The following is a 141899-nucleotide window of genomic DNA, read 5'->3' as shown; positions in this document are numbered from 1 at the left end:
ACCATCACAAACCTCCCCAAGAATTTGCTTTCCAAATATAACCACTTTAATTGGGCGGAGAAACATTCCAAATGATTTATATATTCTGTGAGACATCTGCTCCAAATTTAACACCTCAATTTTAATTTTAATTAAATCCCCCTCTTTTGGTCAGCCAATCTACCGAATTAAAAAAAAATTCCAACAGAGTGTCAATCCCAAGCATTTTAGTTTTGAGGGGTGGTCGGTTTAAATCAATGACAGCCGCTTCTTTAGCCCCAAGGAAGGTTGCTGATTGGTTATTCGGTGATATGAACAGATGTTTTAATAGCTTAAAGGGGAACTCTAGTCTGTGAAAAATCTCAAAACTGAAGGGAATTTAAGTAGAAATGAAATGATCTGACAAACTCTTGAAATCAGGGTATACTTTTGGTATTGTCAAAGACCAGTATTCTCACTTCGTGTACTCTCACAATCCTCAGTTCTAATTTGTCTTTCTCTTCTCTAGCACCATGAGGGCCTTCTTTAGGCGGATACCAGCTCTATACTAAGTGTTCTTTATTATATTACTATATTATCCCAACAATTACCTACAAAATAACAAATAAACTGTGAAAATTTTGGCTCAATTGGTCATTGAAGTTATTTGGGAAAAAATAAAGCATATATTTGTGTGTTCAGATGCACGAACCCTTTCTCAAGTTTTCCTCCCTATAACTTTGTTGAACCTGGATTGGGAAAACCTGACCAATATATTCAAGAAGCAACTTCAATATGAGTGTTTTACCCCTTCTCTTACTCAAGAACAATACAAACAAAAACACAAGATAAAAAGAAGCACAAATTGAGGCCAAGGATCAAGAAAGGAAAACAAAAAAAATACAAGAAAAAATCCCTTGAAATCTGCCGGATTTTAGGATACCATTCTTTGAACATTATCTTGTATCCTTGTCATAATGGGATAACGGTTTCAATACAAACGCAAACTCCGGCGTCTTTCTACTCCTAAACCCGTGTCCGTCCGCACGTGCCCAGATGGTGCCTGCCCCGTGCCGCAGCCACTGGAGAGAGAGAGAGAAGGGGGGGGGGACGGAACTAGACCCTGTCGGGTGCGTTTGTCCCCGAGAGCCGGTCCAGGGCCTATTACACTGTCTTGAAAGATGCGGATTACGTCTGTGTTTGTACACATGGAAATTCCATATGGTGAGACCACCAGAGGGTGATTGGATACCAGTAGGGTATAGGAAAAGAGCTGTCGGGATCGAGGAATGAGCTCCTGGGGCCCCAAACCCGTTCTGGATCACAATCGTTAGTATTGTCAAGCGATGGGTGAGTGGACCCGGCGGGAAAATCACGTGAAGAAGAGGGAAAAGTTCCGTTGACCTTTATATAGGGGGAGAAGACAGTGGATGAGGGCAGAGGATCGTGTACTTTTTTGGAAGAGGATTTAAACTGAGGAGTTTATAATAACAGAGATTGTTGTCAAGAGGTTACATCTCGGGAGGTGACTTGTGGTGAGATGGCTTTCCTGGGAACCCTGCGCTGTTGACCATTAGTGACATTTACTAAGACCTCTATTACTTGACCACACCATTATGGTAGGCCTATAATAATAATAATAATATTTATATAGTACTTTTACAGAGTTAAAGATGTCCAAACAAGAAGCCATTTAAAAAGGCCCCTAGAACAAACAAAAACAGACAGAGCCTAAAAAACAACATTCCCTAATCCCTTTGAATCTTATAAAACTACTAATTATTACTAAAAATTATTTAAAATTATATAAATTATTTTAAAACACATCTACGGAGAAAACACCCCCAACAATAACAAAAATTGCATTTCACCTTTCTAGATAGTGGAATCTGGGTCACAAGTTGTGGAGACAATATAGCCTTTTAAGAAGGAACTCTGCGGTTGATAAAAATTCCTTCCCCTAAAAAATAGTCTGATGTTTGCATTAAAATACCAGAGTGTGAATTTAAGATGGATTCAATAATGGGAAGGGCAGCTTTAATGTGATGGGGTACCCTAGTGGGTCTCATGGGGTACCCTAGTGGGTCTCATGGGGTACCCTAGTGGGTCTCATGGGGTACCCTAGTGGGTCTCATGGGGTACCCTAGTGGGTCTCATGGGATGACCTAGGATGGGTGGACAACAAGTTTGCAGGGGTGGGTTTTGACTGAATGAATGTGAAAGCTTCTGAAAATAACTTCCTTGCAAAACAAGACCTGGAACCTCCCAGATGTTACAATTCAAGAAGGTTTGCAGACTAGTCTGAGCTTCACCAGAAATACAAAACTATAGACTGCTCTTTTCTTCCTGCGGTGATTCTTTCTACTTTCTTTCAAGAAATTTTGAAGGCTCAAGGAGATCTTGAGAAAATCCACAGCAAGAATTTGTAAGTTTGCACTGTATTTTTTGGTTCTCAATTTTGTTGTGGCAAAGCTAGAAAACCCCAAAACAAGGAAATGAGCTTGGCCCAAATTCATGGCTTTGCTTACCATCAGCACTAACGGAAGCAGGGAATTCTGTGCTCCATATTTCAAAGGTTAGCAGAGAATTTTTGCTTGTGCCTGTGCATACTTTACGCTAACTAGCCATTCGCAACACACCTAGTGCATAAATTCAGTGCTCGCTCGCCTGTAAGCAAGCACATAATATTTTGCAGTAAGCAGAGCCATGAAATTGGGATCTGATCAGCTGAAAAGTTGCATACCTAATATACAGGCATGCAACTGCCCGTTGAAAAAAAAAGAGGAACATTTTCAAAGGCACAACGCAAGTGCGGAGCGAGGCAGCCGAAACGCCACGGGACATGATACCCACAATGGTACCCTAGAAAATGTTGAGGTTTATTATGCTCTTCGGTGCTTTTTTGGCATGTACTAGGCTTATTTTACATGATTGTAGTTGTACACTGTTAATGCCAGGCATATATTAGGCTAAACAAAAAAAACTTTTTTTTTTTCTTTTTCTTTTTTTCACGTTTTAAAAACAAACAAAAACGCAGAATTCCGCAGAAACGCGGAAGAGTTGCATGCCTGAATATAGTAACCTATTGGTACGAATCCTTAAATACATTTCAGAGTGTATTTTCATCAAGTTATTTAGAGTCCAGTAACATTGGAATTCTTGTGGTAAAAAAAAACCTTTAAAAACCAAGAAGTCCGTGAAATTAACAAATTGTCCTCTGACTGAACAAATTGCTGCAATTTCCCTTTGGAGTAATAAAGTGGCGCTGACTGGAATGAATGAAGGAACTGTTCTTGCCCCAGAAAAATGCTAATAAAAAGCACTTTAGACTCTATTTTTCAATAGCCATGTAATTATGGCTGGGCACAACACAGCTTTCCCTGTCCTTGTTAGCGCTACCAGACTACACACTCCATCGGCAGATTTACGACGATTTTCAAATGTATTGGTTTCTATTTTAATCTTCCCCCCCTTTTTGTTTTTACGGGCTCCTGTATGTAATTGGGAAGCAAACCTATTTAACGGGTCACTGGTTTAAAATAAGCTGTCGGCTTCTGTTATTTGATCATATGAAAAAGTCTAGACCGTAAAAGCGTGTGAATTTGGTCGTGGTTTTATGGGATTTATGAAGAGAAAATAACACGGTCTTGACCTTTTACCGCCTTGAAAATGGACCTAATGTTAAGCTGATGACAGTTTGAGTCAAGCTGAGATATGAGCGACTACTTGAAGGTTTTCTTTTTTCCAATGTCTGGATTTGAGAAAGACTCTGCTAAGTGTTGAAACTTGGATTTTCTATCGCGATAAACTACAAAGTTGCATGTTGGAAGCCAGGAAAGGCAGCTGAAAACTCATTTCATTTCAGTTCATTTCATTTCATTTATTCTGGTCGTGAAGCCAAGGACTCTCAGAAAAGAGAACAGAACTTTTCACCCCAAAACATGGACTCAATTGGTCATCAAAGTTGCAAAAAAAAACAAAAAAAAAACTTGCTGGTTTCAGAAGACTGAAAAAAACTTCAGGCCTGAAGTCTTTTTCAAATTCAAATATTTTAGTGTGAAGTTACCTCTTTCTAACAAAAATGTGTTATTTCAAAGGGAGGGGTTTCTCACAATGTTTTATAATATCATCAACTCTCCATTGCTCGTTACAAAGTAAGTTTACATGCTAACAATTATTGTAGGTAATTACCAAATAGTGTTCAGTGCCTTTAATTTCAAGAGGGATTACCAAACTTAAACCTTCCCTTTAAACCTAGGAGACGTTGATGGCTCTTTAAGTTACACATGTTGCCCGTTATTGACAGGCGCAAAAATCTTTAGTCACAGATCATTCTCAACAAACACATTAAGTTGATTGTTAATCCCAACAGAATTGCTATTATTTTCAGGAAACCATTTCTCAAAGGACTCCCCAGTGGAATGCCAGAGCTCAAGAAAAATGTTATCGCTATTTTTTCCAAAGTGATGGATACAAAACACACTGTGATTTTAGAACCGATGACAGATGAATGGAAGATTTCAATCGTTTTTATCACACCATACAAGCTAAAAAGAGCCAACCTTGCAACCTTCCCTTAAAGGATTTGGGTACTTTTTGTAGGACACAGAACACAATGTCCACAGATATACATTAAACTGACACTGTTTGAAGATAATGATAATAGAAAGCTTCCATTAAAATATTACTTGCTGAGCTGCTGTAGTTTTTTAAGAAATGAGTAAAACAAGTCAGAAAAATATTGTTTGTCTTAGTAAGACAAAAGTCATTTTAGCGTGTAAAAACGATAGTAAACTAAAATACTAAATTTGTACTGGAGAATTTCAAGTGCACCAAGGCAATGACCAGGGGGCATGGATGCAATTGCCTTTGCTGCCTCCATGAAGTCAGGCGTGCCCTCTTGTACATTCAACAACCATGGCCCAATTTCAAAGAGCTGCTAAGCACAAAAATTTGCTTAGCATGGAATTTCTTCCTTGACAAAAACATGATACCCAACAAAGTTTCCATTTGATGCGTAAAAAATTATTGCCTGTACTGATATTCAGCTTATCCTGAAAATCACAACGAAATTTTGTTAGAAATCCTGTTTTTATGAAGGCCAAAACTTCACGCTAAGCAAATTTTTGTGCTTAGCAGCTCTTTGAAATTAGGCCCAGGAGCCTTTCTTTCCCCATGGACATAAAATCCAGGGTCATCCTCCTGTAACAAGTGACCAACCCACAAGATCCATGTGAATGGCTCTCCCATTGTAATAAACAAATAGTAGATGACAAAAGTCCAATAAAATGGTGACACCAGGTGTCAATTCTCTGATTTTAAAAGGGGGGGGGGGGGATTTTATGACCAGTAAATGACCCCTAATTACTAACACCCTGACAGGTTTTTTCGAGTCATAAATCTTGAGATGGGATTTTGGAGGTGACATAATACTGGTACAATTTCATTAATATATAGATTAGGATGTTTTATCACAATATTGGTATCAGTCAATGAGTTATGACTATTTGGGTTGAAGTAGGGTGGGGGGGGGGGGGGGGGGGAGTTGGGTCTGTACCTTATTGACGGTGTGCCTGCCACGTTTTGTGTAATATGGGGCCTATAGTGTTTTGTTGGTTACAATTCCGACTTCAGACACCCTTATTTTTGACTACGGGTTGGCAGAACAAGTCTGATACTTCACGGAGGCAACGAAGGCGATTGTCTATGCCCCCTGGTCATTTACAGTTTCTTCAGTACCAAGGAGAAAAATGCCTTGGTGTCCTTGCCCTTTCAAAATCAAATCATACAGGCCTGCAGAACATACGGGTGTTATTTGGGGGGGGGGGGGAGATACAAACTTCTAAGCATTTTCAGGCAAATGTGCAAGCTTCAGGACAGACTAAAAACTATCTTTTCCTCATATAACGTTGGAAGATTTATGGCCAAATGCTAACGAAAATTTGAGCATTGTTTTTCGGGGTCAGAAGGTCAGCACGGGGGATCTACCCACTTATAACTGTACAAACTTCATTCTCTCGATTGGGTTATAGGTGAGATGCAAATTCAGAGAAATTTCAAAGTGTCTGAGCTTTACATGCAAAAACTCCCGATGCTATAAATAATAACTAACGGTACATCAGGATATAAGATCCTAAACTAAGCTGAGTTGGACAGAGAGGGCGCACTTAACAATTCTGGGTACAGGCCTATCAAATTCAAATGAAAAGCACATAATAGCATGTCAAACAAGCCACAACAAAATTACACCACATGGTATGTGGTACCCGTGACCCACTTTCACAGCGCTGCTTAAAGGCAGTGGACACTATTGGTAATTACTCAAAATAATTACTGGCATAAAACCTTACTTGAAAACAAGTAATTGGGAGAGACTGATGGTATAAAACATTGTGAGAGTCAGCTCCCTCTGAAGTGACCTAGTTTAGGAGAAAGAAGTAATTTTCCACGAATTTGATTTCGAGACCTCAAGTTTAGAACTTGAGGTCTTGAAATCAAGTATGCTTGATTTTGAGACCTCAAAATCTAATTCTGAGGTCTCAAAATCAAGTTCGCGAAAAATTACTTCTTTCTCAAAAACTACGTCACTTCAGAGGGAGCCGTTTCTCACAATGTTTTATACTATCAACCTCTCCCCATTACTCGTTACCAAGTGAGGTTTTATGCTAATAATTATTTAGAGTAATTACCAAGTGTCCACTCCTTTTAAAGAGATTGTATGTGGAATCGTTTTTCAGTTGAAAATCCTACTTAACTTTAGTAAGCATAATTTTTCTGTGCTTAGCATATACCTTGAACTTGGCTCTGGATGGGACACAACATTTTTTCTCTGGTAAGGGGCCTTTTTATGGGGAAAATGTAAAATTCTGTGAAAACCTTGCAAAGGGCACCACAGCAAAACCACAGGGCACCAAGGCAATTGCTGTGGGTGCCATGATTTGAGGCCTGTGGGTGCCTTAGTGGCTCAATGAAATTGATTAAAGTTTTAACGCCGAGCAGCTCATACAAAATGTTTCCCACATCTTATTTGATACATCCTTTAAAGACAGTGGACACTATGGGCAATTGTCAAAGACCAGTCTTCTCACTTGTTGTATCTCAACATATGCATAAAATAACAAACCTGTGGAAATTTGAGCTCGATTGGTCATCGGAGATGCGAGATAACCATGAAAGAAAAAACACCCTTGTCACACCAAGTTGTGTGTGTTCAGATGCTTGATTTTGGGACCTCAAATTCTAAACTTGAGGTCTCCAAATCAAATTCATGGAAAATTACTTCTTTCTCGAAAACTACGTCACTTCAGAGGGAGCCGTTTCTCACAATGTTTTATACCATCGACCTCTCCCCATTACTCGTTACCAAATGAGGTTTTATGCTGATAACTATTTTGAGTAATTACCAATAGTGTCCACTGCCTTTAAAATGGTGAATGCAAAACAAATAAAACTCAAACAGTATTTGATTAAAACGGTTGCTTTGATTTCGGTTCAAATTTGGTTTCGAGGGGTTGCATACCGCAAGTTTCTGCCATGGAGCCCAAAAGACGGAGAACAGCATGTTGAGAGGATCATATGAGACTTAATGCAACGTCAGGCAGAATTACTGAGTCAAATACAAGTGTCCTCCCGCTAGGAGCCAGATGGCTTCCACGGACTTCGATCTTGAATCCCTCCTTAATTCCCGAGACAATTTGTCTGACCCTTGTTTCTCTACCACCAGACCCTCCGTACAAAGTTCCATCACATTATGTTTCTTAATTTGAAACTCAAGTCCCTAATCCTTTTGCAATTCCCAGCACGCTACAGCCACAAACTAGTTGAATATCTACATTGCAAAAAAACAATAAGCGTTTCGGCTAAATCCAGCATAAAATTGGAAATTCAAGGAGGGTCGGTGAGTAAAGTAAAAAGAATAAGAGAGTAGGACTAAGCTGACACCCTGGAAAATTAAACTTTTGGGAACAATCTCTACATCAATTACTCCCCCGTGTTCTTCGGTTAGGTGAGAGATCAGGTCATCCAATTTGTTCGGGGAAATTCTTGAAGGGGGGGGGGGGAGGAGGGCCTGCGAGAACGTTCTTGTTCTGATTCTATCCGAAGGAAGAATTTGAGGGTCATAGAGGGCCGGGTGTAGTGGGGGACGAAGTGGGACTTTTGGGGAAAGAAAATGACAGGCCGTGTCGGTAACAGCTCATCGGAGCGCAGGAATTTTTAGTGTGTGTGCATGTGTCAGTTCTCCTGGACCCCAATATGTTTTGTTGCTCGTTAGGCACAGGTGAGTTCGTTCTGAGTGATCTCCAATACTCTAGAGATGATCGGCTGGGGACGGAGGAGAACGAGACTTAAATTGGTTTCGTAAACTGACTCGATTAACTTGTTTAGTTCCCCGAGTCTCGACAACGCCCCTGGCCTACTTTTTCTTTCACAGGGTAACTATTGATGAAGTACATACAACTTGGTTCGTTGATCTTTGTCACTGAATCTTCCAAAATGTTGAGGCAGTCCTTCAAGATAACTATGTCTAAAGGTACGACTTTAATTTAGTTTCATTTCAATTATTAAATCTGGCTGTGAAGCCAAGGACCCTCCGAAAAATCCGAACTTAATCACTAGTCAAGAACCGCCCATGGAGAAAAAGTCAGTTTCAGTTTTACATCTGGGAGCAAAACTCAAGAGGATTATTCGAAGGAAACCCTAGCAATCAGGTAGGGACTGAAAACCGAATCCACATATAGTGCCCCTGGCGCGATTCAAACCAGGGTCCTAGAAGCAAAAGGCGAGGAAATAACCCCAACCCGACCACAAGCTTTGAGTAACAAAGGCGATTGCCTCCATGCTCCCTGCCTTTGTGCCTTTGAAACGCTACACTAGAAATTTACAATTTTCTCATAGGGTGTCCTTTACCGAGGAGAAAATGCCTTGGTGCCCTTGCCCTTTTCAAAAATAAAGCATACAGGCCTGAAATTCACACTGTCACATCTTCCCCACGAAATAATTCCCAATCTTAAGAATGGTAACATTACCCCCAGGATGAAAACAACTTCATCTTAAACAAGCCAGCATGCTCCCCTCTCAAGATAGACGCGTGCCCCACGCTTGACATGTCAAAATCTTCCCCATTATCTTCAAACACAATGGAAATCACAGGTGCATACAAAAACGGATGGGAAAGCTACCTGTCACAACATCATGTCCAACCTAACTAATTAAAACACCTAATTACTGGTGGGAATCTGTAGAAGCCTAAACTCAATTTTTATACCAATGGAATGTTCCATTTTTACTGCACAGAATAGGATCCAAGCACTTCTTAGAAGAAAGAAAAAAGAGAAACAGTTTCAAAACCTGGATTATGATTTAGTGTGACACTCTGCGTGAGAGACATGTACTTTTAGTTCTCAGGTAAGACTGCACATGTAGGATAAGTTCTTAATAACCCTAAAACTGAATTGCCCAACTTCCGCATTATACCGACGGAACAAGTGTCTAAATGATTAAACTTTCTCCTCATTAGGGATGACATTTCCAGCTTAGATGAGAATCCCCTTAATCCCTCCAAATCATCAGATTAAGGGAGATAAATCCAGCTTTTTATTTTGTAATTGCTGATTACGGCTTTAAATACTCCCACATGAATATAACAGCTCAGCAAAACAACAAAAAATAGCTCAAAACTAAAACGTTTGCAAGCAGCTAATCAGGATAAATGAATCCGCAAACAAACAAAAACAGCCTAAACATGAAATCGTTTAGGGAGATTTCCACAAGTGATGTGACAGATTGCCCAACAATCAAAGAGATTTCCTTTCCTCTGAATGGTTGATAAAGCTTAATTCTGAACGACCAACCTCTTGGAATTATTCAGGATTGGGCTTTTTTAATGGAGGAATGTCAATGACCAGCTGCTGAGAAACACTGATGAAGGAACTACTGACAGATTCAGCGTGAGCTTGAAGGAAATAACTATTCAAAAAGATGACAAATCAAAAGTTTTAAAACACCCACAGGTTTTTGTGTTACGTAAGACAGTAATCGCGACAAAACAGTCTAGGCAAGACTAGATGACCATTAGAGAAAAAGGCTTAATTATTACAAAAAGATGTTTCTGTCCCGTGGTTTTATCCAAACCAACCATCTCAAACTTCACAGTCAAAATTACTCATTTTTAGGAGGAAAATACCACAACAACGAGAACAAAACAGTCATTCCATTACGCAACCTTTTCCAGTTTTAACAGACATATATATATATTTTTTTGCATCAGGATAATAAAGAATAGAATTTGTTTTTAAACCCTAACACCAATGCCTTTAAAACACTGTATACTCGTTTCTTTCCTGTGTTCTGTAAAAAAAAAGTTAAAAATCCACATGCGAATCACTCGGGTGAGATTCGAACCTGAGACCTTTGCATTGCTAGTTTGGCATCAATGTTATGGAACACTCATCCTATAGAGACTTTAGAACTTCACCAAATGTGAACAATTTCAAAACTGTTCTCAAAAGAATATCTATGAAATTTATGTAATTTTGTTTATCTGTTGTAAAAGCGTGGCACTACGAAGTTCTGTTAATAGAATTCCTCTGAAAGGGAAAATGCTTTGATCTGCCGAACGACATCATTTGATCAATCTTCAAACCACTTGAGGGATATGTCAGCTGCTTTCATCGCTTAACATCAACAAAAAACTCCATGAAAATAATCAATTTTGAAGAAATAATTCCTCACAAGTGGACGCCAACTCAGCTTGTATCCGAAATCCTTTTTTGATGAAATGCTTTAATAAAACAAAATAAAAAAAGGATTATCTAAGCTAAACACTTGTTGAATTTTGTTCAATAAAATACACTTGTTAAGAGAAAGCTGAAGGTCTCTTGAAGGCTTAGTAAACTTAACTGTTCATGCGGAGAAACAAGCTTTCTTTTGAAAACTTTGGGGACGAGTTGGAATGTTATTAGGTCTTTCGACATTTCATTCAGTATCCAAGGTGATGCTTTGTATGTGCGATTACTAAAAACATGTCGGGAAAAGTCGCAAAGTCTCTGAAATATTTGAAGTGGCTTGGGATTTACTTCTTAAAAATGCTTTATGAAATGAAAAGTTTAAGGGAGTTTGAGGGAAGGTCTTTTTCTGATAAAGTCACAGTTATCTAAAGGGGGGAAAATAAAATTTGGATTGCGCTTCTAAAAATGTTGATTAGAATTCAATAAAAAAAATTCCAAAAATTTGAAAACTTCAAAATGCGATCAGTGGAGAGGCAAATTTCACAGGTGTCCAATTGTGAATGCTGCGTCCTGAGATATGGTTGGTACCCACTGTCATTCTTGATGAAAATATCAGGACAGTGTATGGTCTTTTCTCAACAAGTTAGACACTGTATTCAACCAAAACTTTCACATGTGACTTTTACTGTATCTTCCTTGATAATTTTAACGGTAAATCAGCATTATGATGACAAAAACTCAAAAAGATCCAACCAACAAAATGTTGAGAGAGTTTTAAAAAAACCTTGAAGGACCAGAGAGATCTGATGAATTTGTAATCTATCCTTCCTTCTGAAAAATGAGGATACATCGATACCTTATTGAAATAATCTCTGTGCCAAAAGACCTTTCAACACCAAACCTTAAGGCTATATACGAGTGTTTAAAAATCCGAAATAAAATACATTTTTTAAGAAAAGTATTTCGCCCGAGGCCTAAAACTTATCATTATTTTAAGGTGGCCTGAAGTGCTTTTGCACCCCCCCCCCCAAAAAAAAAACATAAACCATAATCGGCGTCTTTCCATTGAATCCTTTACACCAATCTTAAAGCGACCAAATTAGCTTTTGTGACTGACGCAAAAGCAGCTGAAACTATTTTGAAGTGTTTTAATCGCTGATTAGCGTCCTGAATCATGAATGCACCCAAGCTGCTTCAAGAGGTTGAATCTTCCCTCCGCTCCGAAACCCAACCCAAAGGGGGGTCTTCTTTTATACTGTTTCAGAAATAGAAATCATGGCTTTCTGGGGGGAGGGGGGCAAGCATTGGTATCTTCGAACAACAAAAAAGTGATTCAGGAGGAAAATGTTAAGAGGGATTGAGAGTCGCCAAAAGTGAGGCCAGCTGCCGGTAAATTCCTCAGAATTATGATCCTCTTTTATTTGTTATCAAACATCATCATCTCGGACACACAAAAAATAAGGATTTTTTGTGTCTGAGAGGAGTTTTGTGTCAACAGATACCATAGAGAGAGGAGATAATGGGCGGATCTATTGAGTACTTAACGAAAAGAAGGAGGGTTAACAAAAAAAAAGGGTGATTTTTAAAAAGGTAGGGGTCATAGTTTGGTTCACACTCAAAACATTACTTGATAAAAACTTGTTTTACGAGAAAGCACTGCTGGTATTGGACGCATAAACTATTTTGAGAATGGATTCCCTACAATTAAAATAATTTTGATAATTTTTCTCAAGAAAAACATTTGAATGGTACCCGATATCAGTTAGCTAAACATGGATTGTTTCGACGATCCCACTTTTTATAACAGCAGTCACATAAAAAAGAACAAGCAAAACCCCCGCCATTCCTAGCAAAACTGGAAAGGACCACAATTTAATAACGGTGTCTGATCCACCTTTGCGGTTACACTTAACTCTGGAATAAACTTTGCTAGATCCGATCCACCAATTGCAGGGTTCAACAACCTTCCTCAAAAAGTAGATTAAAATTTGAATGCAGGATCAGATCCGGGTTTGATCCAGCTTTCTAGATCTAGTGTCAACTGGGTCCGTCTTGATAGGGTTTGTACATAAACAGGTTCCTGGAACAAGGTTCCCAATAGATCCTCTTACAGCCAAGATGACTGCAACTGATTTATGCATGTTACCACACCCAGCATACTACAAGACATTACTACCATCTCAATTTCCTAATGATTCCCTGCTGGCGTAAATCTTGCGTTTTTCCAAAAACGCATTTTTTTTCTGAAACCCCAGATCAAACCTCACATGTGTGGGCAGTATGTTCCTTGCTAATAAATCACCGATCTGAACCAGTAACTAGTAACTACTCCCAGTTGGGCTGTAAACCAACCGGTTACCGACCCCTTCCTTAAATCTTCCTTCAAAAATAGCTTCAAGAAGTGGAAACAAAAAATAAGTCTTCCAAGGAATTTCAGGTGACTCCACCCACGGTAAATCAAAGACTTTCCACTTCAAGACAAACTGCATCGCTGTTTTATGGATATAATAACAACAAAATTACATCTAGAAGTTGGTTCCGATGAGCAGTAAAACAGAATAGCCAAAATAGTCAATACCTGTAAATAACTACGAAAAATCAAGTAATTACCCAAACAAGGTCTATAATTTGACTGACTTGATGTAAAAAGACATTGTTCATATCATGATTAAAAACATACTTTCCGAAGAAGAACAGAAAGAAAGAAAACCAATGTATTCTAACACAAAGAGTCATTCAGAGTCATCAACATCGAAAATGTTCACTTTTTAAAATGATTCGTTTTTTACCCTTTCCCAAAATGCTGCATTTAACTTTAAAAAAAGAGGTTTTCAGATTCGTTGCCATATCACAAGTGACAATCTATTAACCTCGGTTTAAACTCCGATACTACACAATTACTGGCAAGAAAGAACAAACGTGTCCCCATGCCCACAAACAAGGCGAGATCGGTCCGTTGGGTGGGCACCACGAAATAGGTATAAAATAATGCACTGAGGGAGAAATGCTCCAAGTGACCTCGATTGACCTCTACGGGTTTCGTGGTGACGGACAGTCTAACTTGCGACTGAGATCTATAATTTGACTGACTTGATGTAAAAAGACACTGTATTTCTTTGTCTTTTTATTAAGAGTCAGGACACATTTAAAAACCAGCATCTGAATATCTTGGCTCAACTTTACAAAGCAGCCATGTTGCTTTTCTTTCAATGAAACCTAAGTAAATCAAAATGAGGCTTGGAGTGAGACTTAGTCTGGCTCCTTTCTGAAGAGAAGTGTGCAATGTACATGATTGCTGTGGCAAACAGAGTACAAGAAGTACGAGACAAAGACGGTTGAGTGTGAGCTTTTTTGACACTAGGTGGCAGCAGACATACCAGTCAAAAACCATTGTGCAATGTGCGCATCCTCAGATTTATGCAAACAATGGAAATTGACCTGTAATGTCTGCCGCCACCTAGCGTAACAAAGACAGCCATTATGCGCTTTCATCAAACATCCTCAGCAGTTAAAACAAAGTTTGGTTCATGACGCAATCCTGACAACCCAAACGAATTCCTGAACAGTCGCGGCAAGACAAAAAACTAAACCTTTCAAACCCAAACTTGTCAGTCATTGACCAATATTGGTTTCCGTGGGGGCTAAACATCTGCCAACCTCACCCACTCAAACATTCCCCCAAAACCTACCACTGAAAAAAAAACACCAAAAGAAAAAAAAACAGTTCTGCATCATTACCCCCTCACTTCCGAAACCTCCCAATATTTCCCACCTGTTTTCGGTGGCAACAATAACCAAACAAAAACCTAAGGAAAATATGCCCCCAAAAATCCAATTTATTACACTAGTTTTCTCAGGTACCATGTGGAAGTTTAATAATATGGAATCGGTCCCTCAGGCAAATGGAAACTCTTTTACCCCTCATGACCATTCTGGTTTTGCTCACTTAAAGGGAAGGTATCCCGTTTGGCACATGCAAAACTAACAACACTTGTGGTTTAAAGGCAGTGGACACAACTGGTAATTACTCAAAAAACTAAACCTTTCAAACCCTACCAACTAAATTTCCACATGATTTCAGGATGAGCAAACATCAGCTGAATACCAGTAACAAGCAATATGCAACTAATTAAAATTTGGTTGGTAATCCTGTTTTTCCAAGGAAGAAATTCCATGCTAAGCAATTTTTGTGCTTACAGGCTTTATGAAAATGGGCCCAGGGCTCAATTTCATAGATCTGCTTAAGCACAAAAACTAGCTAAGTACAATAAAATTATGCTTACCAGAGAAAGATAACTAGCCAAAATACTATGCTGCATGAACAACTTGTGACTGGTATCCTGCTCATTTCTGCTAAGCAGGAATGTGTTGAGCAGCTCTAAGAAATTGGGCCCAGATCTTGAAGGTCTTTCTCATGACCTCTCTACCTCGTTAACATTGCAAGTAGTTTACCTCTCCAGTAAACGCTTATTACAAACTTCGGATCTCGCTCTCAGCTTAAGGGCATACAGGTTTTTAGTTTCCCTGTTACAACAGAGTCAGCTGTGAATTCTGATCCATATCGAATTTGTCGTCATTTCCCATTTTTATTTTAGCCAATTTGGCGGTAATTGTGGCCGTCTTGTGTGAAGTGGAAAATAAAAAGTATGAGAGAAAACTATGATGGATGGGAATTATGATAGACGGTGTTTAGGGGAAGCCGATCTATCCCTCAGAGAATGCCCCCCCCCCCCCAAAGAATGAGTAAAAATATTTAGAGACAAAAAACATTAACTCAAGTACCAAATGAGAGACAGTAGGTTTTTAACGAGACTGACTTTATAACAAAGTGGGCGTCTAACTTTCGTCCAATCAACTCAAACTAATTCAAAAAAACAATCTGGCCCCACATGGGAATCATTACTCAGTGTAGCTCATTGAACATAGATACAAGACAACGACATTAAGCAGCCTGAAACAAAGTGATTGGGCCGGGATCAAGGCAGTTATTTTATCTCGTCCACCCCCAATATTCTTCAAAAACAATCCCCTGCTACAACAACAACAACCAGAAACAGTGCTGGACCCAGTCGACTTGGACAGTTTTCGTCCCAACTTGGACAGTTATTTTATCTCGTCCACCCCCAGTATCCTCAAAAACAATCCCCCACTACAACAACAACAACCAGAAACAGTGCTGGTCTCAGTCGACTGGTCTCCAAGATGCCCAACCCGGACAGTTCTCGTCCCATAAGTGTTCCAAACCCACGGAGCGAAACTACCTGCCCCGCAGCTTGGAATTCCAAAGTTAATAAGGATTTGGAGGGATTAAGGGGGATTAGCCTGATCCCCTCAAGGATCTAGCCAGAGAAGTTAATTCACGAGGTATTTGCGAAACCCCAAAAAGGTGTCAGGTTACATTTTTGGTGAGGTTTAAAGTTGTTCTTATACTGGTTGGATATTGTCTAGTTAAGAGTAAGCAAATAGAGGGAAATGTTACTGTTAACGTCGATGATAACCGTAAAGGATTACAACAAAAAGACTGATTATCCGTTGTTCTGAAGTCTCACTTGAGGGCCTTATGGTAGACGCATTTTGAATTTGTTTTTAGTCCTAAGCCTAATTTCATAGAGTTGCTTTTAAAGCCATTGGACACTTTCGGTAAACAGTCTTGTCCAAGTCCCACACTTTGTGTATCACAACTTCTATATAAAATAAAAAACCTGTGAAAATTTAGGCTCAACCGGCCATCGGAGTCGGGAGAAAATCACGGGGAAACCCACCCTTGTTCCTGCACGTTTCGCCGTGTCATGACATGTGTTTTAAATAAATCCGTAATTCTTGATACCGAGAGTTGATATTGTTTTAATGTTTTCTCAAAAAGAAACCCTGTAAGTTTTGTAAATCTGTGAACTTTTTTCTTTTTTTTTCTGTAGCGAAAGTGTACAATGGCTTTAAAGCACAAAACATTTTTGCTGACCAGAAAAGGTTACCAGCCAAAGAGCAAGGTCAGACCAGTAAGCTATATAAAAAAAGCTCCATGGTCAGACATACTATCAGTGACTGGTTTCCCGCATAGTTTTGCCTAACAATTTTCTGCAAAGTAAAAATAACCGGAAAACCAGTCTCTTTTCTTTTGCAATGACTTTGGTGCCCCATGTGACTCGTGACAATGTTTACTCTACTAAAAATGGTCCTACGTGGAAATCACTAATTTAATGGTCCTACGTGGAAATCATTCCAAAGTTGTAAAGTTTGTCCGCAAAACCTATCACTGCTTCGTAATGGTAAAAAGGTTAATGGCAGTAGAATAAATCTTAAGAGCAATCTACACAGCAAATGGTGTTACTGGAAACCAACTTAGTGTTACCTCACCATGTAAAGCCTCAAAACCCATCCATTCCACAACATCCATTCTAAAATTCATTCTGTAATTTTGTTAATTTCAAAACATCTTCTATATAGTTGGGCTTATTATTTGAAAATACAAAACAACATCACAATCAAACTATATAATTTGCGTCTAAATCAATTCAGATTTCATTAGAAAATTACAATAACAAACCTAAACAATACAAAGCAATTAAGGAAATAAACTACGAGTATTTCGCTCATTCCTGGTCTGGGGGTAACCCTATGCAATGAACGACCGGTCACCAGTTCAACCCCCCTCCCTCACCCCATAAAAAAAGTGAGGCACTTCCCACGCTCGGTGGCACACACAAAATAGAGTGTTTATCACCACTTACAATCTCTTGTTTCCCACCGCTGTATTCCTCACATCCCCTTTGTAGCCTTTTCCAACCCGAGAGGCACCCAGTCACGCCCTATGGGGGCATGCCAGGGTACCCCTAAACAATGGGCGTCAAAATTGGGAGACGGCAAAGCCTTGTTTGTGTCCCCTTGGTAATAACCCCCCAACCACAGGTCCTCGGAAGGCGCCCCTAAGACAGTGAACTCTACCGACTGTGAACTTGATGCTAAGGTCTAAATTTCCACGACTGTCTCCAGGCGATTTCTCACGGTCGGGTTGACTGTCATACCAGAGCATTTCTCGTTTTTTTTTTTCTTCTCTTGGACGGCACAATGACCAAGAGAATGAACAAAATGTCTGTTCCGAGGCATTATTGTTTATGGTTGATAATGCTACAATGCACAAATCTTTTTTTTTATAGTAGTGGATCAATAATTGATTGTTGGGAGGCACGGAGGCGGAAGGACAGATGGACACAGCGGGAGGGTGACTGCCCCACCGTAAACCCCCATCAACTCTTACTCTGCCCTACACCCAAATCCAGGGCGCAAATTTATATCTAACTTTTTGGCGGACAGTATTTTTCTAATACTTTTGTGTTATTTTTTCTAACCATCTCACTATTATGTAATGGTTGGGGCTCGTTACGCGACATGGCGTCCCCCTTCCCATTGTATTCTCGAAATCTCAGAATTCTTTGCAGGATTTTCGGAAGGGGGGGGTATTTTAGTACAAGAGGGGAAGAGTAAGTTAAACTTTGGGAATATTTTTACCATTTGTGTTATTTGTCTAATCACCTCACTATTATGCAATGGTTTATTATAATACTTGGTGCTCGTTATGTCACATGGCGTCCCACCCTCCCATTGTGACCTGGGAATCTCAAGAATTCTTTAGAGGATTTTCAGAGGGGGAGGGGTGGGGTGTACTTTTGTACAAGAGGGGGGGGGGTGTAAACATTTTGGAATGTTGGAGGAGGTACATATTGGGCATGTAGTGGGGCAGGTCAGCAAATTATTTGGGAGAATCAGAGAATAGAGCTGGTCAGAGTAAGCCATGAGAGAGATAATTGGCTGTAGGGCAACGACAGAATTGTCCTTTGAAAAACTGTGTAATAGTATAGCAAGCAATTTTCAAACTTTGCGAAAAAGCTACCTTTCCTTGTTATTCTACTCATATTTTTTCAAAGGAGTAATCTGAGATTGCCCTTTAGCCAAATATCATTTTTATTGCATACTCTGAGTCTGTGCCAAGTTCCATGTTTATCAAAACGCACAATCCCATGACCTTTCTTTCATTTTATTAGTACATCGTTCACAAACTGCAGGAATTAATTCTTTGCCTTTAAAGTACCGTTCGAAAGCCAGAGTCAAAGCCGCAATCCAAACAAGAACCCTAACAGAAATAAAAGCCAGAGTCTTAGCCGTAATCTAAGCCAGAGCCCTAACATAAATCCAAGCCATAGTCAAAGCCGCATTCTGAGCCAGAACCAAAGACAGAATCTAAGCCAGAACTCAAGCAAGATTCTTTAAAATAATCCAGTTCTAACTTTCCTAAATCAGGTTTATTTAGCAAGAATCCTTAAGCCAGAAACAGTAAGCCTATAAAATGAAATTTACTCCATGCATGGCCCAAGGTGTCTATTACTTTACTTGGTTTTAAAAAATAATGCCCCCCAAAAACATCAAAAGAAATTCTTGTCAAAACTGTTTCAATCTTTAAGATTAGTTATAAATGCTACTTTGTGGACAATATTGCAATCCAGTAAATGAAGGTTTTTTATTTGGTTGTTCAGGTGTTTTTCGATCGTTGCCCTTTTGAAAAGAGTTTTCCACAGGGAATCCTTTTTTACCCATAGCCCTTCTTGCAACATACCCACCCTCAATAAAAGTTACACTAGCAAACCACTGGTCTAAAGCTACTTAACTCTCCTAATCCTAAAAGTGCCCCATTGTGGCCCATTGTAACCCTTTCCTAATTTCCCATGACCCGTGCGACACCCGCCACGGGCCAGGGCTTTTCATTTTGGTGAGATCCACCCGTACGATAACATCACTGGGGATTAGGGGCTAAGGGACATTGAACTTGGCCGATCAGCAACGACAGAGAATTCTTGTTAGGTGAGGTTTGTGGTAGCACCATGTGAAAATCTCCTCCGAGTTGTGTTGGTTCCGAAAAGAACTGTAGTCGATAACCTCAATGTTTCTACCAAAATGTTCTGATTGTCTTCAGGAGAATTCTGGCTTGTGCCAGGGTTGTATGAACAGCGCCCAATTTAATAGAGCTGCTTCATAAGCATAAAAAGTAGCTAAGCACAACAAAATTATGCTTACCACTATAAGATAACCAGCAAAAATGCCATTTCACAAATGCCACCTGTGACTGGTACTGGTAGCCTGCTCAATATTGCTAAGCAGAAAGTAAGGAAGCACTATACTAATAATACTAATATAAGCAGCTAAGCAGCTATGGGAGACTTTTTGGACGCTTGGTGGCAGCAGACTTACCAGGTAAAAATCCATTTTTCTCGGTAATGTGTGCATGCTCAGAACTACGTAAACAATGGAAAGTTATCTAGTAAGTCTGCTGCCACCTAGTGTTCAAAAGTCCCCCATTGGGCACAGGTGCTCAAAAAATGTACATTTTTCACTTTTGCTCAACAGAAGAAAAACAACAGCAAATTCATGTCAAAGATTGGACAAGAGAGGGCGGTATACATTTCTACTATGGGCAACATTCATGAGTGGGAGTTTTCCATTGAGTTAAGTCCCATTCTTCACAATAGAAAGCATCTGGCTGATTAACTTTCTCAAGATGTTTTTTTCTCAACTCCAGACCATGAATGCTTTTTGGAATCCCGAGCTCAAAGAAATTCAATATTTTCATTGGGTTAAAAAGTCACATGCAAACGTCAACTCCAATCTACCCGAAGTCCTGTCCAACAAAAATGTGTATGAACCCCCCCCCCCCCCCCCGAGCAACAATGGCCAACAATATATAAATGTTAATTTAAGATAACAAACCCAAGATTTTGTCAAATTGAATAAATCCTACAACAATAAAGCGCCTGTCGGAGTTATAGTCCTCTCAAGTATGATGTCTGACATTAAAAAAACCTTCAGGTGAATTTCAAGAGATTTGGTTAAAATGTTCAAGTGCCAAATCCATCATTTTGTCCTTGGAATTACCAGTGTGTCATAAGTTGTTAACATCGTTGCACAAAGACCCCCACCCTCAAGGAAAAAAATGCATACTGCGAATTACTTTTTTGTTTTTTTTATTTTACGGAAATAAAAATAATATTAATTGGGAAACAAATTTCAGGGAGTCATAATGGTTATTATCTGGAATAAAAAAATAAATTAATAAAAAGTCTGCAGTTGGGTTCTTAGACCACAAGGCTATAATCCAAAGTCTCATCCATTCAAAACAATGCCACCAAAACCGAGGCTGGCACGAAAAATAGTCTGGTTCCATTTTGTATAACATTAAATCAGTGTTAATGAATGATATCTTACAAAGGGAACATGACCAAAGATGGTGGCTCAGTTGATTTAAAAACTAAACAAGAGCTCAGTTCAATTTGTCTCCAAATGAGTCAAATGATGTTTTTTACTTTTCCTCTATCAACATATTTAACAAAAGTTGTTTAAAATTGCTTTCTATTCCCCCCCCCCAAAAAAAAAAACATATTGAAACAAATCAACACCCAATCTAAACCAAACATCAAGAACTTGAATACTTAAAGAAAGGCATGCTTCCCTTTAAAAATTTATTTTATTATTCTGAAAAAAAAAAATAAAAAAAATAAAAAAAAAAATATCCGGAAAAAAAATATATCTGAAAAACAACCTCTTTAGCCAATCAACACCCAATCGCCTCACATCCTCAAAATAAATGGTTTCCTTAACTTTTGCTGACACTTTGAACAATAAGAGGTAAGTGGAGTCGCAGTCCGAGATAGCGCTAGAGACTGTGGCGTTTCCGGTCCCACTCGGAGACTCTAGCGTTCTGAGCCCCGGGCTGCTCCAGAACTGTCGGAATCAACACCACAACAATCACTACAATGAACCATCAATTTATTGAATTCTTCTCTATTTTTTCTTTTTCCCTTTTCTTTACAGCACAGAGGGATGTGAAAACAAACTCTGAGGACTTTATCGCCGAGGAGGCCATGGAAATCAAAGTTAAGATGTTAGCAAATTTAGGTTAACGGCCTGACGTTTCGACCCTAGCAGTCTTACTCGTAGGCTACTTGACTACAAAAATACTACAAGACTAAATGACCATGATAAGGACTCTGCTAGGGTTGAAACGCTGACCCATTGAACATTTTTTCGCATTAATACCTTAGGTCCTTTTTTTTATATTTTTTTATTCTTATTAAAATTCCTTTCCATGCCCTTTATGAGATTTTTTCAGAACTTTTAATTTCTTTTAAAATCGTGACTCATCAAGAATGTCTGAAAGCACTTTGGACAATAAAAAAAAACTCAGCTGGTCTGACTTTCTGAAAAGAGGGGAACCAAGTAGGGACAACAGTGTCCCCAATTCAATCCCCTAAAACACAACCTGCGGAGCCCCAGACACGTTTAGCTTCCTCTAATCACCACATGTTGATCTGGCTCAATCTAATTTTCATCAGAATTAGCCTCGCATTTTCAGAAATTCAATTGAGGCATTCTTCCCAAAATTCCTCACAAATGTCAACATTCTACAGTTTAATTCTACAGTTGTATTTCTCCACAATTGCGATCACTTTGATCTCAGCATGCAAAATTAAGGCGAGATTTCTTTTTGAGTTTTCTAAGTGAGTGGTTGAATTTTTATGATTGTGTAAAACTTTCAAGCAAGCTCGGCGGTTGATTTTGAGCAGGAGGGAATCATTGTTTTTAATAGGCTTGGGGTATGGCAATGAAAACTTAAATTATGTTATTGATGGAGAGTCATGATCAAAGATTTGATTAACAGTTCAACTTCACTTCTTTAAAGGTAAGGTCAAAGATTGTTTTTCGACATCGGAATCCTAGTTTTTAGACACAATTATGAAGAAAGATACAATAAAAATCACATAAGGAAGCTTCAGCTGAATATCTACTGTATTTTCAGACGAAAATCAAATCTATCCACGTTTAGAGAGGTAGCAGTGGGTACCAACCGCATCTCTGGCCAAAGCATTTTTGAATGCACACCAACCCTCAGAAGCCTGAGAAATGATTCATGCATGAATCGTTTCGAAAGATTCAAATCTTCTTGGGGAATACAATTATCCAAACCATATTACTTCAAAAGGGAATTCTTTCTCAAAACACAATCAACAGCTGTAGTGCTTCTTACCAAATAATTTTCTTTATGGCCATTAATGTTTGGAGTTTTTACCAATCTATTGACCCTACCTTTAAAGGGTCTGGGTACTTTTTGCAGGACACAAAATAAGTCACGAAACTAATTTTCGTCTCAGGAGACCAAATTTATTTAAGCATGTAAAAATATTTTTGTGATTTTTTTTAACTTGTTTTTCAAACACTACAGCACATCAGCAAGTAATATTTTAAGGTAAGCTTTCTACAATCATAATCTTCAAACCGTGTAAGTTTAATGTAAATCTGTCGACATTGTTTTTTGTGTTACAAAAAGTACCCAGACCCTTTAAAGTAAAAACCCTGAAACTTCAGAGCAATATTTTTTCTCTAGAGATAGAATGACCTCCTTCAACAGAAAGGTTCACGGACGAACAGACATGCATGATCCTAATTCTCATTTCTATGTGTCTGGACCAGAAGTAAGAGAGAGAAAAAATACTACGCCGTCGATGGTGGGGGGGGGGGGGGGTTAAATTATTATTTGTGTATTTCAAACTTTGGCTGTAAAGGAAAACCTATCCATCACGAGAACAAAGACTGAACAAACAAGAAAAATAATTCAACTGACATTTCAACCTCATTTTTTGTTATCAAATATTTCATCTAACAAATTGCTTTTGTCGGAACGTGTTTCACAGGCAACAACTCATGCCAAACCGTGAAAAAGGAAAATCGTGGACAAACATCTTGTCAACAAATGCATTATGAGCACCACAAAGAAGATAAAAACATGTATTTTGGAGCCAGACATCAAAGGACTTGTCTAAGATTTGTGGGCCGCTACAATAAGCTCATGACATTCCATTTGACAATTAAAAAGCCAAGCGTGACAAAAAAAATGAAGAAAAAAACCCAGACTGGCAACAAAATTATAGTTTTCTCACGGCCGGATTTCAAAAGGAAAATCTGACCTTTAAAAGTGCCCCAAATTTATATAAATGTTGAATTTAGGCCTCAAATGAGGGGGAAAAATTAACACGACTGCAGGTCTCAGCTTTTTACTGTACCAATTTTTTCGTCTAAATTAGATTATTTATTTCTCATCAAACAAATATGACATTCCAGACAGAAATATTTCAAGGGATTTTATCAACTATCATCATCAATAGACCGTGTAAACTGTATGTAAATCTGTGACCTTCCCGATTTTTGTTTCTTACAAATTCTGTAACGTTCCTTAAACAAACACTAATAGTTAATCTCATTAGTATACTTTGATACTCAACAGAATCAAAAGATATCTATCAGACTTATAAAGCTAATATTCTAACTTTTTTTTTTTTTTAATTAAAGGTATTTTACACAGTATAATTGCTTCATGTCTGCAAAGGTCAAAGTAGTGAAAGGTCAAATTTGGTCACTGCCCTACTTTTTACTTTGCTAAATTATGACCAACGTCTATTTTATTTTTAGAGGTCTCAGCCTACAAATTACAAGCACCAGCCCTGGATACATATTAAAATATTTCCTTCTTAAAATATTCATGAAAACTGTATCAGAAAACCTAAAATAATTAGCTGATTTCGGTTGTAACAACCCAAATTCAAGACAATATATTTACAAACTGAAAATTGTGCATGGTTTTTCACAATTTCCTCATATCAAACAACTGTTTCAGCCCAAATTTGCAAAATGGTTTGTTATTTCATGTACGTGTATATCGTTGATCACACAAAACATGAAAACTGTGACTATATTTTGGCCACCTCTACCAATCCTGTATATAATACCTTTAACTCATAGTACAAAGACCCCCTTAGCAAACTCCCACACGTACCAACACTTTCATATCCGTCGTTAAAAAAAAGTGAAAATGCCCCGAAAACACTATCCGGTATCGGTCCCCATCTGGGATCCAAAAACCCAAGCAGAGTTGGATTTGGTTACGGGGTATCAACCCGCCGATGGCTCTTCATTGAGATTAACACCTCTTAAGCCCAGTCGGCCATTTTTCTTTTGACAACGTTATTAAGCCGGGTTGGCTACTGTTACAGTCAAATGGCATTAGAGCTTACAATGGTTTTAATAGTCTGGTGATTTGATCAGATAAGATTAACATCAAGATTGATTTTAAGATTGTAGACAAAATTCCTGATTGATTTTGTTCTCACCCTCTCAGGTTGTTTTTGCATAAGTTGTGAATTGTGCACACTTTAAAGTGGGGTGATGCAGGCCTGTTTGCTTCGTTTTTAAAGCCATTGGACCCTTTCGGTAAACAGTATTGTCCAAAGGCCCACACTTCGTGTATCACAACTTTTATATAAAATAACAAACCTGTGAAAATTTAGGCTCAATCGGTCATCGGAGTCGGGAGAAAATAACGGGAAAACCCACCCTTGTTTCCCCACGTTTCGCCATGTCATCACATGTGTTTAAAATAAATCCGTAATTCTCGACAACGAGAATTGATAATTGTTTTAATGTTTTCTCAAAAGTAAAGCATTTCATGGAATAATATTTCAAGAGAAGTCTTTCACCATGACCTTATGTAAACCCTGTAAGTTATTTGTAAATCTTGGAGTTTTTTCTGTTCCGAAAGTGTATAATGGCTTTAAAGGGCAAGGGCACCAAGGCATTTTTTCCTAAAAAATTGACATTGGATTTGATATGCTTTATGAATATAGGCCTACTTTATGATTTAATCTATAGATGTTAACTGCCTCTAGCCATCGGGCTAGCTCGGGGGTCTAGTGGTTATACTCCTGCCATTTTGCGTGTTAAATTGTACATCAAAACTGTTAAAATAATCCTATTTCAAAAAAATCAATACAGAGCAGAGTCTACTGTTCGAAACAGAGCCAACACTCCCTCAAAAGAGATTTATTACGTGCCTGTACCCGCAATTTTACTTTTATTTATAGTTTATTCTCATACAAAAGTGTCATTGTATCTATCTACATCAATAGGCAAAAAACAAAGATTTTACACAAAAGCCCAGTTCATGTACCATGGTTAGTAAAGGTGACCATGGTCCGGTGCAGGGTGGGCAAAACAAAAATTACAACTTCAGAACGATAACTAGAGTCAGTCACATGTGAGGTTGGTCAGTAGACCCCAAGATGGTTCGTGACGAGCATTCCATAAGGTGTAGCTACAGAGGATGGCAATTTTATTAAGTTCCTTTATGAGAGAGACTTAGGAGCTTTGGTTTTGGTGAATGGATAGATATCGATGAATGTTTGAAGTGTAGCGGTTTCAACTGTGCATCTCAATTTGACTTCCGACTTAAAGAAAATACACAGAGGGGAAAAAAAAGAAAGTGACTTACTCAATTCCTCGGCGAGATCAACTCTCCGTCCCGTCAGTAGTCTCGTCTTAAGATCGTGATCGTCACCGAAATCTTCCAAGACTTGTTTCACTTCCTTCTCCAGTCGGCTCGCTGTAATTATATCAAGAAATGTTTGTAAGAAAAGGGGCACACCTGGGTAGTCTGTTGCGGACGTACACTTTTTTCAAATGATTACGATGTATGTGTGAGTTAAATAAAACAAATAGGCCTATTGAATGCATTTTGTTAGAATACATTGTCAAAGAGTATAATCACATGGGGAAAATATATTTGTATATTTATGTCCAGAGAAAGTTTTTTAATTTTGTAACGTTAAATGTGGTGAATATGTGAACCTCAATATCAGAATGTGTCAATATTAGTTTTTTCAAATTTTGAGAATAACGTGAAACTGGGCGTGAGGTTTTTATTCAAACCTTTTTTTTTGTGGAGGGGTGAACATGTGAAACTTTGAAGTAAAAAAGAGGGGATTACAATTTTTGTCGGATAGATTTTTTTGTTTTGTAATAATTTTAAAAACGAACCTTCTGTGTTCATGATTTGTTGTCTAAGGACATTGCTGGTGAGTTGGAGCATTTTCTGTATCCTCCAAAACAGCACTATATCATTGCACTCAAGCTGTACAACAAAGAAAGAAGAAAAAGAGTTAATTAGAAGGGACAATTATAACCATTGTTATATACATCTTTCTGGGCCCAAATTCATAGGAAGCAGACAGAAAAAAAAACCTAGAGTGCTTACAAAGAGAAACGAAGGGTCTTGAGGGCCTTTTTAAAAACACTGGACACTTTTGGTAATTGTCAAAGACCAGTCTTCTCACTTGGCGTATCTCAACTTATGCATACAATAACAAACCTGTGAAAATTTGGGCTCAATTGGTCGTCGAACTTGCGAGATAATAATGAAAGAAAAAAACACCCCTGTCACACGAAGTTGTGTGCTTTCAGATGCTTGATTTCGAGACCTCAAATTCTAAATCTGAGGTCTCAAAATAAAATTTGTGGAAAATTACTTCAATCTCGAACACTACGTTACTTTAATAGAGGGAGCCATTTCTCACAATGTTTTATATTATCAACAGCTCTCCAGTACTCATTACCAAGTAAGTTTTTATGCTAAAACTTATTTTGAGTAACTACCAATAGTGTCCACTGCCTTTAAGAGGAATGGGACCAGTTGAATTTCTAACATGAGTAGGAAGTTTGTTCCATGGCCAAGGGGCAGAGATGACAAAAGCCTGGTCATCAGCCTGAATGTGAGACTTGGGAACATCAAGACATCCTCCTACAGAAGATTGAAGACAGTTGTGGGTTCAAATCCTACCAAGCTAACCGCTGACTTCACAATGACTAGAATAAGTATTGTCGTCTAGTTACTGAATCACAATTTCTTGATCATGGACATTGAACCAATATTTGTATGAGAGAGATTGGCTGTTGCCAGCTTGGCGTTTATATCCCCTTGTGGGAGTTCGCCGAGTTCCCTTGACATGAAGATCATCTAAACAAACAAACAAACAAACAAGCAAACAAACAAACAAACAGTACGAGATGTAACTTACCCCGGAGTCACTGAACCCTCTCTGGTAATGAAAAAACCCCCTCCGGCATTCCTGTGCCTTGCCGATGGCCCGCTGCAGAAAATACTTCCTGTACAAAGGATGCCATGTTTCTCGGATCTAAGAGGGCACAAAGGTAAAATGAAAACGTAAAGAAAAGACGATGGCCCTCCCGTGTTGCTGTAGAAATGTGACTTTTGGAGACGGTCCTTTTTCACAGTTCTCGCCAGTAGTGCGCATGCTCAGACCTACAGGGGCAATACTGAGCATGTGCGTGCACACTCAGAGCCGCAAAAAAGGACCGTTATGTATGCTGGTGCCAGCGTCTCGAAAGTCTCCGTTTTATGATATTTATTGAAGCTCTGAAAGTATACTCACAAATTCACTATCCACGTTGACCGTTCTAGTTTCTAGGTTCTTCTTGACCGCCGTTACTTCATCACTGGACAGGACTGGCGTATGCTTCTAGAGAATATAGACAATTTGAAATTGTATTTATAATAAATTCCTAAAATATAGAATTCAAACTGCCTCTAGCTACCGGGCAATCTCGGTGGTCTAGTTGGTTAGACATCTGCTCTAGAATTGCAAATGCCGTGGGTTCAAGTCGCACCTGAGTAAGGTACTTGTGATTAGATTATTTTTTTACAGAACTCAGGAAAAGTACTGAGTATACAGTGCTGCTGAACACACATCAGTGTAGGGTTAAACCCAAACTTCCATTCTTTATACCCGATACAGATTTAACATCTATTAAATAAATTGCAATACTGTTTTTGAGAGGGTACACCAGGAAATATGAGGGCAAGTCTTATGAAAATCCTGGACTGTTTTACGATGACATTTGTTTAGATTACACTCACATCGGAGGCTTGTAACAGTTTCTCAAGTTCTTCTCTTGCATGCCTCCTATTGTTCTATAAAAACAAAGAAAAAGGTTACAGAATCTGTAAAATGACGCTATAGTGGCTTGAGGACAAAAGGGTTAACGAAAATACCAGTCAGTTTGTTGATCGATGTCTATTAATAGCTGAATGGTTTACTAGTCAGCCATTTGTTAATCTCTGTCTATTAACTAGTTGAATGGTTTACTAGTCATCCATCCTTTGATCTATGTATATTAACTAGCTGAATGGATTACAAGTCAGCCATTTGTTAATCTCTGTCTATTAACTAGTTGAATGGTTTACTAGTCAGCCATTCGTTGATCTATGTATATTAACTAGTTAAATGGATTACTAGTCAGCCAACTCACCTGTTCAGGTGTTAAAGATTTCCAATATACCCAACGCTCGGCAGATCCTGGGCCAATCAACTCTTGGATACGACCCTCAGCTGGAAATAAATCAGAAAAAAGTGACATTAGATAAGATTTAAAGATTTGTAAGGAGGATGTTAGTCACTACCTAATAGGTTTGCAGTGACACCATGAGATTGGTCTCTTTTTGAAAGACTGCAGCCGTCGATTTCACAAAACTCTTCTTAACTTAAGACTTATCTTAGGACTTAGGACGAGTCCAAACACTGCACTGTAGCATGCAGACCTTAAGATTAATCCTAAGTTCCTCTCAAGATAAGACAAGTCCTAACTTTTTGTGAAATCGACCCCCTTAAACCTTAAACCTTTACTGGACCAGAGACTTTTTTGACGAGACCAGAATCAACATGAGAAGAACACTCTACACAGTTTCACATTCGAGCTGTTTTTAGAAACAGGCACTAAGATTTATCTCAATTTTCTTATGGGAAATACTTCAATAATCAACAGAATCGAAAGATATTTGTCATTCTCAATGTAAATCTTAAATGCAGTAAAGTGTTATAATTACAAAACACTGGACTTGTATTGTCGTAAGTTAGCTTGCCCGAGCTAAGGCCAAATTAAAAAAAATACCAGTTGATTGTCCCCGCTTGCATCCTTTTTGGGGGCCGCATCTTTTTTTTTTACTATTAAAAAAAAAAAAAAAAAAGTGTTTAAAATTTTTTATTTTTTTTTAATCCATCTTTTTAAAAGGACTGGCCTAGGAGCTTTTCCTGAATCTAACGTGATGCTGTCGAACACGTGAAACCGTCTGTTTCATACAACAATATTAGTGAATGCACAAGCTAATGCACTAATCACTAATGCACAAATCTTTTTAGTGTAATCCGACCCTGTTAATAGTGTTATTACAGGTCCTCATGCAACAAATAGGTATAAAATAAGTTTGCGGTGGGTTCAAACTGAAGAATTAATGGCCTGTTTGATTTGAAATACTAAGCGGTCATCTTGAAAAAAAAAAAAATAATAAATAAATAAAACGACCCTCATCCTCCCTTTTTGAAACATCCAGACGATCAACTGGTATTTGTATTTATTTGGCCTAAACCAATTGCCTGGGGTCTGCGGTCTTTAAGCCTGAGGTCCTTGGGAGTGTGATCCAGTGTTAATTTCGAGCCCTAGGTAGAACTTACTCTCTTGAAGTCTGTTCTTGAGGACGCTTTCCATGAAGTGGATGGCAGAGTCCCATTGTTGCTTGTCATGTACAGACCGATCCTCTAACGCATTTAATTGCATCACCCTCTGGAAATTAAAAAAACATTAAATTTAATTGATCATAGGATTCAAACTGCCACTAGCTACCAAGCAATCTCGGTGGTCTAGCAGTAAGACATCCGCTCTAGAAAGAAAAGGTTGTGGGTAAGAATGCCCAAAATCTTAATTTACCAACCAAAATCTTGATTTACTAAGCAAAAACTTGATTTACTAAGCAAAACCTTGAATTACAAAGCAAAATCTTATGTAGATTTTCAGAATTCTGAAAAGAACGGTCCTGCTTTTTAACTACTACCTGGGCAGAAGGTAGAAAATTTGCCGGGACTACTACTTTCGCTTTAATGGATTGAGGGAACTAAAATTAGACCAACCGATATTTAAGACCTACCAAGCTATCAGCAGCCTGCTCTTGCCATTTGTGTCGGTTGATCCCTTCTTGTTTGACGGCCGACTTGACGTCGTCAAAGAGAGTGTCGTGGTTGCTCTTTGACCTGTCCTTGTCCACCAGCTTTGAAAACTCATCAACGAGAGTCTCCAGGGCAACCTAACAAAACAATCGGAATTGAATCGTTTAAGTTATTTAGCCCTTCCTTCTGTAAATTGCTAAAATATTTCACTGAGAATGTCGTAAGTAAACAGGGATGGATTTCACAAAATACAAAGCTGTCATATCACCATTTGTGTTGTGACATCACCATTTGCTTTGCAATTCAAACTGACAGCATTTTGAGATCAATCTAAGCATTTCGGTTTAAGCCATATTCATTTCCGACCGCTATGGTCTATCAATGGTTAAAGATGCTATGTCAGATTTTTGGCCCCAAACATTAAAAAATAGATTTTTTTGAGTGAATGGTGTTTCGAAGAGTATCATCCGCTCTAACGAAAAAAAAGTTTAACTTTTACTTTTAATGGTCAGGAACCATGACAAAAAAATTAAAACGTTTCTTATAAAACACAAAAAGAATTGGTCACGTGATATATTGGGTCAAATCGGCCAAAAATCTGACATAGCATCTTTAAACTGCCTCATGTCACACGAATACTTACCTCAACACTTTTCTTTGGGAGTTGTTGGTCGGCCCAATGCCTCAGCTTGATGTCGACTGTTGTGTTGAAAGTCCTGTTCGTCACAACAACAACAAAAAGTCTTCAAAACTCAAAGCTGATGACAAACTATAATATGCATTGTTTTCTTGCACTCAGCAGACACACCTCCACAAGATGTGCAACTACCATTTCAACCATTTTGGGGTTCAATTCCTTTGTAGACAATTTGACTCCCGAAATGACGGACAGGATAGGTAGGTGTATTAGTGCAATGCGCGTCCATGAAATTGTGTCAATATAGGTATATTTTATCAACATTATCACACAGTAACCGGGCGGACAAATCGCATGACAACATCACAATAATGGCAAATACAAAACAAATACCGAACCAAAAAAAACGTTAAAATTCTTCAAGAAACAATTAATATAAAACGATAAATGGCAATAACAGTGTGATGACCCGGTCTTCACTGTGTGGTTATGGCTTTTAGTTGGTGCCTTCAGCTCGGTCCTTCAACAGCGGCTAGCCACCAGCCTAGTCATTACTACATAGTGAAGACCACTTCCCCACGCTATTATTGCCCAATACATTACTGGCTATTGACTATCGATTATTGATTATTTTCCACTTACCCAGCATCCGGGGACTGGGCTGCTGGAAGGAATATATTTTCAAAGACGTAGCCAGACATCCGCTCCCAAAGCACCCTGGATAAAGCCTCTTCCCTAGAAATAAAAAAGACCCAAAACAAAAATAGATGAGTTTGTTATAATTTATGTTCTCTATTTGAGTTGAAGAAAGAAATTGACTAGAGTGGGATTTTTAACCTGCGACGCCCAGCTTTATGAGCCGATGACAATTTGTCTTTGTTGATTAGAGCAGGATTGAGTCTGTAATCTCCAATATGGTTTCGGTTGAGAATGACCAGAACTGTGTATTGAGATTGTTGCGAGATGGAGGGACCAGTTTTCTTTGGTCACATGTTTGCTGTTTGCCATTTTTTTTTTTCAAATGCAGCACAATCCTTTATGAAGTAAAGGCTGGCACCCTTTGCACACTCATGTGTTTTTTTGGGGGGACAGAAAATGGCTTCAAATCGCAAGTTCTCACAACTACCTCAATACACAGCTCTGAAAGTGACTTACCATCTCTTGGGGGGAATCTCACTAAGACATAAAACCTCGTCAAGAATTTCCCCTTTGGCTTTCTCAAATAACTCATCCTAAAAAGTAGAAAAATTTCAAAAGTAAATTAGGAATCTATACAAGTCTATGCGATAATTTGTAAGGAGAGTTTTGATTTTGTCAAATAAAATTAAAAATTTGTTATAAACTTGAGTTCAGACATACCCGGTCCAATTCTCGTAGCCTGGAGAAGTTGTTCTTCCATTCCGTTTCCAAATTAAACCTAGAAGCTGAGAAATATAAAAGAAACATTACTGAGCCTCCATGTTCTTTCAATCAAGATACGGCAATTTAAAGCTAGACTCTTCATGAATAGATTCTGAAGATTTAGAATTTCTGTTGATGCTTATATACTCTGCGGACGAATTGCATCCTACTGAAAACAGTAACTGGAAAATATAGACAGTGTAGGCCACGGAAGAGATTGGAAAAGGTTGCACTAATAAAGATATATTCTGTGAGATATTCTGGTCTATTTTTAATGTCCTGTTATACCTTTGTAAATATCAGCTTGCTGCGTGACGGAATCTTGAACCATTTTCCAGAAACAGTCAGAGACCGCAAAGCTTAGATTCTGTGTTGTCATCTGGCTTGGTTTCAAGGTACCAGACCTACAAGGAAAGAAAAAAAAACGGTTTGCGACAATAAATTAAAGTTTTAATTCTTCTTGGTCTGAACTTTGAAGATTATTTTGTTTCAAATTTTCTTTTATTTTGGGATGAAAAAAGACAAATTTTTGAGAACAGATGTTAAACTTGCAACATCCAGATAACTGTGCCGGCACTCTACAAACTGAGCTGTCTAGCCCTAATGTGGGCAGGCTCCCTATTTTGTAAATATCTTTGTTTAGGGGTGCCAGTCAGAAGCCATTTAACCTGTCACACCCGAGTTTATGCTTCAACCTGGGAAGCGGCAGCAAAGGGATCACGTTAAGGGGATGCACCTTTTGATTTAACTAAAAAAGTGAGGTTATAAACCACAATGAAAACTGACTGGATAACGTTTAAATAGTGTTCATAGATTGAGCAAAGAAAAGCTGAATCCTTGAGTCTATCGTTACTTACTTGAAGAGTGCAGAGCCCCTGAAGAAATGTTCCTCATATTGCTTTATAGTTGATATACTGTCGGTTGTATTGCCTAAGCGGGAGAAAACAAACAAGAAACTCAAGAAAAATACTCAATAAATTTCAGAACTAGTTGTGAACAATTTCATTTTCAAATTTTTTACTGTTTGGGAGTGAAATTTTATTAAGACTTCATTCATACCTTTTCCAGTCACAACAGCGAAGTACCCAAGGGCTTTCATCGGAAACAGCTTTCCTGCGAGAATCTGCTGGATCTGCATGGAGGAAAAGGATTTTTATAAAAATATACAACAAGAAATTGAATAATATTGATTTTGGGTCTGAATATACGTTTCAATTCTATTGAGTAATAAAGCTATACTTAATACCCATAGAGACAATAGGAGACTTTCCAACGCTAGGCGGCAGCAGACATACCGGGTAAATTTCCATTGTTTACGTAGTTCTGAACATGCGCATAATTCTGAGAACAATGGATTTACCCGGTAAGTCTGCTGCCCTCTATCGTCCCAGAAAGTCTCCCATTGAGATCAACTGTCTCTTCTACATACATTTCATTTATTCTGGATGCCAAAAACTCTCAGAAAACTTAATGACCATACTAGCCAAGAAACCAACGGAGTGAAGACAAGGAAGGAAGTTCCAGTTTCAGACGTGGGAGGAAAAACCCCGAGAATTATCCAAGGAAAATTCTTCAAACTTACCCTACTTGGATTGGTTGAGTTCCTCTCTGCAAGATCCACCTTAGTCAGGACGAAGATGGTCCTCTTACCCAGGGGGTCGATCTCACTCACTATATCTGTCACTATGCTCCTCTCTGCGTCTATCGCACCGTCTGTCAACATTACCCAAACAACAAATTGTTAAGGAAACATACATGATTGGTAGAGATGAGAAAATAGTTGCAGACTGTGTTCATGTTTTGTGATCAACCATAATACATGAACTAACAAACCTGTGTAAATTTGGGCTGAATCCGTTAGGCAAGTCAGGAGAAAATAGTGAAAAACCATGCACAGTTTTCAGCATGTAAACACAATGTCCTAGAGCATTCTGCTCTACCAGCCAGGCTCCTAGTGGATGATACACATACCCACATCCTTACAGACTGTGAAGAGGGTAACCTTGTTTCAGTCCCAGGAGTAGGTGTCAACACACCCCATGGTGGAAGTTGATTTGGGCCGATAGCTCAATTTAGTTGAGTGTAAACCCCCCCCCCCCCTCAAGCGGTGATGTAACGTTTTCTCTCATAATTTTGTTTACAAAATTTGATTGATGGGCTGTGCCTACCTTGTATACACAAGATGATAGCATTGGGGTTGTTCATGTACATTTTACTCAGTTTCTGGATGCTATCTTTAGTATCGGGTGCCATCCCTGTAGTAACAGTCTGCAAGACAAAAATCACAGCAATTCAAATTGTCAGAACTGAACTAGCCGTGCTAGCACCCTCTGTTGGCACAAACAGTGCCATGTAGTTGTTATAAGGAAGCAAAATGCATTTGATTTGAAAACAGTGATTAAGGACGACCTTACCGAATGACTTGAATAGTGTTGGTTGGTAAATTACTCGTTGTGATCCGAGTATATGCCTGTGATTTTTTGCACAGAATTTGGGAAAGTACTGAGTACCCAGTGCTAACACACATCGGTGTAAGGGTAACAAGTATAACCAAATAATAATGAGAGTTACTTATATACGTTTGACAGTTATAAAGACACCCCACAGAGTTTTCTTATTTTTCCTTTAAATGTACTATTTTCTTTCATTTGTAAACTTACCTTACTTTTTATCCTTCCGCCAATCCAGTTCATCTTAGAATCGTTTATTTATGCACATTAACCTGTTTTCACGTGCGCCCTCACATGCCTCATAGTCACATTTTCACTCACTTTCAAATTATGTTCACGAGAGACAGCGCCATTATAACAGACTCTCTCCTCTCCTATTTTCCAGAATAAATAATTGTGAACGGCAAAGCTATTCTCCTCAGTATCCCTTCTTATCGACTCTAATAACATCCTGGTCACATACGAAAACAAAAAACAGTAACAGAGAATCATATCAAAGGAGTCTGGTGACTGTCTCATTTATTTACTTACACTGATGATGCCAGGTAGATCGACTAGAACCATCCGTTGTATACCAGGTCCGCGGACACTCAGAGAGATCACCTACAGGAAAGTTTACAAACAGAGTTTCAGGAAGTAAAGTATACACTGTCTTCTCTACTCAAAATCATAACTCAAAACAAAAAATGTGCAAACAAAAGTGAATGGCCCGACACTCTAACCATAGCAGAGTCGTTTTCAAGGGCTGAAGCCTAGACTACACTACAGCCCTCGAGAAAGAATCTGCTAGGGTCAAAACATCAAGGCGCAATTTCATAGAGCTGCTTAAGCAAAAAATGTTGCCTAAGCAAAAAACCTAGCTAAGTAAAATCAGATTACCGGCCAAGACTCCACTCAATTGTTATGCTAAGTAAACAGCAGCTAGATACCAGTCACAAACAATGTATATGGCATACAATTTTGGGCAGTAACATGTGTAAAATAAGCAAGCTGTTTTCGTGCTTAAGCAATTTCTTTGCTTAAGCAGCTCTTTGAAATTAGCCCCTGGCCATTAACTACTTTTTGAAGCTAAACCATTGGTCCCTTTGATTGGTAAGCACTTTGCAACAGCTAATTCTATTTACTCAAATTTTACTATTTCTTACATCTGTGCTGATGGTCTGCCCTTGTTGTACACTGTTCTTCATCCTCAATTCAATCTCCTGCCTCAACGCCTTAAGCTGGTAATCACAAGATTGGAAACAAAACAAGAATGCCATCAAAATCCATCCCCTGAATTGTTGACTTCATTTTTTGAGAAACATAAAATAAACAAATACAAATTTTCATCCTCAAGTTAACTATTTATCTGAAAAATTTGTTTCCTTAAAGGCACTGGACACGGTAGGCAATTGTCAAGACCACTAAGCCTACTTGGTGTATCCCAACATATGAACAAACAAAAAACCTGTGAAAACTTGAGCTCAATTGGTCATTGAATTTGAAAGAAAATATTGTAAGAAAATAACCCTTGTTGCACAAAATTGTGTGCTTTCAGATCTCAAGTCTTTCAAGTATTCAAATTTGATACTTCAGAGGGAGCCGTTTCTCACAATGTTTTATACTATCAACATCTCTCCATTTCTCTGTAACAAAATAAGTTTAGATGCCAATATATATTTTGAGTCATTACAAAGCATTCCCAGTGCCTTTAAAGACTTTTTGTGAAATTTTTGATTTGGTAAACTTTGGTTTCCAACGAAAGATATTTTCAAGATGTAGTTACCTCGGTCTCCTTGGAGAGGTCAAACTCCCTGTTGCTGTCTTTGAACTGAGCGACGTGTTGAGGTCCCTCGCTCAATGTGACCTTGACTGGTGACCTCGTCATCATCTCACCTGACCCCCTGAAAAGGAACATGTCAAAGTTAATTGTAAAAGGAGTGTAAACTTTGGTAAGAAAAAATGTGTTGGAATTGTTGATTCACAGAATTGGGTTTGAATCCTTGCCTGGTCAGCCCAGTGCCCTTGAGCAAGGCACTTTTTTCATAATTGCTTCTCTCCACCCAACATCTTTATTCCACGTACTGCATCTCTTTGGAACTCCTTGCCTGGTGCACATTTCATTCCATCCTACAATCTCGACTGTTTTAAAAGGAATATCATTTCCTACCTTCAGCTCCCCCCCCCCCCAAAAAAAAGAAGTTCTTTTCACATTAAATAATCACTTCTTGTAGCCCCATACCAATAGTGGCTTTTTATTTAGCCTTGTTTGGGGTGAACATGCATACAAAAAAAGGGGATGAAAAAGGGGGAAAATGGGTACAAATGGTAGCGGCGAGAGCAGGGGAGTTTCCTGCAATTGACTGCCATCCTGTTCAGGGGGAATATACATATTCTCAGCCATTTTAAGCCAATGACCATGATGACACCAGATATAAACACCAGCCTGATGGGGCCATATTGTCTCGGGAAAAACTTTGTGTTCTGATTTGTCGGGAGATCATGAATACCTCGGGAAAATCCTTGCTTGAGCGATCATCTCCAGCACGCTCGTCTTTCCAGCACTCTGGTCTCCGACAACAACGACCTAAAAAAGAAAGAAGTCACAATCAAATATAAAGTGTGAAGCTTGCATCACACAGACGTGAGAGAGATTGGCTGTTTGCAGCTTGGTCAGCCTCGACACAGTTTATTTCTGTTTCAGAAGTAGATCAAAGAGCGGATTTCTTTATGTGAAGAAAATATCAGCTACTTTTGTCATCATGCAGACATAAAAAAGATAACAATCTGAGATCCCTGTGTATCTCCTAAGGCGCTTACTCTTGGAAGATGATCTTGCATCTGGTATGAGTCGTCGAAGCCAACTAGCTCATCCAGAACCTCAGAGTACATGTCAATCAGCGACATCTGCAAAACAAAAATATTTAACAAATAAGTTCTGCATGAAATTTGAAAGGTTAAAAATGAAATGTTCACATTAGTATTTTTGTTGTAAATTGCCTTCATTTTTCAAAAATGGGTAAACGTTCAAATTGGATCTCACAAGTCTAACATGGGATGTTTGAAAACAATGATTGTGTAAACCTGATGAACTTTGACCTTAAACTGCCTTGTTATTTCATGCATATGTTGTCTTTAAAAATTGACTAATGTTGGCTGTTTTCTTTAATGAAGGAGCGCCCTCAAACACGCTTGTCCTTGAGAGAGTGCAATATAAATACAATCAAGTACTATTACTAATATTTAATATTGTTGTTGATGTTTACCTTCTCTTTGCGAACCCTGGATTGTTTGTCTCCCCTAAGTAGAAGAGACTTCTTCAGTCGTCTGTTGTCCCTCTCCAATCGCTCAATCTCTCGTTGATACCTCAGCTACGAAAAAATAATAGCAGAGGCAGCTCATATACATTGCTTAATCACACTCAAGGGTGTCTCAATTTAGTAACGGAGAATAAACGTTTCTCCAGCCGACCAGTTGCTTACGACTGGTTCAGATCCTGCAATGAATTAGTTGTAAAACAAGAAAATAAAGCTCACATGGCGACAAAGTTTTCAGAATTGGAAAGAATACTCTTGGGGTGCTGTTATGACCTGGGGGGGGGGGGGGTTCGCAATTTACAAAGAAATTGTAAAAAATTAATGTGCCCATATGATCAATTTATCACATCTTCAGGACTTTACCTGTGTTTCTAGGAACTCCTCTGTTGCTTTTTCAAGCTTGTCTTTATCGGACGCCTGAAACATTCAACAACAAAATAAATCAACGGTTAGTTCTTCCACTTTAAGAGCTCATTTTTGTTATCACATTTGTCAATTGTTTGTAACGTAACTGTTGTGCGGAGCCATGACTGGGTAATCGTGACTAACGAATTAACAAAACAGACTTACTCCTAGTGGAACTTTAGGTAATCCAGTAGACTTGTCCTCAGTCCCTACATCAGCTTGTAAAGAGGATAGCGTTACTTGTCCCTTTTTTCCTAAAACAAAGAAAACAACTGGGATTTAAGTCACCTGTAGGTAAGTGGACCTTGGTAGGCAAGTGAGTAAGTTAAGGGCCATGTCCTATGAAGCAATTTACAGGCGACCAGGCAATCTCCAAGAAGAAATGCTCACATCTTATATTTGAAGACAATTTTCTAAGTAAATAATTCTCTATTAAATACACAAACATTATGCTACTGAATTTGTCTACTCAGTGTAATAATAATACTAATACTGGAATTTCATACAGCTAAAGTATCTACCAATAAGGTACTCAAGGCTTTAGAACAAATATAAACTGGAGAGAAAAAAGTTTAGTTAAGAGTCAAATTTATGCAGCACCATGTTTACAAGGTGCTGTGGCCTGCAACACTCAGCAGCTACTGGCTTGCAAGCCTTGCATTTCCCTCTTGGAGGGGCACAGCAATTTTCCTCTGGGGAACATGTAAATTTTTAAAGAAAACTTGCAAGTGCCACCACAGCAAAGGCACAGTACAGCAATTGCTGTGGGTGTTGTAGGTTAATTCGAGGCCTGTGTTAGGGTTTCACCAAATACTTGCTCTGAACTCAATCACTGCACTGCTATCAAGCATCACACGTTTTTTTGCCGTGCAATTAAAATTGCTGTGGGTGCCTTAGGTTATGTCAAGGCCTGGGTTGGGGTACAAATATTTGCTACAAACTGCACCCATGTCATGCATCCATTTGTGTTTTCGTCAAAAGAATTCCACAAAATTACCTTTAAAACTTGTGATATTTTCTCTGCCTTCTGGCAACCCTTGGTACATGAACTCAAACATGGGATCTGCGATAACATAGAAGGGATAAAATAAAGACGCAACAAAAACCAAAAATTTAAGGGGTGTGGTTTTGTCATAATTTGGATGAAAATAAATTGAAGGTAGAAAAAAGGGGGACATATATGTGTAGATTATCATTTGAGTTTCCTTGTTATCTGATTTCATGGTTTAAACAAATCATGATTGAAATATCTGTTTAATTAATTTTTTTTTAAATGTTAGTAAAAAATTAAGGATGGATTACGCTGAATGTTAAAGGGTCTATGTAACTTGTGTAGGACAAAAAACACAATGTCCACAAATTTACACTAAACTTGCACAGTTTGAAGATAATGATGGTAGAAAGCTTCCCTGAAAATATTACGTGCTGAGGTGCTGTAGTTTTTGGGAAACGAGTAAAACAATGTCATGAAAATAATTTTCGTCTCATGAGACAAAAATTATTTTACTCATTCACAAACATATTTTCATGACATTGTTTTACTAATTTCTCAAAAAGTACAGCACCACAGTAAGTAATATTTGAAGGGAAGCTTTCCACTATCATTATCTTCAAACCCTGAAAGTTTAATGTTAATCTATGGACATTTTTAAAAAGTACCCAAATCCTTTAAACTGAACTCCACCAGGGTTATCTATATTATCCATTTTATTTTTTTTTATGAATTTTTATTTGGCAAATGGCCTCCATGTAATTCCTTGCCTGAGAAAAGTGAACTGTTGTGGTTAAATATACCAAAATTTCAATGCATCTTGGAAGGCAGAGAAAATACCAAACCAAATGTGAAAGCGAAGAAAGCGTTCACTTGTCTCCAGTTTTGTCTAAACTGTGAACCAGCTCATACGCAACTGTTAAACTTTGCGTCACACACACCTTGAGGCATTTCAGGCATCCATGAGCGGACCGTGTCCTTGGTGGGCATGGTGCCCTTCAGCCAACCCTTATCGGGTAGATGAATGTGACCGGCGAGTTTCTTCATCTCTGCAACAGCGTGACGGAAGGTGGCGTTGTCTGGGGTGTACTTCTCCATCCATGAGAGATCAGGGAGCTTGTCTATCCAGGAGTTATACGTCTGTTGAATACAAAAGAAAAAAAAGAAAAATCCAGCAGGTAACTTTTTCTAAAAGCTTGCAGAAGACTCTCTGCCCTTCCTTCCTTCATTTATGAAAAGTGCAGCCTCACATGTGTGAGGATAAGATGCACTGCATGCTGCGCATTGCTCCAAGTAAAAATAGCCGGAAATGCTGTCAAGTGCAGCAACATCCCAGATAGTGCAAGTAAAAAGTGTTGGATTTGAAGAGCTACTTTGGCACGGTGGATGAACCCTTAGCGCAAGCTTACACAAACCTGTTACTAAACTTCAGAGAGATAATTTGATGTTTAAAATCTCACCGACTTGAGGGTGACTCCTCCGGCAACAGCGCCACCTATCACCAAGTATCTAATCTTAAAGACCTTCAGCAGCGATCGCACACGCATCATGGATGACATCGCCCTCATGTTTGAGTCATTGAGATTCACTCGTGGACGAACGCAGAGATACATCTTGGAGAACCCGGAATAATTTGCAGCTTGAATATTGATGAGGTTTCTTGAACTCGGTAGAAGTCGGAGAGATACTGTTGTTGGACTGCTCGACAGGGTTGCCTTGGTAACATGATGATCTGGCGCCCTCTTGTGAACAGCCAGTCTCAGTTGCTGCCCACATTGTTGGCTGGGAATTTAACACAAAAATAAAATTCCAAATGAGAAATCTGAATGTATTTTAAAAAGTTTCAAATCCACCCAGATTGCTGACGGATTTCGCTGAACAAAAAAAATGTTCCATCACCTAGCTCTCACGCCACATTGGTGCGTCAGACTGCAATGGTAGTACCATGGAGTACAGTCAATTACAATTTACAGTGAGTAAACAAATAGTTTGGTTTATGAGTAGGCCTACCCGCGTAAGTAAAGTATTTTTTATGAAATGGGCAGAAAAAAACAAAAAACTGCTTTCACAGGTTTTTTTATCAACACTAACAGTCACTGATAACACAATATTCAATAAAGCAACAAACAAAAAGGTGTGTCCAAAAGTATTTGAATATATAATTATATTTAATAAGACTAGAAAGTTTTAGACCACCCCCCCCCCCCCCCCCCCCCCCCCCCCACTCCCCACTCCCCAACACAAAACTGTCACTCATTCAGATGTGCACAAATTCACCATCAAAACTTACCCGAACTTGCCCGACAAAACTCTTATCATCTTGCTCACTCTTGAAGCACAAGTACACTCTTAAAATAAGGCCAATATTAAACAGAACTACTCTGGCAAACAAAAAGCCCTAAACATATCAATCTTTGTCACCGAATTGCCGAAATAAGGAGACGGTTCAAGGTGAGGTGATGAAATTTTCGACGGGAAATTACCAAAACCCCCGGATGGTCAAGTTCCTGGTATCATTTATCAAGAATTCGGATACCTTTTAACTCGGCCTACTGGCAGGGGAACAGACTAAGCATATTGCCAATATTTTTGTGATTTAATTTTAAACCATTTATTTAACCATAAATACAAAATATTTTTCTTATTTTCTATTACTTGTATGTCCAAAAGTATTTTTTTAATTACGAAAGTAATTTTTTTCATAATGATTAACATTTTAACTTTCTACCTCGTTCATAATAAAAGATGGCTGCGCCCTCTATGCTGCGCCCCCCTGAGATCATTGCAAGTGGAGTAGTTTTGTATCAACCAATGAATGATTCTTGATTGATGATCTTTGTCGTTTATTTCAGCCTGTAAATTCATGTTAAAGAGTAAGTGGCCTGTTTTCCCATAATTATTTGTTTAAATCACTGTCTTGGAATGGTGAATTTGAGCCATCGACAGTCACAGTGTCCAGAAAATGATAAGCAAACAAAATAAACACAACACAACCTGCGCGCTGTGGCTTTGTAATTGGGAGTGTGCATGGATGGATTGGAATGGCCAACCAAGCCTTCTTCTTCTTCTTCTTCCTTTAAAGTGCTGCTTCAGAAAATTTGAAGATTACCGCACTGTGGCTGGGCGCACGCGTGAAACCATGGGGCCGTAAGCCAATCAGGTGCAAAAATATACATGGGGATGGTGCAAGTAAAAACTGGCCAGCCTGCCCGCGTCGCTCATAATTTTTTTTTTTTAAAGCCGTCAATTTCCTCAAATAAAGTTGCCCTTTTACCATTCTAATCCAAGGAGAAAATTCTTGGTGCTCTTGCCCTTTCAAAAACGAAGCATACAGAAGTACAGGCCTGATGGGTGATAAATGGTTTTTGATAACAACATTTCCTTACCATATTTATTTAAAAAAAAATTTAACCCATATATTTACCAACATATTTTCTTACCATTTCATTTTTATTATTATTTAACTCCACAGGCTGAGAATACCCACAGTGTCTAGATCTTGACAAACAATGTTTCAACCAGCCAGTCAACCCGAGATAATTCGTAGCAACCAAAAAGACCAATTCTATGTGGATTTCCTTCGCAACTCTTTGGCAGATATATGTCAGTCACTTGCAGGTAATCAAAATTATCAAGGTCCAAGGACAGTCACGTCAAGTGGCTGTAATGATTAATATTGATATTTCAATCGAACAAAGATTTATGACTCTGAATATGACTGATTTTCTTTGTCATTCATTACAACCCACTAAAACCCAAATTATCTTATTTTTAAAGTTTTGTTCTGATTCCCTGATTACTAATAAATGAGTAGGCCTAAACAAGATTATTCTTTATCAACAAAAATAATTAATTAATAGTGGAAATCAAATTAGCTCTTTTCCCAAATTGATATACATTTTAGTTCTTTTCAGCTACTTTTTCTCAATTTCGCACTCTAGATGATATCTATTCTCTAAATAATCTAGTCTTAAACGTAAAAGAGTGGGGCTAGCTTTCCAATGACACTGCTGTGTAAGAAATAAACTATCTTGCTTCTTTTTTTCAGGACCTAGAGTATGGGCCAGATGGAGAAAGGAACTTGATGTTCTCGGAGAAGTCTTATACTTTGGTCTGACAACAGTCGCAGGTCAATATTCCAAAATTAATGCATCATCACGCAACTCATTTAGGTCCTAATGAAAAATAATTATTCAAAAATGCAAATCACTCTGATTTTCTTATTTGAAATTGAATAATATGTTAGGGATAAATAATATTATTTCTGTTTTATCCAGACAGAAAAACCACAGACGTTATTTCTCTGGCGGGATATAAACCCGTGGCTATTGCCATTCTAAAGCATTTCCCCCTATTTTCTCAATAAGTAGACACTGTATTCAACTGAAAATTTCACAGGTGACTTTTGTTGTATGTTTTTTGATAATCTTGCCAACAAATCAGCATTAATATTGACCAAAAAAACAAACAATGACCCTATCTTTAAAATTAAAGTAACTTTAAGAGATTTGGTAAATTTGTTGCAGGGTATCAGACGCTAGGAGAAGAGTATGTGAGCATTCTTCAGGTAGATCACGCACAGAGGGCGGTACCAAACATCAAGGTAATTATTATAATCACCAAGAAAGACATTGATGAGAAAAATGAAATCAGGATTTCTCCTTTTAACAATTGTTGCCAATTGTCAGATTCATTTATTTGAGGACAAATTTCTGATGAGATTGAGATTGCAGACAGACTTAGAAAAAAAAAACTGTTGACCAAAATTAACAGCACGCCAGATAAAACAATGGGAGACTTTGGAACGCTACATGGCAGCAGACTTATGTAGTTCTGAACATGCGCACAATTCTAAGAACGGTGGCTTTACCTGGTAAGTCTGCTGCCACTTAGATGCTCTGAATAAAAACCATCTTTCCTTCAAGTGAACTTTTGTGTTCTTAAAAGAAAATGGAATTACAGGAAACTAATAAATCACAGGTATTGTTGTTTTTCAAATCGCATGTCCGATTATCCCCCAACTTCTATATTTCAGAGACGATTGGCTCTTGTACTAATGTACTCCTGCTCGCCCTACCTCCTGGACCGGTTGCTTGCTTACATTCCAAAGCTCTTGGAAACCGACAGAGCAGCGGAAAGAATAAGTCCAGAGCGACGACAGAGAATTTCCAAGATGATTCCTGTATTGAGACACGCAGTAGCCATCATCCAGAGGACCCACATGGCCCTATTTTATCTCAGAGGGGTGTTCTACCACTTAGCCAAACGATGGACTGGAATACAGTATGTGAGTGTGACACTGGTAGTTAAAATAAGATTACAGAGGGGCTAGATATTATTTTTACCCCCTTAAAGAAAATGGAGTAGCCCTACTCCATTGTCCCCTCATGAAACACCAGAGCTTGAGTTCAGTGGTCTTAAGTGCTCAGCCAGTTGTATTTGCATTGGTAATCTATTTCTGCTTAGCAGGAGCTTTATGAAATCAGTCCCAGATGAGTGAAATATAACTGGACTTTTTTATCACACTATTACACTATTGTAATTGTGATTAGGTATACACATTCAAACCGGGGACCTATAACAAGAGGACAATAGGGTCCACGGTTCGGGAAAGGTCCACAGTTGAAAAACATGTACAAAATCAATGGGAGATGTTGCAAAAAAGTTAAAGAGTATGAACTAAAGAGGGACAATAGGAGGTCCCCGGTTGCAGGCATATATCAGCTTGTGTGTGTGTGTGTGTGTGTTGTCTTTTCATTTGGCCTTTGATACAGACTCTGCTAGGGTAGAAATGTCAGCACATTACCAATCTTTTTAAACATTGTTATTTACAGTTATTGGTGCGCAGAGGTCCAGGCTATGGTAGTATGAAACCAAGCTTCAAGGTCTTAGCCTGGTTGTCATTAATTCAGCTCACAGCAAGTCTTCTACACTCACTGTACAAGATAAAAGCAGGACAAGGAACAGTAACGACTGGAACTGAGACTACATCTGAATCTGACCTCAAAAGGTACTAGCAAATCAGAACAGGCAAACTCTTAAATGCACGTATTCTATCTTTTGCATCTCTGTGGGGACATTCTTTGTTTTCTTTTCCCCTGTAGTTAAAGAACCTCCCATAGACTTTGTACACAAATTTGTGGAGCACTCCCGTCTTTAGAATTCCGTTTGTGTTCCCTTTTTTCTGTTTTGTTCTCGATCTCCATACGGTAGTGAATATAAAATCAGAATTATGACCGTATTAAGTTGATACACATTTTCAGTTAGTTCAACAGTAAACTCAGTTATTTAAAACCTACTGGCTATCCAGGCAGTCGCGGTGGTCTAGTTAAAGACATCTGCTCTGTAATAGCAAAGGTCGTGAGTTTGAATCCTGGCCGAGTCATATGCCTGTGATTTTTTTTTTCACAGAACTCAGTAAAAGTACTGAATACATAGTGCTTACGTAGGGGTAAGACCAAATAATATTTAAAGTTCCTTTATTCGGTTGTTATTTTAAGAGTGGTGGAAGACGGCAGAGGAACAAACCCCGCCCTGCGCTGTCCCCTGTGTCTGGAAACAAGGCGTAACTCAACTGCCACACCCTGTGGGCATCTCTTCTGTTGGGAGTGCATCACCGAGTGGTGTGCCACAAAGGTAAGTTTTTTTTTGAGTCGGCACACCTAAATCTCTGCATTTGAAATCAGGTCACAATGAAATCGGGCCACATAAAACCAGAGATGTAGCAGAGATAGCGTGTCGTGGCCTAGCGGTTAAAGAGAACCGACCCAAGCTCTGGTGTTTCTGAGTGTGTGTTCGTCGATTCCTGGTTGTGGCACTTGTGCCCCCTTGTTTACAAGTTTCCTTGGGCATGCGAGCTACATCCTCAGTTTCATCCTTGATTTTTTTAACCAGAAATATATAAATACTCCAAATAATAATGCAATTCTTTGGTTAAAAATGTATATTATGGTTTGGTTACAGGCTGAATGTCCTTTGTGTCGGGAAAAGTTCCAACTGTCGAGACTCATTTACCTGCAGAATTTTGATTCCAGGTAAAAGCAAGTCACTTGTTTTAATCTCTAGTATTTTTGGCTAAAGACCCTCCCATATCTCCCAAAACACTCCACTCTTTTGCCAAATCAACACCCAAGTGTTTGGATCAAACAAGTAGTCTGTTTCAAAGCAATTGTTAATAGTGCCTGTAGTACTATGTCCAACAAAGTCGGACTTCACGAATTGCATTTGAGAGAATTCTGGACTGCAGGAGTTGTTGAACAATATTTATTAGTAATGTTAGCCAGTTAAACTACTGATACATTATACTTTATATTGGTGAAAACTCTTCAAAGTATTGACAGACAAAAAAGTTCAAGTTGTGCGTATATATATTTATTGATATAAACTTATATAAAGATTATTTGTATAAATTTTATATTATACTTTACGGAATGTCTCGTATTTGATTTAAGGCAATATAATTTGGTAAATTTTTCAACAAAAGCAGTAAAGGAATACAAGTTATTTTCAAGTAAATAAAAGCAAAAGTAAATAAAGTAAAAAGAAATGCACATGAAATTAATTTTTGTTATATTCAGATATCAAAATACAAAAGAAGAAAAAACTCACTTAGAATAAAATTGAGGTTGCTTCCAAAGAATATTTTGCTCAGTTCTTGAATATATACTTCTATTAACGTACTTTTAAGTTTGTTATAAAGAATATTTCATTTCAAAGTGATACATAGATACCCGTACAAGAGTGCTGTTTTACAGTATTTATAGATTCTTCACATAAATCGGAAGAATACTTCTGTTGATTACAGGAATTCAAAATAAACAAATCATGATAAATAAAAATAATAAATTTGATTTTAAGATATGAATATGATTAGACCTATTATTTGTTCTTCTTCTGATGCATTTGTGGCATGGTTCAGGGTACAATGGTCATATTACTATTGGTATAGTTTTAAGTGTAGGACCAAATTACAAAGTCTAACCGAGTACAAATTCAAAAATTTGTTAATTCCCTGATGTTTTATCCCTGGCAGTCTTTGAAATGCCATGCCATTCATTTTTGCATTTATACCATAGGTCCTTTTGGTTGGTAAGCAGGTTTGCAACTGCCAATTTCCATTTTCCCATGAGTCCATGTGTTTGCAAAGCTTACACATACCTTTGCTTACAGCAACAAAATTATGGACTGGATGAATATATTCACAGAATACAAAGGCGAGGTTATTTTCAACAGGTGCACTAAATAAATACTGCATAGAACGTAAAAGGGTTTTGTACATACCACAACATTTCTCAACAGGAAAAAGAATAGCAAGTTATCAAACTTACAATCGGGGAAAAGATATGACTGTAGTTTGTACACAATTTGGGAAAATTTCTGGCATTGGTTGTACAGTAACAGATTGTGCCACAGCGACCGAAAGACCTTAATAATGGGCTGTATAAAGAGAAGGTACACATTTGGTAATTGTCAAAGATCAGTCTTCTCACTTGGTGTATCCCAACATAAGCATAAAATAACAAGCCTGTGAAAATTTGAGCTAAATTGGTGTACCTTCCCTTTAAATAGTTCAAGTAATTCAAAATGGGGTCTATACAAACTTGTACCTTTAGTAACAAAAAAATGAGGGCTATAACAAAACTGCAGACAAAATTCTATACAAATATGGTGTATAGTAATAAATTCTGTTAACTAAAGTTAGTACAGCCATTTAGAAGAAAATGTTAGTAATTGTGGGAAATAAACGAACCAGGGGTGGATTTCAAAAAGAGTTAAGACTAGTCTTATCCCAAGTTAGGACGAGTTGCACATCCTAACTTAGACTTTGCCTTAAGTTTTTAATAACTCCTAGGACTAGTCCTACGTTGGGACTATCTTTGGACTATCTTTGTTAGATCAACCCCAGAGATCCTAACTGTGCATGTGGAATATGGTGTCACAGTTCATCGCTAAACACCTGTTAAAGGTTGTGCACTACATTACAAGTGGTTGTCGCTCCTCATCAAGGTCTTGAAATTCAGGTGGGTCCCCCACGCTGTAGACGACAAAAAGCGCAGACGTAATCGCAGCCAAGAAACTGAATCCACTCGCAAAGAGGACTATCGTTATCTTAGTACCTGTGAGAGAGATGAGAGCGCCTAAGATGGCCGACACGAACATCTGTGCTAAGAAAGTGATGCTAGCGAGACAGGCAACGTCGGTGCCCAGACCTCGTTTGGACCGCGCCAGGTCATTCATGTTCTGCCATGGACAAACAAAAAGAAGGATTATACTAAAAAATAATTATTATTATGTAGTTCTTACTTCTGAGACAGAATTTTTTGTTTTAACATCAACCAAAGGTTTTCAAAAAATGAAATTGTACTAATACATATCAACTTATCAATATGGTAAATGTAGTTCGGTGATTCACACAAGTTAATTTTCAAATTACATACCTTGTAGCTGTCGTGATAATCAGCCAAAAGGCCATAGGGCAGAGTGGTGACAGTTGCAAACATGACCCCTGAGGTCACATTCAGGGCAAGGGTCGCAGGGATACTGTCACTAAAGATGGCCATACATCCCACACCAACAGCGTATATGGTTTGTCCCAAGACATAATTTGTGCGAGGTGCTATGTAAGAAGATAGCTTGTTCAATAAAGCTAGAACAAAACAAAACAAATATCATATAGTAAGGTTTGTGGTCACACCATGTAATGATAATCTCTAATCGAGTATATAATAATAATAATAACCTTATTTCTATAGCGCCCAACACCTCCAAAAGAAAGTCTCTAAGTTGGGGTGGTTCAGATAAGAGTTGTTGGTTTCAACTCGACGTTTTGATCAGTATGCTCTGATCTTCTTCTGGAGAAAGCAGAAGAAATCCTACTTATAACAAGCATCGTTATTTCACCCAGAGTTTCGCTTTTGTCGAAGTGAAGTTGTTTGGATAATGGTTGAACAATGACTCACTTGCATAGACGATCACCGATCCAGAAAATATTACCATTCCCCAACATCCCATCTGGACACCGTCGTCGTACAAGTTTCGTTTCTCAGAACCTTCTGGAGCTGTAGGACTTCCTGAAAGGAAAAGAAAACAACGCTTTCAATAAAAAAAAATCTACAAGAAATGTTTTTATTGTTCCAAATCCATCAGTATATCTTCTTGGTATCAGTGGTCGCAGGTTGGCATAGTGGTATCTTTCCTTGCCTTCCACCTCTAAAACCCGCTTCAAATCCACAAGGGGGCACTTTGTGGATTGGGTTTTCAGTCCCGACCTAACTGAAAGGGTTTCCCTAGAATAACTCTCTGAGGTTTTTCTCCCGCCTAAAACTTAAACTTCCTTCCTTGTCTTTTCTCCATACACGGTTCTTGGCTAGTACAGTGATTAAGTTCGCTTTTCTGTCTGTGAGTCTATCCTTGGCTTCACAACCAAAATAAATTTAAAACAAAATGAAGCAATTAATAACATAAAGTGCCTTGCTCAAGGACACACTGACCAGGCCAGGCCAGGATTCGAACCCTCATTCTGTAAATTAGAGAACTTTGGTGTACCTCCCAAGACCTTTGGGTGACAACTCAGTATCAAGCCATTCTTATAAGGCGACTGAACAATGTTTCTAAAAACAAAGATTTAATTAACACTTAGAAACATTTTGTCTTGGTATCTAGGAAAAAAATTGAGGGAGTAAAAAAGGAAGTAACCAGAATAAATGTAGTGAAAATCATGCCTGATTTACCTTTATACACCACCTCTGCCATATAGTCCGTGTAGAACAGAAAGATGGACACCAGAGCTGACCACCCGATGAAATGATTCAGGCACAGCCATCGTAACTCACTAGGCATCTTAACAATAGACATCAGAAGCTTTCCAGCCGAGACCGTCTCCTCCTTCGATTCGAATTCCGAATCTTCCCAATCGTCCATTCCTGACCCTGACGATGTCGACGTCGACGGATACTCATCAACCCTTGACGTCGAGGCACTATTGATGTTGGATTCCGTTAAACTCTTTCCATAACTCTGCTCTTTGCTGTTGATGCTTCTGGCTGGACTCGAAACAGCTGGATCTAGACTACCCTGCGAAGTGAACAAGGAGTCGTAGCTCAATTGCTTTCTCTTGCTGGCTGCTTTCGGTACGCCGCTGTCAAATCGTTGGTATCCGTTCCTTTCTTGATTCACTCTGTCTTTTTTAGGGGCTGGAGGCAGTGGTTTTTCTTTGATGCTGAAGAGGGTAAGCGTGAAGCATGTGAAACAGACGATGCAATTGAAGAGGAACACTACTCGTAACTGACTACCAAGGGCTTTGCCCATGGCGTTCGATTCCCAATCAATACCATTAAATATATAACCTGCCCCAGCACCAAGACCTATCAAAGAAAAAAGAGCATTTACAGTCAATAAGTTCTGTAATAACTTGGTGTGAACAGTGAACAGTAGCTACAAAACTGAATTTTAAAGTGTTCCTTCAATTGTCGAATTGTTCAAGAGTTGTTTATTATGGCTTTTGTGTGAGTGTGTGTGTGTTTAATACAAACTTACAAAACATAACTGGTATAATTCAGTCACTAGTGCACATCTTTCTCCTTCAGGCCTGTGAGTGAATAGAAGAGGGTCCTAATTTCCTCGGCCTTTGACCTTGAAAAATTCCACCTCTACTAGTCACTCACAAGGGTGCATAGACATGCACATACGGATGCCATTCCAGGCCTTGCTTTAGTTTTAGAGACTTCTTCCAAAGAATTCATAATCAGAGACGTTAAACCTTAGACGTTTTTCCAAAGAATTCATTATCAGAGACATTAAACCAATATATGCTTGGGAGTTTGTCGAGTTCCTTGACGGGAAGATCATCTAAACGAACAAACCCTAAATACATACCTCCGAGGACAGCTCTGATGTTCAGACCCTTGTCGACATCTGCCAGGTTACAGACGTCGATGATGTAGGACTTGGAGGGACTGTCACAGGAATCTGCACAAAAGTCCAGAATGACGACACCAATCACCGTCAGTATCAGTCCAACTTGATGATCTGTCCACAGAAATTTAAAAAATTTATTAGAACATTTTATTCTAATCAACAAAATTGTGACAGAATGTTGAACCACTTCAGATTGGTATTGTGAAAATTTGTCAGAAAAGATTAGTTTTCAGAACTTTTTAGACCTTTGAACTTGAGTAATCTTTTCCCTTATCATTGCCAGAATAAAACCCTGACTTGACAAAGAAAATACAACAAAGGTTGTCATAATTGGCACTGCGATTTACTGAACTTCGGCCCTTACAAAATAACCCCCCAAAAGAATATTACACTCGGGTTTTCCAACACCTGTTGTCCCTCTATGTTTTGTCCCACCTTAGTAGATCTACTAAGGTGCGACAAAACAGAGCACGGTAGGTGCGTGCCTGTGCTCGCTTCACAATTTGAGATGTACAATGTATCAATTTTATTTCTGTCAGCCATCCAGCTGGCATCAAAAACTTGATTTTCTTCCGTCCGCTGTCCAGAAAAAGTGAAGTGGTAAATAGCCAGCATTTCCAATCATTCAGATGCTCACCAGGAGTAACATCACCAGCCAATAACCCCAGATCCCTCCCATTCAGAAACAGTGTGAAGCCAATGATGACACCAACACACAACACAAGAATGAAAGGTCGTCTTCTCCCCCAGAAGCATCGGCAACGATCGCTCAGCGTTCCAATCACCGGTGATAAAAAGAAACCCAACGTCGGACTCAGCAGCCACGTCAAACTATAGAGGGAGTTAGGTAGACCCATCTGTAACAACAGTGGTATGACTAAGGCCGTCTCCATCGCATAACAGAACTCGATCCCAAGGACCACCAAGTTCAGGCTGATGAGTTGCCATAGCGATCGTTTTGGGCGATCAGTTTCTGTGTCCTCCGGAACTGGAATAATATCTCCTGTTGGGAGGATGGCGTCTGAGGTGGATGTCCAGCTTAGTGTGGAATCCTTTCGGCTTCGGTGGGTTTCACCCCTCGACTCTCCTGATAAACCAGGAGAAGAGGTGGTACTGATTGTTCTTGTCCGTGAGAAAGTCCGGGTTCTAAAGTCAAATAGATATATATTTTTAGGTTCTTTCTGGTTTCCAAATATATTAATGGATAATTTTCCGTATGGCGCCACCACTTTTCCACTCTGACAATAAATAAAAAAAGGGATATCTCAGTCATTGAGGTAAATTAGATACTATATTATTTCATATCGAATGAAAAAGTGGTGGCGCCATACGGAAACTTTTCCAAATAATCAAGCACAAATAAAAATGCATTCAAGACTTTTGTCCCAACATGTCCAACTGTCCCAACCAAACTCCTAAAGAGCTTGATGACTATTGGAAGGAACCAATGATAGGATATGGGGTCACAAAGGCATAAACCTAAACAATTTCCCCCATCAATCGTAAGTAAGTAAGTAAGACTAGAGACTAAAGCAAGTAGGACTGAGTCACCTCAAAAGGCAAAGATTATTGGGGATAAAAAAAGGTCAACTTACCTCATTTTAACCAGTCGTTTCCAACACCAGCCACACACAAAAATATGGGACTACTACTGTCTACTACAGGGCAGTGTACTGGCTAATGCTGGTGCTGGCCTCCCTTCGACCCCAAGTTGGGACGGAACAACGACACGAGGGCACCAAAAAGAAGTCAATTGCGAAGCTTCTATAATGCATGACGGTAGCTGTAGATAGCATAAGCTGATCAACTAAATCGAGTGTCTTGCAAAATGAGTGATCTTGTACGTCGAAATCTTGAACAGGCACATCTTTTTTGGGTCGCAGGTGAAACCAAGTCGACGCATGCATGGATCTGTAGAAGTCAAAAGCAGACTACGACATAAACGTGAAGTATCAGTGTTCCCAGTTTGATAAAAGACATAACTAACGTCCAGCCTTCGTCAGTCGATTGTGGTTATTGTTTGCATATACAGATAACACAAATATTAACGGTGAACAGCTAATCTGATCATGGAGGTACCATGATCTGATTAATGTAGCCCTTTTTGGGTCCACGATGTGTGCACTTGATGCCGGTGTGGAGTGTTCACGTGTATGCGAGGGAACTGAAATGGGTACAAAGGGTGCCAACCAAGAGGTCACCGTGCCAAGAGGTATAGCTTTTTGTACTGGTACTTGGTGGGTACGGGACTACGGGCACATGCTGCTGCGGGATTCGCATATAAATCCGGACCCATTCCACTTCATCTGATGGGGTAGTTTTCTTTACTTTTTCAAGATATGCTGAATCAGTGTTTATGATAAACCCAGTTCACTGATTATATACAAAAGATTTGATCAGGGACTCAAAAACGTTTTGGGGTTTATGAGACGTCAATATTTACTCAATTCGGTTTAGTTGGTTCCCTTTGAACAACTTGACGTTGTAGTGTAATTTGTGTTTTTTTTGTTGCTTTCTACACGAACAGGCTAAAGTAGCGTCATGGGCGTTTAGACTTTCACTCGTTCAGCACGCCCCTCTCGCAGTAACGCACCACGTGCACTCGAATCTCTTTTGAAAACAACGACCGTTAATAATCCACAAGCTTCACGTTGTCCAAGTTCCAAGACTCAAATTGCTTATAAGTAATAGGTACAACTACAGGAATACAATGTTATTAGTAGTATTTATTTTATTTTCCCAAAATTAATAAAAATATCGCATAGCATAATAGTTCCACAAACGGGTAGCAGTATTTGGTATTATAATGTACTGTAAAATATGAATCTAGTCTCAAAGTATAGAAGTAATTATATGCATCTAATAACTCGAAAAAGAAAAAACAGAACACAATTCCAAACTAAGTTGTTTCAAATATTCATTTGGAATTCAAATTAAAAGGAAATCTCCACATAACTTGCAAAATAAAAGTCAACACAAAAATTTCAAAATGCTTGTTAGAAAATTGCAGACTTTCCTAAGATAGGTCTACCAAGATCATAACAGTTTGATCATTTTTAGTTATCATGATTTAAAATGTAAATTAATAGTGTTTGCATATTATTTGTTATGATTTAATTAGTTTGGTGGGTCAGAACATAATGATAATGAAAGGGAAAGATTGTGATCTTTTTTTAATCGAATTATTTACAATTGTGTTGAGAGACCAAAAACTAAACCTGTGAGCAAATTTCAACCACTCCCTGATACGTTTTGGGTTTTTTCTCCATTGGATTTTTTTAACCTTTTTAAACTTGTCAAAGGATGTTATTATTTCACATGAAAACTTTACAATAAATATTCCCTATTTTTATTATTAATAATAATAATATTTTGAAAAAAATTAAACGATTACAAATTTAGGGCAAATAGGATACATTTTGCATTAGTTTTAAACATGCTAAAAATAAGAATTTGAATTAAGTTTAGAGAATTTGTTTGATGTGTTTATGACACAATCTTACAAAGGATTACATTTTGAAACGATTCATTTTCTCATTCAAAAAGATTTTTTTTAAATCTAGAATTATCTAACAAAGGTTACATTTTTGTTGTTATTAACTAATTTTGAACTAATTTTTTACAGAAGTTCTTACAAAATGTTTGTTTCACTAATAACTTGACTTCAGATACAATTCGCCGAAGTTGAACATTATTCTTTTACATTTCTCCCGAAAAGTAACAAATACGTTTGCCAATGGGTTGCCTTCAAACAAAACTCTGACAATTACTTTCAAAGGAACTGTAAGGCAGGAACAAAATACAACTTTAGAAGCGAAAAAACCAAAGCTTTTATAACTTACGATGGAAGGAAAACAGTTAGTCCTAAAATAAAATAACTTTTGTTAGCTAAAACAGTTTTGGCTATAGAACCGAGCACAACAAACAAGCGAAAGTATAAACCATTATACATGAAAACACTGGGATGAAGTACGACAGTTTATCTCCGTCTTTGTCCAATCTGTGCACAGAAAACAATTGATATTTAACCAATTATTACACAGTGTGCCACCTGCTCCATATGATCCCACTTCTGCCACCATTTTCTGAAAACAAACTGTAGTACTGTAGTAACATCCTTTTCTAATGGCGGTTCATAAAACTGAATGATAATCTTTTGTTTGAAGACATAATAACAGTTCCTCTACAATTTTAAAATAATTATTGCTTTCATTCTGACTCCTTTACAATCCAATATCCTTCTTTAAATTTTCGAAGCTGCATTCTGGTGAAGCCTTCAACTGATCATGGTCAAACTAAAAATCTAAGCTGCCAATTTACATTCCAGTCACAGTCTCTGCTTTCAGTACCTACACATGTAGACTGCCTAGATTAAAAACAATTCCAACCCATTATATAAACTGCAACTACATGTAATCTGCCATCAGAATCCATCTGCTACATTTTTAACCAATCAGAGCAAGCATTACACATAAAACTTTTTGCCAATTTCAAGCAACCTGATTGAAGTTATTTTCACGCCACACGGTTCTACTTGTTGACACCCCAACAAAATTAAAAGACTTTTTCCAATTACTGCAGCTGAGCTTCATTTTATACAAGTACAGAATCTCTAAAACAAGGCACTTTTTCTACAGACTTGTACCCTCAATAACAAAATTGATTTCACCCCTCCACAACCAGTAGACATACAGGGTACCAGACTAAGGCCGTGTGTGAAACAGCGACTTCAGCTATAGTTACGGCTAGATCGCTTGTGTCTGCCTGCTTCCTATTCTTCAACACTGGCAGATATGCTGATCTAGCCATAGCTGTAGCCGGAGTCGCTGTTTCAGACACGGCCTTAGTTTCCTACAGCACAGGGAAGAAACAGGTCCTAAAAACTATTTGGCCGGAAATCTGTGTCTGTTATGCATAGTGCACAATCCTTTCATTCAAATGAAGATACACGCTAAGAAGTTCACATCATTTTTACCGATAATGCAGTACACACTACAGGCACATGGAGTTGTGCACGTTGCTTGATTGCAGGTGTTTTCGGCACACTATGCATTTCCCACAATGCATGTCGTACACACAGATTTTCAGCCATACTTAAGAAAATGTATAGAACCCTTTCCACAGATTATTTTTTGTCTAATTGTGGCCATAAACATGTTGAAAACACTTTTAACTAGTACTTTGAAGGGAAGCACAGAAATTTGTTTGTTTCCATTTATCATGGTTTAAAGTGAAAAGGCAACAAATTAAAAACACTGTTTAAAAAAACAGTCATTTTCCAATAATTGACCAAAATGGTTGCTGAAGTCCTTTGGTTTATTTTGCAATTCAGTCTCTCTCTCTCTCTCTGTTTGTTTGTTTGTATGTTTGTCTGTTTATGGTGCTGTGAGGGCCTGGACACGCTTGGTGTTGCAGTCACGGCACAGAATATGATCGTCCAATGGGAAGCAGCCACGCCCATCCGCTTCGGAAGACAATAGAGCGTAACAATCCTACAAGGGATAAGATCAAGATGTGAGGCATACAAAGTAATTGGGAATTTAGAGTGACATATATGTTGTCTGCCTTAAACTGTTAAAGAAGGAAGCCATATCGAACTTGAAATTGGGCAACTGTGCTCCAAAGACCCTAGCCTTGAGCGACCTCTCGATCTCTCCAATGGAGTTTTGTTCGAAAATTACATGTCCAGAAAATTTGTCAATGGTTGTGACCCAAAGTTTACAGTTAAACTCCATCAAACTATGGATGCTAAGTTGACTCGGTGGAGGGAGACTTACCTCACACTTGTAGCAGCCGACATGGAAGCTACGATCCAAGGCCACAATGCGGACTGTCTCCTCCTGGCCTGACTCGGGCATTATGGGCTGAAGGCAGACACTGCAGCGAGGGGCAAACTTCCTGCAATGCAAAAAAAACATGAAGACATAAAGTGAAGTTATAATACCCACACCATATACCAGACAAGTTCTCTTGGCACTATACTCCATGTAACTAGTCGTTCTTCGCCGACACAGCTAGCACAGATGTGGTTTTTGTCCTGTAAGCGAAGAACGGTGATTGCAAACTCAGAACGGGTGGTGCAGAAAATATTGTTTAAACATAGCAAAACATTCTGCTTAGCAAAAACAAGCAGGATACCACTTACAGATTGACATGGCATTTTGGCCGGTAACCTAATCCTGGTAAGCATATCAGTTCTTTGTTGTGCTTTGTTCCTTTATTTGCTTAAGAAGCTCCATGAAATTGGGCCCAAGTGAATTAGATTGATGATTATTCTTCAGAACATTATTACAAAGTGCCACTTAGTAATTTAGTGGTCATCACGCACTGAACTGAAGACTTACTTGTGGAAGTCCTCAATGCAGTGAATCTGGTTAGTTGCATCCACAGTGAACGGTATCCCGTCAAGGCTCTTTCCACACACTACACAGGTGAAGCAGTGTGGATGGTACGGCTTGCCAGTGGCTCTCAAGATCTAGGTGTAGTAGAAAGGGAGACGAAATATAAGAAAGGTTTCAAAATTTACAGATTCACACAGTACACGGATATGGATACGTTAACAATACGGTAAAATGATTATGCCATTTTATTTATTGCAGTTGTGTTTTTGCCGTAGATTACAAAACTCGGTTTTGGGTAAATTATTACAACACAACAAAAGTAATGCAACACTGCATAGGATGGAGAGACAGTCTGAGCACACTGATCAAAATGTCAAGCAGAAACCGGCTTTTCGCAAAGCCACCAATACTCACAAAAGAGATTTCTTACATGGCGTCAGCGCAAACCATACTTAGCAAAACCACATATTGTGTGCAAACTTACCCTTTCAGTGATAGGCTTGGAACAGGTGGAGCATTTTTCCAGCGAATCCTAAATAAGAAAATTTGGGAGAGATAAATGTTATCAAGCTTCGTTATGAAGTGTCACGGGCAAGTGGTTTAGAGCATAGAAGTTCTGGTGATTAAGTCATTGGAGTGTGGGTTCGAATCCCAGTCATGACACTTGTGTCCTTGAGCAAGATACTTTACTATAATTGCTTCTCTTCACCCAGAGGTATAAGCGGGTACCTGTGGGGGTACAGGTGTATGAAAAGTGTTTATAAAAAAGCCTTTGGAGCACCATGGCAGCTCAGGGGTGTATGCTAAGAAAGATTACAGGAATGTTATAGACCCTCTGACCATGTGGCACTAATAAATGCACTATATAAGAACTATTATTTGTATTTGCTTTCTCACCATGTAGCAGGTCTCACAGAAGGCTTTACCCTCCAGGGCAAAGAAGGGGTGTCCACGCAGTTTGGCGTGGCAGGTATCACAGGTGAAGCAGTCAATGTGGTACACCTGGTCCATAGCAGTGCAACCGCTGTTATCTCCAACAACCTTCTGACCACATCGGGCGCAGATTCCTGTAAAGTTTTACAAAATAACCTTGATCATTAAGCGCAACGTTACAATGGGGCAGCTTGCCGCACTGCAACTGAAACCATAACAGGCCTCGGACTTCGCTCTTGAAGGGGCCTGGCAATTGTCCTCTGGTAGAGGGCACTATATGAGGAAAATGTAAATTTCTATTGGAACTTTGCAAAGGGCACCAAAGCAAAAGCACAGAGCACCACTGCAATTGCTGTGGGTGCCGTGGGTTTGTTAGAGGCCTGGGTAGTACTCTAAAAATTTGAGTAGTAACCCTGGTAACAGGGACTAACACAACAGGAACTCTCCCTCAATCCTGGACTTACCAAAGAATTCTCCTTCATCCGGGGTCACCTCCATGTTCTGCATGAGTAAATTGGTCAGTGCGTCAATCTCAGCCTCCGTACCCGTCTTGGCAGGCGCCGAGATCGGCTGGTCTGTTGGCTTGGGTACGGTGGTCCCTGCATAGCTCCTCGGTAGGTCTGGTGGAATCGGCTTGTAGGCAGCCGTCGCAGCGCCCCCGTTCTGCTGGGGTGGCCGCTGCTGTTGATACGCAGGCTGCTTGTTGTAGCTTGGCTGGACATGGGGCTGCGGTGGAGGGCGCGGCTCGTTGTACTGTTGCATCGTCACGTGGCTTGGGGGTGGTGGCGGGGGCAGGGGTAGGTCAGAGTGGACCCCTCCACCGTGTAGAAGCTCAGGGGGTGGTGGGGGAAGAGGTGCATCTCCGGGGGAGACGGCTTGGGCAGGTGGGGGTGGGGGGAGGAAGTCTTCCGACTTGGGAAATGATACCTGAGTGTGCGACTGCACAGCTGAAGAAAAAGATAACATAAAAAATGTGAACATCTTCGAACGAACATTTTAATATACTTTTATTGGATGGAGTTATTTGGAGGCCATTCTGCGATGATTTGCAGCCATACTGTTATCATTTATGGGCCACACCACTATTTACCAGCCAAACTGTTAACATCAAAGCCGCCAAACGGATACTACTTCATGGTTTGAGTATTGGAGTTACTTGTTATTAAAAACCAAGAAAAACAGCCTCTGCAGAAAACATTCATTATACGAGTTGTACGTTACTAAAACAGGTGGAACCACTGTACAAACTGCTTGTGTGTTCTATTGAGAACAACTTCTGCAATAGTACAAACCTGACAGGGTATTTGTTTGTCCGTTTTGTTCACAAATAGAAAACAACTGTGGTACATAATTTTAAAGATGAAACCTGTGAAACATGATGTTAATGCTTAAGTAGACGCTGTTATTTAAATGCCCTGGGTTAAATGATTAATGTGCGAGACAGGTTCCGTGCAGGCAAAAAATGTTGAAGCGGGCTTACATGTTAAGAGTTACAAATGGATTAAATAAAGTCAATACAGATAGTTCCCACTTTGCGTCACACAGTGTTAAGACAGCCATCTCTTTGGGCAAATCAGTCATTTTTTTTTACACACAGCTATGTTTGTTTGCGTTAATATTGCGAGCGGCAAGCGAGAGTATGATCAATTTCCTTGCATGATTGGTCACAGAACCAGTAATTGATGACTGCGTAGAAACACTAGAGTGTGTGACGCAGCTCAAAGCCAAAAGCCAAGATGGCATCTAATGGGAACTATCAGTTGGTAAATGAGACAAAACTGTACAGTCACGTGTGAGACCAATGGTGTGGGTCAATCAGACAGAACTTTTGTGTAAACCACAAAAGTACGTATTGTAGATCCTTTTTCATGGTGTGGCCATCTAAGTCTAGCTCCCTGTATACACAGTGCCAGCCATAGTTCTAAACTGCATTTTCTACACAAGGACCAGACTATTTTCCTCTGAGTCTCAGTTTGGTTACACTGAGTTACACTGTATAAAACCAACATGGCTACACCATGGTTGAGGTCATGAACGAAAGGGCTACGCATAATCTGCTCCGAGCATGGCTATCCCCTGCCTCTAGTGGTGTGAATTATGCGCACAACTTAATTATGCTAACAACCTTTTGATTGCGGGTTCTGCGCACCTCTGTTACACAAATTGAATCAACCGCAGGACTAACTAAAAAAAAGCAGATATTGGTCTCTGATGTCAATTTCACACTTCCAGGGGTTATTGAGCGAGCCATTCTGTGGGGAACTGGCGCGGGCAGGGCGGGGAAGATCAAACACCCCTGGGAACGAGGTTGGCTCATGCCCGGAGCGGATAGGTGGTATCGTATAATAGGGAAAGAATTCAAGTGTTTAGGAACAACATCGGTATTTGGATTTCAAGAGTTCAGAGGTCTCTGAGAATTTACACAAAAGCCAATGAAGGGCCAGGTGGGAAGAGGGGAGAGTTAAGACCCCCACAACAATGTGAGAGACTGTTTGTGGGGGACATACATTGATACATTAACTTAGCGAGCATGTTGCTGAACAACTGAAACAGGGAAATGTTGGGTATAGAGTAGGGGTCTTTCCACTGAATGTATTTGTTTCAGACCAGTTTTCATAAAGCTTCTTAGTACCTCAGTACATGCTTTGTGTTTACATTTTATTCTTATACTTGGTTTGAAGTGCACTTTGTTGTAGGTAAAGAGGCCTTCGCCCAACATCACTGGAGCAGGGCTTGAATTTTACACTTGACTGAAGGCTCAAGGCCAGTGGTTTTAGTGTCAGTAAACTAATGACTGGCAAAGTCTGATGGTGTTGTGCTCTTTAATTGAGTAACAATCTCTCACTGTCTACAATCTTGATAGGAAACCCCCAAATTTTGACTTTTGAGTCTCAAATAAATACCATTCCATTTTGTTGAGTTATGACTTTAAATACCAACATTTGAGAAAGGGTTTTGCAAAAGACTATGCAAGTCTCTTATGTACTGGAACATTTTTGGCCCCCCAACAAATGCTTTATCATGTCAAGAAAAGCCAGTTTTTCCCACCTAATATTTGACTTGAAGCGTAAACAGCTTGCCAAGCTCTATGAAAAGTGGTTATTTGGTAGCAAAATGTCCTGAGACAAAAGTATGACATTATTGTGTGAGACCGGTGGTGAAAGAGGTGAAAGGGGGAAACGTGAAAAGAACGATCAACGAAAAGTGAGAAGCTTTAAAACCAGCTACCTGCTGTACTAAACTGCTGATGGCGCGGAGATGTTTTAGGAGGTGGCGCTGGTGGACCTGTTACAAAGGAAAATTATCAGCGGGAAAAAAAAGTAATAAAAAAATAATAATGAAATAAGCTAGAGTTTTTTATTTTAAAACAGCAAAAAAAAAACAGACTTGCGAGGACAGAGTAGAGTTTTTTGGAACACAACAGTGGTGGAAAAAACATGGTTGGTTAGGCCGACTACATAAGAATCAGGACATAGAAAAGAATCTGGGCTATACAAAGGAGTAAACCATATAGTGAGGGGGGGGGGAGAAAAATACTTCCAGAAAGTAATTGGGGAAATTCAGAAACAAGCCCACAATTATGAAAGGAAAAGTACTGAATGAAAGTACATAATGCGTAAAACTGAAAGCTGTTGATGGAGCAAAAACAAAGACTCCTTGTATGTATTGCGAAGCAGGCTGGCCAAGTCAGTTAGCTTTGAATATTTCTTGCTTTGTTGCATCAGCCATATTAGGGCAATGGCTGCCAGACAATTTGGACACAAGCCAGATAATGCAGTCGGCAAGTCAGGAAGCAAGTCAGAGTCGGCCGTAACTTGTTAAACCCACTAATAATATACAGTGTGTACAGCTGTTAAATATAGACTTTCTTCATAAGGGTCTAAAGTGAAGTGCTGTCTTTAAAAACAAAAAACACCAAAACAAATTTTGTGAACTGTGTAAAGTCAACGAAGTGACTATTTTCTATGTGACAACAATTCAAATACTTTTTAGAAAACGAAACTACATAGTAACATCAGGAGTAGAGTTTAAAAATCTAAATTTCTGGGGTGTTTTTTTTTTGGCCGAAAGTTTATTCCAGGCAAATGAACCCTTCTTTTACTGGAAAAGAGAATTTTGAAGAGAAAAAAAAAAAAACAGAGCAGTCAGAGCTGAACAATGAAACAACAACAACTTTCTAAACAAAAACAATGGGAGACTTTGGGACGCTAGGTGGCAGCAGACTTACCAGGTAAATGTCCATTGTTTACGTAGTTCTGAGCATGCGCTCATTACCGAGAACAATGGATTTTACCTGGGAAGTCTGCTGCCCCAAGCATCCCAAAAGTCTCCCATTGACACATATTTGTACATGGAATGTCACAGTTTTACTTTCCATCTCCCCCCTCTAATTTTCTAGGTAAAAATAAACAAGGCAAAGCAAAAAAGAAGAATCGCAATTTATGAAAAGATCAATACTTTCAAGGAATCATGCATTCATTGAATATCAAAGCAGTTAGCGGTCTTAGTTAACAGTTAATGAGCAAAGGAGAAATCTCATAGGCTTACATGACCAAAACATATAAGCCTTTTTGAGATATGGCGGACACAATGCTACAATACTATAAGGTTTGGGTAAATTTGTGTGTGTATACACCCAAACCAAACAGTACACTCCTATCCTGTCCGCCATACCTCATGGGGGACACAATGCTACAATACTATAAGGTTTGGGTAAATTTGTGTATGTATACACCCAAACCAAACAGTACACTCCTACATCACGTCCGCCCTACCTCAAAAAGGCCTATTACACATGATAAACTTTCATTTTCACTCATTCAAGTGAACAGTCGGAAAACAAAGCTGCTCTCATAATTCTCCAATGTATCACTCCGAAAGTTTTCCCGACAGTTTTCCAATGACCCTGTGAGGATCTTGCAATTTGTTAATCAATTTTTTTGCAAAAAAGAAAAACTGACAATCTCTTTATTTTAGTAAATAAATAAAAAGAAGAGTGGAGAGAGGGAAACAATGGATGTGGGGGCAACTTATTAGCACTCTGACTGTGAATCTGAGAAGTGGTTCCAAGACTTTCACTTGGTTTAAACTTTTCCTAGGAACTCTTCAAGAGTGAATAACAGCACCAGACCCCTTGCATAAAGACATAGTAAAATAATAGTGCACCATTTAATTTTTTTTTTTTTATTAATTCTAGTTTTCTTTTTGTTTGAGGAAGGGATTGAGAGACAGTGTGTTGAGATGAAAAGTTTGTAACCAACAGCTGGATGCGTTTAAAATGCAAAATCACATTATCTTTGATCGATAAAATGGTACTGACTACAGGTCCCAAGTTCATAAAGCTGCTTACAAAGCAGAAAATCCTGTTTAGCAAATTTCTCTGCTTTGAGCAAAATATCAATGGGGCACCAGAATTTTGGCTGGTAACCTATTTTTGCTTCTTAGCAAGATTTGTCTGCTTAGCAAGTTTGCGTGCTTACAGGCTTTATGAAATTGGATCCTGAATGGTGTGTATGCAAGAGGTCTACAGAGGTCGTTAATGCACTTTCTCGCGTCCAGGAGACTTTCTTACCTACTTTCGCTGGCGTCTGCCTGGTTGGTTTGGGTAGCGTTGGAGGGGGAGGGGCTACAGACATAACACCCACCGAAACGGTACAACAATGCAAAACATGAACACCAGCCAAATTTGCAAGAGACCACAGCAACAGCATACAATGATTCAATTGAGCATTACAGGATACCAGGCAAGTATGAGAAGAACAAATTTCGGAATGAATTGAGCGTTGAAGAGAGAGAGAGAGAAGAGAGTTCAGGAATTGGAGAAGGGAGAAAAAACAGGCATTAGTTTACCATCAAAATGCAACCAAGCTTCTAATACTGACCCATTGCACCGACATCACATGGGGCTTATGTCAGCCACATTCGCCATTTTGGAAGTCAAATTTGTACGCACAAATGATAGAAAGTGTGCAAGCGCTGCATCTAGAGTTTTTACCGAAAATGGCTTCCAATCGCAAGTTGTAGCAACTCTCTCAATACACAGGTCTGGTTGCTTCGTTAAAATGGACTCAACTTTTCTGCGGGTCATTGACTCCCAAAATGGCGCAACCAAGATAGTTGTGATGATGACGTCATCAGGGGCCAGTTTCATAAAGCATGTAAGCACAGAAAACTCTTGCTTAGCAAAAATAGGTTACCAGCCAAACTACCATCCATTTACCATTGCTGTGACTGGTACCCTCCTAATTTCTTACTTAGCAAAGCAATTTGCTAAGCAGAATTTTCTGCTAAACAGCTTCATGAAATTGGGCCAAGGTGAGTTGGGTCAACACATGTATTGAACATACTTTTACCATTCTGCAGCCATCTTTGTCAAGTTCCCTGTATACTTTCAACAGTAGGGAATATTGACATCACATGACAGAAGAGCACCAGACTATATTTTGGCCTTCGAGCCTCGCTTTGACTCCAATGCTTTTAATGGCAGATTTAAAGATGGCTGTATTAGGATAAGAGTCTATCTACACTATTCAAGCCACCGCAGGTTTCACAACTGGCATTTTGAAAACAAAGCACAATTTGTTAACATGAGATTTTCTTGGAATGAGATTTTTGTCTGTGAAATATGTATTAAATCTTATAAAATGTGTGATGGAAAAAAAACCTAAATGCACAGTACAAAGTATTTACTTTGTACATTTGTAAGTGTTCAATCATGTAGTTTTCACAATATGATTTTATTTATGCTGGACTTGATCAAATTTAAATAACTTAGGCATAAAAAGGCTTAAGCTCCAGGAAACTGGGTCCAGGGCATGGATTCCTCAGTGCTGCCGGACGCCAGAGTCCCAGCACACATCTGTCCCTCACGGTTGGTTACAGGGCAAAATTTCATAAGGCTGCTTATAAGCACAAAAAGTGGCTAAGCAAAATTTTGCTAACCAGAATAAGGTTACTAGCCAAAATAAGATGTCACATGTACCCTCTTAACTGCTACCTGCTTATTTTTGCTTAGCAGAAAATTTGTAAGCAGTATTTTTTTGCCGGAGCTCTTGGGTTCTGGAAATTAGCATGCTCTGGCATGCTGACTGTAGTCACACAGCAGGAAAAGACCAGTCAAATTAAACCCTGATATCTAGGGGCAAGTGGGCATCCCCAGTCATGGTATGACATTTACTGATGGACCGTCCTCGGTGCTCGGTGGTGGTTGAAGGTTTATTTTTATCTCGTCAGGAATTTAGGGCATGTAAAGATCAACGACATACAAATGGGGCAAGGATCTGGAGGAATGACAGAGTTTGTGGCGGGTATGAAGGTTTTGAACTGTCTTTCTCCTTGCTTGATAGGCTTGAAACCATCTTTAGTGTAAAGATGATTACTATAAAGGCCGGTTTATAGTCTGTCGCGCGATGGTCGCGCGACGGAAATCTTGCGCGCAATCCTAAGACTGAGGCTTAAAAAACGTGTCTTTTTATGATCGCGCGTCTAGATTTCCGACGCCCGACCATCGCGCGACCGACTATAACTCGGCCTTAGAGGGGCACCAAGGCAATGATTATGGGCATTGAGGCAATCGCTTCAGAGTTCATGGCAGGCTTGGAACCATCTTTCTCCATTCTTGACTTGATAGAAGGCATGCTAGAAAGGACGATGAGGTAGGGAGATGACCAGGTCATCATCTCCGCAGCTGCCTTATAGTCCAATAAATTCAAATCACTAGGTGAAAATAAATATTGGGCAAACAGAGGAAGCCTGGAACATCGCATCATCTTTCTTGTGAGGGCAAGGCAGATTTTCTTTGATAGGTACAGTACATGACATTAAGGTCACCTCAATGTCAATTTCCACTGCCAAACATTTCAAGGGGTGTGTTATAGCCGAGGAGTCAAGCACACTGGTCTCACATGTGTACTAATAGACAACCGAGGTGGCCCGATGGCAAGAGGCAGTTCGAGTGCGAAGTGCAAATTTATTTATTTAAATATTTTTGTCACCAAGTTCTAATCTTTATCCCAATGCAAAAAATACATCTGATGCCATGCAATTTCTGTTCTGTGTTTTACTGTATACATGCATTGTATATTATAAAATATACCGGAAAAGTAGGGTTTAGACTAGTCATGTTTCCACACTGACATAATAAATACACACCATAACCAATGTAATACACCCACCAACCATCTTACCCTAGTAATTAAATTGCATGACGACATCCAGGTTTTTTCCCCCACCCTCAAACGTTTCATATAATCAAATAAGGACTTGTAATGTCATTGCATATGTAGCAGACAAACTAACTGGATCGATGTTTGTAATTTTATTACTTCGTAGTTTGATTACAGTTCCATTTCGGAAGACGGAAGGCCAAGGCCAATGTCATGCTAAGAGCTTTGCATCGGTGTTTGTGATAATGTAGTGCCGCGGACTTAATTAACAATGTATGGAGAAAATCAAATTACAACTATGCATGTAAATCTTCTGGCCAAAAATTGTAACACAAACGGAAAGTCTAAAAAGAAAACTGAATGTTGTCAGATGAATGCTTTTACATCGAAAAATGCAACCAGGAAGACAAAACTAGTTTCAACGTAAATGTATTGATTGTCATGAACGATCTTTGTTACACTTTATACTGGTATTTTACCGGTATCAAAGCTTTTCTGTTAAGATTGATATGTATGCAAAGGCTACGATTAATTTTAGAAGACTTTTCATTTATGATGAATAACATTTTAAACCTTTACCATCCCAAAAAGCTTTAAAATTCACAGCCATGTTTTGCATAATTCTGTTGGATTGAATTAATAGACACTATTATTTGGTAATGGGTGTGTACGTATCTCAAAACGAAATGCCCAGAAGAAATAGTCCAAACTTTTTGATTGAACGGTTTTAAATAGAATTCGTACACAAATTATGTTGGTTATTTATTTGCTTACATCTGCTAAACCAGTAACGATTTGTTGATTGGTTTAATGTACGTAGGTTGTTGATGTGGGCTAAAGGTATGTGTAGTATATTTCATAGCTTCTCACCCATTGTAGGATTTCTTCAGATAACTCTCTGATGTGGATTAATGGCTCGCATATGGCAGCGCAATTTAAAATATTAATGTCAGAAAAGTAATGATCGTGTCTTCAAGTGAAAAGTATGTGTTGTAGACTGACAAAAAATGGCAGGAGTGTACAAAATATTTATGAGTACCGGCTTACCATTTAGTAGTACAGATCCTTCTTTGATCATGTCACTACTTTTTCATTTAACATACCGGTGTACTTACACGTACATGTCACATGTGTCACGATATGCTCACATCCAGTGTGTCATGGTATGTGCACGTCATGCGTGTCACAGTACTAGAACTGAACAAGTATGCACTTAGAAATGCAACGTACGTGTACGTGTACATCGTACCCAAATGGCAAATCTCCCGTGTGGGGATAGAAATGTGACGCTAGTGAGAAAGGGTCAACTACTTCGTTCGGTGTAAACTGTTGTAAGATATTGGAATAAACTCTTTCTGAAATTCAGTGAAATTTACAAACTCAAACAAACTTGCGTAATTTACCAATATCACGATTTGAATAATTGAACACTTTGTTCGCATTCCTATCATGCCTCATACTACACACAAAAAATGAAGAGAAGTTAAAAAATGGAAGTAACTAACATAGGGCACTGTCATTCACACTCAAGCCAAGCAAATTCAAAATGACAAGACCGGAAAACTATCCTCACCTCTGGAACTGTGGGGGCCTGGCGGGGGCAGAGAACTACCCCCATACCCACCAGCCTTGCCCTTGGGTTTGGGCGCAGTGACAGGGGCAAACTTCTTGGGCTGACTGGAGTAGAGGTTGGCTGATGAGATGGTCTGTGTGGTGTAAGGCTGAGGACTGGAAAGCTCCTGCCTGGCTTGGTCTAGGTTATCCAGCTCCTGCTGGAGACGATCCATGGTCGTCGTCATGTCTTCTATCGTGTCTGAGGAAAGAAACACAGAATTGAAAGCAAAGTGTTGTTTTAACAAATTAAAATGAAGCACAGGCCATCTAAAGGCCCGTTCATACTTGCTGTGTTTTCACTGTGTATGCAGCGCATTGACCAATTTAGCACGGTGCGCAGTACCTGTATGCAAATGGAAGCAAATTGCGTAGTAAATATTGCACTTCTGTGTCCGCTGAATTTTAACTGCGTACGCAGCGCACTGAGTGACCCATTTATCACAGTGCTCAGTGCGTAATTTATGGAAGCACAGTGCGTAGTTATATTGAGCTTCTGCATCCAAATAAAAACGGAAACAAAACTTAGGTCGTACTCACTAGTTTGATATATGAAGTCGGACAAATTGAAGTACTTTTCACATTGCCGGATGCGAAGGCTATTATGAGCCTCTGCAGTGCCAGTGAATTATCACAAGAACCTGATTACAAGATGAAAACCGTGCAAAAACAAAACAAAAAACGATGACCCTACAACTGTACCTTTGTGTCGTCAGAGTATAAAAATGCCAAAAATAGCCTGTTATTTCAAACCCAGTGCAATCTTTCTCGAAGGCAAAATGTACATATAGGCCAAGCCTATAAAAGTTAAAATATTTTACAAAAATCCATATGATGAAAGTACCATATGTTCACAGAATTCAAAACCAAGCAAGTATGTCATTAACATTACTCCATTGCCAAACAAGGAATAGCCTGTAAGTAAACAGTAAACACCCAGACTTGAGTTACATGATGTACCTTCAAAATGCACACAACCTATGATAAATAATATCATAATATGTCGGGACTGGATGGGGTTTGAGTGGGGGGGGGGGGGGGACTGATAATTTGTATACCTAGGGTTCACATTTGTGCACAGTATAGAAAAAATGAAATAGTGGACAGTGAGCAAAATTCTGCTGTTTAATTAGATGGAATGTTCAATACAACGGGGCAAAACTTTACTTTCTCAAGAAACAACGCACCAGAAGTGCAACCTAATTACAATGTGTTAAATTATATTTAAATTCTATCTGATGTACACTGTAGTGAGCCTACTTAATTATACATTAATTGCATATTTCAAAACAGTCTTAATTATGTGTACTTTACCGGGAACGCACACAAGGTACACTATAGCCAGAAACCAAACACAGTTTTTAACCACATTTCTATTAAGGTTTAGAAGGTTTTTCAGAGCTGGTATGAGCCTCCCCCAGGGATCTTTCTACAACCTCATTTCGGGAGAGGGCAAGGGAGTGGGTAAGAGGGTAAGGGAGGGGGTAAGAGGGTGGCGTGGGGGGGCTAGAGGGTACCCCCAATGTTATGCCACTACTCTTCAGGCCTTGAATTTTATTCTTGAAAGGGCACAACAATTTTCCTGTGGTAGCAGCGAAGCACTTCTATGGAGAAACCTTTAATTTGTATTTGAACTTTGCAAAGGGCACCACAACAAAAGCACAGGGCACCACAGCAATTGCTTTTGGTGTCGTGGGTTATTTTGAGGATCGACTCTCTTTAAAGATTCTGGACCTTCTGGTCTACATTACACTGTGAAGTGAACATGCATTCCTTCAGGTGCGCCTTCACACAGCCATGCAGTTCCTCCACACAATCCTTGCCACAACGGGTGTGTTACGCCATAGAGCTTACGCAAAGCCACAACTAATCCGGCACCTTTGACTTAATCACAATCTACAAAAATGCTATAGTTCAAGTAATCCCTGCTCTCTCAGCATCAGAGTCGAACGACTGTGTGAAAATTTACTGAATCAGCACTTCACACTTCACGCTTTCACATCAAGAAAACTATCATTGAGAAGGCCTTGAACTTCGCACTTGAAGGGGCATAGAAATTTCTTAAGGGGCACTTCTATGACAATTTGTACAGGAACTAGAAATGTAAGAACTTCACACACACACAAACCCAAAGCAAAAAGCAAAAGGGCACTTGTAGTGCATAGTTTAGGCTCGATTTAACCTGAAAATTCAGATTCAATTTTGGGAAATTTAGCTCGTTTTACAGATGCTAGAAACTAAATAAATAAGTTTTAAAAAATTATACATAAATTTTTCCATTCTACGTTCACTCCTCCAAATGAAAAAAAAAAATGTACACTACATTGTAAACTGATACAGATGCATACTGTACATCAATACACTATGAACATTAATGTCGCGGATTACTTTCTAAAGTGAACAATTCCTCTTACCTATTTTTTGTGTCCCCATTCTACAATTCCAGAAAGAAGATCAGAAATAAGTTCCTGCACCACCAGGAAACGGCGAAATGAGAATGTCAAATCCCTTTAGAAAAGTCCCTGAGCACAGGAGGCTGACTTTCAGTTTAGTAAGCTCAAATAAATTCCATTTCAGCTCAAATTCCTCTAGAGACGAATTTCAGCTCCGATTACTCTTGAACCACACCGAAGATGATTACAAAGTTTCAAGGAAAACAACATTCATGACACACTTAATTCACAAGAAAGAAGGAAAACCCATTGACTTTCTCAAATCTTGACGCCGAGTCCTCACTAAGGATGAAGTCAATTCCAAATTTGATCAAACTATCTGGCCTCGGTGGAAGATGATCCACTCAAGTCTGCCACCACAATCTCCGGACGGACGGCTACACCAAGTATTCCAGAAAGGAATGCATTCAAAGAAAAAAAAAACAGAGGAACTAAACCTCAGATGGTGAATAAAAAATCACCAGACACCCCCAAAAACTCAAATGGTCTTGTCCAAGTTCTTAACTTTAACATCTGTCTGAAATCTCCAGAGACATATTTTGCCAGGAAGTTTAATGACCTGAGCTGACCAATGGACAAGTCTTGATTGGTAATTAATGAACTTCTGTCATTTGTTTAAATACGCTTTTTGGACTATACCATTCTTTATGATAGGGATGTTTGCGATCGCCTCATTACTCACTGGTCAGACAGCTGAACTCTTCATAACTACACATGACATAGGAAGGGAATGCTGAAAATCCCAAAGCATAAATTTCTTCAATATGATACATCAGAACTTAAAGAGTTCACACTGTACACTACCACAAATAACATCAATATCGGAAGAAGTAACTTGATTCAGTTTCTCAAGTTGCAAGTTTGATCTCATTCTAGAAAAAAAACTGGGTATTTCCATCGATCTTTCAGTTTTAATTTTAGACAATGGTTTCTTACAAATGTAAAATACATGTATGATCATATTTATCCAGTTTCAGTTTTGTTTATAAATATTTGATGCCAACCCTGTTTTGTGGTTGCACAGCAGTTTGTACATTGAGCAAATTATTATTGTTCAGATAGGTAGGCCCCTATACCATCAGTAGAGACTGCTTTGACGTAGGGTGGTAGAGTTTCTGTTTCTTTTTTGTGTTCATTGTGGAAAAAAAAATTGCTTTGAAAATGTTTGAGGCTGTGCAAGTTAATAGTCCCGTATTGGATGGACTGTCGTTTGAGCGTTATCGCAGAATATAATCACTTGATGAAATCTGGCTTTCCACTCGGCTTCTCCTAGCCAGTGATAAGAATCTGAAATGGGATAGTCCAGATTTCACTGTAAACTGTAAACTGTACAGTATACAAAACCAAAGCAAACAAACAAACAAACAAACAAACCAAGGTATTATTGCACAGCAGTCACACACCTTTAACCAACACGTTTGATCCATACCAGAGAATTCTAAAAAAATTGCCACGATATTAATGAGCCCTTGGGCAAGCGTGGAGAGAGTTAACTCAGTGTGCTAATCCAATTAAGCCCTCATTCTCTTTCCTTCGTCCTTAGCGTTTTTATGCAGGACAAGACAAAAAACTTGATCCTTCCCCAGCGAGATGCCCTCCGGGTTCAAACAGCTGCAACATCAATGTCTTCACTCCCTCTGATGATTTACTTCATGGAGAGCTGTCTCCTACAATAAGTAAACTTGGAATCTTCTAACACCTGGGCCATGTACATGTATGTAAGCACAAAAACTTGCTAAGCAAAGGAAAATAATGCTTAGCAAAAACAGGCTACCAGACAACATTCCATTTAGTTTACATTGTTGTGACTGGTGACCCTCTAATTTATTGCTTGTACATGTAGCAAACAAATTTGTTAAGCAGTATTTTCTGCTAAACAGCTTTACGAAATTGAGCCCTGGCCATTAGCCCATTTCACACTACACTTTAATCAGGAGAATCTCTGTGTTTTAAGGAGAAATTTAATTTGGAGATTCTCTGGACTAAGTGGAGCGTTCACACTACACCTTTCCGGGCTAAACATTCTCTGGACTAATGAACAAAAAACTGGCTGAATCCAGTACAATTTAACCCTGCCTAGGACTAGGGTTAACCCATGGGTTAACCCACCAATCTCGGTGTTAGGTTGTGGAACTGAGTTAACTTTCTCTGGATTATTGTAGTGTGAAAGGAATCTGCGGGTCAGTTTTAATACATTTAGAAGACATTTTAATATGTATAATATTAGTGCTAACTTAAAAAAAAAAAAAAAAAAAACGGTGTTCATGGTACAAATTATGACAACCACTGGTAGACCGACTGTCTGCAAGTAATGCAATATGAGGAATAATCTAATAGAGAAGTATGTTCTCCCGATGCCTTCAGCTAAGCCGCTTGAAACTGGATGCCGCCTCTCTCTACCAAGCTGCTCGTCACTGTTTCCTGTAGGGATTCCTGGAGTGCGACCGGTCGGCGGGCGGCGGGGCGCACAATCGCAGAGAGAACACCACTCCACTTATCATGATGATTCAGGAGTGTGGTGACAGTGCAGTGAAGTGGATCAGTTTGATGACATTATAGACAATCTAGATTCTTCTGGTGGTCTCTTTTAGTGGGTGACGACACAAGAGAATACTGCAAGACATTATGACACATACATGTACTTGACTGACAAAACTGTACAAGATCCAATGTAACTTATACGTTTGTACCATTACAATTTGCATTCTGTGCATTCTCTGCAAATGAGTGCTTGAATGTACACATGAGGCTGTTAATCATCATGTCACGTTCCCAGTATAAACAATAACAATCATACATTGTAGGCCTACTGATTCTCATATGAAAATAGGGACCAGACTAATTTCCCTCACATACTCAGTTCGATTATTTGCAAGAAACATTACAAATGGCTACACCACCAACGAAAAATTTTGTTACATGTCGTGCACACATGCCCCACCCCACATACAGTGGCTCAAAGATCGTAATCTGGCTGAAACTTGTTCCATACATTGTATCACTAGTCGTCATTTCAGTAAGCAACTCTTTTCATGAAACAATCAAATCCGTGCAAATATTTTCACATATGCCTTGTACCACGACCATCTTTATGACAAGTAGGCTTTTGGATAAAATTTACTCAATTATTTTTCGGGGTCAAATAAAAGTATGATCCTACCTTTAATATAGAGCATAACGCGGATAGTGTTCAGCACTACAATGTAATTTAAAACCAAACACTTTGCACTTCCTTCCCTCATGTGTAATTCCTACTGGTTGCAAAGCTCCCAGTTTGCATTTATTTGCCCTCATTTTAGTCTCAAATGATTGAACTAACTCTCACTCTCAGGAAGCTATCATGACCTTAGGGTCACATGATGGAAGGATTCTGTTTCTTGAATTTCCTGTAATCGATCGACGACCATAAATTTATATTTACATAGAAATATAGATAACAATGAAATAAGGAAGACATTTGCGCTCAATTGACTTGTTTATTTATAAATGTTTGATACATGCAGTATACATGTATGCACCTTTGGTGATCACAACATGTCCATAGAAATTGAATGACCCAATTTTCTGATGGCTCCTGGCATTTTTTACTTTAAAACTGTAAGGCCCTTTCCCCACAATTTCAAGGAAATAAAAAAGAAAAAAATCCAGGGGGAAAGAAAATTGCCTTAAAGCCCTAAGACCCTTTCGGTACAGAAAAAAAAATTCACAGATTTACAAATAACTTACAGGGTTTACAGAAGGTAGCGGTGAAATTTGATTTCGAGACCTCAGATTTAGAACTTGAGGTCTCGAAATCAGCCATCTAAACACACACAACTTCGCGTGACAAGGGTTATTTTTCTTTCATTATTATCTCGCAACTTCGATGACCGATTGAGCTCAAATTTTCACAGGTTTGTTATTTTATGCATACATGTTGAGATACACCAACTGTGAAGGCTAGTTTTTGACAATTACCAATAGTGTCCACTGCCTTTAATAAAATACTGTTAGTGTTAGTGTTTAAAACTACAAGACCATGTTCCATCATAGGCTCTTTTTCAGCATAATAGGCCTACTAGGTCGTACCTGCAACTTTACTAAAATAATACAAGTGGATTGCTTCTACTCATCTATTCAGCGTAAAGCTTTAAAGTTATCACTTTAAAATAATTCTGCCACGATAATCAAAAATAACATTTGCTACTCAACAGAATCCCCACTATCCCTGAAACATTACATGGACACATGTAAACATGTCAATGGCATTGTCTGGCATCTGAAGGTCGACCATCACTTGTCAATGCCATTGTTATTTCATCATGTCCTAACCAGCTTCTTGAAATCAATATAAACCAAGGTTCCATTTGGCATCTTGATTAGACAGGCAAACAGTCTCACCTCCATGGTCTAATTGGACTACAACTCTAATTGGTTATTAAGTTTTATTTTGGAAAAGTTTCCGTATGGCGCCACCACTTTTTCATTCGATATGAAATAGTATAGTAATAGTATAATTTACCTCAATGAGATATCCCTTTTTGTAAAAATTTGAAAACATTTATCCAATACGTACTCAAATTTTGAAAGACTAAAAGATTTCAATGAGTGGGTCATGAAAATTGAACTTACATAGTTTTTACATTGTACCAGAAAACGACCATCGGGAGGATGGAGGAGGGTTACGATCATCGCAACTACCAGTACAGTAAAAACTTAGTTGCGACAACGTAACCGATCCTCCCGACGGCCGCCAGGCCGGAGGGTTACGAAGCTCCCTCAATGTGTGCAGGGCGAAATGGTTAAAAACATACAATTTCGACGGCTAGTCAGCAGATTTGCTCCATTTTTACCACTTTTGAAAATCATGACACAAATTCTAGGAACACGAACTTGATCCTCAATGTCTAATGAATCCTACAATAATCAATATCACTCAAAACACCATTGTTGAGGAAATAATTTGAAGACAAATGTAAGATAACAAATCTATCAACCCTTTAATTGATTGAAATGGCTCTGCAACAAGCGTGTCCTGTCAAAATGTCACCATGATCATGTCATTCACACACAGTAGAGTAAGACTTTTACACACAGCGTTTTCCAGTTTGACGAGTGACGACAAATCCCTTGAATCGTGTGTGACTTTCGAGAGTTTGATTTTACACTTACCGTGAACTACAGTCTTTACCAGTACGTCGTTAGGAAAAGATACCAAACTCAGCCCCAAACACTGTCCTGCCTGGATAGATTAAAATTATTGCATTCAATTCCCAGAAGTCAAGTGTAGATTATTAGCTGTCTTGATGCCGAAGTCGTGAACAGCAGCGCTGCTAAGAAAAGTGACTAGACGTACAAGAATGTTCGCTATGTGCGTGACAAGTCTAACAACTTTTTTTACACGACCTTTAGGGTTGGCCACAACCCCGACGTCGGAAACGAGAATACATGTATCATCGAGGCATGTTTACGGCGCCATACTATTGCCAAAATCCACCCACGCTGTAACTTTAAAGGGGCTCTCACGCCACAACAAAATGTCATGGACAAAAAAATGACACAATTTTGTTTCTCAATGTTTAGTCTGTGTCGTTTTTATCAATATCATCAATAATACATAATGAGCATGAATAAATTACCACATTCTTAAATATTGTGTAAATTCTCAGTATATTTGGCATGTAACAATAAAGTTACAAATGAAAAAAAAAATATCTAAAAGATTTCCTTTAATATAACTTAAGGTCACACAGGTGAATTTTTAGGGTGGGGCTGGGCTCCGTTTTTTCATACATTGCATTGAGAGGAAGGCCCCATTGGTGGGGGTGGGGGGAGGGGGGGTGGAAGCCGAGATGTAAGGGTGAGAGAATCGCTGGTTAGTGATAAAACTCCTTGGGGCGCTGTGAAGTATTATGATATACTAATACATCAAGGCAAAATAATATGTAAATTGTTACGAGCCAAAGTCAATTAATAAGTCTAACCTTAGACACATTGTTTGTTATGCATTTTCTTTTTTAAAAATTTATTACAGAAAATACTACAATCAAATCTTTGATTATTTTATGAATTAACACTTTTTCAAAGAAAATTTTATAAAATGACAAAAACAAAAACGTTTGCACATGATATAGACTTGATAGACAAAGATTACATAATTTATATTTATTAGGTTTTTTTCTTTTTTCAAAAAAAAATTAAACACACTTTTGAAGTGAAATAGAAAGCAAAAACTATTAAAACAAAACACTGAGTACAATGTTTGTCCATACATGGTGGTTAAACCACCGTACGGCAAACCTCGCTCCAATATCCAATAAAACATTTTTTAATGAGATATCGCCCGACATCTCAAGGTTGAACGTGGTGAGGGCTACAACTTACGGTCAACGGGAGTCGTTGAGAGGGCAAGACCATTTTCATTTTGCTGGGGGCACTTCCATTGGGAAAATCTTAGGGCCTATGGGAAACGATTGAAAGGGCACTAATGCCAAGACCAGGGCAACAGGGACCTTTGTGGCCTCCATACAATTTTAGGTATGCGTTTTATAAGCATAATTTATGACATGGGAAACGATTGAAAGGACACCAAGGCAAAGACCAGGGCAACATTGCCCATGGCCTTCGTGGCCTCCCTATAATTTGAGCCATGCGCTTTAAAAGCAAAATTTATGATCTTATTATAATTATTCTTCGTCGTTATAAATATCTAAGAGCGACTTCACAGTTAGGGACTGCTTAAGTTCTTCCAAAGTCGTTGACGTCCATGCGTAGAATTCCACTGTGTGCAACCCCTCTACCATCAGAAAACCATTGTCCGAGAAGCGACCCTGGAGTCCAGGAGCTTCCAGCCAGACGAAGGGAGCAATGGCTGGGCTACTCAGCTGGATTGAGAAAGTGTCTCCTTCAATTTGCAAGACGGAATGCTGAGGGGGCGAACAAAAAATACACAACTTTATCAGTATGTATATATATTTGGTTTGCGGTAACACCATGAGTGTATCTACTTGCCAGGTAGAGTTTGTTCTTAGAGAACTGCCTTTCTTTATTCTACTACCGCGGAATAGATTGTTCAGGTGTTCGGGAGACTTCTCAGTTCTGAAAAGAACTGTCCTGCTTATTAACTATTACCCGGGCGGATGGTATAGAAAATAGGCTGGGACTACTACTTTAGCTTAAAGGATCATAATTAACTGTACTACCGCAGAGTCAGTTCTTAAATTGGTCTCAACGTTTCGACTAGCTTGCTCTAGTCATCGTCAGCATGACAATACTCAGGACTGCAAGCACTCAAATTTTACACTGGGCGCAGGCCAGCAGCCGATTTCACAAAATAAATGGAGTTAAAAGGATCAACAACCACAAGGGAAACTGACTGAGTAAAAAAATTTGTAATAATATTTAGGTTGAACAAAGAAAAAATTGCTAGAGCAGGACTTGAACCTGCGACCTCCAGATTAATGTGCCGGCGCTCTACCAACTGTGCTATCTAGCCCTAATGCTGACATAGGGAGACCTCCAACATCAGGCTCAGTTTGTAGAGCACGGTAGTCTGGAGGTCGAAGGTTCAAGATCCGCTGTTGTCAATTTTTCTTTGTTCAACCCTAAACCAACTTCAATGACTTACAGCAATTTTTGGTTGTTTCAGTCCCACAGCCTTGATGAATGATGTTAAGAAGTAAGGGTTTAACGGCGACGTTAAAGATGGTGTGATGCCAGTGACTTGGAACGTCAAGAAGCACGCCTCTCTCTTGGGGCAGTTAGCTTCCGACAAGATGTCTGCCGTCTTGCGAACATAATATGCCACTGCACTTTGCCGGACATGCTGTCAGGGGAGAAATGAAAACATTGAATTAGACCTATTGGTAAGGGGAACTGAGGGTGGGTCCGGAGACTGTGGCATCAGGGAGGGTGGTAAATAAGATTGCCTTTTAATGATTGTGACTTCACTGCTTTTCTGTTGAGTTCAAGGTTCAAGGTTCACATTGCCAACATCAGCCTCTACATTCTACTGACCTGCTTAAAAGGAAACTGCCATGATTTCAGCGGAGTCTGGCTAGCCCATGACCACACAGAGATGTTCAAAGTGCCATTCAAGATCGGGTGTACGTCGGTGATCACATAGACGGACAGAACACCGTTATCTTCTACGCCGGACGCTAGAAGTGGAGCAAAGAAATCTTTGGCGTAGTAGTGAAGCATTTTCCATTTGCCTTGATATTCTGTGGTGGAGTATAAAACAACTCAGTCACTTGAAAACAACTATATATTCAAGAACTACAGATTCAAGGTCAAAATAAAAAAAAAATTAAAAAAAATCATTAATTTTAAAGCCATGCTCATTCCATTTTGTTTGACGACGAATGCTTCGTTGCATCCGTCAAAAACGGAAATTTTCGTGGCAGAGCATTTAAGAGCACCGGACTCAAGCTCTGGTGTTTCTGATCACTTGTCGAAAAAAGTTAATTTAAATAAAACTCTGGGATTACTCACCAATGGACGCCCAAGATGGTGCCTGCCAGATGTCGTTGAGCTGCCAGTATACCGCCCCCATTGTCATACCCTCACCGTCTACTAGGGTGGTCTGGAGTCGGCGATAGTGCTCCGTCTCATACTTGTAGCAGAGAGCTTGTGATATCTGGAATTGTAAATCAGTAAAAGTGTCTTTTGTGAGGTAAATCTTTTGTGAGGAAATACATCCTAGTGTTGATTACATCTTGGAAGAGTCAACCCTCCTACTGTTTGATCAATCAATATCATCCACTGTGGTTTTGAATGATATATGCACTATGTCAGCCTACAATATGTTATCATATGGTGAATTCATTTACACGTACAGTCAACCCTCCTACTGTCTGACCATTTAATATCATCCACTGCGGTTTTGAATAATAGATAAACTAAGCCAGCCAGTAATATGATATCACTTTGTGAATGCACCTCGACACAGTCAACCACTTTGGTTTTCAATGATAGATATAAGAAAAAGTTTGGGGTAACACCATTCTGGAGAAAGCGATCAGAGCCAGAAGACGATCAGAGCATACTGATCGAAACGTCGAGTTGAAACCAATGGTTCTTTTCAGAACCACCCCAATTCATTTAGAGATAGTCATTACATGGTGTTACCGCAAACCTTTCCATATCGTATTTCCATCATGCAAAGTTTCAAATCCTACTTAATGATAGTGTGAGTCTTGATCACTCTTAAGTGGATACATTATAAATGTATCATTAAAAGATCGATTTATACATTAAGTAAAAAATTGTATACCTGAGTTAGGTAAATTCTGTCCATAAAACGTTGGGTTGTATTACGGGATGTAGAGTCGACAAAGTGCCGGGTGATCTGATCCATCATCTGCTTGTTACCTTATGAATATTCATTAAAGAGAGGCTTCAAGGTCTAATTCAATTTTGTGATGTCATTTGGGGTCATTTGTATTGGCGACAACGCACTTCTAATACTAGTCATAGTAATATACATCTTAAGATCAATCCTAGCTCTTTTTGAAACCAAGACCAATAACAGCAATAGGAAATAGGAATAGGAAACAACAAGAAATACTCCGTTCAAGATGTGGGAGGAAAACCCAAATGGGGGAAAAACCCCGAGCAATGAAGTGGGGACTGAAAACCCAACACGCAAGGTCTGAAGCGGGATTCGAACTGGGGTCCCCCAAGGTGAAAGGCAGGAAAAAGAAACCACTAACTCAACCTGATCCCTTCAGGAGAACTATAATTTGAGAAGAACAAATTCAAGAAAAGCAGAGTGGGACCATTCACGAAAGAAGTTCAGCTTTGGTCTTACCATTTTGATGATGCTGTCGATGCATGCTGAAGTTACTATCCATCGACCAATCACCTGCCTTGGAAACTTGCCTCAGCGTTTCAAGCGAGGGCCATGATTGAAAGCCGTACTCCGATGCGAACCTCGGCTTGGGATATATTGACGTATTCCAACAGTCATCGTTGTAATTGTAGTAGTGCACTGTCGGGATAAGATAGTTTGGTTAACACCCAATGGGCCATATTTTTGACCGCGTGAGGGCGCTCTCAATCACTTCCGGGGGTATATTCATTTATACCCAAAACAGTTTTTAAAGATTGGAACACATTATAACCACAGACATCTAATCCATCACAGACAATAAGACTTTTAAAGGAGCCGTTATAATCCACCTCTAAAGCAAATTGAAACTACGGCGCAACAAAAGTGACAGAACGCCTATTAATTTGTGCAGGGCGAATCGCGTGTACCCCCGGAAGTGATCAAAATACTATTTATAGCGCCCTCGCGCGGTCAAAAATAAGGGGCATTCAGACGGAACCCTAGAGTCGTGCCGAACCGATAGAGTAGGAGCACAACTTCCAACATTGGTTCCCTCTTGGTTGTCTCCCAGGGGTGCAAAGATCAAGAAAAATGAAAACATCAAATGTCTATGGAATGTTACTGAAATGTTTGTAAAAACAAAGATAAGTCTTCAGGGTTGTTTTGGAAATGTCTTTTTCTGGTATCCTGCTCATTTCTGCTAAGCAGAAAATTGTTAGGGAATATTTTCTGCTTAGGCAGCCGCTATGAAATCTACCCCCAGGCCTGCGTTAAATATTAATTTTGCCCTCACCGTCACCATAATGAGGGTCGGTAGGGTCCTGGGCGACCCATCCTTCGGCTTCACTCTCAGGCCCGTTGGATGGACTGGAACTGACAGCGGGCAACTTAGAGTTCTCTCTCACAGCGTCCAAGATTGTGTTGATGTACAGGGTGACAAAATCTTTCTGGTACAGCGAGAAATTATTGGCTGTCCCATACCTGCAAAGAATTATTTATTGACTTTTCCATCAATTAGATAACAGAAGACAAACAAAGATAACACAGGAGAATATCGCTCCCTTACACCTATCAGTGCCCAAAAGTCAAATTGGCTACGGCTAGATTACTGGAATCGGCCAATATCTACAGTAATAGCCAATGATTTTAGAAAGGGTACATACCAGTTTTGTCTGAGGGCGACTTCGTTTTCATTATTAGCGCTCCATGCAATAATGGAAGGATGACTCGCAAGACGTCTTGTCTGCAAAAAGAATTCGTTTGAGAAAATTATCAAAATTATTATAAGTGTCCTGCCTTTTTGAAAAATGGAAGGAGGTTTTCTTTTTTTTTTCTTTTTTTTTTTATGGCTAGCCTAAATTTTTTTAAAGACAACCGGCTGGGCTATTTTTCAAAAAAATTATTTTTTTCATCTTAGATCGTTAAAAGGTATCCTTTCTTTTGGTTTGAAAAAAAAAAGAAAAAAATGGAGGCTGCCTCTAAAAAGAAAGCAAGCGGGGACGCTAAGCATGTTTTTACAAACTATGTTTTGAACTTTATACCTGCTGAATGACCTCCGACTTCACACTGCTAAGAAACTCTTCATCCACCGGATACATAGCGCAGGCAAACATGAAGTCCTGCCACACCACGATACCCAGCGCATCGCAGATTTCATAGAAGGCGTCCTGCTCGTACACACCGCCTCCCCACACCCTGGTGGCGTGCATGTTAGCGTCTACAAGAGACTGTAGAAGACGCTCCAGCCGCGGGCGAGACACGCGCTCCTGGAATGCATCTGCGGGGATCCAGTTGGCCCCTTTGATGAAAGTGCGTTGATTGTTGATGTTGAAGAAGAACGACAGACCTGTTTGGAATTCCAAAGCAAATTTTATTGGTTTTTCACTATTTTCTCCTGACTAAAGCCTGGTTCATACTTCCTGCAAAGGCGAATGCCAATTTTGGTGACGCAATAACTGGTACGCGCTCTCTTTCCAATTGTGCCGCAAGGAAATTCACTTTGCTCGCAACATTTGCATGAAGTATGAACCAGGCTTCACACAACTGATTACTGTAAGCCAAATTGTTCGCCATTGCTTCGTATCCATTACATTATACTTTTTCATTTAATTTTTATTAATTATTTCTTGATCTATTCTTGACTGTCTTTGACTTAAATAATTGTATTTAATTTGTTAATTATTCTCCCTTCTTTCACCAATATAGAAATAAATGTTGAATGAATTGAATTTATCCTCACACCTTTTGTTATCTCAATGACTTACCTGCAGTCTCATTTTTAATATCAGTTACACTCTTCTCAACAAGTTCTACACGGCGGAACCCAAACAGCAGTGATTTGATCGACGAGTCTTGATCATTAGATGATCTACCTCCATTAGACAACGAGACTTGCAGTTGATAAAGCTGCTGATCCCCAAAGCCAGCAGGCCACCATGTCTTTGCCTGTATAACAAATCCACATCATAGGGCTGCTGATCAAGTGGTAACATTTTTACGAAGTCATTTATTAAGAATAGGGTTACTGGGTAGGGTTCTATACCCAGGTGACTTTAAAGATGCTATGTCAGATTTTTGGCCGATTTGACCCCAAAATTTTTATTTTAAATTCAATAGGTGTTTTGATGGGGGTCGAGAAAGCTACAAGCTTTCATTTGAGCCATTGCTCGAAAAAGTCCGCCAATTATTGGTAGCAGTGAAATAAAGTGCTCAAAATTAGTTTTTGTTGGGATCCCGACAATATATCACGTGACCAATTCTTATGTGTTTTATAAGAAACGTTTTAAATTTTTGTCATGGTTCCTGACCATTAAAAGTAAAAGTTAAACTTTTTTTCATTAGAGCGGGTGATACTCTTTGAAATACCATTCACTCAAAAAAATCTATTTTTTAATGTTTGGGGCCAAAAATCTGACATAGCATCTTTAATAAAAGAGGGACAATAGGAGGTGCACAGTTGCAGGCGTATACACACTTGTGAGCGAGTGTGTGCATTTATACCTTTGGAACTTGAAACTTCATGGAGAAGTTGGTATTCTGTTTGGTCAGCTTGACCGTTTCAGAATGGCTGACATTCAAGACTTTGAAGACAGCCTGTAAGATTCCTGGACAAGAGACGGAAGCGCCAAGCTCAAAGAAGGCTGTCACTTTGATAGACCAGGGCGTCAAATGTAAATCTGGAAATAGACACAAAATTATTTTGAGACAACCGTAAAAAAAGCTGTGTCCAATTGAAATCTCAAAAAAAAATTGAAATCTCCCCCAAAATCGTCAATGTCTGCGGAAACTGTTTTAGAGGTAACATTTGTGCAAACCATGATATGTTTTTGTTATCGTTATAACAGGCCTGATACTTCACAGATGCAACAAAGGTCATTGCCTTCAGGCCCTTGAAATACACCCTCAAGGAGAAGATGCCTGGTGCCCGCGCTTGCCCCTCTCAAAAACGAAGCATACAGGCCTGGCAGTAGAACGCCGCTATACCAAACACTGTAATAAACAATACTTGGCTACAACCAAACACAACCTTCGGCCCCAATGTGTTTGTGCACAACACCTTCATATCTGCATTGATTTTTTTTCCCAGAATGATAATCTCAATGTTTAAAAAACTCACCAGTGAAAGGAATTGCTGTGGCAACAACGTCTCTGATGACTGCACAGTCAAATGTTTCGATACGGATATCTTTCCTGAACAAAAGATTAAAAAAGGTTTTTGCAACTAATTAAAAAGAATTCGCTGTTCAAAAAAGATAAATAAAATGGTCCAGGATCATTCAATTTTTTCAGGCCGTTACACAACCAAAATGCTTTTACACCAAAAAAAACCCGCTAATACCCATAAAAAAACACGAACCAGTGAAAATGGGATCCGAACCAACTCACCAAATACCCTGAGAAGCAAACCCAGGCCCCCAGTCCCATGCAAAGGACGACTGCTCCTTACGGATGAAATTTGGATGGCAAATGCCATGCTGGACATCTGGCGGGCAGTCGGGGGGAATGTCGTACGCTTTGTGGGCTTTCCATTTGTCGAGAGCGTAGGTGATTGCAGATTGGAAGGCGATGGATATTGTGTTGTTTCCTTCCTGAAGGGGGAGGGAAAGAATGGCCAGAGATGTTACTGTCAGTAACACCTCTCAGATTCAAATTGAAGTAGTCAGCTTCTTGTTAAGGCTATGTGACAAAAGACTGACACAACCTGACGAAGGTCGGTAGTCAGCAAGCTGAAACACTTGACGTATCAGGGAAGACTTCTTGACGTAGCTTTCTCATCTTCAAACTTTATCTTCAAGAACCACCCTCCCTGACGTTACACAACCACTTATTACAGAACTCGTCCCCTGCTTCGACGGCTTCAAAGAACACATACATACAAACAACAGAACATTTACAAAGTGCCTCTTCGACAAGATCGATGTGCTATAAAGTGAGCAAATCAATAAGCCATGGTGGACACAATGCTACAACACTGTAAGGTTTGGGTAAATTTGTGTGTACGTGTATACACCCAAACCAAACAGTGCACTCCTATAGTGTCCACCATACCTCAAAAAGGCTAATGGAACTATACAAACACATAATATTAAATTTGATACAGATAAGTTTTAAGAGATTTCTTGAAAATTGGCAAAGAGTTACAATTTCTAATGAATACTGGGAGGTTGCTCCACATTTGGGGAGCAACAAAGGTGAAAGTCCGATTGTGAACAGATGAGAGTGTTCTGATGGTTGATTGTTCAGTTAGGCGTGTGGTGTCAGAAGCTACAAACCTTGAGCACACCCTTCAAGTCAAACTCGTAGCGGATGAACATGTTCTTGGATCTGCCAATCGTCTTGCCATTGACTGTGATAAGAGAGATGGTGTCCAGGCCCTCACAGATGAGACGGACATTCTTTGGAGTGAGCTGCTTTGACGTTACTGATAATATAAGGGAAACAAATTAGAAGGAAATGTAATAATAACGACGATGTTACTCATGTCTCAGTCACGTTTAACACTAGCCTGACTTACATTGTTCAGTAAAAACTGCTGTAAACACCACTTCTCAATTTTCCCTCATCATCAGTCGGCAATTGCGTCCATTTATTTATTTATTTATTGGTTTATTCATTTCCTTTATTTACCCAGGCAGAGCCGCCAAATCAGTAAAAAACTGGTTTCCATTTGAAACAAATAAGCATATTTAAAAGTAAACATACACAATCACATTATAAAACTAAAGATAACAAATTCTGTGGCCGCCTCGTCCTCAAATTGTAATGGGGGTGAACTCCTGCTCTTATCAGCTCTCCTACGCTTCTACCACTCCACTTTGTCACATTCTCTATCCAGCGCAGCTTAGGTCGACCTCAGCCTCGAATTGTACCCTCTGGGCTACTAGATACTGTACAACTAACACTTGTTTGTAATACTCAATATTTCTTCCTTTTCAGATGTTTACTTTTTTCAAATCTTACCGCTGAATGTGCGAGTGTAAATCCAATTGTCGTAGGCCACCCAGCGGTACAAGACATCATTGTACTCTGTATAGGGGTCGTTAATTATACCCGCTGACTGCAAGGCTGTGTAGACACCGCCAGGTACAGTGGCCGGTATTGAAATACCTGCAATCAAGGTGGATGCACATTAGTTTATACGGGGGTACGCATGGTAGGAAATAAACGCATCACAAAATTTAACTTGACCTCGAAGACCTTCTCAAGCTGGTCCCACCATAGACTTGTGGACAAGTTGTTAAATGTCTGTCGCGGTGATAGCGTTCCGATTTTTTTCCGAATCTCCCCGCGATTCCCGCGATTTTCTCGCGAGACTGCTGGCACCGCCACAACTTGACTATCTCACCGCGTCAGGCCATTAACGACTTGTCCACAAGTCTAGCCCCACCAATACATTTGTGATTTTGATATATTTTCAACGCTCTTAATAATTAGAGCCAAACGAATAGGGAGAAGACAATGAAGTAATTTCAGTTTTAGATGTTGGAGGAAAACCCCAGAGAATTATTCCAGGGAAAACCAAAATAGTCAAGTAGGGACTAAAAACCCAATCTATAGTGCCCCGGAGGGATTCAAACCAGGGTCCCAGAGATGGAAGGCGAGGCACAAGTCACTTCATCAACCTGACCACCATTCAACAATGTTGAAGAACACTTAGACTTACTTCTATTTGCATTTGTAAGTGCCCAAAGTCCGCCAAGGTCAACTTTAACTTCTGCTCTGGTAGAAATGACTAAATGTACAATAATCAATCCAAGGTACTTGAGACGCATTGCGGATGCTTGTTGACGGTGTAGTGCACAACTATGTATGACCCTTTCATTCAATGCTAGCCTAGAAAGAAAGAAATTAACTTTATTAAGTTAAAAAAGATTGGTCATAATTACTTGTACCGTAGAACTAGTTACTTCTTCTCCTTTTACCGGTACTTGGCATCCTTTTTGGGTAACTTTCCGTATGGCGCCACCACTTTTTCACTCATTTTTACAAAAAGGGATATCTCATTGAGGTTAATTAAATACAATATTATTTCATATCGAATGAAAAAGTGGTGGCGCCATACGGAAACTTTTCCTTGCAGTGCATTTTATTGTACAAGGTGCAAGCAAAAAGTTGGGCGGTATATATGAGGTTTGTTCCGCTATCGTCGTTCGTAGAGACGGGCGAAGATAGCGAACATAGCTAGCTCATCATAGTTCTGGGAGTAGGTCATAATACAAAAATAAATAAATAAATTGGAGATTGGACCCAAAAAGGCAAAATAAAAATGGAATGAAATGAACATTATCATATTCATAAGGTTTAGCGCGATTCAGAACTGCAATGCGTTGTGGGAAGGCATATGGGGCAGTTTGCTATGCGGTGTATGTTGACGTTGTCATGCACGACTCGCGCATGCATCGCCCATATCTTTGTGTGGGTTCAACAGTGCCCTCTCTTGATATTTTGCTATTCGCGATAAACCTTGTGCATGATGTGGATGTGCTGTGGGGGCAAGTTCATATCATACAACAATACTTTCAATTCAGTGAATTCACAAAATCATGCATGCACTCTGATCTGACTCTCTCTGCTCTCCGTCACACTCAGCATAGAGTAAGATGCACTCAGGGATAACTTTCCGTATGGCGCCACCACTTTTTCACAATTTCTTACAAAAAGGGATATCTTATTGAGGTAAACTAGATACTGTATTATTTCATATCGTATGAAAAAGTGGTGGCGCCATACGGAAACTTTTCCCTTACCTATCCTGATAAAAATAGACGACCTCCAGCTCTTATTTTGCCACTGCTCAACTTAAAAAATCCCCCAAAATGATGACCAAATGATGTCCTTGTTGTTGAATTTCGTGTGAAGCGCCTTATTATTTACATGATGAACGCCCTCTATTGACCAATGGGTGTGTACACACGAGATCAAACTTGATTTTGTCTAAAAATAGATACACCAGTCCGTGACCGCGCAGGCGCAAATAACGTTCGACGTCACACGCACAGTCACAGTAAACATGGCCGCCCTGTGATCGTCAAGAAACAACACTATCTTCTTTATTTCTCAGGAAGTTTTTTCTCTCGTTCCCGTTTTGTATGTAACCGATTTATCCCTTAAGTTTACTGTGAGCAACAAGTATGAGTGAGCTTACTCCAGATGAGGTATTATTTTGTTTAATTTGTAATGAAATAAACAAATTACGGGTTTTATTTTTTCATCCTGCACCGCTGACTTGATCGGCCGGCAGTGCCGACCAACCGTGGCGGTGCATGACTCAGACACTTTTGATCCATTCTCACACACCAACTATTTGTTGTGTTTTCCTTTAGAAAGGAAGTTTGCGGTTTCAACATAAAGGGGTTACAGATAACATGAACGAGTCATGTTCCTTCCTTTTGTGCAGTGATTTTGACCATTGAAAAAAAGCAACATCCGACGATCTTCCTCCTAAAAATTCTATTCAAATCTATCTTTATTTGATAAACAAAACAAATTTGTGTTGTATTGTTTCGGGAAAAAAGGAAAAGTAAAAAACTAAACTAAACTGCTGATGTTATCAGGCATTGATCACATTTTATAGAGCAGCTTAACTGCCGATTTTGTGTCTGTTTCCATAGCGCTGCCTAGCCCAGGTTGGACTTCGCTGAAAATGAATCAATTACTTATTTATAATTTATGATGAATCCACATGCTTGTATGGCCTCTACTTTTCTTGCTAACCACACAGTCACACTGTCAATTCTATATTTTCTAGTTTTTTCTTACTTTTTCCCCCCTTAATTTTATTACCTGCTTTTGTGTGGTCATGACTCGATTCGAACAATAAATCATTGTAAACATTGCAGTGATAACAAGTTTTGCTCTGCATGCTGATACTAACTTTTTGTAACCTCGGAAGGAATTTGTATTTTTTTCTCCAGATTCGTAGAAGGCGTCTAGCCCGGCTTGATGGCCGCTCGGCGGCCACTTCAAAAACTCCACAAGCCGGCATCGATCTGGCCAGTGAGCCCTGTGGGTCCTCAGTTAAACCAAATAATGCAGATAGCAAAGAAATGGTCCAAGAACGGATCCCTGAGGCACCCAAACCACAAGAAGCCGATAGTGTCTTGGAAAAGCCAAGACTCAGTGGCATGGAAACAGGTATACAAACCTAGTCATTCCTCCCAATGTTAATTTTTGTCTTGCTTTATTTTCACAACTCCAAAGTGCCGTTTGAAATAAATGTGTGTTAATTCCACATATTTAAAAACTTACATAGATCTACAAGTATAAAGGGTAAAAGGGGACTTTTGGGACCCTTGGTACCAGCAGACTTACCAGGTAAAATCTGTTGTTCTCGGGAAGGTGCGCATGCTCCGAACTACCTCAACAATGGAAATTTACCTGGTAAGTCTGCTGCCACCTAGCGATCCAAAGTCTCCCATTGTTTGTTTTTTAAACAGAAACAATCAAATGCCACGTCTTGTAATATTTGTTCTATTGCATTTCTATTTGAATGGCTGAAGACGAATCACAGAGCAGTCAAAGTCAGGCGGCTGAATCAATGGAGAGCGCCCTCAATGTTCACGACAGTCTGGACTCGGGATTTCCAGCTAGTATGGAGATGGATTCAGAGTCATGTGACCAGGGGTAAGCTGTTTTAAGCAAGATACAATGAAAATTTCGTGAGAAGGTGGGAGGGGGATACAAAAGCAAATGATTTGTATAGGCTACATCCTCGGCCAAATTTCATAGAGCCTGTAAGTACAAAAAACTTGCTAAGCAAAGAAAAATATTGCTTAATAGAAATGGGTTACCAGTCAAATTTACACTAAGTTTACATTGTTGTGACTGGTGTCCCACTCAATTTTTGCTAAGCAAAGAAATTTGGCGAGCAGTATTATCTGCTTAACAGCTGTATGAAATTGGGCCCTGTTTGGTTAAGCCAACAGGAAACTCACCGCTTCACTTTCCTCGAAAGTAAAACCCAGAATCATAACAGATCAGAAAATGCAATGGTTTCTTGGAAAGGTAAAGATGGTGAGATATAATATCACCAAAAGGACTGACCTTCCTACTCTGGCAACATTTTTCAAGGATTTTAATGAACCTTTTAAAGGCACTGGACACTATATGGTAATTACTCAAAATAATTGTTAGCATAAAAATTATTTCTCAAAAACTATAGTACCTCAGCTAGCATTCTACTAGCCTTATCTTCAAACAGTGTAAGTTTAATGTAAATCTGTGAACATTGTGTTTTGTGTTGCAGAAAGTACCCAAATCCTTTAAAGGATCTTGTCTTGTGATTTTGCGCAATTTCCTCGTTCAGTGATTCAGTGCCCAGGGGCAATGAAAAGAAAGTTAACCACTTTTTGTTTCTGTTGATATTGGTTCTAACCAAAAACAGTAAACAAGTACCTTATATGGTCGCCAGGGATTTGATACCCATGGGTGAAATAAAAGTAAAACAGAAATCAAGCGATCATATTTTTTAAAGTCATCCTTATCAGAATTCTATTTTTCAATAAACTAGGTTTTGTTTCTACGTGAAAGCAACCAGGAAATGGTTGAGATCGCTGGGGCTAGAATTATTGAGTTGTCGTCATCGATTCTTTAGTTTGAAAGTTTGAAACAGTTGGAAGACCTGACAACTGTGATGGTCAGATTGTCCCATACTTCTTATCCCAACTCGGAGAGCTTTGCAGTCTACCGTAATCTACTTACTTTGCTGTCTGGCAAATACTCAGTTCTAAACAATTTTTAATAGTGCGGGCTACTGGTTCTGTTGATAGAAGTGAATATCCTTATGGTCATCGCAATAAAACGTCGACTCTTGTGTGTCTCATTCGACATTTAAAGACAACATTCATCACCAACCAGGAGTGAAACGATTTTGTGTTGTTAGATTTTTATTCCAGGAGCAAAAAAAAAAACAGAATACAAATATGATTGGAAAAATCACCTCCTTTTTCTCCTGTATTTTTCCTGAAAGAAGCCAATCCCAGATGGACGTGGACTCAGGGATCGAGAACCCGGAGCTGGAAGAAACGGACAAGAAAGTAAAGAAATTGTCTGCTGAAAAGGTAAGATTTAAAAACAAACAATAGACTGTACAATTGAGACTTAAAGACACTGGACACTATCGGTAATTGTCAAAGACCAGTCTTCTCACTTGCTGTATCTCAACATATGCATAAAATAACAAACTAGTGAAAATTTGAGCTCAATCGGTCGTCAAAGTTGAGAGATAATAATGAAAGAAAAAACTCCCCTGTCACACGAAGTTGTTTGCTTTTATATGCTTGATTTTGAGACCTCAAATTCTAAATCTGAGGTCTCAAAATCAAATTCGTAGAAAAAAAACTTCTTTCTCAAAAACTACGCTACTTCATCAGAGGGAGCCGTTTCTCACAATGTTTTATACTATCAACCTCCCCCATTACTCGTTACCAAGGAAGGTTTTATGCTAATCATTATTTTGAGTAGTTACCAATAGTGTCCACTGCCTTTTAGTGCTTTTTTTTTAACATAATTATTTTTGTAAAGTCTTTTCTTTTTTTGATTCATTTCATTTCATTTTTATTTCAAGAAATTTATTTAATTCATCGATGTGTGTTAATAGCACTGTATACTCAGTCTCCGCGCTCTATGATTGAAATCAAAGGCTTATTCGAATCCAACCGAGTAATATGCCTATGATTTTCGGGTAAAAACAAAACAAAAATTATGTTCTTTGTTTTTCCGATGCAAATTTCTATCTCTTTGTGGTTGCAAGGAAATTTAGGTGTACAAATATATCTGGAATAAGTTTATCTGTTAATCCTGTAATAAGTTAAATCCGGATTCCGTTCACCAGGAACCTTCCCAGAAGACACTGAGTGAAGCCGATCTCTTACAGATGGTGTCTCGCATCTTTCGCGTATCGTGGAAAGAACAAGGAAGAGACGTGGTATACTTGGCCGGGCTGGCCACTGAGTTCGCCGAAGAGCCTGAACAAGGTGAAACATTGCTGCTTCTTAGAGTTTAGACCCCTTGCATATGATGTCTCAAAAAGCGCCATCCCTGAGGCCAAAAGAAGGCGGGCAGTATCATTGGGCAGTAGCTGGTTGTGCGTAAAAACACGCGAGAGACCTCAGCGTACCTGTAGGGTTTCATGTTATGCTTGGGGTCTATTGATTTCTGTAGCACCCCCCCCCCCCCCCTTATACGAAGTGGAACGCACCTTTGAACAATTTGCATCTACAATTTCCATTTTGGGAGTCAAATCTTCTGTGTGTGTTTTTGGCACGATTTTGACTGGATGATGCAGACTGGAAAGGCACGTGTGAGTCTATACTTTGCTTGTCAGATTAAATACAGTAAATATTATATAAATGTTTGGATGCCCGGAATCTCAAAGATCAAGTGTAAGAATGTTGTGGCGTTTACTTGTTCTACAACAATGTACTAAAAGCGTTCTTCCCTAATTTCTCTTCTCGCGAAGTATTTTCCAACACGGAGGACCTGATTGGTCAAGTGATGATGGAGGTGCTAACGCAACATGCGTGCACCGGTAACCCGTTTGCGAATCTCTCCGCAAGCTCATCTACAGTGTCAGCAGCATCCACAGGGGGCCACTCCCCACAAAGGTAATACAGGGATGTCATGTTTTTAAAAGGAAATCTGTTTTTTTTTTTAACCCTCACCCGAAAAATGAAATAAATAAAAAATTAAATAAAAAAAAATTTAAAAAAATTAAAAAAAATTTTTTTAATAAAAATATTTTTGAAACTCAAGCATATTTCATAAAATTCTTCTGTGTGGGCGCAGATCACCTGAAACCATCACAGGATAGATCTTGGTTCCGCCATTTTGGTAGCCAGATTTCCTTCGCGATACTGTCCAGTATGCTTTTATGGGGCAATGCGTGCCCAGTTAGAGGCCCACCATAACTTGACATGCATTTTGACAACATTCAGCCACGACACCCTAGATAAAACGTCTGTGTTTTTTTTTCCACAGTTCATCACAGCAGCCGGCTCCACAGCCCAGTAGTGCTGGGGACCAGTGTGGCAGGGAACCAGAGAATCCTGAATCAGAGATGTTGTCATATCTACTCCAGTCTTACCGGCGCGTCATGGCCGAAGAGCGTGCCTCGCCCAAGGTACACATTAGACTGGTCATCAGCTCTTCGTAAAATTTGCCAAATAAAAAAGCAAAAATAACCACATACGAAAAACTCGGGGCATAATCAAAACAAATGTTCACAAATTTTGAAACTACAGCATGGAAAAAAGTGCACCGGCCTCTGAAAAGTAAACACTTTGTTAGAAAAGGTCATTGCACTTTCTGTTCTTGGCTTGAATTGCAAGGTCACAGTGTGTCAAGTTAAATGGCTAATATTTGTGTTATTTTTGTCTGTGTGTTTTTTACAGCGTTACAGTCAGACACAATTCAAGAGGCTAGTCTCTTCTGCCAGGTCACAGTGTGTTTACCACGCAGCGTTAGTCTTACAGGGAGCCTTCACACAGCCAGGGTAGGAGTTCAAAAAATTATAATGACCTGTCTAAGAACTTGTTTTTTTTTTTTTTTTTGGGGGGGGCGGGTTTTTACTGTGCCTTGAACACCCAGCAGGGTACCCCGGCTTCAAGGAGTTACCGCACAAAGGAAAATGTGACCTTTCCTTTTGCATGCTGTGATAAAATTATGGTCGGTTACAAGATGTGAACAATCTGGTTTTTGCTCAAGGACACAATTGTTATTTGGATGTTGTTGTTTTTTTGTTTTTTTTGCAGGAATGCTCACGGAGGCAACTAAGGTGAATGCATCCATGCCCCATGGTCATTGCCTTGGTGCCCTTGAAATGCTCCAGGGGTGGATTTCACAAAGAGTTAAGACTAGTCTTATCTCGAGTTGGGAAGAGTTACTCGTGGGACTAGCCATACGTTTCTTATATCTCCTAGGACTAGTCCTAAGTTAGGACTAACTCTGTGTGAAATCAACCCCTGTATAAGTTTGCAATTTCCTCAAAGGGTGCCCTTTACCAAGGAGGAAAAATGCTTTGTACCCCTGCCCTTTCAAGAAACAAAGCATACAGGCCTGCATGATTATCTTGTAATAATCATAGCAGTAAGATTAAATAGAGACAAATGTTAGGGTAGATCTGTTACAGAAAGCAGTGCTTTTGGGAACAGCAAGGATCCTGAGAAAGACCCTTGAGATCTAATTTCGGCTACAGATTCAGCTAGATCAGTGCGTATTAAAGAATAGGCAGACACAGGCAATCTAGCTATAGCTGTAGCAGAAGTCGCCGTTTCGGACCCGACCTTAAGCTACAGGACGTAACCCGGCTTAAGGAGTTACCGCACGAAGGGAAATGTGACCTTTCCTTTTGCATGCTGTGATAAAATTGTTGTCAGTTACAAGATGTGAACAATCTGGCTTTTGCTCAAGGACACAATTGTTATTTGGATGTTTTTTTTTGTTTTGTTGCAGGAATGCTCCGTCCATGCTTCTGCCACATCTTCTAGCTCACTCTCTTCCCACGAGCTTCCTTCGAGACCTGGTTGCTGCCACTCACGAAGATGCATCCAGTTTTGGATTGGTAAGCCCCCCCCCCTCCACCCTATGGAGTAGGAGACACCCAGATTCTTTTTATTTTTAATTTGCTGGATGTTCAACCACTATGTTACTTGGGAGAGAAAAAGAAATACAATTGTTTCCCAGTGTGTTTAAAACAATTTCTTACATACTGTGTAGATGCATCCAGCACATGTTGTTGTGTTAAATGGTCAAATAGTAGGAGGGTTAACTCCTCTGTACTGTGTAGATTCAGTTGCCATTGCAGGCTTGTATAGTTTTTCTGTAATTCCAAACCAAAGTGGGGGATACTGAATGGCCAGGCAGTAGGAGGGTTGACTGTGTAATGTGTAGACACATTCACGCCATAATCTCATGTAGCAGACTTCCATAGTTCATCATGCATTCAAAACCACATTAGATAATATTAAATCTTTGAAGCATACAGCACTTTGCATCCTATGGAAGAGGTGCTAATGACTGTTATTATGATTTTTATTAAGGTGTTTACTTGTTTACTTTTGTTTGTTTACAGATATTTACCCCAGTGTTGGTGGGTCTTGTTCAGGAGATACAGAGATGCTCCCTAGACAATGACAAGTACAAAGCATCGTTAACTGTGAGTAATTAAACAAAATAATTAGGTTCAAACTGGAAGACTTTTTTAAAGAATAATCACTGCACTTCAAACAGTATTACCTCGCTGTGGTCATTGGGCCATTTATTTCATTCCTTAAACCATCTCAGCTCCCTAGGGAGTATACAGCCTGTGCTGCCAAATATGTTTTGCACGAAGCTAAATCAATCACAAGATTGATTTCAGGTACTCATTTACATGTAGTAAGTATAACAACCTGTTTTTCTTTCCATCTACCCACAGGCAATGAACGAGTTGTGCAAAATCAAATTAGGAAACTCCAAACCTATATGCAAGCTTGTAAGTATGCACCCATTCAAAAGAAATTTATTAAATGTTTTACAACTTTTTGTAACATAATAATACATTGTTTTTATATGGCATTTGTATCATTATTAGATATACGTAACCAGAGGAAACATAATCAAGTGTACAAAAAACTAGAAAAATAAATAGCCAAGAATGGGAACTAGACCCAATATTCTGACAACCTAAGAACTCGAGTCTGGTGCTCTAGACAACCCCATAGTTGATAGTACTCCTATTGTATTTACAGATTACGTCCTTACCGGAGTGGTTACCAGACCCCATCACTGGCGCTGCCGGCAGAGAAGTTGAAAAACTCTCTCTTTTAGGAGCTTTCCTGTCACTCTCCGTCTTTGCTGAAGATAATGTAAGTTTTACAACACTTAAAGCCATTGCACCCTTTCGGTAAACAGTGTTGTCCAAGGCCCACACTTTGTGTACCACAACTTCTATATCAAATAACAAATCTGTGAAAATTTAGGCTCAATCGGTCATCGGAGTCGGGAGAAAACAACGGAAAAACCCACTCTTGTTTCCGCGCGTTTCGTCGTGTCATGACATGTGTTTCAAATAAATCCGTAATTCTCGTTAACGAGAATTTATATTGTTTTGCTGTTTTCTCAAAAAGTAAAGCATTTCATGGAATAATATTTCAAGAGAAGTCTTTCACCATTGCCTTCTGTAAACCCTGTAAGTTATTTGTAAATCTGTGAACTTTTATTTTTTTTTCTGAACCGAAAGGGTCCAATGGCTTTAAAGTTTACACACTAAATTTTCGATTTTTTTTTTTTTCCTAAAGAGTTAAAATTTGAAACTTTATTTCTGCGTTTTTTGGACGGAATCATTGATGGCACTTTTGAACTTTTTTGGAAATGCTTCAACTTTTTTCAGACAAAAGTTGTCGAGAAATATTTCTCTGGGCCGATGTTGACACAGGACGACATTCGACTGCTCAATGAAAGTTTACAACACCATCTACACTATGTCAGGGTAAGTAGACAGTTACACATAAGGCTATCTCTTGCATTGATTTGTTCCTGTACAAAAACATCCTAAGTCAAATTCTTAATTTATAGCAGATACTTGGTGATATCAGTCACTTAAATTCTTTAGATTTGTTTCCATCCTGACTCACGAAATCTAATGACATTGAAACTGAGAACCCAAACTGTGAGAATTAACACAAACGCCACACTTGGATGTTGTCAGCGAGGCTTGCCGGTGTGAGAGTCAAATTGCACGTAAAACTTAAAGACATAGGACACTGCTGTCAAAGACCAGTCTTCTCACTTTGTGTATCTCAACATATAAATGCGTAAAATAACAAACCAGTGAAAATTTGAGCTCAATTGGTCGTCGAAGTTGCGAGATAATGGGTAAAAAACACCATTGTCACACGACGTTGCGTGCTTTCAGATGCTTGATTTCGAGACCTCAAAATCTAAATCTGAGGTCTCGAAATCAAAATCGTGGAAAATTACTTCTTTCTCAAAAACTCTGCACTTCAGAGGGAGCCGTTTCTCACAATGTTTTATACTATCAACCTCTCCCCATTACTCGTTACCAAGTAAGGTTTTACGCTAATAATTATTTTGAGTAATTACCAAAAGTGTCCACTGCCTTTAAGGTAAAGCATTTAAACCTCACATCACCAAATAGACGCGCTACACTCCGACTCCAAAAATAGCTCAACCATGATTGTTTTGATGATGGCGTTATGTAATTATGACATCGGGCTCTGTTGGATTGTAATGAGTTTTCAGAGGCCAGGAGATAACTCATCTCGGGATTTAATGTTGATATTTCTAATCCTTCGACTTTTTGTCTCTTTTCATCTTTAGAAAGAGCTACATGACATTGTGCACAGCATCCTCGTTAACTCCGACAGTCGAGAGGCGATGGTGACGTACTTTGCAACCGTCATAAAACGGAATCATAAAAGAGCACAGATGCAGGTAAGGGGGCTACAGGTTTTTTTGGGGTAAACTTTTGGAACTCTGGGCATATGTCCGTGGCTTTTGATTTGTAAACGTTTGTGTTTTGTATGTGTTTTATTGCCCAAAACAAATAATAATATTGATAATAATTATAACAATTATTTGTTTTGATCAGGTGGATGAAAGTCTCGTTGCCGGCGATGGATCCATGCTGAATCTCTTGGTCATTTTACAGAAACTCAGCACCAAAATTACTCTAGATATGGTAAGCATGACCGGCCAAAAGCAAGTGCCTTTTGCAAAATCAAAAATGGCTTTTATTCCCTGACTCGCATTCCAAAAGTCATTACAATTTCTTGATGTCTTGTTCCCTTTTTACTTCACCAGATTGATGTGATGTACCCTCATCATCCTAAATCCCTTATTGACATCGCCAATGACACCAGACTAAAAGCAACATCACAAGAGGCTACTGAATGGGTGGAGCAAACCAGTAAGTCTAAAAATGCGAAAACAACTATCACAGTATTTTTGTAAAGATTTGACGTTCATTGTTAAAGGCAGTGGACACTATTGGTAATTACTCAAAATAACTATTATCACAAAAACCTTTCTTGAATACGAGTAATGGGGAGAGGTTGATAGTACAAAACATTGTGAAAAACAGCCCCCTCTGAAGTGACGTAGTTTTCGAGAAAGAAGTAATTTTCCACGAATTTGATTTCGAGACCTCAGATTTGAGGTCTCGAAATCAAGCATCTGAAAGCACACAACTTCGAGTGACCATGGTGCGACAGGGTGTTTTTTTCTTTCAATAATATCTCGCAACTTGGACGACCGATTGAGCTCAAATTTTAACAGGTTTGTTAATACACCAACTGTGAAGACTAGTCTTTGACAATTACCAATAGTGTCCAGTGTCTTTAAGCAAGGTGACGGCAACATTTCGATCGTCGTCTAGCTCCGATCGTCTTCAGGAGATGGTTTTCAAATGGTGCTTCCACAAACCTCACCTAACTTTTGTAGTACTTGCCAATCTATAACCATACCTTTAAGAGAGTTCTGCATAGACTCCTTAGGACAAACTCTTCTTGGTGGATTGTATTTTCAATCATTATAAATGATCTCGTCTCCAGAAAAACCTCCAACGTCTTGGGCTGATCCCAAGTTCCCGACCCAATGTTACTTCCTGACGTTGCACTGCCAGCACCTAGCCCTGATGCCGGCGTGTCGTCACTTCACCCGGCGTATCCGGGGGATGAGAGAGCTTGCCCGCATGGTAGAGGAGATGCAAGGACAAGAGGAGCAGTGGAAGGGCACGCCCAACGAGAGGCGTAACCGACAGCTCCTTGATAAATGGAAGTCACAGATAAAGGTAAAGAGTGTTTTCCTTTTGATTGGTCAGCAGTTTGCAACAGCTAACTTTGTTTTCTTCTCAACAATTTCTTCATATACGCTATTAGTTTTTTGTGATTGGGGATGGTGTTGTTCACAAGGGTCTTGCAATACTTTGACCGACCCCAAACTGCAATGTAATCTATTTGATTTATTTTATGATTACTTTAGAAACTTGATAAAGCCAAGATGTGCGGCGATGCAGGCCTCCTAGACGAGACACTCCTCAGGAATTGCTTCCAATTCTACGGCTCGGTCATGTCCCTTCTTCTGATGATGCTCAAGCCAAAGGACCAAGAGTAAGTGTCCCTCGTCCCAACATCCGATTTTCAGTAGACCCCCTTGCGTTGGTCGCTTCTATTGATGAAACATGCACACGTGAAGCGCTATCATATGCTGAGAGTCATGAGCAGTGCGTGCACATTTCCGTCATAAAAGATTGCCGTCAATGACGTCATGTGCAATCCCGTCTATTTGATGAAAACACTAAAACTAATCCAGTATTTCGCACTTGAAACACTACGTGTACTTACACCTGTCCACTCAGTAACGTTTAAAGTTTTGATGAGTAATAATAATTATAACGAAGTCTGATATAGCGCACGTATTTACCAAACAAGGTACTCAAGGCACTGAGTATATACAAACTTTCAGAAAGATAGGTTATTGCAGTGATGAATTTTGAGACCAAATTAGTTAGCACCTTATAAGTGTTTACAAGGTGCTACGGCGCATACAGCAGCCACAGCCAGGAACACAGGGGCGAACCCCTTCTCATTTTGATAAGTGCACTGGGTTCTTTTACATGCGTTACACAACACATGGGACCAACGGCTTTACGTCCCATCCGAAGGAGTAATAATAATAATAATAATAATAGTAATATTAAGTTTTTATATCGCGCTTTTTCACTCTCAAAGGATGTTCCAAAGCTCTTCAAATTATTGCCCCCTGGTCACTGGGCCTTAAATCACAGAACCAAGGAATGCCCACAGAGTGTATGCATAGGAGCTAAGGGTATGTGCTTAGCATGTTTTATTATCAGACATTTGTTGTTTTGGGTTTGATAATGTTATCTTTGTTGGGTTTTTGTTTTGTTAGAAGAATAAGTCTACCTCTGCCGAAGGAAGTGCCCATGGAGTTTGCCACACTACCAGAACACTACATCGAAGATATTGCTGAATTCATCTTATTTACTGTACAGTAAGTTTCAAGCCAATTCAAAATACCATTCTGGATTGCTTCAACTTCCTTCAAGACTATCAGTTTACCCAAAGCTCAATTTTCTTTAACTCGTATTGTTTAAATTCTTGTTGATTTTTCTTTAATTTTTGACTGGGTGTGATCAACTGACATTTTCATTATTCGTGGTATGTGCATTACCTAAAACTTGCATTACACGAGACACATGATCTGAAGAACGAAGCAATAATAGTTTTAATCGATGTTTAATTTGCATCGGGGATAAGGAATGTCCATTTTGGTTTTACCCATACACCGATGTGTGTTAGCACTGTGTACTATGAACCAATAATGGTTTAGTGTCTTGCTGGAGGGTCACGGCAGAGACTCAAACCCAAAACACCAGAGTGTGAGTCTGATGCGATATACCACACAGCCATCGCCAGGCATCATGGCAAAGTTTGTCAAATGCCATCACCCCAAGTGGCAGCCCAGCACCCCTGACAAATGACTTGTTGCCCCCATCGACAAAAGGTCTCAACAGACCTGCCTTCTGATTAAGTGCTCATTATTCTCTCTCTCTCTCTCACCCTCTCGCCCTCTCTCTTTTTCAGACACTGCCCACAAGCTCTTGAAGACACTGCCCAACAAGACATGGTTCAATTCATCGTGACCATCATCTGCTCTGCCCACTGTATCCGCAACCCGTACCTTGTCGCTAAGCTAGTAGAGGTAACACTGTCTTTATACTACACAAGGATCTTCTCTCATTGTGCATAAGATTGTATATACATGTACCTTTTTCTACAGGGCCTAAGTTCATAGAGCTGCTTAAGCAGAAAATGATGCTAATAGGTTTCTGCTGAGCAGAAGTGAGAAGGGATACCAGTCACAAGTTGACTGTGTGGCATGGTATTTGGGGTGGTAACCCTAATGTGCTAAGCATAATTTGGTTGTGCTTAAGCAGCTCTATTAAATTGGGCCCAGAGCTGCAGACTCCAGCCCTGGCTCAGGCTTAACAAGATGTTTCTGCTTAGGTTTTTTATTTTATGAGATTCGCAAAATATTTTGAACATAGCTCTTAAGTTTCGATTGAATTGTAGTTAACAGTTTCTGGTAAGAACTATTTAGGGCATTGCATGCCTGGAATTACACTGAGCACATGGCCTCCGTTGCCCCTGGTCTTTGCCTTGGTGCCCTTTCAAAAGTTTTCCATAAAGTTGAGATTTTCCAATGGAATTGTACAATGCGAGTGTTGATAGTTTAGTGTAACTCTGTTTTCAGGTTGTATTTGTCCTGAGTCCAGCAGTTCAGGCGAAGACGGCAAAGATCTACGAAGCTATCCAGCTACATCGACTAGCTTTGAATCACTTGGTTCCCTCTCTTATGACTTTCTATACAGGTAGGTTCTGAAAAATACTCTTTGGTAAAGTTTGCAATCTTATCCAATCCAGGGGATTTTCCTCCCTCATCTACAATCGATGTAATGCCCCATGGTATGCCGGACCCTCATACAAACGTCTAGATGCCAAATATATCGATACTTAGTGGTGGCAGCCTTTCAATCTCTTGTAATCCTTGTTTGTACAGCAAAAGAACAAACATCTGATATAGGGAATTGCACCATAACCCCATAGAAAAAGGGAGATTTTGAGCATGTATTCCAGTACCCATTGTCCCTCTTTTTTTTATAACTGCGATTTGTACAATGATTTGTACAATGATTGTAATACTTCTATATCAACAAATCTTTCTCTATCCCTTTTTTCAGATGTTGAGCAGACCGGTGCGAGCAGCGAGTTCTACGATAAATTTAGCATCCGCTACCACATTAGTATTATCTTCAAATCGCTATGGCGACTTCCTATGCATCAAAATGCCATGGTCAGATTCAGCACGTAAGTAATCAATAATATCGGACATAATTCTAGCACTGGTATCCACCAATTTTGACACAAGTGGTGCATTATTAGCATTGAACCCCTCGTCACTGGGCCATTTATTTAATTATCTTAAGCCATCTCAGCTCCCTGGGGAGTTTACAAGTTGTCCTATAAGCTGCAAAGTTTGTAGCACACCAAGCAATAGCCAATCACAACAGCCATCTCTGCTCTCACAGGTACCCATTTATGGGCTAACGCTTCTAAGATCAAAACTTTAGGACATAAAAACTGGTATACTTGTACCTGACTACATTATTTTAAATTGAAATGTTTCTTAAAATGCTTTTCAAACGCTGCTGAAGGCTTCTAACAAAAGGTTGTTTTTACTATTAATTTAAGAGTGATTACCAAACGTATACCTTCTCCTTAAGGGAGAACACTGGTCAAACCTTTAACCTTATTAAAAACCTTTTTATTTTGCTGTTTTCCGTTGACCAGAACGCAGTCTGAGTTTGTACGTTTTATCAACATGCTGATGAACGACACTACATTCCTACTGGATGAGAGTTTAGCTTGTCTAAAGAGAATCCACGAGGTTCAGGAAGCCATGAAGAACAAAGAAGCATGGAATGCTTTGGATCAGGTCAGATCTCAATGATGTCTTAGATATTATTTCATTACACACCCATTGTACAGTTGTAGAATTGTAGAATTGTAGAATTGTAAAATTATAGGGTTATAGAGTTGTAGAATTGTAGAAGTTGTTGAATTGTAGAAGTTGTTGAATTGTAGAAGTTGTAGAATTTTATAAGTTGTATAAGTTGTTGAGTTGTAGAAGTTGTTGAATTGTAGAAGTTGTAGGGTTGTAGAAGTTGTGGAATTGTAGAAGTTGCAGAATTTTATAAGTTGTAGAATTGTAGAGGTTTAGAATAGTAGAACAGTAGTATTGTTGAATGCATAGTTGCAGAAATGCAAATTGGCAGAATTGTAGAAATGTATAATGGTAAAATTGAGCTACATAATTGCAAGCATTCAAATGATTTCTCAGCTGTCCACTTTGAGTCACTTCTATCCCAAGGGGTTCTGAAGAGCTCAGATAGTCTCAAAGATGCAGATAAAATTGTATTTAATATTGAAACTTTTGATGTGTTTTCCAGGAGGAAAGACAAGGGAAGACTCGCCAGCTCTCTACGGATGAACGTCAGTGTCGATCCTATCTGACATTGGCCAATGAGACTCTAGAGATGTTTAATTACCTCACTAATGTCATCAAGAAACCATTCCTAAGACCCGTAAGTCCTTCACTTTTTTGATAACAGAAAAAAAAAAAAAAGGAGAGGAATTGCCTTACATCAATATGTGAGGGCTACACTTAAATGCTTTGGGCTAGCGACCCAAATCAACTGCCACCATCTACTCCTGGGGCTGAAACAGGGTTACTGTCTTCACAGTACGTAATGATTTAGGCATGGGTATCATCCACTAGAAGCCTAGCTGGTAGCGCAGAATGCACTACCTTCCCAAATTGTTACCAAAGCTTGCCCTCAAACCATTTCTCATAGCAACTGTCTCTGTAGTCTTGAGGAATTCAACTTCAAGCAGTAATTTAAGACTAAGCAAGTCATTGCGCCAGACATTATTCAAATCTTACTCGCAAATGACTTGTTGTGGAATTTTCTGATAGGTTATTTCACTTGTGTGGTTTTTTTTCTTCTCTCGTACACAGGAACTTTGCGATCGTCTCGCTGCCATGCTGAACTTTAACCTTCAGCAGTTGTGCGGACCAAAGTGCAATGACCTCATTGTGGAGAACAAAGACAAGTACGGCTTCCAACCGCGCAAGATGCTCGACCGACTAACCACGATCTACTTAAATCTGGACAGCGAGGAACTGGCTGTTGCCCTTGCCAATGATGAGGTCAGCATTTTACAAACAAACAAAACTGGATATGACTGGTTCAAACATGATATGACTGGTTCAAACTGGTTGAGACCAGTTCTCGATCAGACTTCGAAAAGATGCTTAACTCAAAAATTATTTTTGTCTGAACTTTTTCTAGAACTACTTATGGTACTTTTGGACTGGTTTCTGGCAAACTTATTTTTGAAAAAATAAATTGAAGTTGATATTAAAGAGGATCTCCAAGGTCAGGTTTAGTTTTTTGGGGAAAAAAATAAAATTTTCACTTTAAAATTTTAGTGCTACTGTGTTTTGATAATCTTAATGTGCAATTTTTGATGTATAGATTCTACCAAGGAATAAACTTGTTTGTGGCAACTTTGGATATTTATGAAAATAAACCATCTTATTTCTCCTGCAATATCAAAATTACTTTTGTACTGTTTATTTTCCTCTCACAGCGCTCGTTCCGAGCCGAGCTTGTCAAAGATGCGATTCACTTCCTCTACAAATTCAAGACGCATTCAGAGATCCAGCAATTCTCAAAACTGATGGATAGGGCCAGCGAGATCCGAACAAGAATCCAACAGCAGGAAATGGACTTTGATGACGCTCCGGACGAGTTCAAAGGTCGGTGGTCAAGCCAGGGTCTCCTTTTAGGTCGATACACTCGTAGGTTCTAGATTCATACTCTGCAATCTGGGGGCTCTTTATAGTTTTTATCTTCTTGTTTTTATGAATTTGATCTTAATTATACAACAAATCAAAATAATACTTCAAAAAATATATTTTTATGTTATTTATTTGTTTACTTTTTTTTTTTTTGGTGGGGGGGGGGGAGATTAAAGAAAACTGATTTCTGGTTAAAATCAGAGAAATCACTTTCTGCTTACTATTGATTCCTTGTTGACCTGCGTGTAATTTCTCTTGACCAGATCCTCTGATGAATACACTAATGTATGACCCGGTCATTCTCCCCTCCGGTCATATCATGGAGAGAAAGATCATCGAACGTCATCTCCTCAACTCCCAGACAGATCCCTTCAACCGTCAAGAACTCACCAGCGACATGCTGGAACCAGGTGGGTATTTAATCTGGTGGGCTTACCCTTGAAGGCAGAGCGAATTAGCCAGGGATTGAGTTTATCCGAAATTTTGCATTTCAAACCGTGTAAGCATGCATTGTTTGCAGAATTAAGTTCAGGGATGAGATTATTAGTCTTTTATCTGAATTCAGACTTTTTATGTTGGCGTTATTTTTTAGAAACCCTGCTTTTTGGTCTACTTCTCTAGTGCTGCAGACGTAGTTCCCATAAGCTTATTGGAATCTATAACTCCTTGGTTTAAAGCAATCGCACAACATCGGTAACTAGTATTGTCCAAAGGCCCACACTTCGTGTATCACAACTTATATATAAAATAACAAACCTGTGAAATTTTAGGCTCAATCGGTCATTGGAGTCGTGAGAACGTAACGGGAAAACCCACCCTTGTTTCCGCACGTTTCATCCGTTATTCTCGATATCGAGAATTTTAATGTTTTAATGTTTTCTCAAAAAGTAAAGCATTTCATCATGGAATAATATTTCAAGGGAAGTCTTTCACCATTACCTTCTGTAAACCCTGTAAATTATTTGAAAATCTGTGAACTTTAAATTTTTGTTCTGTTCAGAAAGTGTCCAAATGGTGGAATTACCATCCTTTCAAACAAACCTAATAATTTTTATCCCAGTTTCACACTTTTTTTGTTAGCAATGACTCACCCATGTAAGGTTATTGCAGAATCACGATACAATGTTTTTATGCACTGACGCAACAATACAAATCTCATATTATTATCATATGCATCTTTTACCCGTTCTGAAATAAATACATTTCATCTTTCTGTCTTTTCAGCCACTGATCTCAAGCAGAAAATCTTAGAGTGGATGCAATCCAAGTCTACACTGTGACGAGGTCACGCTGTGCCACCTCTCCCACCCCCCCCACCCCCTAGCAAAGATATTCCTCGAAAATAGTCAACGACAGGGTGTTATATAAACGTCAACTTGCAACAATAAAAAATAAAAACTGTAAAAAAAGACAGGCATGAAACATGAAATCAGAAAATGCAAATGAGGTTTTTGTTAACCCATTTTAAATTTTTTTTTTTAACTATTTATTGATTTCTGATAAGTTGAAGGATTCAGAGAGATTCAGCGTCAATTTTCCTTCAACTGAAAATATTGACCTGTAAAGGAAAGAAGTGGAAGACACTTAAATAATATTTATCTTTATTCATAAAAATAATGTTTACCTCTCTTTCTCCTTTTTTCACCGGCAAAAGTACCGTTCTCTTTCTAGCACGATATTCAACTGCCCTTGTCACCAATCTTGGGTGAACTCACACTTAAGTGTTTAAACACATGCAATCGTGGACCTCCTATTTTCTCTCTTTTGTTTGTACTTTTTGGCAACATCTCGCGTTTGTTTTGCAACACTTTCCAACTGGTGACCTTGTTTTCCTCTTAAGAAATAGGTCCCCGGTTTAAATGTGAATACCTACCCAGCCTCACTTTGTCGTGTTCCATGTCTATAAGAGCACTCACTATGCTAAGATAAACAAAATACAAAGATTGCCATATTTGAAAAGATGATACTAGTGGTCTCCAATGCGAAAGAAGTGCCAATTCTTTGGAGTTTGAGAAATATGTTATAGTACATGAAGCCATATTATTTTCTAATAATACAATTTTGATAATTTAAGTTCATTTTGTAGTATTTTTGTGTTAATATTTGTTGGAGGATTGGCAGGAGTACAGCTGTCATTTGTTCTTGTAAGAGGTGCATGTTCTGAGAAAGCAATGGTGCAGTTTATTGATGTTTCGATCAGTATGTTCCGATGGTCTTCAGGATTGTAATGATCGAAACTTCAACTTGTTTTACCACTGGCTCTTCTCAGATCAAAGGCCCTAATATCATAAAGCTGCATTGCAGGGAACCGTCGTATACAATAGAGATTGCATAGTATTTTGGCTGGTAACCTGTTATGCTAAGCAAGATCATAACATGCTTAGCAACTCTATCTATAACTAAAAAACTTACACGTACAACCATGTGTAAATCTCTTTGTGGAGAAGTGTTGGCTCTAAAAAAAAATTGTTTTGGCTCGACGTTTCAAACAGTATACTCTGTTCATCTCCTGAATACGAATATTCTGTTTGAAACGTCAAGATTTCAGAGCCAACACTCTCCCCACCCATGATAAATTTACATTTGTTTATACCCGCACGTTTACTAGTTAAAGTTACTTCCTGAAGAATATTATGCTTCAGTGTAACAACTTATGTCAATTCATCATTATTTATTTTTACTGAAGAAACATTAACGTAAAAACATAGTTTTCTCAAGGGTGCTAAGGAAACAAAATAACGGACATTAATTATTGATGTTAAAGGAGTTTTAACAAATGACCCTTGACCCAGGAACTTCGGCGCTGTATTTTTTACTTTTATTTTTCAAAATATATGTACATCTGTAGTCGGATGTCAATATTTCGGGGGGAAAGTAGTACAGTGCCCGAGTTACTGGGTCAAAGATGACCCAAGAATTGGGGAAAGTGTTTTCAACTTAATATTTCCAGGCATTATATTTGACTTTGAAAGAAAGTAAGTAACAGTTTATCAAGTTCACGATTTCAGGATTACCTCAAAATCTCCCTGAGACAAATTTTCATGAAAGAAGTTAAGTTGTAACCAAAGGAAGAAAGAAATATTCCACATTTTGTCTAAACCTGTAGTTTTGTGTTTCTGGTGATGCACAGACTTTGTAAGCCTTCTGAATTGCATTTTCTTGGATGTTCTTGGTCTAGAATAACAGGGAACCCAGGCCAGTGAGCCAATTTTTCATGAACGTTTAGTAAAATCTTATCCCGCATTCACCAAAGGGTAGTTGTATAATATACGCTTACCATGGAGCAGCCATCTTGTTTTAAGGGGGAAATAGTCTGGTCCAGTATAGATGTGATTAAGTATTTATTATTAATGATGCACCCAGGCAGGGAACTAGACAAGATAGTGTTGGCAATATATAAGGCCTAGAGTATGCTGAAAGTGCAGCATTGATAACAAAATATTCATCAAAAAATTTCACTGAAAATGTTATCACACAAATACCCTTGTCACAAACCACAGACATATTTTCAAGTCGTATAAATAATACAACTGTACAAAACTGCACATGCAACGACACTGTTTAATAATGGAATGATACACAAAGGATGTCAACGTGCTAAAAATATCGGTATTTATCTTTATTTTCACAAAAACAAGCATTGCAAGTTTTGTTCACTCTTTTAAAAAACGTGCAATCTGTGTAAAGCGGTAGTTGAACTTGAAAAGGGGTAAGGACAAAGTACAGAATTGGTAAAAATATGAAAGTTTTGATCATTTGAAATTCTTAAAGAACAATCCTCAAGAGATAATAGTTTTAAAACACACCACAAATAAATGCTATTTCAACTCGAGCAATCCAAAACGGCCCAAGTCGAACACGCACAATATCCCTACAAAATAGGTTTAACTATTTTTCTCATCATTTACCTCAAACTTTGTAATATTTCCACAGAGGGATGAAATTTCCGTTTAAAAAAAATTGCCATATGTTTTCAAATATTTTTTACCAATTATGTACTTTCATTCATCCCAAAACTATTAACTGTTTAAGCAAACTTGTTTTGTCGCACACACACAAAAATAATAATTTGAAAATATCTGAAGAATATTCAAGCTGCTATTCCAAACCTAGGAACGTATTGATGTCTCGTCCAAAAATAGCACCTAAAAAACTAGGAATCTATAACTTTCAAAAACCAAATCGTAAAGTTTAAACAAGAAAACTTGCTTTCCGCAGAGAGGAATTCTTTTTAAACAGTTGTTTATAAATAAAGCTGTAATATTAAAATTATTTGACAGAGATCGAAGATGGAATTTTAGAGTTATCAACTAAGCAAATGTAATAATACTAGATATTAAAAAAAAACCAGTTTAATAACTTGTGAGGAGACCTCTGCAAGAACAAAGACACTTTTAGGAGACAATGACTCTTTTGTACTCTGTATTGTTGTCTTCTTGACAATGAGGCAATTGTATGCAAATAAATGCCACACTAGTAAGTCAAGAAACATTCTGTTGTAGAGCTGCTTTTGTATTTTTCATTAATATATGTTTTGAGGCATCGCATGGTAGAAGGCATCACTGTATATTTAATTTGCGGTAACACCATGTGTGTAAATATGTTGCTGTATAGATTTTTATTCTTTGGGAACAGGGTCTTGCTTTTTATTCTATTGCCGCGGAGTAAAATGGTTGCTCTGACCACTACTCAAAAGAGATTTCTGACATGGTGTCACGGCAGTCAATGCGAGGGTAGACAAAATTACGCTAAAAGGCTAACAATTATGTCGTAGGGTTCTGTCCGCTTTTTTTATTAGACCCTGTGACACACGGTGCTGTTAAGAGCACCCTCAAAACGGTCAGACTGAGGTTAGCCTAGTCAACCAAAAAGTTCGCTGCTTGTTGAAGGTCATTCGAGGTCACACCCGACATGAAGGTTGTACACAACTGGTACTCAGTTGGGTCAAGCCAAAGCTTGTGACCTTTGACATTCTGCGTTGACCTTTGACACAGCAGGCCAGCTGTCATGCACAGCAGCCATGTTTTCAGGTGTTCCTGGATGGAGATTTGAGCGGGAAGCACCGGACAGTCTTCCATTGATGTGAAAGTGAAAACTGGTGGTTGCCATAGAGACAGATGAAGCATGTTGGCTGCTATCCTTGCAGTAGGTCGCTGTTGAAAAAAAAAAAAACAAGAAACATTTTGAAATTTGTCTCTTTCAGATTTTAAACCTTGCATTACAAATTTGAATGATAAACGAATCAGTGTTTTTCCCGAGACCTGAACCCCTGCTGCCTGAGGTTTAGATTTCACAGAGCTTTTTGGAACAGTGTCCTCGACACTAGAGACGGAGATCAAAGAGCAGGACTTCTTACAACTGACTTTCCTTCATCGGGCTGACTTAAAAAGTCTGAATTCAGATGAAAGTCTAAAAATTTCTCTTCCCAGCTGTCGATTTCACCAAACTGTTCCCAACTTAGGATTAATCTTATGACTTAAGGTGAGTTCAGTTCCATAGCCATAGACGTTAGGACGCATTGAACCCATCCTAAGTTAGGACGAGTTACTCGTCCTATTAACCCGTCCTAACTCGAGATAGAAATAATCCTAGCGCTTCGTGAAACCTGCTGCTGTTCCCTTACCGTCTTTGGATCTTTCCTTAGCAACCCTTTGATGACTTTCACCAGACCAGGTTGTGTGTTATCTGGTAACTCTGGCAACTCTTCTTCCTCGTACAAGGCGCTGTCGAGCCCCTGCCTCCCATCGTCTCGCCGATAGAAAGGATTCATCAAGCCCAATATCTCATAGCTTATTGCTCCAATAGCCCACGCATCTGATTTGGTGTAGTTGATGGTAGAGTCAGGGCCAGGCGTAGATAGCTTGATCTGTTGTTTGGGCAAAAAGATGATGCAGAGCTTTCTTGGTCAGTGGAGTTAATTATATTTAGGTGAGGTTTGCTGGAGCACCAAGTGAAAATCTCTTTTGAGTAGTGTTGGATCTTAAAAGAACCTGCAGTGGTTGACAACTCCTCTTTTTTCATGTCATTTCTTGAAACAATACGCAGACCACTAAGCCTAGTCTCGTACTTCCTGCAAATGCGAATTTGACGTGAATTTGACGTGAATTTGACGTCACAACTTTATTTTTGCAGCGATATTCGCATTCGCAGGAAGTATGACCCAACTCAACTGCTGCGAATTATTTGTTGCAAATAATTATGTGACGTCAACATTTGTAGCGCATCCGCATGAAATATGAACCGGGCTTTATTTGTTTACCTTATTGTTGCTATTCTCAAACTATTCTTACAAAAAATTGTAAAAACTGGAAGTCGGTTGGTTGCTTACAAGCAATGTTTCTCATACTAACATCTACATTTCACATCATTAAATTTCTCTTGTACATTAGTTTCCAAGATTTACACTTTTACGGATACCGAGTTGAGCAAAGATTTTTACAATTATTAGTTATGGCTTGATGTGGCTGGCTGCCAAAGGCACCGTTGCATGCCTGCGACTAAACGCGCTGTAAACACATCCTAAGGATGATTAGCCTCCAAATTATTATCATGATTATTAATAGACATCATACCTCTGGGGCCATGAGGGCGCTGTTTCCTCCGATCTCCGTATGCCTCGTTGGGTAGGGAAGGTGTAGCCCCACTGTGTCGTCCGCCAGACAGCATCCAAAGTCCGCTATCACCACATGAGGGCTCCCTTTAGAATTAAACCAAAACATCATCAAGTGACCAAATTCACAAGGGTCCAGGTTCATAGAGCTGCTTAAACAAAACAAATAGCTCAAGTGACCAAATTCACAAGGGTCCAGGTTCATAGAGCTGCTTAAACAAAACAAATAGCTAATCACAACAAAATTATGCTTACCAGAATAAGGTTACCAGCCAAACTACCATGTCACATGTACAATATGTGACTGGTGTCCTGCTTTCCTTTGCTTAGCAAAAAGTTTTTAAGCTTTTAAGGGTCTATTAACACTCAGTTCTTTGACAGTAGTTATTCCCGAACTGCATCACACAGTATATTATTATAATTTTTTTTTATTACCCTCTGCAAGGTCAACTAAGATGTTATTGGACTTCAGGTCACGATGAGCTATCCCATAATCCACCAGGTGTGACACACCCTCAAGTAGTTGTGCAATCATCACCATGGCGACACGCTGTGATGGGAAACCGATAATGTTGTTGTACTCGTCTAGCGTCATGTCGTACCTACAAAGAAAAATGGAACGATAGTTATTAAGTAGTTATCGGTAATGACAAGCTTTCAAAAATTTGGTTTTACTTAAATTCAATTTCAAAATTTTGTTTACATTACAAACCTCTTCATGATTAAAAACATGGTCTGGTTCCGTCCCATCCCGTCAACATGAAGTCTCATTGGCAATGCAGCTGGGAAGAGAGTCCGTGCCTCCTCCAGGTCATGGGTCACTGTTGATGCCACAAACGCATGGTAGATCTCTAGAGTGTTCGGATGAGGTGGCAGAAAACGTTCCTTTTTCTTCTTTTTTGCTCTGTCCCTGGAAAAGTAGAAACAATCAAAATTGTTGAAAAAGTGCTACCATAAGTTTTTAAATCGTCAAATACTTCCTTGTCATTTGATTGGTGGATTGTTGGTCACACAGCATTCATTTATCAGGGACCAATTTCATAAAGCTGTTAAGCAGAAAACTCTACTTAGCAAATTTGTTATGCTAAGCAAGATGACAAGGGTACCAGTCGCATAAATGGTGACTGTAATGTATGGCATTCTAGCTAAAAAACACCTTATTTAGTTAAGCAAAAGTTGTTTGTGGTAAACACATTTTTGTGCTTACTAAAGTTACAGGCTTTTTGAAAAAGAGGGCCTACAGCACGAACTAGTCTACTTGGGTACACCATGCTTCACCTCAGTGAATGGAACATTCCATCTATCAACTCAAGAAAATATTCATTATTAATACACCGTTCTTTACATATCCAATTGAACACACCCTTTTAAAATCTTTGGTGCTATACAATTTACTTACCCGTTCTCCCATTGGACAGTTCCAAAGGTTCCCTTGGTTACGGCTGCTGGCCAGAGAGGCAAGTACTCTCTCTGGAAAGCGTGTGAGATGGCCAAGAAGTTGGAGTCTATGTCATAGTTGAACATCATCTGTGAAAATATCAGGTGAAAATTATTAAAAGATAAACTTATTGACTGTGTTTAACCATCTATAGGCATTTCGTGAGACTGGCTGATTGTTTTCGTTACTCCATATCTGGCAAGATTGGCTTTTTACCATCTGTTTCTAAAAACATAATGGAAAAAGAATCTTCGTAGAAAGTTTCGAGGCCTTTAATTTCATATTTGAGAGGGTAAGGCCATTTCAATTTTCGATGGACACTTCCATTCCGAAATCTTGAAATAAGTCTATTGGAAACTTTTGAAGGGGCACCAAGGACAAGAACAGGGGCAACAAAGGCCATGATCTCCATGTAATTCCATGGCTTGATTTTACGAAGAGCTAAGATTGATCTCAACTGCGAATCAATCTTAATTGCTTAGTAAAGTGTGATGTCACAACACAAATCAGTATTTTACCATGGAGCAATAAACTAGCATTGCTCCATGGATTAACTGACATGGTATTACTCATGGTATATGAATCTAAGGGCTTTGTGAAATAGGCCCCTGGTTTTGCTCGGTTGATTGTCTCACCTTCAAAGCCAGATCATAGCTTTCACTAGTATCTGCCTCAGAAGGAAGTTCTTGAGAACATTTTGCGCTGGCCTCATCAAGAACATCTTCATCTGCATCCGAGACCTCCTCCAGTCTCCCAAGCAAAGTGAATCCTTCAGTCTCACTCTCAGCATCTTGAAGATTACCAGATCTCAGTCCTCCATCATCAGAAACCATCTCCCAATCATCTTCATTCTCATCATCGACTTCCTCATCAAGAGAGTCTTCGTCTTCCAATTCCCTTTCCTCCGAGAGGGTCGACAGTCTTGCTGCATAGATGGAGGCACTTGTACCTTTGCCAAGAAGTGTCTTGGAGATGTCGTAAGCTGTGATGTCGGAGGGGAAATCTTTTTCTTCAAGATGAGGGTCAAGATGATTGTCTTCCCTACCAAAAATATTCTGAAACAACAATTAAAAAAAGTTGTTTTCAATGTGAATGATGCATTGGGGGTGGCAGTGCACTATATTATTAGGGGGGGGAGGTGAAATGTTCACCTCTTATTATTTGTAATGCTACAATGTATGGTGGAGACAATAGCGGAACTAACCATAATTCTGCGTACAAGTTAGTTGCCGTCGGCAGGAGGGTTATGTTATCGCAACTACGTACAAGTAGGGGTGTTGGAACATACATGGATTCGGACTACATGTATTTAGTCTTAGGAATTAGTTAGATTAGAGCAAGGGAAGTGCAAGGGCAAGGGAGGGTCAGCGGACTGAAGTGAAAGTCTTGAAAAACTAAAAGATTTGTAGGGAATCCCAAGCAAAAGTCTAAATTAAAACCTCACCCTAACTATATCGCAACATGTGTCCAGTGGCAACTTTCGCACCGTCTCCTCATCATTCACCTCGCCGTCCTCTTGGCCGAGAAGACGGTCACTTTCCCCTGCAGCTAGGGTCAGCCCCACGAAGGCAAACCCGGGGAACAAACCTCCCCATCTCGCTGCTCTTCTCCCGTAAGCAGCATTGCGAGTTTCGATGAACCTCAGCGCCGCATTCCGACGCAACTGAGCAGCAAAGCTCTGGACTCTACCTCCCTGACCGCTTATCGGTGTATTCTGGAGGCTAAGTCTTGCTGAAACTGCCTGATTTTGAGGTTTTACTGCTGGGTAGCGGTAGTTTTTATACGTTCCCAGAACCCTTCGCCGCGCAAGACTGATTACTTCTGCAAGAGCGAGCCGTAATGACATCGTGCACAGATTTCACCCTCCACGCACACGGCACACAAAGTTGGATCTGGGAGAGAAAAATCACCCGCTCAAAGGAGGTTTACTTAATATGTTCTTGCAGAAATAAGACTGTTCTTAATATCTTTACAGTTTAAGGGGCCCAGTGGGCCCATAGAATTGGTATGAAGGCAACCGTCGAATGTCGAATTTTCTGATGAAATATGAACCGCGCCCTAGTCACAGAAAATTTATCGTGTGTATTTTTAGACATGATGTCACACATTATGTTGATGTCTGTTATTGACGTCGTGCAATAGACCTTATTGCAAATACCAATGCGCAAGCGCAGACTGTTGAATGAGGTGCATTGTGGGATAGATATGGATCAAATTTGGATACCAGCTAGACCACAATGCACCTAATTCCAAGCTTTACGCGCGCGCCCCAGTATTTGCGAAAAGGTTTATGTCAATAACAAAGGCCGCCCTCTTTAGGTCAATCCTGTCAATAATTTTTTCGTTGGAGAACATAAAACGCGTCATGATTATTATTTTGTTGTGTAATTCACTGTCGTAGTTATTTTTTTATGTGAATGTTTCTCCAAGGTCTCTCGTACCAATCGCTTGAGGTCGAGGCTCTCGAAGCGACGAAGGCCTTGACAAACGTCTATGACTGGTGGAGCTCGCCCCCCCCCCCCACCACTCGCGCTCACTCAAGCATGAGAGTGAAGTGACGTACATCGGGTCGCCGCGGACAACCACGCAATGACGTCAAAAACGGTTGTTGTTATGCAAATAAACATTGTTGGTGTTTTATGCACGGTCGGCACTCTCTATCTAATGCCACAGCAGTTGTCCACGTTACCTAGTTGTGATAACAATAGTGAAATATCACGCGTCAGTGATGTAACATTTAATGATCAAAAGGCAGCCACAGCTTAAAATAAGAATCAATATTCAAAGCAAGAAGAGATACCCGACATAAACCTCTCTACTACTACTGTACTATAGGTCTGGCTCTATGGTTTGACGTGACCTGTAACGAAGGGTGTGACATATAGGACATAGGGTAAGTAGTTCACGTTTGTGTATGGTTTCCACAACCACACTCAGGTTTTGTATGCAGGCCGCACTCTGAGTTCGTTGCACCACTAAGTTCGCCCCACATTAGGCCTACCTACAGCACATGAAAGAAATAAGAATATTCTGCAATCTTTGCTGTCCTTTGCGTATAATTTTTGTGAGTAGTGTTTTACTTACTTCTACATGTGTATTGTATATGTACCATTTCAGTTTGTATCGAGTGTGTTCGATTGCAGTATATAGTTCGCCTTGGATAACTTTCCGTATGGCGCCACCACTTTTTCACTCATTTTTACAAAAAGGGATAGGATATCTCATTGAGGTAAATTAGATACTATATTATTTCATATAGAATGAAAAAGTGGTGGCGCCATACGGAAACTTTTCCCTTGTTTCTACCTTCATGTCTATTGCAAGTATCATTTCAGTTTTTATCGAGCGTGTAAGTATCATATGCGATTAGTAGGCTATACCTATTGCAGACATAAAATTTATCAAATTAAAGCAGTTGGTGTTTATTAATTTAATGGCTTTATTACGAAGGTGGGGTCGCCGGCCGTAGTGCTCGTGTTACGACACATTATGTTTGTATATTGCGCTGTCATGCATCATTGCGGTACACCCAGGATGTATGGTTCAAGTATGGTTCAAGATTGCTCCATGGTTCAAGCTTATTCTAAAACCACACTCAAAATCATGGTAGTACCATACAACCATTGGAGGTGGTCATTTTACTAGTTGTATCAGCCATTTCATGTAGGCCTGGTACTTTACGGAGGCAACGAAGACGATCATGCCTCCATGCCCCTGGTCATTGCCGTGGTGCCCTTGAAATGCTTCAGCAGAAATGTACAATTTCCTCATAGGGAGCTCTTTTAACCAGGGAGAAAACACCTTTGTGCCCTTGATCCCTTTCAAAACGAAGCATCGGGCCTGCTATTCACAATGTCACGGTGTCCACTATTGCCACTACACTGTGGATTGGAGGTTGCTAGAGAAACGTACCGACCTTCATAAATAAATAGCACTTCTTTTATTATTAGTTGCACATGACACAACTGTACCAACACCGATGGCGTTTACCAAACGTTTTCATTTGGGTGGATGCGGTTTGGGTGAGGCGCCGGGGCAGATAATTATGCGCTCAAAGATGTAATGTGAGAGGATGGCATAAATATCGAAGCTTGTATCGATAGGGTTCACATGCATTCCAGTCTTAATCTAAGATTTTTCAGAGAGTAAACTGCAAATAAACCAATCTCCCCTTGCTCGAAAATCTCCCTGATTACGCCCTTTTTAAATTTATGTTGATTTTATGTTAAAAGTGCAACTGTTGACAGCTCTGAATTTTTTATATTCGAAATATCTACTGCTTGCAATATGCAACATGTTAACAGCTCTGGATTTATACACATTAGTTTATAAATATCTAGTGATTGGTTTATGTTGCTCTTGGTTTTGGGTTATCTAAGCATGAATTAAGGAAAATACATGACATTCCTCAAAATGAGCTTTTATAGCTAAGATGTCACGTCAAAAGTTACCCATATACTTTAAGATTACCTATTATGGAAGTGCCCTTTTGCAAAATTAAAGTCTTGCCCCCCTCCGGCCCAAAGATGTATTCCAGCCTGTAACAACGGAAGAATCAAAATCTCCATGTTGAAAACAATTATCGCCAACACCCAGTTGCGAAATTTAAAGCAACATGTTTTACTCCCCCGCGTTCACATTCGCAAATACGTTTCTCTGCTCACTAATCATGTGTCATACCTGGATGTTATGTCATACCTGGAAACGCCCATGGATTACAATCGAGATATTACATTAATGCAAAAAATAGTTCATGGCCTGACGTTTCGACCCTAGCAGAGTCTTTCTCGAAGGCTAAATGACAACACAACAAACATGAACAGGTAACTAAGTGAAACATAAGCAGTGAAGTGGAAACACATGAATGGGGTTAGTCAAAAAGAGAATGGGAGAAACAAATTGGTTATTATATACGGAGAGAAGGCAATGAGAGAAAGAAAGAACAAACTGTGAAATACAACCAACAAATAAGACAAAATGTAACAAGAAACCAGGGAGGTAAGGAGGATCACCAATCAACCAATTTGTTTTCTCAAATTGATTTCTCACTACATGTATGCATTGCCCTTGAATAAATTATAGTCTTAGTCAATGTACTCATGTTGACATTCGACTGTGTAAATTTTAGTCAAACATTTTTAAAAGCGTTTGCAAACAGGACGTGAGAGCATAATGAGGAAGCTAGTAGCTTTATTGTACGAGCGATTAGGACGAGCAATATGCCCTATATCAACAATTATGTTCAATGATGTGAATTACTGTAATGTTATTTGTAATACCACTTTGGTATACTCTTGTGTAAAGTTCACATTAGTGTCACCGACTTAAAGATGTTATGTCAGATTTTTTGGCCGATTTGACCCCAAAATTTTGATTTGAAATTCAATAGGTATTTTGATGGGGGTCGAGAAAGTTACAAGCTTTCATTTTGAGCCATTGCTCGAAAAAGTCCGCCAATTATTAGTAGCAGTGAAATAAAGTGCTCAAAATTAGTTTTTGTCGGGATCCCGACAATATATCACGTGACAAATTGTTATGTGTTTTATAAAAAACGTATTAAATTTTTGTCATGGTTCCTGATCATTAAAAGTAAAAGTTAAAGTTTTTTCGTTAGAGCGGCTGATATTCTTTGAAATACCATTCACTCAGATTTTTTTTTTTTAATGTTTGGGGCCAAAAATCTGACATAGCATCTTTGAAATGTTCCACTGCATGAGAAACTCACGCTTATAAAAAGTGTGAACTCATAGTTTGGTGCGGCTATGTTTCAAACCATGCACCCGTTTCTGTGTAGTTTAGATCGCATTGGGGGCAAGAGGACAACTTTTCTGTTGTATAATCTAAGTTTGAGGCTCATGTCTTTTATCGGTTGAAAATTGTGCCTGTGGGGTTTGTTGAACTCCAAACTGAAGCACTTGGGGGGGGGGGGGGGGGTACGGTAGCCCTCTTAAAATTGCCATAAACATTGCTAAAACGGGTATAGACCTTTCTTTTGTTGATAAACAAACCGCCTTGGTTGGCACGGTCGGCCGAATGGTAGTAAAACACTCAATCGTTTTGACAGATATTTTAATAAAGTTCAGATATTTTAATAAAGTTTTCTGCAAACTTTCAAAATAAATAAAATACTTTCATATTTTAGTTGTTTTAAACAAAATCAACAAATTTTGTGTAACATTGTAACCCAAATAAGCGGTCTTTTGTTTATTTGCACTTTTGGCTTTCCATAGTTTTCCAATCTGGGTTGGCAAAACCTCGGGCTGTGACGTTGCAAAAGAAAGGTCTAAATATAAGGTAAAAAATGTTTTCAAGATGGAGTCTGATGGCCAGTTTGGTCGTTCAGATGTTTATGATTTTTTGATGAGCCTGCCTATAACCAAAAAGCTAAGCGACTCAATCTAAAAATTGAAAAAGTGAAATGAGGTTATGTTTGTTTGTTATGAAGCGGCTGAAAGACTTCGAAATATTGTTTAAGTTTTTAAACAATTTAACATTTAGCATCGGCTGCTGTGGGTAGTTTGGTATATATAGTTTACAATGTACTATACAATTCAGAAAATATTTTCCGGGACCAAACACTGAGGAACAAAACAACCTGGGGGGGGGGGGGGGGTGCATGCAATAGACCCTAAGCATTGACTCATGATCTTGTGACTTGCCGGTCGAGTTGACATCGTCACACCTTGGTACTTTGGTCTTTATATATACCATAAAGACATTCTGAAGAATGGAAATACGTGACGTGTATATTGCTTTTTTCATTGAAATTTGTATATTTAACGGGACACAGCTAGATTCCACTCTCTGTTGTTGTTGTTGTTGTTGTTGTTGTTTTGATTTTGGTTTTTCAAATTGTTGTCCGCATAACGTCATAATCTTTTCTCTATGCTCAAAGTTGTCCTAGTGTCAGTCATTGCGTCACGCGCGTTTGCGTATGTTGCACGCTCAAAGCTCCAGCCCCAAATCTGGTATTTTGTTTGAGCGTAAAAATAGTAAACACAAAAGCCCACACAATGTCATCATAAAGACGTTTCTATCCACAGAACACTTATATGTCTGTGAAGATCAGTAGGGCTAGTGGCAGGCGGGTGTGATTGTTTGCATTGGAATCACATCACATTATATAATAATCGAACAGGATTCATTAGTAACAATCTACCTCCAAGGTTTAACCCATCCAGTTATTGACCAAACATCATGCAGCACAACACGCCGAAACACAACCATCGTTCTTTTGCGTCTTTTTCCAGCATTTAATCAGTTCGAATTCGTGGAAAGAGACTTGCACTGTATTTCTTTAAGTGCTCAATGCAAGGTTTGACTTTAATCAGACTTTCGCCATGAGTTAAGTGGTTCTTAATTGGGATTATGATATTGATGCTAATGAGTATTCCGTAATTAATCTGTTTTATTTGTTACGTAATTGCTCTTGGGATCATGAATACAAAATAAACAATTGCATGGTATTCCTCAAGCCTGCCTCTGTATGATTTCTCTAACGGTTTTGTACATCCATGGAGCGACAATTCTACCTCCATAGTGCATCAGCTCTAACCATGGAGGGTCTCATTTTCTTCCTCCATGCTCTATACAACCCGCTTAGAGGCAGTGCTACTTTTTATTATCTGAGTTCAAAGATAATGGCCCCGGTGAATGGGAAAATACCTGATCCTTTTTTCCACATAAAAAGGAAGAAGTTGTATTTGGTCAAAGGTTTCCGTTCACTCTTATCTTATCTTATATTATATTATAGCTACCGAAGAAAAACAAGTACAGGTCATACAAGGCCACTGCGCTCATGTCCGTCATGTCCATCCTGGTTGTCAGTTTACACACATTCCTGTCAAGTTTTTGATACATGTGGCCGCACTCCCACATCCATTTTCCCATAGCAAATTATTCTGACTGAGCACATTTTGTGCACACTGTCAATGCTGATAAAATTCTTTAGTTGCAATAGGAATTTATTTTAGCATCAATTCGTGATGAAACATTGTATTGCTTTTTTTGCTAATGCTCTGACGTTAACTGCCTTTGACCAAACTATTTACATAAAAGATAAGTACAATCATTGCTATCTTATTGACAAAAACAAATTAAAAGGGCGCTTTACAAACAACTTTTGGCGGTAAACACTTCCCGCCCCTAAAGGCCCTTTCGAAACCATCTTGGGCGTGTGGGCTTGGGCTGAGGATCCGCCAGTATTTTGGGAAAGGTGTTTGTTATACGGGCTTCAATAAAAGCCAGCCAAAGTCGGAGTCCATGCTGAAGTCGTAGTTTCGAAAAGGGCTATTCAACTAACAGATAAAACGAGCAAAGTCTGGCTCCATTTTTTAAACTATCCAGACTTATTGTGTCACAAACAGGATACACCCTCAGTCCGCGTCCGGATGGACTCTCGTAATGAAACCACTCATGGGGAGAATGGCTCATTTACCCCCATGGAAAACAAGGTCATCGCGCTGAATGAATCAACACTGTGGTACTGACATATCATGGAGTTGGAAGTAGGCCTACATGTACTTCTCCACAATTTAAGTTTCAATCTTTCTAAGTCTATCGACGTGCCTGCATAAGGTCCAAGCTCTGTGCAATATTTTGTTAACAATTGTGATGTCACAGGTTATCAATGCATATAAGTGTTATGTGGTTTAGCCATCGCCCCGCCCAGAAGATAGTCAATTTCAGAAAGTAACACCAATTTTAACTTTTGTTCTCTTACACACAACTTATGGTGTTTTTTCACATCACCACTGCAAACTTCAAATCCAAACTGAGACGATTGCATATCATAACAATTAAATATTTGCAATCGCCAGTCGATACTGAATGTATAAGTAGCTTCACAGTGTGTCCTAGAAACTCATTGTATTTAGCAGAACAGCCATTGATTGTGGCGTTTATTAAAGTGGGACTCCAAGGTCAAATTGTGTGTTTTGGGCATGTACTTATTTTCTAATAAAACAAATCCTTTTGAAAGTGGGTGAAGTGAAACGGTGTGTAACGAAGGTTTGAGACTTTGGGTTGATTTCCGGAGGCGTGGCCCGTTTTATAATCTTAAAATTCCAGTTGAAACTATTATAGTTTATGTTCTACAACCATGGATATCACATTCAAAATATGATAATTTCATGTGATATCTGAATTATTGATTAAACGTGAGCTCGCCCCCTCATGTTTCCGCCAATACGCGGCCATCTTTACTCGTACGTGGAACAACCATAGCAAGGTCAAAGCTCTACCACACAACCCTGCTATTTATCTGTTACGTTGCTATGTTGCTATTTGAAGAATATCTTGCGCTCGATTGAAAGGCATGGAGCTATTAAAAGATCCATGGTTGGAGGTATATATGCGTATGTTTAGCATAAATAAACAGTCCAAGGTGTTTTGGTTATGCAAACTGTGTAAAACCGTGGAGGAAGATCTATTTCTTCCTCCATGGTGAAACATCCTGAACCGCTTTTATGGGTCGAAGCGTCTTGAGAGTTCGAATGTGAGCTTTCATGAATACTATCACTGTTCTTCTTTTTATTATACAGATTTAAATTGAGAGTTTGGCAAGGTTGTTTAAGTGATCACCAATTAAAATAAACATAATGGAGAATAACAAAGGAGAGGAGAAGATAGGTGTGCAGGCACAGCCTGGTCAACCACCACAGGGATACGGTCAACCCCCAGCCGGTCAACCGCCACAGGGCTACGGACAACCGCCAGCCGGTCAGCCGCCCCAGGGTTACGGACAACCGCCAGCGGGCTACGGCCAACCGCCACAGGGCTATGGTCAGCCACCCCAGGGCTACGGCCAACCACCACAGGCCTACGGCCAACCACCACAAGCCTATGGTCAGCCCCCACAGGGCTACGGCCAACCGGGGTACCCCGGTCAGCCGGTAAGTTCAAGTTCGAGTATGATATTTATTTGTACACAGTATCAAGATCAGTATATGATATACTTCACAAATATTACTACAATTAACAAACAGAAAGTAGATATTCAAGCTAAAGTTACAAAGATACTGCATGGGAAGCACATGTTTTCCAGCATCCCCCGATACGGTAGATTTAGCTTCAAATTTATGACATGAAGACAATCTTGGTTTATAGATAAATAAATTCTATTTTTGTCTTATGAATATGCCTTAAAACAGAATTTGTATAAGTTCAAGACTTGGTCAAGCTCAATCAATAATAAGTCACTTTTAGCTCCAAATGTAAAGTGTCGAAAAAGACTGACATGTGTCTTGTTGTTTTTAAATTATTGCTTTGTTGGTTTATGCTAGCGGTCAAATTATCTTCTTTTGGAAGCTTTTATGAGAAAACCAAGATTTTTCAATCACTGTATTTCGTTCTTCGCCTCAGATCATGGGGCAGCCAGGAGTTTTGCCTGGTCAACCAGCGCCTGCGCAGTGGATGCCTGCCCCTCAGTCGATTCCCGGATGTCCGCCCGGTCTGGAATATTTATCGCAGATAGACCAGCTCCTCGTTCACCAACAAGTGGAATTATTTGAGGGTAAATTATTCCTTAGAATTTGAAGTTATTTTCGTCAATTTGATTCCTAATCTTAATTTGATTAATTGAATTCATCACTGCCCACCAAATTATATTCTTTCATATCCTTAAAGGCAGTGACACTATCGGTAATTGTCTAAGACTAGCCTTCACAGTTGGTGGTTCTCAACATATGCATAAAATAAACCTGTGAAAATTTGAACTCAATCGGTCATCGAACTTGCGAGAGGATAATGAAAGGAAAAAACACCTTTGTCACACGAAGTTCTGTGCGTTTAGATGGTTGATTTCGAGACCTCAAGTTCTAAATCTGAGGTCTCGAAATCAAATTCGTGGAAAATTACTTCTTTCTCGAAAACTACGTCACTTCAGAGGGAGCCGTTTCTCACAATGTTTTATACCATCAACCTCTCCCCATTACTCGTCACCAAGTAAGGTTTTATGCTAATAATTATGTTGAGTAATTACCAATAGTGTCCACTGCCTTTAACATCTGGGCCCAGATTCATAAACTTTAAATCAAAAATTCTGCCATAAAAAAAAGACCAGTCACAGTCACATTTTAAATTATATCTTTGTACCATGCTTCGGCTTGTTTTTAGGCGGAAATAAGATTTCCTTTTAAATAGTTACATGTATTACCATTTGTAAAGTCTTGTAAAATGTTTGTGTTAAACTGAACTTTTCAGTGTTTACGAACTGGGAAACTTCAAACAGATACCAAGTTAAGAACAGCGTTGGACAGCAGATTTACTTCGCACATGAAGGTGAGTTTGATTTATAGAGCACCACAGCTGCTGTCGGACATCTTCAGTATATATCAATCTTTCAACAGATTTAGACAGAATGCCTTTTTTGTAGATGAGAGATTGGAAGCTCCATTCCTCTTATAGCCTGGCAGTGCTTCTCTCGTGACTGCTTCTGACTGCAACCACTGGTACTGTTCTAAATCCGAACAGCTCTTGGGAAAGGGGCTATAAAGACCACAAGAGGTTGCAGTCAACTCTGGCGAGGCGGGCTGCCTGTAGATGAGGCTATGTTGATTGGTCTGGTTGTGTCGGCTTGGTCACCCGTTCTGTTGGATAATGTTTGGGAGAGAAGTTCACTTCTTAGTTATCCATCTTATAATAATCTAAAAATGGGGAATGTAACACGTTCATTAAAGTACGATTATGACGGTATCAAACATGAAAAGTAAAGAAGACATTTCCGTAAATTTTACTGTATTTTATTTGTGTTTTAGAGTCTGAAGTTTGCCAGAGACAGTGCTGCGGGCCGTCTCGTGGATTCAATATGCACATCACTGATAACATGCAACAGGTAAGCCATTGTTTAACTTGCACTTTCTTTGATAAAATTTGTCTTTTTTTATCATCAAATGTATGAATATTGTTGTTGTTGTTAAATTGGAACAGTAGACTACATAGGCCATATGTTTTTAGCTAGAAGTCTTTTATTATTTTAGTGAGAAATTACCTCTTTCTCAAAAACTATGCTACTTCAGAGGGAGTCGTTTCCCACAATGTTTCATACTATCAACAACTCTCCAATGCTCGTTACCAAGTCAGTTTTAAAGTTAATATTTGTTTTGAGTAATTACCAAACAAGTACCTTCCCTTTAACTTTTATCCTCACATTTTTATAAATTTATAGGAAGTTATGAGAGTGAGTCGCGAGTTCAAGTGTTGTGCCGGGTGCTGTTGGTGCGCAGCGGCGGACTGCTGTGCCATGGAGGTAGCCATCGAGGCGCCCGTTGGCCAGGTCGTCGGATACGTCCGGCAAGCGTAAGTTTTCCCGAACACGGACAATTAATGTTATAATAGATGTTAAATTTGCATCGGGGATAAAGAATATTAATTTTGGTTTTTACCCATACACCGATGTGTGTTAGCACTGTTTACTCAGTACTTTCCCGAGTCCTGTGAAAAAAATATCACAGGCATGTTACTCGGGTGGGATTCGAACCCACGACCCTTGCAATTCTAATGTTGAAAGTTATTTCCTGGAACGAACTCCCTCAACCTATTTGCATTATTTCCTATGTAGACAAATTCAAAGTTGTCTTTTATAATGTTGTGAGTACGGAGTTAAATGTTTCATAAATTAACTGTTACTTAGTGTTCTTTTTGCTTTACTCCATAGTTAGGCCTACACGTAATTGTCGATAAAAAAAAAAATTATGGAAGTATAATAATAATAATAATAATAATGATAATAATAATAATAATGATGAACGGCACTTATATAGCGCTTCACACAACAGTCCCGAAGCGCTTTACAAAAATGTATGAGTAAACAGGTAATTTTTCAGCAGATGTTTGATAATGTTCTCGTTATGGAAGTAACGGCCCAACAAAAATAGCAGCAAATGTTTTAATTAACTAGTTGTCTATTTTCCCCAATAGTCAAAGTGGCTGGTCCCCGCACTACGACATCATGAACGCTAACAAGGAAACTGTGTTGAGGATCCGCGGACCATGCTGCATCTGCCAAGGGGCCTGCTGCACAGGGGACCAAGAATTTAATGTAAGTTTTTCATTTTTACGGAGAAGGACCCCAACAGAAATATGTATAAGTTATTGGACCGTTTGGGCCGTTAATCCCTAATAATCTGTAATTATCATTAATCCTAAATCACCATTTTTTTTATCTTCGCCCCACCATCAGGTGTTAAGCGAGGACTTGGCAAATGAAGTCGGTAAAGTCAGCAAACAGTGGACTGGATTGGTCAAGGAACTCTACACCAATGCAGACAACTTCGGAGTGTCATGTAAGCTTTAATTCATTTTTTTTAAATACTGAAATTGTTTATGCCATTGGGATTTGAGACATTGCATGGTGAGGTATCAATATTGGTTTTCGGTTACACCATGTGTGTATCTACTTGCCAGGTAGATTTTGTTATTTAAAGAACCGTCTTGCTTGATATTATTTTTACTACCCAAAAAAGTGTTATGCCACTCTGAAACTGTGACTCTTTTTGCAACTGCTGCTCGGACAATGTATTTGGGTTCACTAAAAATTATTTAAGATTTGACTTAGCCTGTGATGGTCTCCACTCGTGGTTGAACAGCTTTGTCGATCGCCATGAATATGCCTTGAGGAAAGGCTACTGTAACACGTGTGTGCCCCATACCGTAAGTTAACATAAGCTGGAGGGAATTAGGTCAAAAGAGGGCGCTATCAGGTTCCTTGTAAGGGCACCTGGTCGAGATATCAAAGATCCAAAACCGTACATCTGCCAGCAATTTTCTTTACACATTTTGGACTTCTTTTGTTTATTTCAGTCCCAGCTGACTTGGACGTGAAGATTAAGGCAACACTTCTTGGAGCTGTCTTCTTGATTGTAAGTTTTAATTTCCTTTTTTGATGAACGGAGCTTTAATGCATGATACACTTGTAATGTACATGTATTGTACATGTATTGTATCGTGAGCAGCAAACAAATGATACATGCTCTCTCCATTGCTGTCTTTTCAAATCTAAATGTTAATTTTTAGTTAATATAATTTTTGTGGTTTTTCAATTCTTCAGGACTTCATGTTCTTCGAGCAGCCAAAGAACAATAACAACCGATAGGAGAAAAGAGAGAGACGAACAACTAAACTGATGAAATTAATGAAGTGTGAACGTTTTTGTTTTGTTTTTATTGAAAGAAAATCATATTGACCTTCTTTTCTTTTGCTTCATACACTCCACTGAACGAACACGATCCAATCCCAACAATTAAGAATGGAACTGTTGTACAGTTTTAGTTTTGTTTTAACCCACTCCTACATAATGAGAATTATAAATAGCAAATTAATGGTAAAGTGACAAAAAGTGACAAAAAATTTCACTTTCACTTTAAACTTGTTCCTCCCTTGTTGCTGCCTCATACCATTGATGCCTCATTTAACTTCCTTTAGAGCAATGTTAACTATACCGTTGTTGTGTGGTCATCTTCTTCACAAGAATCATGTGGAGCACCATCCACCATACACATTCTGGTCTAGTTTATGACAGATAGAGTTCTCAACCAATTTTGATAACCTGGATCTTCAGAATGCGTTTGTATTTTAAGTTTGAACATTGGTCACAATATATATAAATATTTCGTAAAATAATAATCGCCATTTTGTATAGACTCAATAAAATGTATCTTCTGAAAGTGTTTTTTTTTCTTCACCAACCTTGTTCCCATGTGTGTGCCATTTCGCAGTAAGGGGGTGGTGTGTAAGGCTCTGCCTATTGGAACGAGGTAGATGGATTTCGTGAAAAACACACGCATTCAAAAATAAGATAAACCTTTAATACTGTGATGCAAGGAAAATTGCAGTTGAGAGCGCCTGCATACGGTCAATTTTGACAGGTCCTTAAGCCTGGAAATTGCTGTGCCGCTTATCTGTTCGTGCTGACATTTTGCAGCGCTCAATTAGTTGATCTAGTTTTTAGTTTCCCAAGCAGGCATGTCACATGGTACGGGTACTTTTCACCAACATCATGCGTAGAGGGCGTAACGAGCAGGCAGACACATTCTAGTTCAGATTAAACGCCCGTTCCAAATAATGTACACTTTCTTTCATATAAATCGTGAAAAATGGCATTAGTTTAAAATTTAAAATGTACATTATATTTTCGAGTATTTGTAACTAGTTGTTACAGAATGGACTTACTTATTAATTTTTCTTTTTGCTCTATTTTTTAAATAAATCTCGTGTCTTTATAACTCTTTAGATAAGTTGTTTTACGTAGGCCTACGGCTAGCCCCGGCGGCCTTACTCTTTCGTATTATACTACAGCACAGATGAATAGGGCTAGCCCACGGCATACACAAGACCACTTGCCCTTGCTGCCATATTTGGTCATGCTGTCTTTGGTTAAACGTGCATGCGTGAAAGTCTACCATTGGATGGAAGTTCCGCGAAAGCGCATACGCGCGTGCACCTTTCCATTCCGGTACATCAAAGATGGCGGTCGATGACGTCATTGGCAATCCATCTAGTATTGATAGTGCAGCATCACGCGTTTCAGAACTAAAAGCTGGGACCCTGAACAAGTGACGTCATGTCCATAAGGTCTATTGTGACTCAAGACTTTGCTTGACGCTTTAGTAGCCGTTATTCGATTGATTCACATTTGTCTTGTGAGTACAGCTTTGAAACAAAATGACTGAATGATAAAGGTGTGACTGGGAATCAAGCTTTATTTATGTAAATGTTTGCTCAATGCCAAAGTTGTCTATTTAGGCCACTTGACCTCGAAGTTAATTTCCTATTTTTTTTTAAATCACTGTGATTTTTATAAACACCAAAGATCATAATGAGTATGAGAATTAAATAGAATAACTATGTAAACACAGTGGTTACAAAAAATGTGGCCTTTAAGACATTTTATATATTACATAGTATTTGTATGAATAGTGATATTAAATTTCACAGTTAAAATATTATGTGTATATTATGTTGATTGCAAACCATAACTTTACATAAGTCTACATGTTGTCTATAACTATCCTTTATCTACTCAATTAAAATGAGCAAACTTGCGAAAATCTTCGTAACTTTTATTTCGTTTTGGTTTCTTTGCTGGTTTTTTGTTGGATCTTTGTTATTTTAGGGCTATTTTATTTTTATTGAACATAGCAAAAGGGGTTATTCAATACGGTCTGTAGGCCCACCCCTTTCTCACCGTTCGACTGTTTCAACCATATCAAACACAACACAATAAAACTAACCTGTGACTATTTCATTTCAAAGTGTGGTCGCGTTTTTTAGAGAGACGTCACTGTCAATAATACTTCCCAGATTCAATATTTGGAGAAACAAACTTATGTAAACATATTGTTCCATAACCACTTAAATCCGGTGTGGCGATTTCAGTCTTCCGCCGTGTTCAGTTTTCCGGGTGACATAGCCGGACATTTCAACACGTTGTTCGAACGGTTTTAGCTTTCCGGCGTGTTCAGTTTTCCGGGTGACGTAGCCAGACAAAAATACCGCCGCGAGTACCCTGGCAAGTACCGTAGTTCAGTGAAATAAAAAAAATAACTAAACAAATAAAATAAAATAAAAAACGGTAATAAATAAATTTAATAAACTAAACCAGAATAATACAAAATTCTTCTGATTCTCTGACGCTCGTTCGGTATAAATACAGGATAATTTGCTTGGTCTTCACACCAAATTCTCTCATACGATCCACGCGTTCGCCACTCGTTCGCCACTCGTACTTGTGGACGCCGTTATGACAGCTACCGGAGAGTAACACGGATGACTCAATACGGCACTAAAAATTGACTACTTTCGCTTGCTGTGCGCAGGCATCGCATGACGTAATGTTACCGTATTTGGTCATTCGGAAAACTGAACACGGCGGAAAGTTGCAACCGCCAAACCGGAGTGAAAAGAATCCCAAAATGCTTTAGTAAGCTGCAGTAGGCCTATACTTCTATAAGCCATTTTGGCAATAATATGGTGAACACATTATAACACTGTATACGGTTTCTTTGGGTAAATGTTTCTGTGTACACCCAAACCACACAGTGCACCCCTTTAGCCTAACTATTGGCCACCATATCCCAAAGGGGATAATTCTAACCAGGTATTGTTTTATTGCCATTCGTTCTAGGCGCGGTTACCAAACACATACCTGAATGATGGCTCAGTGACCAGGGATAATATTAATATTTTGAGGCGCATTGATCATTCTTACGAATTACACTCTACGGATAAAGAGTAAAATGTTATTTGTACATGGCCCAGGCAGGCTCACAACACAAATTGCACACACAATAGCTCTCTATACGTACCAGCCACCACTAGCCTAAAGATTATTGACCCATCCAGAAAGTAGTTGTTTACGGCACAAAGGAAGGAAATTGCTATTGTGAAAGCCATAAATGGGTTTTCCCCTTTTTGCCTTTTAATGTTTTGTCACTGAAGCTTGGCAATGTGGCAAGGTCGGCGCCACCCTAGCCCAGGCACCAACCATAGACGCCATTTCCCTTGATGAGTGTTCCAGAACGGTGTTTCCAAAAAGTAAGTTGTGCTTCCATTTTAATGTAATCAAAAGCGTCATTTTTTTATAGACCTATAATTATGACTTGGACTTGAACCAGCATGACATAGTGACACACCTTCACAATTGATCTCAACAAATTATTTTTATTATGTGCTTGGCGTGTGGTTATTTAAAACAGCAACAACTTTGGGAAAAATGTCCATAACCTGCCACCACTTTTTTCATTTGTTATGACATAAATTAATGTCTATTTACTCAAAATGAGATTCGCCTCCTTTTGGTTAAAAAAAATGAGTGAAAAAGTGATGGCACGATACGGAAATCTTTCTCAATCTTGGTTCAGACACTAAGCACCACTGCACTGCATTTTAGTTGTTTCTTCAGTATGAAAGCTGAGTGTGACAAATGTGAACAATTTCCCATCTTGCAGACATTTCACGGTGACTGAGCATTCATTGTTTCGGTAAAGCCTTCTCATTTTTGTATATTTTGGTTTGCGGTAAAGATATTCGGAATTTGTAGACTTACTTCGCGCTTGTAGATAGCAAGTCAAGTTCTGAAAATAACGTTAATTTCCCCATACAGCAGGTAGATACACACATGCAAGGTGTACGTCTATAATACCTAGTTCGATAGAGTACACTGTTGTCGCGCATTTAAGGTGCCGCTCTTCAGTTTTGTATGTCTGTTAACCTCTCAAAATCCCAGTACAATAACTGCAAACTGAATATACAATGATACCTCGAAACGCAATGCCTAAAATCCAATACTTCTCACTATTGCACCTCCAATAATGTTCTGCCACTGCAGATATAAAGAGGAGCAACTCTTTGTAAAGATGTCCTCGTCAATCCTAGTAGCGGCCATCATGATGGTTGTCACAGCGTCATTGTCACCAACTTTGTCATCCCAACTTATGGAGGCACAAAGTAATGACTATGACAGGTCATGTTATGTACCCCCTTCAGAACAGCAAGGTGACACGGATAAGGTACTTCATAAAGTTGTGTATTTTTGCTTTTTTTTTTTAGCGTTCACCAATTATAGTATCACATTTACAAGAAGCCTATATCCTATGTGAATTTCGAGGCTCACCCCCATTTCTTGGTAAACACACTACACCCAATCTTAGGCCAAAATCAATTAAAAAACATGTTTAGCGTCCCGCCCCTTCCTTTTTAGAGGCCGCCTCTTTTGTTCCTTCTTAAACATTTTAACGTTCGCAGATTATTATTTTGTTTAAATAGCCCTGCCGGTTTCTCTACAACAAAAATTTCGGCCGGCCTTTTATAACAAACGCCCACTCCTTCCTTTTTTCAAAAACGGCAGGACGATAAACATTTGGGTACGTTTTTGTAACAGGTATGCCTGCTCGGAAGATGGCCTTAATAATGGCCTTCTTTCGGGCAAACGATGAAGTATTGTTAAATACTTTAATGTCTGTGTTTGTCCCAACAGCTTGTATCCAGTGACATGTATTTCCCACCTCTCCCATCAGCAGACGACAACTTTTACTATCGGGACTATGAGATGTTATCATTTCCCAATGGGACATGTGAGTACCCACCATTCGAGTACGGACATTCTCACCCCCCCCCCATCCACCCACCCCTCCCCTCGTACCTGGGCTATACCTGGGGTCGATTTCACAAGATAGTCATAATTTAGGACTAGTCCTTTAGGAGTTAACAACTTAAGGCTGGCCCTAAGAAATATAGGACTCGTCCTAGCTCAACTAGTCTTAACTCTGTGTGAAATCCACTCCTTGGGGCTTTTTTTTGGGGGGGGGGTAGCACCAGTCACCCTCACAACAGTGAGCCAATCTTGGACCGGACGCCCCTCTTATGTATGTGAAGTAGTCCAGTTAAGGATATCAAGGACTCACTCACCGTTTTGTGATGTGGAGAAAACAGTGAACTAAATGACTTAATTTAAAAGGGCTTCAGCTAATGTATTTCTACATTTGAGTGAGAGATTACCCCCTTTCTCAAAAACTACGATTAATTTCAGAGGGAGGCGTTTCTCACAATGTGTACTATCAACAGATATCCCTTACTCGTTACCAAGTACATTTTTATGCTAACATTTATTTTGAGTAACTACCAATAATGTCCGTGCCTTTAACGATTTAAAACTATCGCCCCATATAGGTGGAGTTGATGTGTACTACTGCAACTTTCACATATGGTTTAGCGCCGGTTTGAACCAAATGATAAAACAAGTGACAGCGAAATTCCCTGAATATTGTACCATTTCGTCTGAAACAAAGTGGTACTTCAAACTCCTCACAACAGGTTTGTCACTTGATTTCTTTTACTTATATTCATTCATTGTTTCAATCGTTGTTTTATAATTTGTATCAATAAAAAACACTGCTTTAGAACTACAAATGTCGTGTGTTCAAATCCACCCCCCCCCCCCGAGTAAAATGCCTGTGATTTTTTACCCCACAGAACTCGGGAAAAGTAGGGCCTACTGAGTAGACAGTGCTTAAACACATCGGTGTAGGGGTAAAATCAAAATAGTGGGTGCGTTCGATTAGCTTCCCGGGTCAGCCCCAAGTGCCCTTCTTGTGGAACTGGTCACTTGGGGCTGGCCCGAGGTGCATGACGTCACCACGAGAGGGTGAGTGATCGTTCGATTAGCTCTTGTCAGGGTCTCACCCGAATGAGCACCGCGGGGGTCGACACAGGGAAGCTAATCGAACGCACCCATTAATGATAAGTGCATCTGTTCTTCATTTATTGTAGGAAGGTATTCACCTCTTTACACTAGTGTCAGTCTTGTACCAGAAGAAGAATTAAGTCGTCTCCCGCCCGAGTGGAAACAGGGTGCTATCATGTTTGTGCACCTGGATTACATTCCATCGGCTCAACCACTGGAGATTCACTGCAACTTATCCGACATATTGCAACCCAATCCACAGTCTCCATACAACCTGAATATTACTTTCGAAGTTAATGGTAATTGTTATTTAAAGTTCTTTATTGTATGGCTTCAGCTTTGAATTTTAGAGAAAGAAAAAGATGATGACTATAGAGGGCGCGCAACACGTGGGGAGTATGCGGTCTTTTCACTGCCAATACCTTTAAACAAAACAATATTTTCTAAAAGCCTATCATGGAGGCACGCAGTTGTGCCAATTGAGGTTGCATTTCTAACACCTAGTTTATAACTATATTTTCTTCCGTGTTTCAGAGTTCAGATTATTTCCACTCAACCAGTTTGCTTTACAAATGATGTGTATTTTAAGATTTAAACAATGGTTTTAGAGTGTTATGAGTCCCCAAATATTTGTGTAATGGCTGGACTAAGGAAGTAGGTCTATCCGAACATCCGAATGACGAACTAGAAGTATAATGCAATACGTCATTATGTAAACACACATAAGAAACAGACGAGTGGGAACAAACACTTAAAACGGGACTCAATGTTTTTCTTCCATACATCGAAATTGCCATGCCCAAAAAAACATTTCCGTATGTTATTTTTAAGGATTCTCTTTTTTTGAATCGATTTAGAACAAACAAAACCCCATTGAAAACCACTACGACAGTGGCCAACAAATTGTTGTTGTATACAGAATAAAAATACTAACGTGACAACTGGAGATGCCCACCGCTTTCACATAAGTAGTTTTAACTTAAAAGTAGGAATATGAGACGATAGTTATAACTTTTGTATGTATCGTAGTTTGGGTGTGATCCCTGGCTACACGGCAGTTAACGGTTGTATGGCTTCCGACTGGCATCCCCGAACAAAGATATTGACAAAATAGGGAAACCACCAATATAGGAATAGATAGCTCAGTTGGTAGAGCGCCGGCACGTTAATCCGGAGGTCGTTGGTTCGAATCCCACTCTAGTCAATTCTTTGTTCAACCCCAAAAATCATTTCAAAATGTACCCAGTCAGTTTCCATTGTGGTTTATATTGATATAGTTATAACTTTTGTAACAAATTGGGCCTGCACAAACTCAGAGCAATACTATTTAGGGAAACTATAACGACATGATGAGCTGTATTTGTTACTCTACAGGTTGTCCATTTGGGCGATATGGTGGTCGTTGTGACCAAACATGTTCCTGTGTAGAGGGAGTGGAATGCCATAGCTTCAATGGAGTTTGTATGTGCCCACCCGGGTTTGTTGGAACTCATTGCGAATACAGTAAGTGCCACAAATACTTTTTACAAAATGATGAGTCGTTGGGTATTTTAGGTGCTGTAAATTTGCACCTATATACTTTGAGCATTGAACACACAAGATATATTACCCTCTGATGTCATATATTCTGTGTAGCAGGATCAGCTGTCTTGTAACAGCCTGTGCACGGTTCGGAGGTTTCGGACACCACTTCCCCTGCCACTAAAACCTTTTCGGCGAGTAGTCTATAACTCGTGGAACCTTCCTGTTTTTGTGTAATTTCTGGTGTTATTCAACCCTTAAATGCACTGGAAACCTTTGGTAATTGTCAAAGACCAGTTTTCTCACTCTCGAAATAAATTCAAATATTTTAGTGGGAAATTACTCCTTTCTCGAAAACTACATTACTTCAGAGGGAGCCGTTTCTCACAATGTTTTATACTATCAACAGCTCATTGCTCGTTACCAAGTAAGTTTTTGTGCTAACAATTGGGTTATTACCAATATCGTCCAGTGCCTTTAAAAGGCTTTCAATTAACATGTTGCTGTGGTATACCCTCTTCTTGTCCAATCTATTAGCTGCACCCATACTCAGTGTACAGCAGCGACAGGTGTATATACCCTTCGGAACCTCCTTCAACCTGACCTGTACTGCGGACGGGATGATACCAACTAACTACTCTTGGACCAAAGACGGCAACTCGACACCACTACTCACTGAGTCCTGGAAGAAAACAGTTCTTTACAGACCAAGGTTAGCTCTAAGATTCCTTAAGGAATATTCATCACAGGCATATTACTCGGGTGGGATTCGAAAACCTACGACCTTTTCAACTCTAGAGCAGTGTCTTACCAACTATACTTCCGAGATTGCCCGGTATAGATAGATTCTTAAAGACTTGTTTAACAAAAAAACAATGTCGGATATGTTTGGTTGACTTCGCCCCTGTGGTGTGTACAAGCTTTTCCCACAGTTTACGAGTTTAGTCACTTTTTTCAACATGATTATATATAAATGTATTTCATTTAGATGAATGTGTAGTTTAAATGTCCAGGTATTGGCTGTAGGTTAGCTTAAGCTTATTGTTCGCTTATAATTAAGTTTTATAATTTGGTTTCATCAGAAATTAAGAAAGGAAAATTAATGTCAATGTGTATTAAAACAAATTGGTAATACTTTGAAGTAAATGTGTTTTCTTTAAGACATTGCATTAAGGTTTGTGTGTTAAACAAGTTTCTCATAATTGTCTTATGAAGCCCCAGTGTGTTGACGAGCACAGTGGATACTTATACTACAACCGTCAATGGTGGTTACATCTGCGAAGTCTGTGACGGAAATGGGACAGTGTACAGGCAACATGTGAACGTCACCGTCATAGGTATAATGTCTCAACTTTGATCACTTTTATTTCCTGAGACATTTGGTCATTACAGAGGCAATCTCATTTTGGCTTAAAAAAAAAAAAAAAATTATCATGTCTCTAAACCCGTATAGCCGGCTGACTGAAACACTGTGTGCCTATAATCCAATGTGGCACTGATTGCTGCATGAACATTCAGTAGTTATTGCCTTGCTCATACACAAACCCATGGCAATCTGTATACCATTGGAAAGAGTACCTCATTCTCTTTAAAATGATATATGTTTTGTCATGTTTCATATTTCATATCACAAGTAACGATTAACGAAACTATAAAGAAAACACGAACTTCCTGTTCATCTGTTCAACAGCGAGTTTGTGATACAGGAAATCTTGTATAGGCATAACTTCCAGTTTACAAGTTGATGATTCATTCTAATGGTTTCCTATTTATTTTAACAGCTGTTCCAGATCCCTTCATCCAAGTTCCTCAGAACCAAACCACCCTCATCGACAGAAATGTTGTATTCACCTGCAAGACCAAGAAAGAGGCTGGGACCATCAAATGGGTCAAAGGTCACAACCAACCATCCTCAGAGATCAGGGATGAAGTTGGCCGTTACGGAGTACACCATCTCTCTGATGGTGTTTCTGAACTTCATATCTATGGTGTAGAGTTCGCAGACGAGGATGTGTACAGATGCTATGTTGGATTCACCTTCGAGGGGCCAGACTTGAATTATGCAGAGGCTAAGCTTATTGTTCAATGTGAGTGGTGGATATCCTTAACTTATAATCAATAACCTTAACCTCTAGTCAATAACCCCATGAATATTGTTATCTGTGATTCACACAAAAGTATTCAAGATTCAATATGGTTCCTTTTTTGTTCATTTCTTCACAAAACTTCATGACTTTAAACATGTATTAGGAGAGGATGCATTAAATATGTTCTTCATTTTGATGGAGTTCTTTGTATCTACCGAGTGTGCTGGTTCAAATTTGAACTTCGTCACTCTTATATTTTGCCTGTAATTGACGGTTTTTAGCCAAATTAATGGGATGTCATTTTCGGACAAAAAAGTTGTAACTCCCAAAGTAATGCGAATTGGGCATATCTCCACACGGGAAAGTTGCTCAGGGTACTTAACTTTAACAATCTGCACCTTCAAAATGCACTTTCCAGAGTCGCTATAAAATCCAAGATGGCTGCTTTTCCCTGCCCTAGCCCTGTGATCAAATGTTTAATTTATTGGTGATCAGCATTAATTGATAAACATTGGTTCCCCTCAGCTGATCCACCGGCTATCTGTTCCTTCCAAGACGTTGTGAATGCTACATCAGGCCAGAAGGTGACTCTTACATGCCAAATGAAGAAAGTCAAACCGTCTCCATCAATAACTTGGTTTATAGAAGGAAGGGGAATGATCCCAAACCCTACAACGGTAACCACTCTATCCGGTGATCAATACTCCTATGACGTCATCACTTCGATGACCTTTGTCCCCGTCCCTGGGGATAATCGGAGGAGAGTGTACGTTGCCATGGAAAGCCCAGCCTGGGAGGGAACTACTGAAGTATCTACCTCACTGGATGTCAAATGTAAGTGACAGTTTGCTTTAGAAATGATATGAGCAGCAGTAGTGCTACTGATCAACCACGTCCATTTAAGAGAAGTAAATTCAGTGCAAAGTGCATTAGTGATAGAGGTCCATAAGAAACATGGCCCATTTAACTTGTACTTAGTTTTGTTAATACAGTATTGGTAATGCTGATAAAATAGTTGCTGACAGAGTTCAATTTTTTGTGCGATCAACCATAAAATGTACAGGAAATAACCAAACTTGTGAACATTTGTGAACATTTGAGTTAGCAGGAGATAACTGAAGGACAAAAAATGACAATCTTCAGCATGTAAAAACATTGTAGTGATACATAATTCTCGACTAAGACCCATTTCTGTGTGAATTGGTTCTGGTATAAACTTCAAACTAAGCTACTAGACTAAACAAACTATTTTATTTCTGGTACATAAAAATAGGCTATTTATTTTTATTAAACACATTAACATTTAAACAGGTGGCCAAGAGAAACAAAATTGCTTCAATGTACAAAGTTATACTGGTATCACTGCCAATGATATCTAAAACTCATTATGAACTGAAATTGAACTTAAAGTATGCTACAGCAATTAAATATATTTTACTTCATCAAAATTATAGATGAACCCATTGTGGAGATAAGTCCAGATCCAATCTCGCTTGACTCCGGACAGGATGCTGTCATCTCCTGCTTGACCAAAGGCAACCCACGTCCAACCAGCTACACCTGGACTCTCGATCGACCTGACAAAACACCACAGACTAATTTGTCGACTGGTGATACCTACCGTCTTAGGAATGTTGATATGACCTATGACCTGGCCAGCTTGACCTGTTCCGTTGGGAATGAGATTGGTGAGACGAGTGACACGGTGAAGATGAGAGTTACAGGTGAGGAGAGCATTGGTAATATTGTCAAAGACCAGTCTTCTCACTTGGTGTATCTCAACATATTATTATGCATATAATATAAAAAAAACTGTGAAAATTTGAGCTCAACTGGTCGTCGAAGTTGCGAGATAATAATGAAAGAAAAAACACCCTTGTCAAACGAAGTTGTCTGCTTTCAGATGCTTGATCTCGAAACCTCAGTCTAACTCTGATGTCTCGAAATCGAATTCGTGGAAAATTACTTCTTTCTCGAAAACTACGTCACTTCAGAGGGGACCGTTTCTCACAATGTTTTATACCTTAACAACCTCTCCCCGTTACTCATCACCAAGAAAGGTTTGATGCTAATAATTATTTTGAATAATTGCCAAAGTGTCCACTTAAGTTTTCATTTAATTTATTCTAGTTGTGAAGACAAGGATCCTCCGAAACTTATTTATCATTATCACATCTTCTGTGTTTGTCTGATAGAAAATGGCTGGACACGGGCTGCTATTTCCGCATTTGGCGTCTCAGGAGGAATGTGTGTCTTATTTCTGGTCTTCTCAAGTCTTCTTGCTTATCGTTTCCGTAAAGAAATCATCCTTTGGTGGTCTGCAAAGACTGGCAAAAATAAAAGTAAGCATGATTTCTCATTGCCTTAATAAATCAAACTGTTCACAGGTTAGTGTTTTTTATACATCTAAACTTCTATGGAAAAGGAGCAATCGAACGGTTCACAAACCAAAGGTACCTCGCCTTTAAAAAAAAAATTATATGAAAAAGCTGCAATATGCAGAGTAGCTTGCCTATACTGAAAACCAATTAACTTCTTTTCACTCGGGTAGAAGTTTATGTTATGTACACGCGTATGTAATCTTAAGTAATACAGTTCTAGATAGATGAATTCAACACAACACTTCTTTATTCAGCCTTCGTAATTCTTACATTATTCCAACATGGCGTTCTGTACTACAGCCGTCACAAGAGGGCGCTATTACATTTTCATGAACACAACAGTTTAACTTTGTGATGCTTGATGTACTCTAGTTTATTGCTCCATGATGTACTGCATTCAAGCAAAATTTGGGTTCTAGTGCAGCTGGTCTAGAACCGCCTCATGCCATCTCAACATGAGCATGTTCTAGTTTTGCCGTGGTTTGTTTGATTCAGGTGACAAATATTCACAGTAGGCCTATGCTAAAGCCAAGAGCTCTGGTGCAGCTGCAGCCGATTTCACGAAACGCTAGGATTAATCCTATCTCGAGTTAGGACGAGTAGTCCTAACTTAGGATGGCTTCATTGTGTCCTACATCTGTGGATACGGAACTTAACTCGTCCTAAGACCTAAGATTAATCCTAAGTTAGGAGGAGTTTGGTGAAGACGACGACAGGTCTAGAACCGGCTGATACCATCTCAGCATGTTTTTTCTTCTTTTTTCCCGATTCAGACGACAAAGACTTCGATGTCTTCATCTCATACAAGAGTGGAACACCAGACGAGGAATTTGTTATCAATGAACTCATTCCGAGATTGGAGAAAGATGGATACCGTGTTTGTGTTCATTACCGGTTCTTCTTACCGGGAAGGAGTGAGTATGGACTAGTTAAGTTTTCTTAGTAGAGCCAAGATGGTATAACAAGATGCCAAAAGATATGAAGACAATTTAACAAAGGCAAGTGTACATCAACGACGTGCCGTTGTGGCAGGAGATTCTGTCCCCCATATGGCGAACTGTGCACAAACTTCTTCTGATAGCGCCCTCTTTTGAATCCTCCTCCTTTAGCCAATTTCCCATTTGGGTTGGGGGACATAATCCCTGTGGACACATTCAATGGGACACTCTCTGAGCTGTCTAGTCCTATTGACAGTCCTTATTTTCAAAAGAAAATCGGGTGCCAGTCTCATCAGCAGCCCCCACCAAACAAACATATTGATAACATTAATAGGAGACCGCCAGTATAGGGCTAGCTAGCTCAGTAGAGCGCCGGCACGTTAATCTGAAGTCGTAGGGATAAAATCCCACTCGGCTGGACACGTTGTATTTTTTTAACCCTGTCAGTTTCCCTTGTGGTTATTAATTGCTATATAAGATATAAAGAAAATAAATTTAAGATATTATAAATTGTTAAAAATAATGCTGGATGTTTTTGCCTTGTTTTTCTCAAGGTATCATCGACAACATCTCAGATGCAGTTCGTCGAAGTCGCAAGACGCTTCTCCTTCTGACCCCTGACTTTGTCGAGAGTGAATGGTGTCGATATGAATTCCAAGCAGCTCTCCTTCAGATGCTGCGCCGTCAAATGGACATCATCCCGGTCATCTTCGAGGATCTCGGTACCCCAGAGAAACTCTCCGAAGACCTCCAGACCGTCCTCCGCACTCTCTCGTACATCACCTGGCCCAGCGCCGTCATGGACGGCAGAGGTCCGCAGAGGGAGGACGACGAGGAGCAGTTCTGGAAGCTTTTGTGGGAATCTTTGCCTAGCACTCCCCTGGGTTTGGAAGAACCGGTATTTTCTCTTTCGATGGGGAATGATGAAGATCAATTACTCATTGATACGGAAGAGGAAGAATATGACAGTCTTTAGGGCGTCGTGTTACTTATCTCTCTAAAAATGCAAAAGAGTGAAAATGCACTCTTTGAAGAGGTGAGATGATGAGGGACAACTCTTTTACGAGCGGTCTTCCACTCTTTTGGAATTAAGTTTACATCTTTTTTGAGTGATTTTTCACACTGTCCTGCAGTCAAACCCAGAGTGAAATAACCACCTCTCTTTTTAAAAGAGCCATTTGAGGGACAACTCGAAATGTAAAGAGTGGTGTTATTCACTCCTTTACATTTAGAGAGACACTGATATATCAGTGTTCGAGGTGGAAAGGCTGGTTGAGCATAAGGATTTGGGTTCTAAGTGTTATATAGACATTTGTACTATTGCCATTTTGAGATGTGGTTGAGACTTTGAGTATATGGGTCTGTGGCTGTACACTCCTACCCTAAGAAAACATTACATTAATACGGTATTGGCCTAAATGAAATATAACCTTGATAGGCACTCGAGTTATAGCTTTTCATGGTATCACAAATCTCGACAATATTGGATATTTCTTATTGTAAAGTTTATAAAGGCATTGTAAATCATGTTTAATAGAGTTTCTTCCACTTTGGTGGTCAGTATACAACAAAATATTAACGAGTTGCTGTTTTTTGTAATATTTATAAAACAATCTTGTAGGCATAGATAAAGATCTAGAACAATTGCTTCCAGCGGCGAAAATATTGTACACATAGTATACATTTTATTTTTTATTTATTTATTTATTTTTTTTTTTTTTTTTTTTTTGGGGGGGGGGGGTTTTGGGGGGGGGGATTGATGGTCTGTAGTTTGCGTAAGTCAGCATCACTGTTTTGCTGTTTTGTATTTTTTTATGT

General features: G+C 39.2%; 9 protein-coding genes across 17 annotated transcripts; 4 read left to right on the top strand and 5 right to left on the bottom strand.

Moving 5' to 3' along the window:
• Positions 1–25903: 25903 nt before the first annotated feature.
• LOC117302622 (dynamin-like 120 kDa protein, mitochondrial) lies at positions 25904–42229 on the bottom strand. Its single transcript, XM_033786604.1, has 29 exons — positions 42042–42229; positions 41212–41533; positions 40693–40891; positions 39758–39823; positions 38926–39014; positions 38719–38772; positions 38305–38409; positions 37859–37945; positions 37549–37625; positions 36825–36942; positions 36205–36279; positions 35591–35662; positions 34778–34877; positions 34192–34322; positions 33669–33741; positions 33467–33539; positions 32898–33013; positions 32568–32632; positions 32364–32440; positions 31851–31943; positions 31215–31287; positions 30553–30708; positions 30083–30191; positions 28884–28963; positions 28492–28545; positions 28007–28093; positions 27632–27748; positions 26595–26688; positions 25904–26160 (listed from the first exon to the last, which is right to left on the bottom strand). The coding sequence occupies exons 1-29, from the start codon at positions 42068–42070 to the stop codon at positions 25904–25906; spliced, it is 3048 nt and encodes a 1015-aa protein (XP_033642495.1). The 5' UTR covers positions 42071–42229.
• Positions 42230–42516: 287 nt separating this feature from the next.
• On the top strand, positions 42517–48267 carry LOC117302423 (peroxisome biogenesis factor 10-like). Of its 2 annotated transcripts, none has more exons than XM_033786363.1 (8): positions 42517–42624; positions 43224–43369; positions 43800–43880; positions 44278–44354; positions 44787–45038; positions 45586–45761; positions 46252–46387; positions 46715–48262. In XM_033786363.1, the coding sequence occupies exons 2-8, from the start codon at positions 43261–43263 to the stop codon at positions 46787–46789; spliced, it is 906 nt and encodes a 301-aa protein (XP_033642254.1). In that variant the 5' UTR covers positions 42517–42624; positions 43224–43260; the 3' UTR covers positions 46790–48262. The 2 variants fall into 2 exon arrangements, with proteins under 2 accessions (XP_033642254.1, XP_033642255.1); XM_033786364.1 differs by lacking the exon at positions 42517–42624 and adding an exon at positions 42739–42911 and having other exon boundaries at positions 46715–48267.
• Positions 48268–48402: 135 nt separating this feature from the next.
• LOC117302422 (proton-associated sugar transporter A-like) lies at positions 48403–53821 on the bottom strand. Its single transcript, XM_033786362.1, has 7 exons — positions 53263–53821; positions 52305–52813; positions 51626–51778; positions 50482–51114; positions 49711–49821; positions 49189–49397; positions 48403–48991 (listed from the first exon to the last, which is right to left on the bottom strand). The coding sequence occupies exons 1-7, from the start codon at positions 53265–53267 to the stop codon at positions 48725–48727; spliced, it is 1887 nt and encodes a 628-aa protein (XP_033642253.1). The 5' UTR covers positions 53268–53821; the 3' UTR covers positions 48403–48724.
• A 552-nt stretch (positions 53822–54373) lies between these two features.
• LOC117302132 (lipoma-preferred partner homolog) lies at positions 54374–76531 on the bottom strand. 6 transcript variants are annotated; one of them, XM_033785934.1, is made up of 10 exons: positions 76322–76531; positions 68680–68919; positions 64514–64567; positions 62170–62226; positions 59406–59888; positions 58906–59075; positions 58493–58540; positions 58012–58142; positions 57445–57565; positions 54374–57159 (listed from the first exon to the last, which is right to left on the bottom strand). In XM_033785934.1, exons 2-10 carry the CDS (start codon positions 68903–68905, stop codon positions 57043–57045), a joined length of 1407 nt encoding a protein of 468 aa, XP_033641825.1. In that variant the 5' UTR covers positions 68906–68919; positions 76322–76531; the 3' UTR covers positions 54374–57042. The 6 variants fall into 6 exon arrangements, with proteins under 6 accessions (XP_033641825.1, XP_033641826.1, XP_033641824.1 ...); XM_033785935.1 differs by lacking the exon at positions 76322–76531 and adding an exon at positions 76147–76215; XM_033785933.1 differs by lacking the exon at positions 76322–76531 and adding an exon at positions 71132–71690.
• Positions 76532–77204: 673 nt separating this feature from the next.
• On the bottom strand, positions 77205–88385 carry LOC117302519 (beta-mannosidase-like). The gene is made up of 17 exons (XM_033786489.1): positions 88229–88385; positions 87145–87314; positions 86442–86588; positions 85754–85902; positions 84867–85069; positions 84598–84671; positions 83982–84157; positions 83246–83426; positions 82523–82827; positions 82145–82224; positions 81775–81962; positions 80961–81140; positions 80424–80521; positions 79643–79787; positions 79166–79371; positions 78777–78974; positions 77205–78075 (listed from the first exon to the last, which is right to left on the bottom strand). The coding sequence occupies exons 2-17, from the start codon at positions 87251–87253 to the stop codon at positions 77836–77838; spliced, it is 2679 nt and encodes an 892-aa protein (XP_033642380.1). The 5' UTR covers positions 87254–87314; positions 88229–88385; the 3' UTR covers positions 77205–77835.
• Positions 88386–88491: 106 nt separating this feature from the next.
• LOC117302155 (ubiquitin conjugation factor E4 B-like) lies at positions 88492–109416 on the top strand. 2 transcript variants are annotated; one of them, XM_033785963.1, is made up of 28 exons: positions 88492–88636; positions 89396–89615; positions 89981–90104; positions 91453–91540; positions 92314–92455; positions 92941–93085; positions 93459–93600; positions 93872–93972; positions 94932–95040; positions 95551–95634; positions 95896–95952; positions 96209–96325; positions 96850–96948; positions 97800–97913; positions 98071–98160; positions 98283–98388; positions 99032–99270; positions 99462–99589; positions 100392–100493; positions 101087–101204; positions 101757–101874; positions 102244–102370; positions 102854–102998; positions 103513–103647; positions 104082–104273; positions 104717–104885; positions 105191–105337; positions 106152–109416. In XM_033785963.1, the coding sequence occupies exons 1-28, from the start codon at positions 88613–88615 to the stop codon at positions 106205–106207; spliced, it is 3438 nt and encodes a 1145-aa protein (XP_033641854.1). In that variant the 5' UTR covers positions 88492–88612; the 3' UTR covers positions 106208–109416. The 2 variants fall into 2 exon arrangements, with proteins under 2 accessions (XP_033641854.1, XP_033641853.1); XM_033785962.1 differs by having other exon boundaries at positions 91450–91540.
• On the bottom strand, positions 108517–115064 carry LOC117302156 (serine/threonine-protein kinase PINK1, mitochondrial-like). The gene is made up of 8 exons (XM_033785964.1): positions 114420–115064; positions 113611–114030; positions 112937–113064; positions 112250–112447; positions 111973–112139; positions 111500–111624; positions 110551–110793; positions 108517–110080 (listed from the first exon to the last, which is right to left on the bottom strand). Exons 1-8 carry the CDS (start codon positions 114819–114821, stop codon positions 109784–109786), a joined length of 1980 nt encoding a protein of 659 aa, XP_033641855.1. The 5' UTR covers positions 114822–115064; the 3' UTR covers positions 108517–109783.
• A 537-nt stretch (positions 115065–115601) lies between these two features.
• LOC117302382 (phospholipid scramblase 2-like) lies at positions 115602–129034 on the top strand. 2 transcript variants are annotated; one of them, XM_033786311.1, is made up of 10 exons: positions 115602–115868; positions 122518–122868; positions 123338–123488; positions 124178–124255; positions 124732–124808; positions 125142–125272; positions 125894–126014; positions 126156–126258; positions 126776–126834; positions 127023–129034. In XM_033786311.1, the coding sequence occupies exons 2-10, from the start codon at positions 122575–122577 to the stop codon at positions 127065–127067; spliced, it is 1059 nt and encodes a 352-aa protein (XP_033642202.1). In that variant the 5' UTR covers positions 115602–115868; positions 122518–122574; the 3' UTR covers positions 127068–129034. The 2 variants fall into 2 exon arrangements, with proteins under 2 accessions (XP_033642202.1, XP_033642203.1); XM_033786312.1 differs by lacking the exon at positions 115602–115868 and adding an exon at positions 115899–116039.
• Positions 129035–130427: 1393 nt separating this feature from the next.
• LOC117302532 (hemicentin-2-like) lies at positions 130428–141247 on the top strand. Its single transcript, XM_033786509.1, has 14 exons — positions 130428–130507; positions 131301–131481; positions 131949–132045; positions 132641–132784; positions 133241–133453; positions 134529–134657; positions 135213–135387; positions 135891–136012; positions 136457–136762; positions 137288–137596; positions 138217–138486; positions 138958–139104; positions 139917–140057; positions 140636–141247. The coding sequence occupies exons 2-14, from the start codon at positions 131329–131331 to the stop codon at positions 141055–141057; spliced, it is 2628 nt and encodes an 875-aa protein (XP_033642400.1). The 5' UTR covers positions 130428–130507; positions 131301–131328; the 3' UTR covers positions 141058–141247.
• The last annotated feature ends 652 nt before the right edge of the window (positions 141248–141899 follow it).

This window comes from Asterias rubens, chromosome 18, assembly GCF_902459465.1.
Source record: "Asterias rubens chromosome 18, eAstRub1.3, whole genome shotgun sequence".
In the NCBI taxonomy this organism is placed as follows: domain Eukaryota; kingdom Metazoa; phylum Echinodermata; class Asteroidea; order Forcipulatida; family Asteriidae; genus Asterias; species Asterias rubens.
Note: the sequence above shows the minus strand (reverse complement) of the source record. Positions and strands in the feature narration are given on the sequence as shown.

What these genes read in the sequence shown, in the direction of transcription:
- LOC117302622 (XM_033786604.1), bottom strand. Translation starts at nt 42,070, where the DNA reads ATGATAAGAGTTTTGTCGGGCAAGTTCGG. An exon ending in AAATATCACAAGTTTTAAAG is followed by an intron (nt 39,015 to 39,757) that starts GTAATTTTGTGG and finishes TCTTTGTTTTAG; the next exon opens with GAAAAAAGGGACAAGTAACG. An exon ending in AGGAGTTCCTAGAAACACAG is followed by an intron (nt 38,410 to 38,718) that starts GTAAAGTCCTGA and finishes ATTTTTTCGTAG; the next exon opens with CTGAGGTATCAACGAGAGAT.
- LOC117302423 (XM_033786364.1), top strand. Translation starts at nt 43,261, where the DNA reads ATGTTTCAACCAGCCAGTCAACCCGAGATAATTCGTAGCAACCAAAAA. An exon ending in GGGCGGTACCAAACATCAAG is followed by an intron (nt 44,355 to 44,786) that starts GTAATTATTATA and finishes TCTATATTTCAG; the next exon opens with AGACGATTGGCTCTTGTACT. An exon ending in TCTGAATCTGACCTCAAAAG is followed by an intron (nt 45,762 to 46,251) that starts GTACTAGCAAAT and finishes TGTTATTTTAAG; the next exon opens with AGTGGTGGAAGACGGCAGAG.
- LOC117302422 (XM_033786362.1), bottom strand. An exon ending in GGCTGGTGATGTTACTCCTG is followed by an intron (nt 51,779 to 52,304) that starts GTGAGCATCTGA and finishes TTCTGTGGACAG; the next exon opens with ATCATCAAGTTGGACTGATA. An exon ending in ATTATCACGACAGCTACAAG is followed by an intron (nt 48,992 to 49,188) that starts GTATGTAATTTG and finishes TGTCCATGGCAG; the next exon opens with AACATGAATGACCTGGCGCG.
- LOC117302132 (XM_033785933.1), bottom strand. An exon ending in CCAAGCCTATCACTGAAAGG is followed by an intron (nt 58,143 to 58,492) that starts GTAAGTTTGCAC and finishes TACTACACCTAG; the next exon opens with ATCTTGAGAGCCACTGGCAA. An exon ending in TCGGCTGCTACAAGTGTGAG is followed by an intron (nt 57,160 to 57,444) that starts GTAAGTCTCCCT and finishes TATCCCTTGTAG; the next exon opens with GATTGTTACGCTCTATTGTC.
- LOC117302519 (XM_033786489.1), bottom strand. Translation starts at nt 87,253, where the DNA reads ATGCGTCTCAAGTACCTTGGATTGATTATTGTACATTTAGTCATTTCT. An exon ending in ACAGAATTTACCTAACTCAG is followed by an intron (nt 79,788 to 80,423) that starts GTATACAATTTT and finishes TTACAATTCCAG; the next exon opens with ATATCACAAGCTCTCTGCTA. An exon ending in ACCATCTTGGGCGTCCATTG is followed by an intron (nt 79,372 to 79,642) that starts GTGAGTAATCCC and finishes ACTCCACCACAG; the next exon opens with AATATCAAGGCAAATGGAAA.
- LOC117302155 (XM_033785962.1), top strand. Translation starts at nt 88,613, where the DNA reads ATGAGTGAGCTTACTCCAGATGAG. An exon ending in AAGAGCGTGCCTCGCCCAAG is followed by an intron (nt 93,601 to 93,871) that starts GTACACATTAGA and finishes TGTTTTTTACAG; the next exon opens with CGTTACAGTCAGACACAATT. An exon ending in AATGGAAGTCACAGATAAAG is followed by an intron (nt 99,271 to 99,461) that starts GTAAAGAGTGTT and finishes TGATTACTTTAG; the next exon opens with AAACTTGATAAAGCCAAGAT.
- LOC117302156 (XM_033785964.1), bottom strand. Translation starts at nt 114,821, where the DNA reads ATGTCATTACGGCTCGCTCTTGCAGAAGTAATCAGTCTTGCGCGGCGA. An exon ending in GCTATGATCTGGCTTTGAAG is followed by an intron (nt 113,065 to 113,610) that starts GTGAGACAATCA and finishes ATATTTTCACAG; the next exon opens with ATGATGTTCAACTATGACAT. An exon ending in TAAGGAAAGATCCAAAGACG is followed by an intron (nt 110,081 to 110,550) that starts GTAAGGGAACAG and finishes TTTTTTCAACAG; the next exon opens with CGACCTACTGCAAGGATAGC.
- LOC117302382 (XM_033786311.1), top strand. Translation starts at nt 122,575, where the DNA reads ATGGAGAATAACAAAGGAGAGGAGAAGATAGGTGTGCAGGCACAGCCT. An exon ending in TCACTGATAACATGCAACAG is followed by an intron (nt 124,809 to 125,141) that starts GTAAGCCATTGT and finishes ATAAATTTATAG; the next exon opens with GAAGTTATGAGAGTGAGTCG. An exon ending in AGACAACTTCGGAGTGTCAT is followed by an intron (nt 126,259 to 126,775) that starts GTAAGCTTTAAT and finishes TGTTTATTTCAG; the next exon opens with TCCCAGCTGACTTGGACGTG.
- LOC117302532 (XM_033786509.1), top strand. Translation starts at nt 131,329, where the DNA reads ATGTCCTCGTCAATCCTAGTAGCGGCCATCATGATGGTTGTCACAGCG. An exon ending in TGGAACTCATTGCGAATACA is followed by an intron (nt 134,658 to 135,212) that starts GTAAGTGCCACA and finishes CCAATCTATTAG; the next exon opens with CTGCACCCATACTCAGTGTA. An exon ending in AAAGACTGGCAAAAATAAAA is followed by an intron (nt 139,105 to 139,916) that starts GTAAGCATGATT and finishes TTCCCGATTCAG; the next exon opens with ACGACAAAGACTTCGATGTC.